This window comes from Pelobates fuscus, chromosome 3 (genome assembly GCF_036172605.1).
Source record: "Pelobates fuscus isolate aPelFus1 chromosome 3, aPelFus1.pri, whole genome shotgun sequence".
In the NCBI taxonomy this organism is placed as follows: Eukaryota; Metazoa; Chordata; class Amphibia; order Anura; family Pelobatidae; genus Pelobates; species Pelobates fuscus.
The window spans coordinates 272234050-272378228 of NC_086319.1; the positions used below are offsets into that span (position 1 = coordinate 272234050).

Sequence of the window (144179 nt, forward strand, 5' to 3'; positions counted from 1 at the left end):
ACAGTAAAACGTATCACGATGATGATATCATCAGTAAAACTGTAAAAAGTATGAAAAACAAATATGACCACTAACTTTGGCCAAGGTGACTAGGTGGCTACTAAAAAATACTGGACATACTCTGGGTTGTCAACTTTTGCAAATGGTATGCCATGATGGGGTTAATTCTCATTCCTGGGCTACCATTTGGTCTTAAATGCAACATAACCTTCCTGGCAAATTTCAACATGTAAAAACTAAAAAGGGGAAAACCCTAAATTTGATCCTATAAATTTCCAAAACCCAATAAAACCTGTATATTTGGAGTACAGTTATACTCGCGAGACAACATACCATTTGTGAAAGTAGACATCACAGGCTGTCATATGGTATATTATGAGCCTTATAATGCACTCGTTTTTAAACCAGTTTCTATAGTTTATAATATTATTTTAGTGTTGCATTGTTTGTACATGCACATTGTGCTACTGTAATAAAAATCACTAAAGTGTGCTCAGCTATATCTATTGTACAGAATTACCGTATATACTCGAGTATAAGCCGATCCGAATATAAGCCGAGGCCCCTAATTTTACCCCAAAAAACTGGGAAAACGTATTGACTCGTGTATAAGACTAGGGTGGGAAATGCAGCAGCTACTGGTAAATTCCTAAATAAAATTAGATCCTAAAAAAATTACATTAATTGAATATTTATTTACAGTGTGTGTGTATGAGTGCAGTGTGTGTGTATGAGTGCAGTGTGTGTGTGTATGAGTGCAGTGTGTGTATGTGATGCAGAGCCTTGGTGGGGGGTGGGCATTTTTATTGTTTTTTTATGATTTTAATATTATATACACACATCTGCATTTTAGGTGCAAGAGGGTGACTCAGATTGATGGGAGTCTGACTCCCTTTTCTGACTCCCTGTATATAATGCAGTGTGTGTGCATTACATACACACACACTCTGTATATAATGCAGAGTGTGTGTGTGTGTGTGTGTGTATATTTAATGCACACACTGCATTATATACAGGGAGTCAGAAATTGGAGTCAGACTCCCATCAATCTGAGTCACCCTCTTGCACCTAAAATGCAGAGTGTGTGTGCATATAATGCAGAGTGTATGTGTATATAATGCACACACGCTACATTATATACACACATCTGCATTTTAGGTGCAAGAGGGTGACTCAGATTGATGGGAGTCTGACTCCCTTTTCCGACTCCCTGTATATAATGCAGAGTGTGTGTGTGTGTATATATATAATGCACACACTGCATTATATACAGGGAGTCAGAAATTGGAGTCAGACTCCCATCAATCTGAGTCACCCTCTTGCACCTAAAATGCAGAGTGTATGTGTATATAATGCACACACTCTACACTCTGTACAGGGGGGGCTGTCCAGAGGGAGGGGGGCTGTCCAGGGGGAGGGGGGCTGTGCAGGGGGAGGGCCGGTACTTTCTGCCAGTCTCGTGGTCTGCTCCCAGTGTAAATCTTGCGGTCCGCGTGTCTCGCGAGATTTACACTGGGAGCTTAACAGAGGAGCCGCGCGGATGTGCTGGGAGCTGACTGGAGCTGCTGTAAAGGTAAGTAACAGCTTCTCCGGCCCCCAACATGTCATGGTCTGTATTATGGCAATGTAAGTTGCCATAATACAGACCTAGACTCGAGTATAAGACGAGGGGGCTTTTTGAGCACAAAAATATGTGCCAAAAAACTCGTCTTATACTCGAGTATATACGGTACCTCCTTGTCACAGAGAAATTTAAAAAAAAATATTTCAACTTTCCTTTAAACATGGGCCTATGACGCATTTTTTAAGCATTTTATTAGCTCACATATTAACCCTTTAGTGACCAGACCATTTTTCAATGTACTTACTGTTAAGGACCAGGGCTGTTTTTACATTTCTGCGAGTGTTTAGCTGTAATTTTCCTCTTACTCATTTACTGTACCTACATATTATATACTGTTTTTCTTGTAATTTAATGGTCTTTCTACAGATACCATTATTTTCATCAGATCATATATGATTTACTTAAAAAAAAATTTTTTTTTAAAACACACCTTTTCTAACTTGACTCCCAAAATCTGTTACGCATCTACAACCGCCAAAAAACACCCATGCTAAATAGTTTCTACATATTGTCCTCAGTTTAGAAATACACAATGTTAACATGTTCTTAGCTGTTTTTTTGCAAGTTAAAGGGCAATAAGCACAAGTAGCACTTTGCTATTTTCAAACCATTGTTTTTCAAAATTCTCAAAAAGTTATATTGTAACACTGATTTCTGTCAGGAATCCCTGAATAACCATTCACATGTATATATTTTTTAAAAGAAGACAACTTTACACTCGGGGTGCTTTGACTCTTTTCATGCAACCATTTTACCAGCAATCGATGCCAAATTAAAAACAATTTGGTGATAATTGGTGATTTCTTTAACACACATAGCAATTTAAGAATACATGTACTGAGAACTTTAATTTTCACAATTACATTTTCACAGCTGTCATTTCACAGCTGGTCATCATGCACCCATGTCCTATTTGGGACATTTTTGAAGCCGGCCAATGTAATTTACCCACATCAAACCATATATGTTTGAAGAGTACCAAATGGTATGTTAACAACTTTCCATGCACTAATTCTACTTCCAGTCTTTGGCTAGTCATTTTTTGTGTTATTTTTCTTTTACATTGTACTTTAGGCACCCCAATATGTGTCCAGCAACATCTCATGAGAACAACAGTAAAAGTTTTATGGGTTTTTGCAAACTTACAGGGGTCAAATGTAGGGCTTTCCCCTTTTCCATGTTTGCACATTGGAAATTTGTCAGATTGGTTTGCTAAGCCTATGATGCCTTTGAGACCGTATGGCAGCCCAGGAATTAAAATTAACCCCATCATGGCATACAATTTGTAAAAGTAGACAACCCACGGTATTCAAAATGGGGTAGGTCCGGTGGCGGAGCCAAGCAACTGAGCAGCCCAGACATGCTGGGCAAGAGCAAGAGTGCTAGTAATTTTACACAGCGTGGGAAGTCCTTTGGAATTTTCCCATGCTGTGTAATATGACTCAGAGCAATCTGATTGATTGGACTCCAAGCTAACCAATCAGAGCGCTCTGAGCCTAATTGCAGGGCGTGGGAAGGCTTTATAAATGGCAAGCTTAATTTATTTTTTTTACAGGTACTTATTTCTTTCATTCACCCATCACTATTTTTAGGGTGAGAGGGGTAGGTAGGGGAATATTAATTTTTGTTTTGGGGGGGGGGTACATTTTCATTTATGGCCCCCATCTGCCGCTCAGGGGTGGGGGCCAGGTGAGAGGACAATAGGTCGCCCTCCATTCTCCTTTAGGGCCCCCACCCACTGCTCAGGGGTGGGGGCTGGGGAGGTGGACAATAGGTCCCCGCCCCTTATTGTTATTTATGGCCCCCACCCACTGCTCAGGGCTGGGAGGACAATATCTCCCCCGCTCATTGTTTTTATGGCCCCCACCCACTGCTCAGGGGTGGGAGCCGGGGGGGGGAGAGGACAATATCTCCCCCGCTCATTGTTTTTATGGCTCCCCCCGCCGCTCAGGGGTGGGAGGACAATGGGCCTCCCCCTCATTCTCCTTTAGGGTCCCCATCTGCCGCTCAGGGGTGGGGGCAGAGGGGAGGACAATAGGTCCCCCACTTATTGTTTTTTTATGGCCCCCACCTGCTGCTCAGGGGTGGGGGCCAGGGAGGGAGGACAATAGGTCCCCCCACATTCTCCTTTAGGGCCTCCACCCGCCGCTCAGGGGTGGGGGCCAGGGGAGGGAGGACAATAGGTCTTCCCCCTCACTGTTTTTATGGCCCCCACCCGCCGCTCAGGGGTGGAGGCCAGGGGGGGGTAGGACAATAGGTCCCCCCACATTCTCATTTAGGGCCTCCACCCACCGCTCAGGGGTGGGAGGACAATAGGTCCCCCCCCTCATTCTCCTTTAGGGTCCCCATCTGCCGCTCGGGGTGGGGGCCGGGGGGGGAGGACAATAGGTCCCCCCCTCATTGTTTTTATAGCCCTCACCCGCCGCTCAGGGGTGGGGAAAATAGGTCCCCCTCACATTCTCATTTAGGGCCCCCACTCGCCACTCAGGGGTGGGGGCCGGGGGGTGGACAATAGGTCCCCCCCTCATTGTTTTTATGGCCCCCACCACCCACTCAGGGGTGGAGGCCGGGAGGGAGGACAGTAGGTCCCCCCTCATTCTCCTTTAGGGCTCCCACCCACTGCTCAGGGGTGGGGGCCGGGGAGAGGACCATAGGTCCCCCCCTCATTGTTTTTATAGCCCCCACCCGCCGCTCAGGGGTGGGGGCCGGGGGGGACAATAGGTCCCCCCCACATTCTCATTTAGGGCCCCTACCCACTGCTCAAGGGTGGGGGCCGGGGGAGCTCTAGGTCCCCCCTTCAGTTTAATAGCCCCCACTCGCACGGCACAGGCTGCTCACTGTTTAATTGACATGCCCCTACTTGCGATATAGTGAGTAGGGGCAGAATTTACTAATACTTCGTAATCTTTACTTAGTATTAGTAAATTTGTCTTAAAGACCAATTTTGGTCTTTCAGCATTTTGGTAGATAGCTCCCTGATACTGTGGGAATACGGCACGAATAGGATAAGAGTTTCATTCATTAGAATGAAATTCTATTACGAACAAAGTCCCGAATTGCGTCCGGCGTTCTGTCTAAGTTACAGGATGTTCGGGAAAAGTGACAGGAAGCATCGCGGGAACAGGGAGGAAAGCTAAGAATTGTAGGAAAATTTCTCTGACCACCGTAAATGAAGCACACTTTGCTCCTCCGCTGGTCAGAGATGGTCAGGCGTAGGAAACCTCCATAAGACAAATAGTCCTTACTTTGTCTTATGTTTTAAAGAAAACTAGAGCAGACAGGAAGAAATGAAGAACAGATCCCGAGAGAGGGAAAGAAGAGGAATCGATTAAAGAAAGGTAAGTTCCGCATGACAGTGCCGCTTTAAGTAAAAAATATAGAAGATTAACCCTTTATTTTTATTTTATTTGCAGTTTATAAGGCACAATTACAAAAAATACATCTATATACAAATACAGAGTTGCATGACAGGTGGACATTTCCATACAGACATATGCATAGGACAGATAGATATCCTTACATTGTTTCATTTAGTTTGGGATTTTGTTTGTCAACTCTGTGCATTCGGCTTCTGCATGCGCCTGTTTTAGGTTTTTGAGAAGATTAACCCTTTAAATAGTGACATTTCTTGTTTGCTTTGTTTTTTGTTAAAGGACCAGTATAGTCACCCAGACCACTTCAGCTAAATAAAGTGGTCTGGGTGCCAGGATTACAGTGTCAGGAAAACGGGTTTGTTTTCCTGACACTATAGTGATCCTTTAAGCTCTTCATAAATTGGACTACTTTTATCCAGGTAATCACAATCGTGGCTTCATTTATATTAGGCAAATTGTGCACTTTACTATTTAAGATATTAGCCGAATTGCTATATTGAGAGATAGAAGATTAACAAAGTTTAACATGATGTATGGAAACATATCACCATTTATATACACATAAGTATATAGGACTGTATCATTAAATTTCTGAAGGTTGTATTTTTTTAATTAAAATTGAATAGTGTTTTATATATATGGTCAAACACAAAATGTATAATAATTAAATGTTTTTTGATGGACATTTACACTATAATCTATGAATATTTCTGGTGCACTGTACTTTTTAGAAGAAATTTTTAGCTATTTTGCACAATTTGTATACACTTCAATATGTGGTACACTGTATCTTAACATTTTTTTATTTTTTTTTTATATTCTTTATTTTTGTTGTGCGGGCGGTTACAGACGTATCAACAGACACCACAACAGCGTATCTCAAGATTCACATAGATTATGCAGTGGCATGGTATTTCGCACAATTTTTTTATGGTTGTCAAGCTTAACTAAACAGTTATTCTGTCAGAGTGAGTGTTAGCTGAGACATACTAGCATACTGAATAGTCATAACGGTTATAGATATACTGATATGTACGGTTAGTCGATTGGTGACAGAGTGTCAGCTAGTGGTATGCTATACACGTCTAGTTCACTAAACTGCTCGTAAAATACACTTTAACATCCAAGTATACATCACATGTTTTCTGTTTTATCCATCTCTTTAACGTTATGCTATTCAAACTTAAATCTGCATCAGACATAATGCTAGGTAGATACAGTTATTGGAAGGTAGGCTGGGTAAGCAGTGAGATTAGCATGCTTAAACAACATTTGTAAGGTAAGCGACCAATGAGTGAGACCCGTCTTGTGATCCCCCGTGCTAGAGTCAACAGTCAAAATGGTTGCGGATATTCAATCAAGGCATATTGGTACCGTGAGCGTCCTGCCTTGCATTAGGTCTTAGTCTCTGTGGAGTCAGCCAATGCCTTGCCTGTGCTGGGTGCTTCTTCTCGGCGTGTGTGAGCTCACAGCTCCTATGATTTGCGATGGCGTGGTGGTCGGTGAGTTTAACAGCCGGCTGGCCGCGTGTAGTGCTGGTTTCAGCTGCCATGGGTCGGGGCAGTGCCGGGTTTGCCGTATTGATGCGGACGCCTTTCTGGGTCTCTCATCCCTCAGATTGGTCTGTCGGGTCGGGCTGGTTTTACCCCTCCGGAGCTGCCGAGGGTGTCGTGCAGGTTTTCTCCGCGGTGTCTTCCGGGCCCTGGGTCTCGGTCTGTGGTTGGATCCCCTGCAGCTCGGGTGTGATCCTGAGGGGGCTCCCCGCTGATGCTTGGTTGCCACAGGCGTAAAGGTAGGAGGAGCACCCGTTTCTCTCCGCTGGGTACCTCATGGTGGGCTGCATAGCTCAACGGCAGTCAATGGTATATGCGCCCGTGGCTGCATTCTGGCTTCCAATTGCTGCCAGAATGAGGTCAAGATTGTATTTAGTCGCTGTTCGGTGTCCAGCCAGGCAAGTTGTGCACAGGCTGTGTGTGCTGTATCCGCCATTTTAGGAGGCTGTTTGGCGGGAAGAACCGGGCTTGTTGTAGTGGTCGCTTTCCCACCGCTTTGCAAGGGTATCTTGCGGGGGTAGACCGGGATGACCCCCGCCGGTCCAGAGGGGGGGGGACTGGGGCTCATGGCTTGAAGCTTGATTGGTCATGGCATAAGAGGAGCGGCCGTCTCTCCAGTGCCTGTCATCCAGGTAGGCCTCACCTTTGTGCCGGGTGAACGGGGTTTGATATGCCGCTTATTTGGTATCCACATGTACCCTTAGTGTCACTGCACGCTGGGTGGCCATTCTGGCCCGATTGGTCGCTTTTTTGGCTTTAAAGGTCGGCTTTTTGGCTGTGGTTCGCAGGAGCTAATGTGTTAAGCGTCCTCTCCGTTCCACTGTCAGGCCCCGCCCCCTCTCTCTGCTCCCTCTGGTCTCTCCCAGGCTGCTGCTCCTTCCCCCTGCTGGCTGTGTGTGTCTATCTTAACATTTTTGTAGGCTGTATTTTCTTACTTGAAGGAATGTCAAAAATACAAACCTGTATTCCTGACAATATAGTGCTGGAATGCAGCATTAGGTCCTTGCACCCAGCACAGGCCCCAGTGGGTGGGGTGTGCCGCTGGGAGTGGGCAAATGGCCTTGACAGGGGGCCCAGGTGGTGGCTGGCTTGCCATCTTAGGGCACCCCTAAAGCTGCCACTGACTAATCAAGACAGAGTAGGCACCTGCTTACCTGGATGGCAGGTGCATACCCTGCCGCTACATAGTGTGTCCTGGGGAGAGAAAAGGCGGGGCATCGGCGAGGGAGCTCTGATGCTCTTTCTGTTACTCATTGCTCCCTAAACTGAACAGGTCCCCACCTTCTAACATCTGCACCGATTTTATTTGTTGTTTGTTTTGAAATTTCAAGATTAACAGCAGCCTATAATTGCAAGCTAGGAAACCAATCAGTAAAAAGTAATTATCTGCTCCGACAATATCCTATAAAAGGTGTTAAGAGAAATGCCAGTTGGTAATTCTCTGTCATTAAAGGTAAGATCATTTGGGAAACCATTGATACTCTTTAACCCCTTAAGGTCCAAACTTCTGGAATAAAAGGGAATCAAGACATGTCACACATGTCATGTGTCTTTAAGGGGTTAAGGAATGCAACATTAGTGATAAGCGGCTAATCACTAACACTTAGGGGCAACACTGGAAAAAAGCCTTTAGTTGGAATGAGGAAACTGAGATTTAAACATTTAGTATGATATAAATAATTGGTTATATGTGTTGTCTTAATGGAAAGCGATCAACATTAATATAAAACATATCAATAAAAAAAGATTGTATTTTTGATTAATGCTGAATTACTATGTATCTTTGCTGCATTGACAAATCATTAGTGAATGTCAATTTGTGATGTTTGTATTATTTAAAATAAAATACCATATATTATTATTATTATTATTATTATTATTATTATTGCCATTTATATAGCGCCAACAGATTCCGTAGCGCTTTACAATATTTTGAGAGGGGGGGATGTAACAATAAATAAGACAATTACAAGAAAACTTACAGGAATAATAGGTTGAAGAGGACCCTGCTCAAATGAGCTTACAGTCTATAGGAGGTGGGGTATTAGAAACATTAGGATAGGAAATATCAAGTAGGAGTGAAGCAGAGCTGAAGGAGAGAGCAAAGCACTATCCCATAGGGACAGGTATGTAAGGGAGAGATTACTCTGGGAGGCCATACGCTTTCCTGAAGAGATGGGATTTAAGGCCCTTCTTAAATGATTGAAGACTAGGGGAGAGTCTGATGGCAGTAGGCAAGTTATTCCATAGGAGAGGAGCCGCCCGTGAGAAGTCCTGCAAGCGTGAGTTGGCCGTACGGGTGCGAGCAGCGGTCAGGAGGTGGTCGCGGGCAGAGCGGAGGGTCCGAGGAGGGGCATACCTCTGGATCAGTGAAGAGATATAAGAGGGGCTGGAATTGTTCAGTGCTTTAAATGTATGGGTTAGCACTTTGAATTGACTCCTATAGGATACAGGGAGCCAATGTAAGGACTGGCAGAGGGGCGAGGTGTGAGAGGACCGACTGGATAGGAAAATCAGTCTAGCTGCAGCATTCATTACAGACTGTAGCGGGGCAGTACGGCTTTTGGGGAGACCAATCTGGAGAGGGTTACAGTAATCCATGCGGGAAATTACTAGAGCATGGACAAGCTCCTTGGTAGCATCTTGCGTAAGAAAGGGGCGGATGCGGGCTATGTTTTTGAGTTGGAACCTACAGGACTTGGCAACAAACTGGATGTGAGACTCAAAGGTGAGACCAGAGTCAAGTATGACGCCAAGACAGCGCGCTTGTAGGGATGGACTTATGTGGATATCACTGACTTGAAGGGAGAGTGAGAGAGGAGGATCAGTATTATAAAAGATACACAGAAAATCAACTTTAAAACCTTAAGGACACACAACATGTGTGACATGTCATGATTCCCCTTTATTCCAGAAGTTTGGTCCTTAAGGGGTTAAAATACACACCTATACCAAATACAAAGCATTTTATATGCATGTTCTGTCCAATACTAGATTCAGATCTTTCTAGGAAGTTGTCCAACTCCTGGAATATTGTAATCCTTCTTGTATAAATGCTCTCCACTTTAATTTTGAGACTCAACGTTGACAGGTGAGATAAAAGGTAAAAACCAGAGAATAAAATTAGCAACTTAAAGAAACTTAAACAAAAAAAAACAAAACTGAATGCACATTAAAACATTAAAATTATAAGAAGCGCAGAGGAAAAGACGTTCCAGGAAAGTACTGCCAGAATTACACAGAGGAAATTGGGACCAGGAAGAAAAATTGGAAATGGAAAACAGGAAATAGGAGCGGAAATAGGCATCTGACAGGAAGAGGAAATTTAGAAGGAGGCAGGTTGTAAGCAAGAAAAGAGCAAAAGTGTTCCCATATTAAGAAACAATAACTGAAAATAAAATAGAAAGATAGATGATCTAAAATAAAATGAGACTGAATGGAAGATAGGACACAGAATTAAAGAGAGGAAAGAGAATTAAATAGAGGATGTGTAGAGAACGAAGGATAAAAATGGGTTTATTAAAAGAAAGAGGGAGGGAGGAGAAACACAGAGGCAGAGATATAAGTAGGATTAGGAAAGCATATTCCTTACCTATTAGCTCTATCTCGCTCTCTCTCACTCTCTCTTTTAATCAACCTCTTCCCTTTCTCCCCTTATCGTCCTTTACTTCCAATCAACAAGTCCCTGGTCTAGTAACAGGGAGCTGGTCTCAGTCACATTAGCAAGCGAATGCACAGCTGGAGGAGGTAAGCCGTGGAAATGAGGCAGCAGTGGATGTGTGAAATGTGGTCAGTGGGGATGCAGTGTGCATACATAAAATCTGTATACCCTGTGTGTTGCTGTGTACAGTGTTGTAAACATGACAAGAGGAGTCTAAAAATGCAGCATTCGATGTGAAGTATGTTGCAGAGAGTGAATGAGGCATACTGTGTTAAGCATTGTGTTTAGTGGTGACTCAAGCAATAGTATGCATTGTGTGTAGTGTAGTTAGTCTGGTTTCATTCCACGGTATGCTTGTCATTCCCACTAGTTATTGCAGTGTGTGTTTGTGTCACTGTGAAGCTGCAGTGTTGTGTACTTACTGATTATGATGATCTGATGTGTATGTGTGTGTTTGTGTGTATATATATATATATATATATATGTATATACACTGTATAATTTATTTCATATATAAGGATAGCATTACATGACATTCAAATAAAGTCTACATGTGTGCTTTTTACACAATTTATGAGGGTTTATGAAATATAATATTTGAATTCTTCACAGTGCATTTAGGCAGTGGCAAGCACACATTAGATTTTCACTATGCTTCAGTATGTTTATACAAAGACATAAAGCTCCACCATCATTCGGTTATTTAAGGTGCAATGTGTGTTTTATTCAATCATCCCAAATGACAGGCAACGTTTCGACACAATGTGTGTCTTTATCAAGCAGGGGCTTTTACTCACGGCACAGGTACCAAAAATATTTGAGCTTGAATAGTGCCCCTCTTATGCACTTAGTTTCAGTATGTTTATATGTAGTTTGTTTACATTGTGTGCAATGAGAATGTATTTGTTGTGTGCAGACTGTGCACACAACATGTTTCAGAATGCATGGCGAGTATATATGCAGTGTTTGTATAGATTGTTTATTGTCAATGTTGTGCAATGTTCACATTTGCAATATTAGGTTTGTTCATTGAGAACCACAGGCAATGCACAGAGTGTGAGTATTTTTACTTTGCTTTCAGTCTAGTACAAATATACCTTCTGTGTATAGTATGCACACTAAGACTGCATCTACCATGTGCAATGTGTGCCTGGATAGTATATGTTCAATGTGTACAGGATACATGGACAGCATATTTGCACTGTGTACTTTGACAGTGTATTTATGAGCATAAATTGAGTGTGAAATGTAATTGTAGTGTGACATATGCATCATAAACGTGTTTGCAGTGTGTCCTGCGTACTTGTCACTTTGTGTGAGTAGTGCTGCACTTTGGGTATGGAATTTAACTGTTCAATTAATTGTGTTCGATAAAGAAGAACATTTTTTGCGATTGGAGAATAGGGGGATTTCAGATAGAATAAGGAAGGCATTTCCATTAGGAAAATAAAAGAATCCATGGAAAGTATACTTACAGTGTAACATGTGTACATGGTTAGTGTATATGCAATGCAAAGTGTCCGTGTATATGCAATGCAGAGTGTCAGTACGTGTGAAGAGTGTGCATGCAGCATACCTCCCAAGTGTCCCTACGTAGGGCGAACAGTCCCTATTTTGGGCCCAAATTCCCTGTCCCCTTTTTCTATTCTAATCTTCCTCTCTTCTAGAAGTTCCAGGGCCGTCTTTAACACGGGGCAAATTGGGCAGCTGGCCCGGGTCTAGATATTCCTGGGGGGCCCAAAGCAGCTGCCTCGTGGGCCCACTGCCCTCAACAATTTATTTTTTTACCCCCATGCCCCCACCAGTGCTGGTAGTTTGTCTGCACTGGGGCCTCCATACTAAGAGGGACTATTGGGAAAGCCATGCACTTAATGCCACCCTATGGACATTTGTCAGCAGGGGCCCGGTCTGGGCTGTGGCCCTTTAACAGTGCACTTGGGCCCCCTTCCTATCGGCAGCCATGGAGGAAGTGGCAGCCAGTCACTTCCTCCCAGAGAGACTGGAGCCATGTGGAAGGGGTGAGGAGTCAGTGAGGAAGGTGAAGGGCCGGGGGCACCAAAGACTAACTCCCTACAGCCTCAACCAGCACAGTGGACCCCAGGGAAGCCACCCTCCTGCAAAAGATCAGAAACTGGAGGGTGGCTATAAGTCAGTATGTCTGTCAGTGTGTGTTAGTATATCTGTCAGTGTATGTGTCTGTGTGTGTAAGTATATCTGTAATTGTATGTATCTGTGTGTGTGTCAGTATGTCTGTCAATGTATGTACCTGTGTCAGTATTTCTGTCAGTGTATGTTTTTGTGTGTGTGACAGTATGTCTGTCAGTCTTTTTGCCTGCGTGTGTCAATATGTCTGTCAGTATATGTGTCTGTGTATCTGTATGTATGTCTATCTTTATGGTGTCATGGTGTATATCTATGTATCTGTATGTTGTCAATATGTGTATCTGTGTGTGTATGTGTCAGTGTGTAAATCCGTATGTGTGTCTCTGTATGTAGTCAGTGTGTGTATCTGTGTGTCTGAGTATCTGCATGTAAGTCAGTGTTTGTATCTGTATGTCTTTATATCTGCATGTGTGTCAGGTTGTGTATCTGTTTGTCTGTATATGTGTCAGTGTGTTTATCTGTATATGTATATGAATGTGTGTCAGTGTGTGTGTATATGTGTCTGTATATCTGTATGTGTTTCAGTGCGTATATATGTGTATCTGCATGTGATTCAGTGTGTGTGTGTGTGTATCTGTGTGGGTGTATGTGTTTCACAGTGTATGTGTATATGTGGATACATCTCCGCATTCGAAACACCAACACTACACACAAATACACCTCTGCATTTAAACTTCAGCAAGTCTTTTATTGAAACTACATACAAACACACACCTGTATTAAACACTAAAAGTGTATATAAATACACCTCTGCATTCAAAAAACAACACTACACATAAATGCATGCTTGCATTCAAACACCAACACCACATACAAACACCCGCCCCCAACCATGGCATACTAAATAAACGCGCTACCTGCAAAGATGCTCCCGTTGTGCTGAACGCTCCTGGAGGAAGTCTCGCACCCAATCAGACTTTCTCCATTATAGATTCATATTGTGTTCATACAGTGCAGCCCTTGCCCTTGCCAAACCTATTTTTCCTCTCTCATTAGTTCATGTTCCCGCAACCCCAGGCGTCTCTTTGACACCTTTAATTCTCTTCTTTGCCCTGCTGTGGCCACCCCCCAAACTAACCTTACTGCTGATAACTTTGCATGTTACTTCACTGACAAGATTGAACAGCTAAGGAAAGAATTCTCCCCTCCTTGCCTTTCTGTTTCTCAACCACACATAGATCATGCCTTTCCTACCCTTCAGACATTCTCCCCAGCTACTGACCAAGAGGTGACTGCTCTTCTTTGCTCCTCTCGCCCCACCACTTGCCCACTCGATCCTGTCCCATCTCACCTTATCAGATCTCTCTCCACTTGTCTCGTGCCTTCTTTAACACACATCTTCAACTGCTCGCTCTCTTCTCGCATTGTCCCTGCTGACCTTAAACATGCCACTGTAGTACCTATACTAAAAAAAACATCCCTCGACCCATCCACCCCCTCTAACTACCGTCCCATATCCCTGCTCCCTTTTTCCTTAAAGCTTCTGGAAAAACTTGTCTTTACCCGTGTGTCTCATTTCCTCAATTCCAACTCTCTCCTTGACCCCCTTCAATCTGGCTTCCGCCCTCTCCACTCTACAGAGACTGCCCTTATCAAAGTTACTAACGACCTAATCGCAGCTAAATCCAAAGGCCACTACTCCATACTAATTCTTCTTGACCTCTCAACAGCCTTGGACACCATTGATCATGCTCTCCTTCTTCAAACTCTTCAATCGCTTGGTCTCTGTGACTCTGTCCTCTCGTGGTTTTCCTCTTATCTCTCCCAACGCTCATTCAGTGTCTCTTTTTCTAATGATACCTCCTCCCCTCGCCCTGTCGCGGTTGGAGGCTCTGTCCTTGGTCCCCTTCTATTTTCTCTTTATACTGCCTCTCTTGGCAAACTTATTACCTCTTTTGGATTCCACTACCACCTGTACGCTGATGACACCCAACTATATCTCTCCTCCCCGGACCTCTCCCCTGCCGTCCTGCAACGTGTCACTGCTTGCCTTTCTTCCATCTCTGACTGGATGTCGTCCCGCTTTCTGAAACTCAATCTCTCAAAAACTGAGCTCCTTGTCTTTCCTCCTCCTAATACTGATCCTCCTCTTTCGCTCTCCCATCAAGTTTGTGGTACCGACATCGGTCCATCCTTGCAAGCGCGCTGTCTTGGCGTCATACTTGACTCTGGTCTCACCTTTGAGCCTCACATCCAGCATGTTGCCAAATCCTGTAGATTCCATCTTAAAAACATATCCCGCATCCGCCCCTTTCTTGCACCAGATACTACCAAGGAGCTTGTCCATGCTCTAGTAATTTCCCGCATGGATTACTGCAACCCTCTCCTGATTGGTCTTCCCAAAAGCCGTACTGCACCCCTACAGTCTGTAATGAACGCTGCTGCTAGACTGATTTTCCTCTCTAGTCGTTTCTCTCACACCTCACCCCTCTGCCAGTCCTTACATTGGCTTCCTGTATGCTATAGGAGTCAATTCAAGGTACTTACTCACACCTATAAAGCAATGAACAACTCTAGCCCCTCTTATATCTCCTCACAGATCCATAGGTATGTCCCTTCTCGCTCTCTCCGCTCTGCCCGTAACCACCTCCTGTCCGTTGTCCGCACCTGTATGGCCAACTCAAGCTTGCAGGACTTCTCGCGGGGGGCTCCCTTCCTATGGAATAGCCTGCCTACCGCCATCAGACTCTCCCCTAGTCTTGCATCTTTTAAGAAGTGCCTTAAAACTCATCTATTTAGGAAAGCTTATGGCCTCCAAGACTAACCCCTACCTCACATACCTGTCTCTTGCCCTCTCCTAAAGGTCAGCCCACCTTATTTGATTGCAAATTCCTGTCCTAATGTGTTTTACACCCCACCTCCTATAGAATGTAAGCTCGATTGAGCAGGGTCCTCTTCAACCTATTGTTCCTGTAAGTTTATTTGTAATTGTCCTATTTATAGTTAAATCCCCTCTCATAATATTGCAAAGCGCTAAGGAATCTGTTGGCGCTATATAAATGGCAATAATAATAATAATAATAATAATAATAATACATTCACACAAAAATACTCCATACAAAAACATGCTAACATTCAAACACACAAAGACTGCTCAGTGGTAAATGAAGATGTTTAGAAATCAGTCTGTGTAAATAAGATACATTGTTCTTCTAAATTACATTTTTGTTGCTAAAATATCGGTAAGTTAAAACAAATTACTCACAACAGCCACGCCACTTGCCACACTCCCAAAATTAAACTGTACCACTTTGTCCATTAGAAATGTTGGGAGGTATGCATGCAGCAGGGAGAGGGGTACATTGAGAGGGGGAACATGCAGTGTATAAGTATGTGTGGAGAATGTGTGTGAAATTAATGTGTAAATTCAACGTGTATATGTGGTGAGCATGCATGTTGTATCAGCGGTGTATGTGATGAGTCTAATCTTTTGTCTAATCTTTGAATTTTGTTTCAGGTTTCAGATCCTAAAAGACAACTGGAAACATTACCCCACCTGGTGTTGATGGGTGCTCACACTGGCATGGGAGGAATGGAGTTAACTGATATGCATAGGGAAGAGAACAAAGAGAGAGTGCCTAACAAAATATAAATTAATTAATTAGAATAAAATACAAAGTTGCATTCATAATAAAAACAGGTGTAAAAGAAGGTGAGGTAGGAAGTAGGAAGAGACAGAGACAATTTGGCAGGGCTGATAATAAATCAGAATATTCTTCTAATAACTTCGTTTGGAAAAAGGAAGAGAAGGTCAGTAAGAATGAGAGGTTCTCTTTGTATGTATGTATCTTTAGTTATCTAATACCAAATCTTTTTGATAACTTTCAAATACGGTCACCTTGGAAACAAATGGGGAACAAAATATATAAGGAAAGGAGACACATTTTACTATCTAGCTGCCATTTGGAAAGGTTAAAAAATTAGTTAGCAAGCCTAATCTGAGCCTCCGCTAATATCATTTATACTCATCTGTCTCCAAAAAAATGACACCCTCTCTTCCTTGGATTCCCACAAATATGCCCCCATCCACAGGTGCAGTGTCCCCGCGAGGTCCCGGGTGGGGAGTAGTGTATGGGATGATATGTGGTTGCGGGGTCCTTTGTAATGGACTGGTTTTAGCTGTGCTGCTCAGCTGTCGACACACTTTGGTGTCAGACCTCTACGTTGTGAATTTAGCTTTGGCTGACCTGCTGTCTTTGCTTGGGATGCCGCTTCTCATCCATCAACTTCTTCATGACAGAGGATGGGTATTTGGGGACCTCTTGTGCCGTGCTGTCACTACTCTGGATCTCAATAATCAGATCACTGGGGTTGGAATCATCACAGCTCTCTGCATTGACAGGTAACATTTAAGCAACCTTTGTAGACATCTTGTGAAGGGAAAATGTAATCCATTGTGTCATTATTTGGATATTATGGAGATAAGAGACAAATATAGGAGGATCTAACTTGGTGCCAATAATTTCTCACACCAACCAGGGGCACACTCAGAAAGTTGAAATGTGAGGAAGAACAGCCATGAAAAATCAAGTTGCCTTCAAAATACATACGATGGGGTGTTCACTAAATAGGATTCAGGACCAACTTGTGAGTTAAGCTTCAAATCCTTTAGTACTTTGACACTAGGAAATATGCTGCAAAATATTCTAACCACTGTGTGACAGCCTCTGTTTTATAAGTCCAGCTCTTGCAAAGCGTCTGCCATGAAGTTTATGTGCTTCATGTACAGTAGTTTGAGACTTCTACAACTTACATTATTTTTTATTATATAATTATCTCTAGGGCCTCTCAGCAATGCATCTATGAGTCATAAAACATTTCTCTATATATATGCATCGTTGACAAAATATTATATCTACATATTTATACAAAGATTTTTTTACATCATCATACATTACTTACCTCCTTAATATAATGGTGATGCCAGTTCAAGCACATATCTGAGCATGGATGCAAAGTAATGATAGATACATATTTATTACTGGCCTGTAAGGAGCTCCACCACTCATAAGTGAGCCCTCTAAACTAACATATTCAAAGGGACACCTTACGCAACAAAACCAATACCCTAATTTTGGTGCATAGATGCTGCTCCTTTTTCTTAGACAATAGAAATCATTGTAGTTTCTAAGAAATAGCAATGTTTTACTTGAACACATACTTATAGTGGCTTTCAGACAGCCTACCTTTTATAAGGATGAAAACAAGAATAATAATAACTGAGGGGCAACGAATAAACAAGCATACATAATGAGCAGGGACAAAAATGCAGCCTAGGCATTTAAAGTCAGAGCAGTCCTAGGAGGGGTGCGTCCTGAGAGGGTGCATGGTGTGACATCACCAATGACATGCATGCTTCCCCAAAGTGGGCATATCTGTTTGATGCATTTTTGTGCAGCCTACATGTAGTGTAGTGGAATAGGGAAGGTGTGTGGTGGAGAGGATAAGGGATGTTGTGCGAGGGGGGATAAGCAGGGCCAGATTAAGAGCCCAATGGGCCTGGTGCTGACAATTATGATGGGCCTAATTACAAAATCTTAATCGACCAAAAACACGAAAACAGTCCTACCTCCCAAGTGTATCTGATGGAGATGGTGCTGGAGGGAAACTCATAGGATGCAGCTATGAGAAAACACATACCCTATGCTAATCTCACACTTTCATCTTTCAAGTAAATCCATACCCATTAACAGCAGTGTCCAGTAAAGCAGGAAATCTATGGACGGAGCAAAAGGATGGGCCACTGACGCAAATCACAAAACTAGAACTGCCGAAAGGGGCGAACATACCCAAAAAGGCAGCATGTCTGTGTCCCCATGTCTCCCAGTCCCTTAGTGTCTGTGTCCCCATGTCACTAGGACACTAGGGGACATTGAGAGACATTGGGACACTGGGAGACATGGGGACACTGAGATACTAGGGAACATTGGGAGACCTGGGGACACTGGGTGACTTTGAGACACGAAGGGACACTGTGATATATAGGTAACATTGGAGACTTGATAAAGACTTGGGTACAGGTCAAAACGCTGCGATGCCCAATAAACCTGCTTAAATCTATCACAGTGAGTGCCTGAGATTTTTGGGGGCACTTTGGGGGCACTTTTATACTAGGGGACACTGAGACACTTGGGGGCACTGCGAGACATGGGGACACTGGCAGACTAGGGGACACTGAGACACTAAGAACACTGAGACACTACGGAAACTGAGAGACACCAGGGACACTGGGAGACATGGGGCACTGAGACACTGTGATACATCGGGGATAATGTGATACATAGAGACCCTTCAAACTTGATAAAGACCTGGGTACAGGTCGAAACGTTGCGATGTCCAATAAACCTGCTTAAATTTATCACAGGGAGTGCCTGAGATTTTTTCTTTTATATTAGGGGACACTGGGAGAGATGGGAACACTGGGAGACATTGGGACACTGGGAGACTAGGGGACTTTGGGAGACATAGGGACTTTGGGAGACTAGGAAACACTGAGACACTAGCACACTACGGAAACTGAGAGACACCAGGGACACTGGGAGACATGGGGCACTGAGACACTGTGATACATCGGGGATAATGTGATACATAGAGACCCTTCAAACTTGATAAAGACCTGGGTACAGGTCGAAACGTTGCGATGTCCAATAAACCTGCTTAAATTTATCACAGGGAGTGCCTGAGATTTTTTCTTTTATATTAGGGGACACTGGGAGAGATGGGAACACTGGGAGACATTGGGACACTGGGAGACTAGGGGACTTTGGGAGACATAGGGACTTTGGGAGACTAGGAAACACTGAGACACTAGCACACTACGGAAACTGAGAGACACCAGGGACACTGGGAGACATGGGGACACTGAGATACTAGGGACACTGGCTTGGAGACATGGGCACACTGGGAGTGCCCCATGTATCCCAAGTCTCAAAGTGGACCAATTTCCCCATGTCTCTCAGTGTCCCCATGTCGCCCAGTGTCCCCTAGTGTATATATCCCCATGTCTCCCAGTGTCCCTATGTACTAGGACACTAGGGGACACTTAGAGACATGGGGACACTGTGAGACATGGGGACTCTTGGAAGCTAGGGGACACTGGGAGACACCAGGGACACTGGGAGACATGGGGACACTGAGACACTGTCTGGAAGACATGGGGACACTGAGAGACTAGGGGTCACTGGGAGACATGGGGACTCTTGGAAGCTAGGGGACACTGGGAGACACCAGGGACACTGGGAGACATGGGGACACTGAGACACTGTCTGGAAGACATGGGGACACTGAGAGACTAGGGGTCACTGGGAGACATGGGGCCACTGTGTCCCTAGTATCTCAGGGTCCCCATGTTACCCAGTGTCTCAGTGTCCCCATGTCTCCCAGTGTCCCAATGTCTCAGTGTCCCCAAGTCTCTCACTGTCCCCATGTCTCCCAGTTTCTCCTAATGTCTCAGAGTCCCCAGGTCTCCAAGTGCCCCCTAGTGTCTCAGTGTCACCAAGTGTCCCTATGTCCCCCAATGTCCCCAAGTTTCTCACTGTCCCCATCTCTCACAGTTCCCCCTAGTGTTTGCATCCCCAGGTCGCCCAGTGCCCCTAGTGTCTCAGTGTTCCCAAATGTCCCTATGTCTCCCAGTGTCTCAGTGCCCCCTAGTGTCTCAGTGTCCCCGTGTCTCACAGTGTCCCCTCGTGTCTCAGTGTCGCCTAGTGTCTGTGTCCCCATGTCTCCCTGCAGCCTTCCCCCCATCCCTCACTTACCTGAGCTGTTGGCTGTCTCTGCAGGCTCGGACTTGCTGTCTGGACTCTCTGTGCAGAGCTGCTCCCCCGCGGATCCACACACAGCGGGTCGCGCTGGTATTGCAGAATAATCTCTGTTTATACTGAGACTGACATTTGCATTGCCGATATTACTGCAATACCGGCACAGGCTAGGCAGCCTTAAATACCTGAGATATACATCTGAGAAATACCTGGCAACCCTAAGAAATACCTGAGAAATAGCTGGCAACCCTAAGAGTAGTGTGTAAAAAAAAAAAATATGTATTAAAAAAAATAAAAAAAAAATAGGGCTTTTCCATGGGCTTAGGCCTGGAGATGCTGCTCCATCAGCCCCTATGTTCATCCGGCCCTGGGGATAGGAGTTTTAGAGTGTGGAAGGGGAACATGGGTCTGCTGGGTGTGAGAAGGGGGCATGGGTCTGCTGGGTGTGAGAGAGGACATAGGGCTGTTGGGTGAGAGAGGGAGACAGTGGCTGCTGGGTGTGAGGGGGACATGGGGCTGCAGTGTCTCTTCCTTACTTTGAGCCTTGGCAGCAGGGGGAGGATCCATTTTCCCTGGTGGGTGTAAACCATGTCCACTGGGCCTGCGCTGTGCATCTGGGTGGAGCATCTGTATGCAGGCCGGTGAGAGAGATATTTCATGCGCAATAGGTCTCCTCCGCAGGATGACGTCATCCGGCGGGGGAGGAGCGTGGGCGGATCCTGACCCAGCGCCGAGGGACATTGGCGCTGGATACAGGTAAGTAACTGAGGGGGTTTTAACCCCTTCAGCAACTTGGGATGGGGGTGGGAGGGAGAGGGGACCTGCAGTGCCAGGAAAATGGATTGTTTTCCTGGCACTGGAGAGTCCCTTTAATAGTCAGTCATTCCAGACACTAGACCTTCAGAAAACATTTTGCAACTTCACAGGCTCTCTAGAAACAGAACTTAACTTGAAAGCCACACATTTTTGGTAGTACTAGCGTAAGACAACTCTGGGGCCTACCTTGGGGTGTGGGTGAGAGAGAGACGGACAATCTTTCTGCCCTTTGAATTCTGGGAATCTGCAGCATTTGACTGACTCTCCACTGGGTGAGAGTTATCCTGGTGCCTCATCGAAATTGCACCCAAATTAGAGGAACCCTGTATACCCAAAGGACAGGATGGTTTACCAATGCATTACAACAAAGGTGGCTGCAGTCGATGTGGTGGAAGCCACGTGGTGAGATCTATCTGTTGGGCCACGGAGAGGTATCATCTTCTGCTTGATATTGAAGTTTCGCCAGGATCTGTGAGTCAAGCACCCACCACCATCACAGCATACGCTACAGAAATATAATCAACAACCACACCACAGAGAAAAGCATGGGCGTCATTAGCAAAGTGAAACTTAATGGAGGTACCAGGGCTCACACCGCTGACCTTTTCAGGGAGAGCATTTGGGGAATCAACGACCTTGCACCACCTTCATACTATACATTCCTACACCTGGGGTGTCTGGTTTGAAAGGTACTGTATTACTGCTCACTTCTTATCCTGGTGGCTGGTTAGTGGTATTTTGGAGAGTTATATATTAGGACAGGGGTAGGCAACCTACGGCACTAGTGCCATGCACGGCACTCAAGGTGACTTTGCACGGCACTCAAGGCTGCTAGAGCCAAACAGGCTCTGTCCTATCAGGAGTCCCAGTGAAACTTCAGATATCTGCTAATACGAAGAGGTGGTAAAGGACAATCCTCAATTTAAGCATTGCAAAACATAGAGGAAGTGATCTCAGATCACTTCCTCCCAGCACTTGTGAATGGGAATCCACACTGTAGCAGAGCAGCCTGCCGCTGCTGTTGCAGCTCCTATACTTGAGCTATACCTGGCCGGCCTGGTCCCCACTGGAACCGAGGGAAGCCACCCATACTGCTAGATATACACAGAAATAACCCTCCCCTCATACAAATAATACGAACAGCCTACAGACAAACATATACACAATCCCCACAAACGCAACACCACTAACAATCCACATACATGCACACAACCCCGCATGCAGCATCTCACATGCAATACCCCAAACAGCCCCCACACATACACACACTACCAAACACACAATGTGACATATCCACCCACCCACAATTCCACAAGCAGCCCCCATACACCGCCCACATTCATAGGTATCATACACGATACCATAAAGTACTAATGAACATATACAATATAATAGCTCATATACGCACAAATACAACAATACAAAGCAATTACAGTAAAAATAACACAAGCAGAATACGGCAGCATACACACCTCAATTTAAAAAATAGGATCGGCACGCTAAGGGACATCACAATCCTATATCGGCACAGTGCTGCTAAAAGGTTGCCTACCCCTGTATTAGGACATGCAACCCATGGACTCTCAACGTTTCTTTATAGTGCAGCAGGGTCTTGCCTCCCAACACGGAATAGGCTAACAACTTACTTGTGTATGGAACTGAACCAGCTCTACAAACTATTTGGAAGCTGCCATGTTGACATCTTGCCACTTCTTTTGTTGTATATTAGTTTTTCAGCAGCTAACGTTTTTGATTTTTGTTCTTACTGGTCCATAGGGTTGATGTGAACATATGTTTTGTTGATATTACGTGTGCCACTTACATACATTAAGCATGTTTGAATCACCAATTTACTAGTTATGCACAGAAGTGCAGGTTTTAATATATCACCCGTGTAACTGTAGGATCAAATTATAACAGTAACACAGCTAAGCTACAAACACTTGAGTCCTCGTGTTAAACAACTGCTACAAGTATTGTATTTATGTTTATATTTTCAGTTACATTCTGTGCCAAACTCCCCTTTCCAAGTAAGTTTGCCACGAGTTCCTGGAGGAGCCTGTTTGCCAGCCTCCTGCCCACAGACAATGGGCCCTGTAATACGCCCTGTAAAAGTCTTCGTTCTTGCATTTGGACTATATGGTTTGGGAATCGAACAGCCACATGAACCTGAGACTACCCGGGAGCTTGCTACACCTAATTGCTACTTTGTAGAAATTTCTACCGCAGTGTTCTAAGTGTTCGTCTGGGTGGCCACATTTCCTATGGACATCCACGAAGTGGCGGCCATCTTGTTCACATGAACACAGGCAGCGGTGTTTGGTCATCGAGTTCATGGAACTATTTTAGGACACTGAAACTCCTGAACATCGCTGGACTTCCATGATCGCCTGTGCTCGGTTTTAAAACACTTAGGAAGACACTGTTTGGTGCAAACATTCTCACGGACAAGGGAAACAAGCTCCGGGGTAAGAATATTGACTCTGTTCGGTAGTTTGTTCAGTTTTAAACTACAGAACTAGACCAACCGCTAGCCCTGATTTTATGGAACTGTTTTGGGCAGGAGCCTCATGTACAGGCGGTCAAATCAAGACTTCCAGGAAATTCCCGAACCCCTGAATCGATCTGGGGGACTTTTGAATATGTTGGTCACCCAGGTCAGGGCTATCAGGGGATATAATGTTTGTGGTGTTTTTTAAAATTTGTTTTTAAGGTACTTTTGGGGTGTTTGTGAAATGTGTTTTTTTTTGGGCCTGTACATAATTAACTTTGTACAGTTCCTGAATAAATTATCTCCCAGACATAAGGGAAGGGTTTATCCTGTTCCTGTGGGAGTGTCATGGGTGTGCTCAACTGTATTTGAAACTGTATAAAAGCAGGCCAACTGGCCAGATTAAATGTATTCCAGCTTGTACTCCCAGAACTATGTGGCATCTGGTTACTGGGAGGGGAAAGGGCTAATCACTGATCACTGTTCCAGTGTGGAGGATTAAACGGGGAAAGCCCTTGTAAGGACTAGAGCTCCCAGAACGTCGTCCAGTGCCTGGGGATTTCTAGAGCAAGTTCCCAATTCGGCACCAGGAGGGAGCGGTTCCAGGACCCCAGTCCAGCCACGGCGACTTTGGGCAGAAGTGCTGTGGTTTGTCCCCTGTTCCACCTAGCAAGCGGTCCTTGGCAGAGCTCCGTCACAGATTCTATAAGCCAGAGATTGTCAACTTTTTATCTAAAACACCTGGCTGGGCAAATAATGGAGCCGGCTGTTCACCCAGGGACGTATTAGCTGCGAGGCAAACAAGGCATTGCGGCATTTTCCAGGGGGTGGCAAAAAAAGCCGCCCCCAAATGCCCAAGGCAAATGTCTTGTTAGCCTTGCGGCTAACAGACATGCCGGCGGGCTGCTGGCCGGTCGGGCGGCGCCGGCGAGGGAGCACTTCCTCTGAGCTGTCTGCTCAGCTCCCTCGCGCGCCGCAGAGTGAGGCTGGGAGCCGGAATATGACGTCATATTCCGGCTACGCCTCCCAGCCTCACTCTGCGGCGCGCAAGGGAGCTGAGCAGAGAGCTCAGAGGAATTGCTCCCTCGCCAGCCGCCCGCCAGCACCCAGCAGCCACTGGTCCACCAAGGAGAAAGATGCCCCCCCCCCCCCAGCATTCCCAAAGGTAAGGAGGCTGGGGGGGTTAAAGTAAAAAAGTGTTAATGTGAGTGAGTGTGTGTGTGTCTGTTACTGTGTGTGTGTGTGTGTGTCTGTTACTGTGTGTGTGTGTGTCTGTTAGTGTGTGAGTGTGTGTCTGTTAGTGTGTGAGTGTGTGTCTGTTAGTGTGTGAGTGTGTGTCTGTTAGTGTGTGTGTGTGTGTGTGTGTCTGTTAGTGTGTGTGTGTGTGTGTGTGTGTCTGTTAATGTGTGTGTCTGTTAGTGTGTGTGTGTGTCTGTTAATGTGTGTGTCTGTCTGTTAGTGTGTGTGTCTATTAGTGTGTGTGTCTGTTAGTGTGTGTGTGTGTGTGTGTGTCTGTTAGTGTGTCTGTTAGTGTGTGTGTGTCTGTAAAAAATAAATTTGTGTTTGAGAAAGTGTATGTGTGTATGTCAATGTGTGTATGGTTATGCCCCTGTCAGTGTGTGTGTGTGTGTTATTCCCCTGTCAGTGTGTGTGTGCCTATGCCCCTGTCAGTGAGTGTGTGTGCATATGCCTCTATCAGTGTGTGTGTGCCTCTGCCCCTGTCAGCGTGTGTGCCTATGTCCCTGTCAGTGTGTGCGTGTATGTCCCTGTCAGTGTGTGCGTGTATGTCGGTCAAAGAGTGTGTGTCTGTTTAGGTACCTGCGATCACGATTGGTGTTTTTACTCACCCTTTTTTTCCCCACGCTGTGCAGGTTTTGCCACGGCTTGTCCCGCCTCCATTGCCGAGTTCATCAATCTTTTTGATCTCAGCTAAGCCAATGCTTTCCCATAGGAAAGCATTGTGAGGATATTGTGCATGTTCTGTATGGGTAACACTCAGCGCGTACGTGCAGAGCACTGACACAGGACTCTCTAGTGGCTGCCTGAGTTACAGCCACTAGAGGTCTTAGTAGGCAGCAATGTAAGCACTGCCTTTTTTCTGAAAATGCAGCGTTTACATTGAAAAGGCTACAGGGACAGGCTATAGGCACCAGAACCACTACATTAAGCTGTAGTGGTTCTGGTGACTATAGTGCCCCTTTAAAAAAAAAAAAAAACTGGCTCCTAACTTTTTTAGCTGGCTCCTACATTCTAAGCAAATTTGTCAAGCTCTGCTATAAGCTATGTGACAGATATCTCTTCCTCCAAAAAAAAAGAAAAAAAAAGAGAGAAATGCTCATTCCACTAGCCAATACTTGTTGTAAAGAAGGGATCCACACTGGTCCCCAATTGAAAAGAAAAGACAAAAATATACATAGAATGATAACTGATTAACAAGGGAGAAACCTTGGAGATGAAAACGATAAAGTATTTTAACATACAGATATATATCCCAAATCAGTATTCTACCCGCAACAAACAAAAAGTGAATATATCAGGATATTTGAAAAGACAGTTGGAAAAGACCTAAGATCTCTTGAAACATAGGTAAAATCTAGGACAACTTAACCAGGAGGTAACGAAAAGCCCTTAAAAGCTTGGTGGAAGACGACAAGATCATCCTTATGGCAAGCAATAAAGCAGGAGGACTGGTCGTAATAAATCATTTAGATTATGAAATCACTTCTTAGTGATACAGAAACTTATATGACATTGGGAGAAAGTCCTTGCAAGCAAGAACAACATGGAGAATCATACTGCATTATAGGAAGAGGGTTGCAATAGAGGTATCCTGAATAATAGAGATTATATTGATATCTGATGTTAACATCTAAGTCATGTTTTACCACAGACCTAAAATACATAACAAGCTGACTAATCACCCAGGAAAACTGATTATTTAAAATATATTTGGATTAATTTCTACAAACACTAATATGTGGATAAATTCCTACCAACACAACTTAAAATAATATCTAAGTGATACCACGCAAGTAATCAAGATTTTGTCTTTAGTGGACTGGAAGGAGGACTATACCCATGTCACGGTGGATGTCACATCATCACATCACTTTATACAATAATAGGACATAGGATGTGAGGCTATCCAATATTCACTGGCTATTTACTCTGATTTTAACAATGACCAAACTGATTTCTTGGTGAAATGTGTAGCTTTTATTTTAATCCATTTTATTTATTTATTTTCAATATAGTCAATTTTATCTCCGGGTTGAAGGTACTAACATGGGAACTGGATTTGCACCAACCTATATATGGGTATTTGGGAGGAATAGTTCATTTGGAGGGATTCCCCCTTTGGCGCAAACCTAGTCTTATAGCAAAAATACAACAATGGTATTTTTATTTGAAAAGTGGATGTTTTAAGATTGGAATCCATTAAAATTTTCTTAATCATAATCCATATCATTTAAAATGTACTTTCGGGGGGCGGAGCCTAACCGCTGAGACGAACGGACGCACACTGCTCAAGCTCCGAGCGAAAATCGAGTAAAAACCCCTCTAAAAACGGAGTTTATCGCTTCTACGGACAACCACAAAACCAGGGGAACACTCCTAACCTCATTGGACGAAAAAATAAGAAACTAGGGGCGGACAAACCTGCTCCAGGACTGACTATAGGAGACATGTGGCGGCAAGCACGCAGCACGGGAGAATCCAACATGGCGGCCCTCCACGGAGGCTGCTCGGACTTCTACTCGGATGATTACTCTGAAGGCGCAGAGGAGGATTACCTTCCAACACCAGCCCCTAAACAGCCAGCGACACCTAATAACCCCAAAGCTGACAAAGATGCAGAACTGGTGACCACCGGGGTACTGAAGGCATTGTTAGCCGACCTACAGAAAAATATCCTCACGGACGTCACTGCACTGAGGGGAGAGCTGCAGGGCCTGACAGGCCGCATATCAACACTAGAGGCCTCCTCCCAAGACCACCAGCAGCACATGTCCTCCCTTCAAACGGCCATACAAGACTTACAACGCCAGAACCTACTACACGAAAGGCGTTTTGCGGCCCAAGAGGATAACAGAAGGAGATGTAATCTAAAGGTCAGAGGGGTCCCAGATGGACTACCAGAGACGGAATTGCCACAAATGATAAAAAAACTGCTGACTGCTATACAACCCGCCGGCCAAGCTAAACCCATCACTCCCACGGACATTTTCAGGGTCCCCAAACCTCCTGGGGCCCCGGCCACAGCCACTAAGGATACCATACTCACATTTAAAAACGGGAAAGACAAATCGGCGATTCTCACCGCAATAAGAGGCAAGACCCCTATACAGTTTGAAGGCATAAGCCTGACATTCTACGCCGACCTGTCCGGGGCAACATTGGCATGGCGTAGGTCACTCCGTCCCTTCCTAACCGTGCTCCAGCGCCATGACATAAGATACCGCTGGCGACCCTCCCAAACACTCCTCATTCAACAAGGAGACAATACACACCAAATCCACGACGCTCAGGATGCAGCTCACCTCCTACAAACCCTGGGCCTTCCACAGATCCCACAGAACCAAGTGAGAACCCAAGAGCCTACCTCCCCAAATCGTAACTGGGATCCGGCACGAGTTCCCGCATTCGTACCGAGAAATAACACACCGGACGCCTACGCCTCGATCACCACTTGAATGGAGAGGCACAGGTGATCCCACTCACCTGCACAGCGCAGTGAACCACCCCTCTGAGCACAATGCTCCCGGACACACAGTTTGTTTGTTACCCAATTGCAGAAACATGATCCTCTATCCACTGGACTATATGCAACACCCCGTATCGGCCTCCACGGAACAACGCGACATGCCCGAAGATCTGTGAACTCCAACCCCACGGGCGTTTCTCATTTGTCCCCCGACAGCAACAACTCTGAAGCGCTCTATGAACGCAAATTGAATACTCCAGCACCCGACAACGACCACCTGCAACAACATCTCAACACCAGGTTGGCATACGGGACTTCCGAGGTAGGCGCAGGTTGACGGCGGAGTACACCCACAGAGACTTACACTACCCACCGTTGTCCTAACCGCAATACCAGAATGCGCGAATTTGGGACATCGCCCCTGAGTTGGACTTTTATTGGGACTGCTAAGGTTAGGGTCATGTCTTCTTGTACCCTCAGTTCTTAATTTTCAAGCAATAGCCAGGCTGGTACCCCAAAGCGCTGCCATGCTTGAGCGCAGATCAACTGCAAAAGTTAAGTTTTGTTGTGTTTTTATATGTTCCATGCCACCACTGCGGCATTAACATGCATAAGGGGCAATCGTCCAAGCCTACACCCAAGTAGATACGATGGTGTAGTTCACCACGTAGCGCATAACAGGCTTTTTTCAGAACCTCCCATTAAAGTTACCCTACACGCAGTAAGTCGCGCTTTCCGTTTGAATTTCTGTTTAACCAATGATAAGCCACCTATAGGCTAACACACTACACTTAATATCAAAATTGACTGTCCTGGCGACTCACCTCAGCACTACCTTATTTTTATTTCTATTTTATTTTAGTCAATCTGAAACTAACACGACACGCTTCTATACACCTTAGACATGCAAACCACGAATTTCAGGTGTGTCAGTCCACTGGCCCACCCAGCAAGATACCTAGCCTGATTTAAGCTAGCCAAAGCCACCTGCTATTAATGGTGAACAGCACTAGGATCCCTCAGCTGAGTTTGGTCTCTCTTGTTTTAAATTATATACTTTTATACTGAATCCAGCAGGGGCAAGGCATAGCCAACATGATCAGTGCTGGGCCCGGAACCTATCTACACTCACTTTACACTCAGATAACTAGCTGAAAGTTTTATTGTTTATTAATTGTTCATTTCCTTGCTCATACCTTTAACAGTGGAACCAGCCTATCTTATGTGTAAAAACTAGTGCAGACCAGCACACCGTTACCCCGGTGGTTCTGAAGCGACAGAATACCCTAGATAATTTCTGTGAATAGCTTTTATGTATATATAATGCGCTTAGTTAAAAGATGGAGGAATTCCACAGTTACAATTAACCGCCCCACACTACCTGTCCTCCCAAAACTGCATCTAACTACGCTTATTACGCTTCATATAATAGACTATCCCACCTGCCCTAGTGTAATATTTGGGCCGTTACAAGGCTTTGAGCCATGCAGTTACGGAGAAACGAAATTACTTTGATTTGGCTGACTGATCGCTCCATTTAGCAACCCGACACGAGAGAGCACCGCAGTACACTGCTCCATGAGGTGTCTCAAGCACAGTCCAAACCCATAAGTATGAATGTCATGTTAAAGCTTTACACGTTTAAATTTTGGATACTGTCTATATTATACAACCACTGGTGAATTAACATTGCAACTATAGTAATTCGAGTTACTGCTTTAAATCCTTTCGCACTTGACTTTGTTCAACATCTTTATTGAATATGCATTGTATTTTTCAGGAGTCACTTAAAACAAAAAATGTGCATTGTATTTCTAAGACATGTCACACAGCAATGATGTTTACTGATATAAAGCGGGTGCCTGCTGTTGGGGCATGGCACACGTATATGTGAATGTTACCCTTATATATGCACTCAAAAATAAAGAATTTCAAAAAAAAAAAATGTACTTTCAATTTTGGTTCTCAAAATTTATATTAAAGATGGATAATTACACGCGAAGACCTTCAGGAAGCCAATAGTTACCCTAAGAAGACCTGGCTGAATAATATTCATTATAGTTAGTTGAGGAGAATAAGAAGAAATTTTTCAGAATTATACATTTTTACACTAGTAAACAGTGATGAAGAGCCAGTTCTTAACAACGGATTTATTAGAAAAGGCTAGAAATCATGCTCTAGAACATGGGTCCTCAAACACCGGCCCCCCAGATGTTGCTGAACTACAACTCCCATGATTCTCTGGCTATCTATGTAATTCAAAGAATCATGGGAGTTGTAGTTCAGCAACATCTGGGGGGCCGGAGTTTGAGGACCCATTCTCTAGAACTTCTAAAGATTACTTTAGAGATAAGATGCAAGACTATGGAATCTACAGTAGAAGTTCCATCTTTCATGACTAAGTATAGCAATCATTCATAAAAAATACACAATATTCTTAAGAAACATTAGAATATTTTGAAAGAAGAATGACTCACTCAAAAACGCAGAACTTGAAAACTATGCTAGCCCCACCATCAAGATGTTTAGAAATATGGATCCTTTGAGTGAAGTAGGTTTTCTCAAATGTGGAAAATGCCAGGGGTTTATGAACAACAAAATACAAAGATCATCTCTTACAAGTTTTTTTCATGTAGAAACAAAGGATGAGTTTAAGATTAAGACATCCCTGGACTGTCACCCGATGGGAGTAATTTATCTTCTAGTATGTCCTTGCAATTAGCAATATGTTGGAAGAACTAAAAGACCCTCCAAAAGAAGAATGTGGATACAGACAGGAGGGATGTGATAGAAACATTTAAATACATAAAGGGAATCAACAGAGTAAATGAGGAGACTATATTTAAAAGAAGGAGAACTACCACAACAAGGCGACATAGTCTTAAATTAGAGGGGCAAAGGTTTAAAAATAATATCAGGAAGTATTACTTTACTGAGAGGGTAGTGGATGCATCGGATAGTTTAAGCATGCGTGGGATAGGCATAAGGCTATCCTAGACTTAAGATAAGGCCAGGGACTAATTAAAAGTACTTTGAAAAATTGGGCAGACTAGATGGGCCAAATGGTTCTTATCTGCCGTCACATTCTATGTTTCTATGAAGGGTGTAGTGTGTGTGAGGGGCAGTGTGTGAGAGGGGCAATGTGTGCGAAGGGGTGCTGTGCATGTGTGAGTGGTGCTGTGTATGTATGAGTGCTGTACTTGTGGGGTAGTGTGTGTGTGTTAGGGGCAGTGTGTGTGTGTGCGTGTGTGTGTGAGGGGTTTAGTGTTTGTAAGGGGGCAGTCTATGTGTAAGGTGCAGTGTGTGTGAAGTGTGTGAAGTGTGCATATGGTCTATGTTATGTGTAGCATGTGTGGATGAGATGTGAAATCTATCCAAATGTCTCCCCCTCTCTTCTTCCTACCTTTAACCAGGGAGGGGGGGACATAATGCTGTAGGCCTTGGTGGTCCAGTGGTGGCCGGTTCACTTTAGCCTGCAGCTCCTCCCGCTGCAGGCTGACTCTCCTGTCCTCCTGCGAGCACAGCACTGTATCGGAGTGTTGCCACAGTAACGCTCCAACCAGCCTGCTCATGGGAGGAACACAGAGTCTCCCAGGCTAAGTGCCAGCAAGCCGGTGAGGGAGATCTTTGATCTCCTCACCAGCCTGAGAGGGCTTTCAGCAAGACTGGGTCTGCATGGGCTGGGGCTTTGGTCCACGGCAATCAAGGCCCACTGGGCATTTTCTGCAGAACCCACCACCGCCCACCTGAAATCCCAAACCACACACTATTGGGCAATAGGGACCAGGTGAACAATGGTATACAGCAACGGTTCCCAAACTGTGTGCGGCGGATGGGCACACAGGGGAGCCGTGAGATATTTTCCCGGTGCTATGATGATATGATCATAGCACCAGGAACTGTGCCTCCCTCTCTCCTTCTGGCTCTGCAGGACCGTAGGGGAGATCAGAGATCTCCCTCTCTGACCCACTAGCAGTGTAAGGCTGGCAGCTGGCAGGGGAGGGAGGGAGAGAGGACCGGGGGGAGCTCTAATCTGCAGCTACGCCATTTTCTCCTCTTGCGAGCTCGGAGAGTTGCCACGGTTACCACAGCAACTCTCCGAATCTCGAGGCTGCTAGAGTTCACTGTCACCACTAGTACCACCATGGCTTCTCCACCGGACAACCAGGGATTGTCCCCCCTCTCAGGCAAAGGTAAGCAGGGTGGGGGGATATGAAAATTACTATTTTTAATTTAAAAATAAATAAATTATATATTCATGAATTTGCCCTCCCAACCCCACAGATCCCATACCACACAATAACTTCCCCTATACACACACACTGCCCCCATACACACACAATTACCCCCCCCCATATACACATACACTGCCCCCCATACACACACAAACACTGCCCCTCCATACATACAAACTATACCCCTCACACACACTGTAGCCCTCACACACTGCCCAACACACATTGTACTTCTCACACAACCTGCCCCCCACACACAGACACACACTGTACCCCTCATACAACCTGCCCCCCAACACAGACACTGCACCCCTCACACACACGCACACTGTACCCCTAACACACACGCACACTGCACCCCTCACACACACACACACTGCACACTGTACCCCCATCACACACACTCCACCACTCACACGCACACATATTGCACACCTCACACACACTACTGTCCTTATCCCCTTCTACAGCCCCTATCCCGGCAGATCCAAGGTAAGTTGGCAAACTGTTCTTAAATAGTTTTACTACTTACTCTGGAAGGGCACTAAGGCACTACTGGCACCATAACCACTACAAAGGGCTTTCGTGGTTATTGTGCCTGGATTGTTTCTTTAAATAATCTACCAGTGCCCCATCTAGATTAGTTTCTGGATCTGCGCTTGAACGGCAAGCAATTCTGCCGCACAAGGGCCCAGTATATGCCGCTGCGCTGTACATTTATACAACTTAAACATTTTTTTGACTTGGGGCGCCTTGGAAAAATATTAAAGGCGCCTGGAATCTCAAAAGCTTGGGAACTACTGATATAGAGTATTGATTATTAATAATACTCTAATTGTACTTTTATTACCCTAATTTATTTATGCATTTCCCTGACAAGCATACTCATCTAAGAGTCTTGTGAGTGCTTTTAATCTTTTTGTTACTTTAATGGGAAACTTTAGTGCTAGGACTACAAATTTGAATTTCTAGCACTATAGTATCCTTTTCTCACTTACCTGATCCCAGCGCCAATGTCCCTGATTTCTGTTCCTCCTCCCACACTGTCAGCCAATGTTGGGGACATACTGTGCAATCACATTAGGACTACCCCATAGGAAAGCATCAAATCAATGCAAAGCCTGAGGACATCCAGCGTCAGTTAGACAACCAAAAGTCACCTAACGACTCGGAAGCACCTCTAGCTGTCTGACTAGAGGTGGAATTAACCCTGCAATGTAATTATTGCAGTTTATGAATAGATGCAATAATTACCATTGCAGTGTTAAAGGGATAGGGGCACTGCAATACAAAGAAATCGTGCATTATCAGAGATTTTGTATTTGATTAAAGTACTATAATATAAGCAGTCTAGTGACTTCAGTTTGCTAATGGCAGGAGTCTGCCAATTTCATAACATGACAGGAGGCTTCATATTTGCTTAAGTCTCTCTTTACTAGAATTCCACAGCAGCACATTAACACAGAGAAAATCAACCAATCAGAAAAAAGTTAGGTACAATAAAACTCCCCTCCCCACACCTAACTTCCTCTTTCTTTGCTGCTCCGCATCAGTACAGGTCAGAGTACCACTGCCTCCTGCTCTTGTGGGTGACTGTGGAATGTAATTTTACTTTATTTTATTTAGTCTATTTCTAGATTGCTTGTTGATTATTTTGGGGGATATTCTGTTTTCCTGTTACTGCCACTGGGCCTCTCTGGGGTTCTTTGGCTTGGCTATTCCACTTTTTACTCCATCTATTCTTTTCCTGTACGCAGTTGAAATTTTTCCTATAACCTGGTGTGCATGCAGTATTATGATTAATTTCATATCTCTGCCGTCTAACATTGTTTTTCCCCGTTGTGGGTTTTTTCGCTGCTCAGGAGTCTTGAGAGGTTCCCTCATAGCTGCCTCGCCCAACCTTCCGAGCATCGGGACTGCAGAGTTTATCTCCCGCCGACCGAAGCCTCTCTCCCCTACCGACCCGGCTTGTACGATTCCACCAAGCTGCGGCCGGCATTTGCCGCAGCCTGCATGCGTCCGGAGTGGAGGGGGAGAGCGTGGGTGCTTCTGTCCCTTCCACAGCTGGGGGTCCTTCCCCCGTGGGAAGTGCGGACCTTTGAGTATAGCCTCATAGGACGCGGGGACGTCAGCATGAGGCGGGTACTGGCTCCCTGGCACAGGTAGATTTCTCTCTCTAGTTTAGGGCTTTCTGGCAAATAGCTTGATGTAACTATATCGGCCCCAGGCACCTCAAAGCTGTGAGATCTGTCTCTCCAAGAAGTTGGGTACTACCATCAAGGATGTATATGTGAAGTCATAACAACATCAACCCTTAATTGATAAATGTTTATTTATGCTGCAGTATCTTTATAGTCTGGAGCCTGCCTCGTTTTTTCTGCATTTCCTTACCCACGTGTAGATCTGTTTTACATTCTCTCTTCCAGGGACACAGGATTCTTGCATGCCCTGTCAGGTTAGGGCCTACTGATGTAGCCTGTGGTACTACTCCTTATGCCTTGGCGTTTCTTCTTGGCACAGTGTGTCTCTTGTTCCCTTTTTTATAACTTTTTGTAGGTGCATAGCCTAATCCCCTTGTTTTACATAGTTTGATATACTTATTTATTATCTTTTTAGCTTACCTTGTTTCACAGATGTCCTTGCGTATATACTTTCCCTTTATTTCACTGTATTTTAGTTTTCTATCACTTATTTTGTTCTGCATCTTTCGTTTTTTCCTTCTGCTTGGTATGTCGAGAGGCCACACCTCTGCCTCCTCTGACCCCAGGCTCTCGAGGACTGCGAAGAACGTCTCCAGCAGCTCCTCAGGTACCGGCAGCCAGTTTGGATCCTGCGCAACTGCGCGAAATCCCGGCTGCCATGTTTCATTTTATTGGGTTACAGGCTATTGCAACGCATATACTGAACTAAGTATTGGAGGGTGACCCCCTCTCAAGATCTCAGCCCGATACTGATATTGACTATGATTTCATTACTAGAGGGTGAGCCCTCTCAGATTCTCAGCACGATGCTCACACTTATACTAATGCCATTAGAGGGTGAGCCCACTCATAAACTCAGCCTGAGGCTGATATGGCTGCGAATTACATTATTAGAGGGTGCGGCCCTCTCATACACTCAGACTAATACTGATATGGCTACTTATTACATTATTAGAGCATGCAGCCCTCTCATTAACTTGTGCTGATATGGATACTGGTTGTATTGTTAGAGGGTGCGTCCCTCTCATAAACTCAGTCCCCTACTGATATCAATACTAGCTTCTTTATTAGAGGATGAGACCCTCTCATTATTTAGCTCAACGCTGGTATTGATACTAACTACAATATTAGAGGGTGAGCCCCTCTTATAAAGTCAACCAGATGCTGCTTGAGATACTAATTCTGTTATAAGAGCGTGAGGCCCTCTCATAAATTCAGCCTGCTGCTGATATGGAAACGAATTGCATTATTAGAGGGTGCGACCCTCTCACAAACGCAGCCGCTGCTGATATCGATACTAATCTCTCGATTAGCAGGTGAGCCCCTCTCATAACACAGCCTGATGCTGCTTTGATACAATTTACGTTATTGGAGGGTGAGTCCCATCTCATGTGCACAGCCCAGTACGAATATTTAGACGGTTTCCAGTCAGTGTTACTGTCTACGTTGCAATCTATTGCAGTACAGGATAATGATTCCCTTATTGAAGGGCAAGCCCACCTCCTACCTGTATCCAACGTGGATATGTATCCTGGTTACTGTCAGACTTCGCTTATCCTACAGGTTTTTTACCTGAGCAGGATCTGATTGCTTATTGGAGGGGGAACCAACTGATGTCCCATTATTGAGATTTATTCTTCTTACTGTGGTTTTACCACAGATCTTACAGTACATATTGCTGATTTCCTCACCGATTCACCCGCATTTCCCGGGCCACTCTACCTCCTGGCGGAAGACACCCTCTGAGGTATTACGGGGGAGAACCTCCCATCAGATTCTAATTTTCCCTGGTACCCTATCAGGCAGAGTACGGGCTATTTGATCTGGCTGTCACTGTTACGGCTCCTATGATTAGCTTGCTGTGTCGGTGCCACTGTACCTCCCTACTGGATATACTCCTGGAGTTTTTTACTCCTACTGAGTAGTCCCAGATATTACAGATTTATATTCCATTTTATAACATGCATTGCATTGAGCAGGCAAGCTCACTATGCTATTATTATTTATGCCGTTATGGACAACCTCTTCAGGCAGCCTCTCCTATTGGAAGAAGCAGGAAATTCTGATGCCTTCGAGAGCAGACATGCACTATCTCGCAAGCACTACTGGAACGGGGTAGACTCACATGCCCAGGTCTGGAAGTACTGGTACACGCTAGGCGCGGGAACAGACCGGAGCCCTGGGACAATACTGTGTTCCCTACCCATTAGCTATTTTGGGAGAAGTTATGACAGGACCTCTGAAGAAGAAGATGGAGAACAGGATTCGGTTGTGGAGGCCCCTCCTTCTGCACGCGGATCACTCACAGAAGCCGTCCTGGTTTTATCTTCCGCCCTCCCACCCATTGCAGGTATCGGCAATGATAGCCGTGTGGATTTGTTGGGGATACCCCGCTTCGGTCTGCACCCCATTCGTCACCTCAGGTCATCAACAACTCGCCCCTGCTCATTTGACCCTCTACAGGACTCGTAGTTCACAAAACCGGGTAGCGCATGAATGATTGCGAGCGGCGTACCTCAGACCATCACTACCCGATTAGATCACAATGACCCCAGAGTTCGACATCAAGACCGACATGGATAAGGTATCGATCAAGCACTGAGTCTGCTCAGGTAAAGCTATCCGAAGTTCTTGAAGCCCCGGGCGGATCCTGCCTTGGAAGGATGACACCCTTTCACAAAACTGCCTCCTGGATACGTCTGTCGTTGGAGAAGGGGCCTTACATTCTATATGCATACTAGGCATCGCTGAAATGTCACAGTGCACTGATGAGGACAGCTGTTTTTTTCTCTTCGTATTGATGCCAGGATTTCGGACCTCGAGTTCATAGAACTGGGTCCCTGGGCCGAGGGCCTATTCTGGTGGGTAACAATCAGAATTTCACACTCACATGGACCTATATACCCCGCTTAACTATGCCTTATCTTCGGTGTGACAAGCGTCCCATCGTGCCTACTCGGGTTCCTTTGACAGGGCTGAACAACAGCGGGGTGGTACATCCAGCCATTCGGACTACTCCATTTTAGCCCTGTCCGGACAACGGTCCCACAGGTAGACACAGAAATCCAGACCCTGTTCAACATAGACAGATTCAGTTTCTCGTTTTCTTCTCCAGCTCCGTCCTTCTAGTTCAAATGTTGTCGGACGTATTTACACACTGCCATAAACCTCCGGCTTCTATATGCTCCTGCTTCATTTACCAATGTACGCGTTCACTACAGCCCTGTCGAACGACCGGCCACATCTGGTCCACCTGATTACCTTTCGGCTCAAATTTGACCTTTTGTGTTCCACCAAGCGGCTAAGATCAGTGACGGCTCATCTTCGTGTATAAAGGTCCCCATTACTTCATGAATCCGGACTGCTTATCGCTCTTCTGCGACAGCGCCTTCGGATGCAAATCTCAACCTCTATTTACGCTCCCCTTGTTCGTACCTCGAGGCTTCACAGTCTACCAAGGAAGTCATACCTCACCTCGCCCCTCAAGTGAGGCTTTTGATTGAGGCGCCCTTAGGAGTTCTTTGTCTACCACAGTCATGGGTTCCTCAATCCGCTTCGAGTACTGGAGAGATCTGGGGTGCGACCGGGTGCCCCTCCGCATACTTGCCTGCGTGGTAGATCTTTTCTCGGATGAGGTCCAGTCACCGTGTAGATCAAGGGGGAACGGATGGGCTCCATTCGGTCCTGCCCCAAGCTTTATCGTGGACTCAGACACGAATCTTGAGGTTGTAGAGCTACAGGTGCGGCCCTTGGATGATCGGAGAAGCTGCCTTCTACATCAAGAATAGAGTACAGATGGCAGTTTCTTTCACAAGCCCAAGCTCGCCGGTGCACTTCAAACTATTGCGTCTGGCTGTGTATGGACTATGTGTCGACATTACTATACATTGACCGTTTTGACGGAACCGGGTCACAGTTTGCCAAGTAAAACGAATCTATCTACGGGTTGAGTTTTGTCTGCACTTTGAGGATCATCAATGACTGGCAGCTTCTTCGACCAAGCTACAGCCATATCTCGCGATTGTAAGGTCCATTCGGGATTTATTTATTTATCTCCCGTATTATTTGCCAGCGACACAAGCATTGTTCTGTTTGATGTCTGAGCGTTAAAACAGCAAATTCTGAAGCCTCCTGGCTAGCTTTAGTGTACCTATAATCTTAATTTGACAGGAGGCAAGTATTTCCTTCCAATTTTGTCATCCCTTCCTTGTTTGGTTTGTTGCCAGTAGTTGGGGTAATCAGGTATGTATGCAACTCTGCTTGCTGTTTCGGCACCCTGTTGCTGGTTCATGTTACCGCTTTTTAGTTAAAGGGTTGTGATCTCTGTATATTTCTGTAAAATTGGTTGTTACACAAGGGGCCAGAGTACATTTTTATCCAGAATACATTTCATGATCTAACCAGTTATTTCGATTTTGTTTTTCTCTCGTTTCAGTTTACAGAACGTCCGTGGTCCCAAGTTTGACATTTCTTCTCGGATAGAGGACGTTGTTGCATTAATTGTATTCTAGGACTTCGGTTTCTCTACATTGTTTTTCTGCCTTTGGTTTCTGTTTTGTCGCAGCTTGAAAGAGGAAGTAAGGTGTGTGGAGGGGAATTTTATTGTCCCTAACCTTTTTCTGATTGGTTGTTTTTTTATCTGTGTTAATGTGCAGCTGTGGAGTTCTAGTAAAGAGAGACTTAAGCAAATACTCGCCTCCTGTCATTAAATAAAAATTAAGATTATAGGTACACTAAAGCTAGCATAATCTACAATTTTGGCTGATACATTGCATGTGTAACAAGTAATTTAAAGTATTACTTTTTCAATTAGATACACTGTTATTTTGTACTTATAGGAATAGACTGTGGTCTAACAATTTTTTTTTTTTAATTTACAGTGGTGTATAACCTTTTTTACTGTTCTACTGTTTCTGCGTATACTCCTCAATACCAATACTGAGTTATTGGTGCACTATATAGTGCGTTTTAGGTGTTTTGGGTTTGTTCTTCCTTTGTTTTTTTTGTTTTTTTTTTCCTAGATGCTAGCTCCTAGTAGACTGAAAAGAATTTAATTGTGATGTTTTTAATACTTGCTGTGCATTATAATATTTTCTTGCATTTTCTTATATGTGATGTGTTACCATATGTATATTTCATGCTCATAGATTGGGGCCTAAGGGGGAAAAAAAAGTAAGAAAAAGGGAAATGCTATAATGCAGAAAACGCATTCTGTTTTTTGGAATAGATATTCTATGAATAAAATTAAGCAGCATACTATATGCAACGAACTCAAAAGACACATTTGTACTCTGTTGGTGTTAATGAGTCATTGTATAATACAATTAAGGCTGTGAAATAGTTGTGTTGGGTGTAATCTCTATTTAGAAAAGAAGGTGGAGGAGATGTCCTTTAAGTGAGAGCAGAGAACAGATAATTAATACGGAGTGAAATATACTGCCAATTCACTGGTGGTATTCACACTAGGATAATATATAACTCCATGATTAGACAGGAAAAGAAACGCTCCATCGGCAGAGGAAACCGCAGACACATCAACGATGTGGAGCACTGGAATTATTTCTATAGTTTACTTCTAAGAGAGCTAAAAACAGATACAGGGATATTCACTAAAGTGAGAATTGTCTGGAATTAAACATTCAAACACAAATTAATTTTATGTTTATATGCATTACGAGGTGTAATATTAGTATTTACTTGCTGTTCTCAATTCAGACCCTCTCATTTATGGAGGGTCTATGGGTGTGCAAGGTGTTGAAATACCCACTATCCCCATATACCCACATTTACTATTCTCTGAAGAGACTAGTCCTGCATGGAAACACTTCCCCAAGCAGGGCAAGCCACTATGATGATGCCAGCATGCTGTCTTCACTGTCCACACATTGGCATCACAAAGTCCTATACCCCTACTGCAAGCATGAGAAACACTTGGCCATTCGCTACTGTCTGAACTCATGATGGAATTTCGTCTATTTGTCCATTTGTCATAAAGACGAATTAATGAATAGAAATTACAAAGAACGAATGAAGACCGAATTTCAATTCGGTCTTTCTTCATTTGTTTAGTTCAGATTCGACAAATTCCTGGTCGCCATGGCAAGTAAATATTTTGTCCTGGCGCCTGGGATTGGGCAGCCGATTCCCTCCTCCTGCTGTGTCAATCCCTGTACAGTTCTCTGTGCGCCGGGAGGAAGTGAAGGAAACTGTAATTACTTCCTCCCAGTGCAGAGGCCGCACAGGGGAATGGCAAGCTAACCTGGCAGGATGACAGTTAATAACGGCTCTGCTCCCCGCCCGCCTCCCGCCCCCCATGCCGCAAAGCCGACCCTGCTCCCAGTCTGCCTCCCGACCCCATGACACAGTGCCGGCCATGCTCTCCGCCCGCTGCCTGCTCCATGCCGCACAGTCGGCCGCCTTTTTCCTGTGTGACCTCAGCACCAGGAAGAAGTTATTACAGTTCCATTCACTTCCTCCTGGCTCACAGAGAGTTCCACGGGTCTAGAGAGACAGGGGGAGGGGTAATGAGGGAGTCTGGAACAGCGGTATCATACTCCTATCAGCCGCATCCATCCCCACTAACCTGATGTGACCTGTTGCTGCCCAGTCCCACTGGACCCAGGGAAGCAACCCTCCTGAGTCCAAAAGGTAGAAAACAGGAGGTTAATTTCTGTGTATCTGTCATGTGTGTATTTGTCTGTGTGTATGTATGAACCTTTGTGTTTATGTGTATATATTTTAATGTATCAATAATAAATACTTTGTGAGTGTGTGAGAAGGTGTCTGTCTGTCAGTGTGTGTCTCTCAGTGTCTGTCTGCCAGTGTGTGTGTATCTGACTGTCTGTCAGTGTGTGTGTCTGTCAGTGAATGTGTACTTTTAGGTCCCCAGCCCCCTTCGATCGCATAGGAATGATGTTTTTACTCATCTGTTTTCTAACGCCGTGCCGGTCTCGCCGGAACTACCCCACCTCCGCAGTTGATTATCAATTGCCAATCAGCATCTCCTCATAGAGATGCATTAATCAATCAAAGGCATCTCTATGGGGAAAGTTCAGCACCTCCATGCAAAGCGTGAAGACGCTGAATGTACGTGCTACACACTGTGCAGCACTGAGATTGGATACACTTTAGTGGTCATCTGAGTGACAGGCACTAGAGGTGTTACTAGGTAGCAAGATAAAAATAGCCTTTTCTCTGAAAAAGCAGTGTTAACATTGAAAAGTCTGCAGGGACAGGCTATAGACTCCAGAGACATTACATTAAGCTGTAGTGGTTCTGGTGACTATAGTGTTCCTTTAAGAATTGTATTTTTGTTGGTGGGGGGAAATAAAAAATGTCTCCTAACTTTTTTAGCTGGCTCCTAGATTGAAAGCAAATTTGTCAAGCCCTTTTTTAGTTTATTACATGGAGGGAGCGACCGGCTCGCAGCTCCTTAATTGTAATATGGAAGTGGTGGGTAGATGTTCTTCCTGCCTTTTCTTACAATCCCCCCATGCCTCCCTCACTCTAGAGGGGTCAATTGTGACCCCCATATTAGCAATAAGGAGATAAAAACTTCTCTCATGCCCCTACACGCTGTGCCGCGATTATGGACATGTCTACTAAACAATGAGCAACCCAATCCAAAAAGGGGGATCTGGCACAGGTCCCCCATACTCTCATGGTGAGGCACCTACTTATGTTTAAATAATTAACAGGGGGAGGACATATTTTCCCCTTCCCCTTCGTGACTATTAAACTAAAATGGGAACCTAGTGTCCCCCCCATCCCACACCCATTAACAACGGATGGGGGCCATAAGTATTAATGGGGGGTGACTTATTGCCCCCCCCCCCAGCCCTTATCTGTTAGTGTCGGGTGGGTGACACTAAGTGATAATGGGGTGACCTACTGTCCCACCGAAGCCCCAACCCATTTTCGGGGATGGGTACCCCAAGTCATAATGGGGGTGGGACCTAGTGTCTTACCCCCAATCACCACCAATAGCGGTGGGTGGGGACCATAAGTGACGGTGGGGGATAACTGTAAAATACCCTTGCCACTTAAGTGACTAGGGATCCCCTAGCACCTTGTCAACCCGACAGTGACTAGGGGTTACCAAGTCCCTATTTACCACAATAAACAATTACCCTTCCTACCCCCTCATCATAATAGTAATGATGGGGAGTAATAAACTAAATACATAAACAATTTAAAAAAATACTTACCATTATATGTCTTCCAAAATAGGCCAAATAAAAGCTATAAAAGTCCCATCCATCAAAAAAGACCAGGGGGTGAGGCCCGACAGCCGAGCTAGTGAGAGGTGTTTTCAGAGAGCTCTGGCACAACGGAGCTTAATCTTGGCTATTACTGGCCATAATCGTGATTTTTGCTTTGAGGCTTGGTTCGATCGAATCTGCCAAGAATTCTGGAGGCGCTTGAAACAGATCTACTTTCCATGATTTACCTGCCACTCCAGAGATTGAGACTGAAGCTCGGAGATCCAGCGCTGGATCCTGGCCTCATATGGGGGTGTATCCACCTCGCCAACTGACCTATCAGCAGAATCAGCAGGCAGCGCAACACCACCAAAAACCTACCTTACCAACTCACTGCTGCTTCCCTGCACGGCACTCTGGAGGGAGCCGAGTTTAGACTCGCAAGCTGCCCTGTCAGATGGTTCAAAGCTGGCAACGCTGACCACGATCATTGAGAAGGCCTAGAGGCCCTGGTCATGTTACTGGACTATGTTACTTTTTAGTCGGGCTGAGCAGGAGAGCACAGGCATTTGGGGCTGGTGGCGCCCTCACATGCAGAAAGGTAGACTTTTCCAGGGTTAGCAGCCTGTCATTAATAGGCATTGGCTAAGCAGTCCCATGCAAAGGCCACGGATCCCTTAATGCAATTTTTTTTATTTTTTTATTGCTTAATATGTTTGATTTGCTGCTCTGTGATAGGCAATAATTCTGCTGTTTATAGTTCCAGTGAGAATCTCTCATTTGAATTTTTTATTATATTTTTAAGTCAGCCAAGTTACCCTAGCAGGCTAATTAGTGCACATAACCATCTAACGCTGAGTCTAGCATTTTTCTTGAGTAAGACTTTGTTGCCTTTCTCCGTTAACATGACATGATAGCCTAAACATGCTTACTACACTGTTCTAAAACTGTGCTCCACCATTGAAATGCCATGCTCCTATTATAACTCATTATGCGTGACTTCAGGCAACATGTAACTCCATGACAACAGTTTATCTTGTATGTACTGTATGGAAATAACCTATCTAGCAGACACTCCTATTGCTGCTGCAGATATATCTTAGCTCGTGGTGGGCATGCTAGCTTAACCATTATCTTAACATTTTTATATGCTCCTACACTGAGAACAGTACCCAGCAGCTACTAAGCTACAGAACTAACTTTAGTTTTGCTTGTTACACTATTTTCTTTCTTCGACTATGTTAATGTCAGTCTACATGATATGTCTTTGTTGCCTTCTCATTATCATTATGCCTTCTCATTATCTGACATAACTTGTATCAGCCTGTTCATTACCTAAATGTGCAGTTCTATTTCATGCCACAGTATTAAGCCTCTTAAAAAAAACCTGTATTTGAAGTCGTGGCATAAAGAGTCTGTCAGTTAAACAAAAATAAAGAATTAAAAAATATTATTTTTGGTTTTTTTAAAAGATACAATCACAAAAAAAGGCCCAGAAGAAAACAAAATGAGGGAGACAGTAGGTCCCCTCCCCTATTATCACTTAGGGCCCCCATCTGCAACCAATTGGTGTGGTTCGGAGGGACTCACCGCTAATGGGTGGGAGCTGAGGGGGGACACTAAGTACCACTCCCCATTATCACTTAGGACCTCCACCCACTGCCAATGGGTGGGGGGACAATAGTTCTCCCCTATTATTACTCAGGGCTGCTACTAATGGGTAGGGCCTGAGGGGTTTAGTTTATTTAAATAGGTGCTTTATCATGGGGCATGGGGGGGGTCTGCGCTAGGTCCCCGCTTATTGGATTGGGGGTGGGAGGGTCTTCCTAACAACAGTGAGCAGCCTCTCACTGTGTAGTAGACTTCCCCCTACTCACGGTACAGTGTGTAGGGGCAGAAGGGAGAATTTAACATCCCTTATTTACTAATACTAAGTATTTTTTTTACTTAGTGTTGTTGTGGGATTGCCAATATATGGCATTTGCAATGGGTACCAATTTAGGAGGTTACTAAATGTACTTAACAGTAGCAAGATGCAGAGGTGGCATGGATTGAAAATGTCATTATTACGAATGAAATTCCAAAACCCCCCAAAAAATAAAAAATAAATAATGAATTTCATCCGAACACAAACGGACAAACTGTTCACATTCTGTTCGGACGAAATCCAGTAATTTCCGGGGCTTACAAGTCTACATGACAGGATGTTTGGTAATGGAGGCATCGCGAGAATATGGAGGAGGATGAGTATGATGGGAAATTTTTCCTTTGATCAAAGAAAGTCAAGTGTAGGAAAAATATATAAGACAAAGTAGTCCATACTTTGGCTTATGTTTTAAAAAGCTCTAGTTCAGAAATATAGAAGAGAAGGAGAGAAGAGGAAGAGATTGGGAAAAGGTAAGTTCCGCATGACAGTGTCCTTTAACCCCTTAAGGACACATGACATATGCTATGCTTTCAGTTGGGCTACTCTTGCCTTATATTTGAAATTCACTCTGAATTCCTACTTTAGTAAATAAGCCTGTGTATGTGCAGATTTTAATAGCGACTCCAAGCACCATCATCATTTCAAACCAGTTAAGGTGTCATAGTGTTTAAAGTAACCATGTAAAGGTTATTTCTGTTAGCACAAAGTAAACATGAAACGTCAAGCTTGACAAAGAGCCAATTTAGGGTTGAAACGTTGCAGTGTTCCTTTTGTTCTAATATTGGAGTGCCTGTACCTTTTTCCTCTTAACTACATTTCCACCTGGTGGGATTGTGCTGGCCCATGGTCTGGCTTAGCACCAATAGCTCCTGTAAATTAAGTGTGGTTCCTATTTGGTACTGTAGCGTTACTTACCTTATCCAGGGACCGGCCGCGGTCCTCTCTTCGAGCAACGCGCAGTCCTGCTGCTGCACGGCTCATCCGACGGCTGCAACAAGAAGGCGGGCAGTGACCGCGAGAAGCGGTCACGTGTCCCGCCTGAATCTAAGAGCGCGCCGCGGGTCTCGGGCGCGCTCTTAAAGAAACAGTGGGAGCCTAAATTGGAAAAAGTCTCCCATTGGCCCCTGTCATGCCACACTCCCCATACACTTACCTTTTGGGGGTGTGGATATGACAGAAGCCAATCAAATTAATTTAGAAGGTACTTATACTCACCTTTTTCCCTTAGTCCTTGCCCTATCGTGGTTTCTGTTGCAGTTCCCTTTAGCGCTTGTTGTGTTCAGTTGTGTTCCTTCGTATTGACCTTGGCTTTGTTTCTGACTACGTTATCTCTTTATCCTTATCTGTTCTGTTTGCCGGCTTGCTGTTTACTGTGTACCAGACCCCGGCTAGTCCTAGTTTACACTGTCTCTTTGTGCCCTTGACCTCGGATTGTTCCTGACTCTGTCTCCTCTAAGATACGTCGAGTCCGGCAATTCTAAGGTCCGGTAGACGTATCTCTCTCCTCTCTGTTGTCTTTTGTCGAGTTGAATCCTGCGAGTTGGGGTATATTTTCGTTACAGGTACATTATGATATGCTCTTTAAGTTAAACCCAAGTTGTCTTTACCATGATAGGTAAAATTTAAAGGGACACTATAGTCACCAGAAGAACTACAGCTTTTTGTATTTGTTCTGGTGAGTATAACCATTCCCTTCTTTTTAGAGAAAATGTTTACATTACAGCCTAGGATAACTCCACTGGCTACTCCTCAGAGGGTTACTACTGTAGAGGTGCTTCCTTGGCAGTACTGCCATTCAGTGTCTCCACTCTCTGCATGGAGAAACTGAACTTTCCTCATCGAGATGAATTGATTCAATGCATCTCTATGATGACATGCTGATTGGGCAGGGATATGTTTGACTTGTGCTGGCTCTGTCTCTCATCTGCCTCATTTCAATGATCAACTACAAATTCAATGTGAAAGCATTGTGATTGACTCTGATCCCTACTTTTGATGAAGTCAGTCAAGCAGGCAGATCAATGGCAGAGCCAGCAGCAGCAGACTGGAATAAAAGTATGATTTTGCTATATTTATGGGGGCCCACGGGGCGCCAAGGGGGCTAGATGGTGATTTTAACAATATAGGGTCAGGAATACATGTTTGTGTTTCTGACCTTGTAGTGTTCTTTAAGAAGTATATTCATTCCAGATGGTGCTACTCAAGAAGTAAAATATTAATTAAAAAACTGATTAGTTGTTTAAAGAGCTAAGTACACGTTTTCTAGGCTTATGTCTAAGCACTGACACAGAAGGCATGGCTAGAAAAGGAGCATGCATGCTGAGCAGATAACTTGCCTGCTCAGTTACCGGGCCTCGTTACTACTCATTGATGCATGCAAGGTTTCTTTTTTGGGAAGACGGGATTATTTCTGAGTTTCTCTAGAAGTAGGACATCAGATAAACTATGGCGGTGGTATTGGCATTTAAATTAGGAATTGTCCTACCTGGTGTATGCAGGGAGATACTTGCCACTATCTTTCTGCTGTTTAAATGCTTGTTTACCTGGCTATCAACAAGGAGCTACCCAACACATGCAACAAGTAGTTAAATGTACACTCCGGACCCCTAAAGCACTTTAGCTTGCTCAAATGCTTTATGTGTGAAGAGCTTGTCCTCTTTTTTCCCTTTGACAAAAGTGCAAATCTATAATTTATTTATACTTTTATAAATTATACTGTATACTGGTTACACCCCCAAGCAGGCAACTGTCACGAACTCCGGAACCAGACACGCTGACAGAATACAGTACCGGTCCTTAGAGTGGCCAGGCTATGCACACAGAGAGAAGTTAGGATACAAGCCAAAGTCAGAGGGAACCAGAGAGACAGAATAGTCGATAAGCCAAGCGGAGGTCAGGTGTTAGAGAAAACAGGATAAACGGTAAGACAAGCCAAGATTCGTTAACCAGAAAATCAGACAAACGGACAGAGTGTATGCGCTATTGGGCTATCAAAAGACCACGACAGGGGGGCGGAGCCAACGGCGCACCGAGGCAGTCGCCATTTCTGAGCGCTCCGCACAACGGGCACTAAAGACCCCAAAAACAAGCATACCCGACACCCATCGACCCAAACCAACGACGGGCACAGCGTCTGGGCACCCTGCTGAACACGCAGATGCCTTTTTTTCAGCCGTCGGGCACGAAACGCCGGAGCAAGGGGCAAGGGGCCTATCGCACACGCGACCAGTACCTCACCAGGGAGCTGACAACGTGGCTTGAACAAAGCCCGCAACCCACAGAGGTAAACTCCCCGACAGCTGCAGATATGGGACGGAGGTCCAACAAACTGACAGCAAGCACCCCCACACTTAACAGGGACAGCAGCAGCATACTGCAGCATCATCCACCCGCACAGGCTCAGGCTCCCAAGGCAACCTCACCTAAAAGGTCTGACGATGAGGACTCCATACACAGCACAACTGAGACCATTACAGGCACCTCGAATGCACAAGCCCATAGTGCAATAACCCCAGCAACGAAAATGGACATCCAGGCCATGTTAATGGGACTCCAAAGTAACCTGCAAATCATGTGGCAAGCAGACCTGAAGGGGCTGGCAGCAGAGGTACAGACACGGTCGGCCCGAACACAGACCACGGAAAAAGAAGTAAAAGACCTGAGCCAAGCCCTGAACTCACTGACAGACAAAGTGGCCCAGTTACAAACATCACAAGCTTCTGTCGTCAGACAGGTAAACATCCTCGATGATAGGGGTAGGAGGAAAAATATTAAGATCAGGGGGGTCCCAGAGTCCATACCTTTGGACGAACTGCCCCACTTTGTAAGACGCTTGGTGGCCTCGCTCATTCCTAACAAGCAGGCGAAGCATTTTACGTTTGACGGGGTGTACCGCATTGCTAAACCCCAAAAGGCACCCAAGTCGGCCTCTCGGGACATAATCCTCCGCTGCCAAACCGTCACAGATAAAATAGCCCTAATAACGGCCATAAAAGGGAAAACGCCATATGACTTTGAGACTCACCAAATCACGTTTTTTCAGGACTTATGCAGAGATACACTAGCATGGCATAAGAGTTTGCAGACCATAACCACCACCCTGCGCACAGCGGGCTTGACTTACAGATGGGCAACCCCCAGAACGCTTTGGGTGACCAAAGGAGAGCAACACTACAGAATCGCTAATGGGGAAGAAGGGCAGGCCTTGCTGCACACACTGGGACTCTACAACAACACTACCGGTGAAGACGACTCGCACCCAGAACCAATTCCCTGAAACATGAACTGTTCAAAGACCAGACCTTCAGTTCCTGTTATTGTTCAAGTTTTTCTATGCTCTACTCTCCTGTTTAATGCACCACACTGAGTTATGTTTAACCTGTATACAGTCAGCTCCCTTTCTCTAACGACGTTAGGTTGTAACTGACCGGGTACCCGTAAGGCAACGCGGCAGCGGATTGCCGTTGACCCCCCCCCCCTAATGTCTCAGGGTTAAGAGGCGTAGCAACTGTTGGAACACATTACGCCTGAATGGTACAAGCTTTCACTCACACAGACCTCCATTGCCATCTTCGAGAACCCCTCCTCAACACGGCTCAGACACAAATATCTTGGGTTATAGACAACCCACACATAGACGATACTCAAACTCCTAGTTCCTACACTAGTACATTCACCTATGCCTCTCCACGACTAAAGGGGACAGGTGTCTTCATAGCGCAACCCCCGTACCAGTACCATCTCGTTATAGGTGCAACACCCTAATTTCACACTAGACATGATACGCATAGTTTACACTGGTATTGAGACCATGTCGTTATAACTATTTAGCCTTGTATGAAAAAATGTGTACGATCACTCTAGCCCCAATGGCAGTATATATTGATTGTTGAAACGTTTTGTAAGACTGCTGTTGTGGCATATTTCAAACTTGTAATATTGAAAAATAAAGATTTACAAAAAGACCACAACAGGGCAACAAGATACGGAAGAGGTAGGTTTAAATATGCTTAGGAGGCTTCTGATTGGCTAATTTTCAATTGGAATTAATTATGACACGTGGAAGGTATTTGGGCCTTCCACTTTGACCTATAACATCATATTTGCAGGCTGAGTCATGTGACTGACTCGGGCGCCTATTTACACACGCTGTATGCAAGCTTACAGCATCCAAGTTGCCGCCAGGGGGAGCAGCAGCGGGCGGCATGTGGGTGCTGAAAAACACCGCTCGCGGCAAGCGAGAGTGTGAAAGAGCGGCGGGCTGTGTGTGAGCCTGTGAAGCGACCTTTTGCGGCGCAGGTAGGAGGGAGGCTGCAGCGAGATGCTAACAAACTGTTTGGCAATATTTTCTTGCAATGCGAAGTAAGCATTGTGCTTGAGGAATTTTTTTCATTTTGATAAGTATCATTTTTTCAAATGATAAGTAGCTGTCATTATATTTTATTTTCTTTGTTTGAGAAGAAGATTGGGTAGCATTGTGTGCTTTTCTTTTTAACTTTGACTTGTCACTTGTCTCTGCTCTTTGAAGAACAGTAGATTCAACTATTTCAGACCTGTTTTCTTGATTTCTTGTTGTATCTTTTTTCTCAGTTTCTATAAGTGACGAACAGTTAGAAGTACTACTAATTTTTCTATTGAAAGTTCCTTGTTTTAACCAGATGTCTAAATTCATGGTTGTTGGTTGGTAAAATAAACAAAACACTTCTCTAACCTTAAAAAACACACTTTAAAACAGATCTCACTACCTGACTGCAAAGGATGTTTCATAAACAGTCTGGTTTTTAAACATACCCAGCCCAGCATAGAACTCAGAGCTCCATCAGCTGTTTCATGGCCATTTGAAACAGGTAGCCTTCTGGAAGATTCCGTTCCCACCCACCCCATGCTAAATTCTACATTTATAGATAGTCTCCCACACAACTTTCAATCTCTTGAAATTGACAGGTGCAAACACTGATCATCACACCCTTCCAATCTCTTAACTCTTTAGAACACATACCCTCTCTCCCTACAAATAGATATCTCACACACCAATACTATATTCTTTTTGTTTTCACAATTTCTGTTTCAGTTTCACTTTCAACTACACACCTCATACCACTAACATGAATCCAAATATAACCATACTGCTATTCTTAATAATCCTTTTTTCTATTCAATTCTGTTCACACCACTACCAGAATAAGCACACACCTCAAACTGGAAAACAAATTATCCTACACCATGGCATGCTTTGTTCCTGTAACTTATCTGCTGAGTGCTGGTGGAGAGTTCTAAAAAATAGCCCTCCTACCCCCACCTCACAAAATTATAAAGTATCCCATTCACTATATGCCCAAACAAAAATTATGTCCAAATTCCTATTCCTTATGATACTTGCCCTTGCAAATGATGTGGAGTCTAACCCTGGTCCCTCGGCTAATTCTAGTCCTAATCTCCCCACTAAAAAAGCCTCTCTTTTGTGCACTGCAACATCCGTAGTTTACTCCCTAAACTGGATGCACTGCAAGCCTGGTGTTCCCATTACAAACCAAAAATCATTGTGCTCTCAGAATCTTGGTTAACGACTAAAATACCAGACACTGCCATTGCAATACAGGGGTATTCATGTTTTAGAAATGACAGAGCAAAGAGAGGAGGAGGCATTGTTATTTATGTTGACAATTCCATAAAGTTTACCCCTTTACAAAACCTTAGTCCTCCTGCCACCTTTGATTTCCTTTCTGGCACAATTGAGATCCCGTGCAGTAAATCAATCATTGTTGCAGGAATCTACCGCCCACCTAGCTCCCCTGTGCATTCCCTTTCTGACATAGCCCATCTCCTTAGTGAAACCATTGCTCAAAACCCTAAAAGTGAACTGTTGGTCTTTGGAGATTTTAATATTGATTGGCTGAATCCTAAAAATAATAGTTGTTGCACGCTTTTTAAGACTTTGCAGCTAACGCAATTAATCTCCTCCCCAACTCGCATAAACATTAAAAGCCTTAACCATACCATGCTAGATTGGATTCTCTCCACTTCTGATAGAATCCAGGAGGCCGGTGTTCTCCCAAACACTTTCAGTGATCACTGTTTAGTGTACTGTGTGCGCAAAATAAAGGCTATTAAATCTTCTCCCAAGGTTAAAATAACTAGGTCCTTCAAAAAATTTAATCTTGAATCCTTTCTAAAGGACATCAAGAACCTCCCATGGCACAGATTAAACATTATCCCAGACCTAGACTGTGCTGTTGAATTCTTTCAGTCTGAACTCCTACAAATTTGGAATCTGCAGGCACCGCTGCGTAAGTTGAAGGTAAAAGGAGCACATATGAACTGGATCACTGCTGACCTCATCCAAATGTACCAGTTTCGGGATTCTTTGTGGTCAAAGTTTAAGCGTACTGGCTCTATGAATGATCACTGTGCGTATAGACAATGGCGAAATATATGCACAAAACAAACAAAATTGGCCAAGGCCCAATATTTCTATGACAATCTGAACAATAACATCTCAAACCCTAGAAACTTTTGGAAAGTCATAAATAAACTACAAACTCCCCCAATCCACTCCCAACCCTCCACTGTCAAAGTGGATAACCAAACCCTGCAACTTCCGTTAGATGTAGCAAATGCCTTTAACAATTATTTTGTCGGATGCTCTACTGCCCTGATTGCCAAGCTAATAAATGGCACGCATCCTGAAACTACAAATGTGGATCAGGTCTCACTAAATTTGCAGATGACACGGTAATCTATGCGAACAATTCCGATCTACCGCAGCTTGAGGCTGTGTTCCAAGACCAGTTTACAGAGGTAGAAAAGTGGATCGCAAAAAACAAACTCTTCCTGAACACTGACAAAACTGTCACAATGGTCTTTGGAACAGTACCTAAATTACACAAATTACACAATTCCCACCTATCCATCAAAAAATTTCAAATGGCACACTGACCGCAGTCCACTCTTTCAAATACTTGGGTATGATGTTAGACCCCAATCTATCTTTTGGCCTGCATATAGAAAAGCTTGCATCTAAACTTTATCCAAAACTAGGTGCCCTGTACAGAAACAAATCCTGCCTAAGCCCTTCAGTAAAGGAAAAGATTGTACAGCAAATGCTGATGCCAATCATTGATTATGGGGATGTAGTATATGCATCTGCATCGCAATCCCACATTAATAAACTCAACACATTGTATAACTCGTTCTGCCGATTTGTGCTACAATGTAATTACAGGACCCACCATTGTGACATGCTAAAAGAACTAAACTGGCTGTCGCTGGAATCCAGACGCACCCTTCATCTTTCCAGCCTTGTGTTTAAGAGCTTTTCGGGGAAACTCCCACCCTACCTGAACGCAATGCTTTCCCCGGCTGTTCCCACTTCCTATAACCTCCGATCCAGTACCAACACTTTACTTAGTCTACCTCAATATAAAAAGAAAGCAGCCCGATCCTCCTTCTCCTACAGAGCACCGCATTTGTGGAACGTCCTCCCGCACAAATTAAAATCTTCCCTAAGCTTAAAGTCCTTTAAGAGATCCCTCTCTACATACTTGAAAACAGAATGTACCTGTCATTGTTGATTATATATTTCCTACCTGTTCTATGTTAAATTTTGTATATATTGTATATTAATATTGTATTTGTATTTTATTGTACACTAACTGTAACAATGCAATGATTTGTGGACCCAGGACATACTTGAAAACGAGAGAAATCTCAATGTATCTTTCCTGGTAAAATATTTTATAAATAAATAAATAAATAAAGCACTTAGAACTTAACCATAAGCAGGATTTTGAGTCAGTCTTGGAGTGTGATAAACACTTTAGTACAGATTTCACTACCAGACTGCAAAGTATGCTGTTTTAACAGCTTTTTTTCGTATATCACTCATTTCTACAGATAGTAAACAGAAAAAAAGTATATGTAAATAAGTTTAACCAACAAAAAAATATGAGAAACCCAACCCAAGTAACTGGTTTTCAGCTGCAGACTTTTAACACAATCTCTATAAAAAAATGTAAATACATTTTCAGCTTCACTGACGTCGGACGGGGGAGCTGACGTCGGAGTGGGAGGAGAGGTCACCAGCACCGAGGGAGTGCGGCGCTGGATTAAAGTAAGTAACTGAAGGGGTTTTAACCCATTCAGCGCCACGGGAGGGGGACCCTGAGGGTGGGTGCACCCTCAGGGCGTTATAGTGTCAGGAAAACCGCTTTGTTTTCCTGACACTACAGTGATCCTTTAAATATCTAGGTATGTTGCTAGACCTCAATCTATCTTTTGGCCTTCACATTAAACAAATCTCTCCAAAACTTTACCCAAAACTAGGTGTCCTGTACAGAAACAAATCCTGCCTAAGCCCTACAGTAAGGAAACAGCTAGTGCAACAAATGCTAATGCCGGTCATTGATTATGGGGATGTAGTGCATGTACCCGCACCGCAAACCCACCTTAATAAACTTAATATGTTATAAATTTGTTCTGCCGCCTTGTACTAGAATGTAATTACTTTACCCACCACTGTGACATGTTAAAAGAGCTAAACTGGATGTCGCTGGAATCCCGATGCACTCTTCATCTTTCCAGCCTTGTGCATAAGAGCATTTCTGGGAAGCTCCCATCCTAGCTCCAATGCTCTCCTCGGCTATTCCCACCTCCTATAACCTCCTAGCACGATATTTAGCGTACCGCAATACGAAAATAAAGTGGCTCGATCCTCCTTTTCCTACAAAGCACCGCAATTATGGAATAACCTCAGGGACACAGTCAAATCTTCATTCAATCTAAAATCTTTTAAGAGATCTATGGCAATATACCTCAGCACAGAATGCACCTGTCATGGTTGAATATATTTATTACCTGTTATGTATTAAATGTATATATGTGTGTGTGTATATATATATATATATATAGTTTGTATATTGTATTTTTGTAATATTGTATCCTATTGTAACAATGCAAGGTTTTGTGGACAGAGACCCAGGACATACTTGAAAACGAGAGAAATCGCAATGTATCCATCCTGGTAAAATATTTTACAAATAAATAAATGTAAAATTAACAATAAACTTAATTTAAAGATTAAAAACACTCACAAAAAGTATGTGAACAAAAGCAAAATCAGATCAGTTGCCTTCAATGTAACTACTAACTAAGTAACTATGAGCTGTAGTCCGTCCTGTGTTTCTGGCGCCAGTGTTCCACAGTGCGTTCCACCTATGTTCAGTTCACCCACATAGAAGGGAGCAGCTGTAACTCTATATGCACAAGCTGGTGGACCTTGGCAACAAATAGCACGTCTTTTTTTGACTACCATCGGTCATTTTCAGCGAAGGCGTCGGCAGCTCTGGCCCAGTACAATGTCAAGATGGATTGGAGCCAACTGGACACAGAGCTTTTCCTAAGACACTTCGCTAGGCTAAGGACCCCAGCTTGTGCAATTTGTGCATCAACCACGCATTTGGCCAATTTCTTTCCTGTTTCACATGACACCACCCCTACCATGGCCATCCCAGGCACTACTAGGGTAGAGAAGCAGAGCAAGGATGAATTGGGCCGTCTAATAGCATGGGCGTCCGCAGGAATGTTTCCATGGGGGGCATAATTGTAATGACATCCATGCTTTGTCCCTTTTTGACAGTGTAATGAAAGGGAAGGGGCATAGGCATGATCACATAAAGCTGGGTGAATAGCGTTTTCACAACTATGGTGTCAGGAATACATGTTTGGTCGCCATAACAACTTCATCTAAATTAAATTGCTACGATGCCAGGAAGCCCCTGGGTGCTCTCTTTCCTTTAAGGGGTTAAACCGCTCTCAAATGGTTTATCCCCAAAGGCTTGCTCCAGATCTCCAGTGGTATTCGGCTTCTGAAACGGAGTGTCAGGAAGTGCAGATTGACGTCAGGCATGGGTGCTACAGATTGGCTAGAGTGATCAGTTGACACTCTAAGTCAATTGCTAATTCCCAGTTCATAAAAATGTTTTAGTTTTTTATGAAAAGGGAGCTACTGATTGGCTTAGAGTGCCAGCTGACCGCTCTAGCCAATCAGCGACTCGCCAGCGGCCCTCTGTGCTTCCTGACACTCAGTAAATAAAAGTGAACACATTAACACTGATATTTTTTTTTTTACCTGGGGAGATGAGAAGGTCCAAAGTTTCCCTGCCAGGCCCAGGTACCAAAGCCTTATGATGTGGTGTCCAGAATAAAGTTTCTCCTTCATTTGACACAGTCTTCTTTTTCTTCTGACACTGTCTTCTCTCCTCCTTGGCTCCTTCGCCTTTCTACTACTTTCTGCTTATGTTGCTCCCCCTTCTGCTCCTTTCTCTTTCTGATCCCTTTTTGCTCCTTCTCCTACTTTACCTTTGTGCTCATTCTGTCCCGTTCTGCTCTTTGCAGACCCTTCCTTCTTCTCATTGCAGACCCTTCCTGCTTCTTCTTGCCCGTTGCAGACCCTTCCTACTAATTTCTGCTCCTTCTCCTACTTTACGTTTGTGCTCCTTCTGCCCCTTCCAGCTCATTGCTGACCCTTTCTGCTCCTTGATGTCCCTTCATGCTCGTTTCTGTTCCTTCTCATACTTCACCTTTGTGCTCCTTCTGTCCCTTCCAGCTCCTTGCTGCCCTTTCCAGCTCCTTGCTGACCCTTTCTGCGCCTTCTACTTTACCTTTGTGCTGCTTTACCTTCCTGCTTCTTGCAGACGCCCATGTCTGATAGTATATCTGGGCAAGTTACAGATATGCAATACATTTTTGTGTAGGAGCATGTGGCTATAGTGTCTGTCGGCTGTAACACGATTGATCACACTGTTTCAGGGCACAAGCCATGTGCCCAAATAAAAGGCATCATAAACATTATTTGACCTCAGTTAATGTTGGTTTTCTAGCTAATCTGCTATCCAATCATCCTTCTAAACATCTTGATAACAAGTTTTACCCAGGGTTTCCACACAGGCCTTATTCACATGCCAGCAGGTATTTTGGAGTGTAACAACCTGCAAGTAGTCATGGTCGACACAGAGTCAGTAGAGGTGTTATTACAGCTAGAACGGGAGTACGGGTTTGTATTAGGGTATTTCAAAGAGCCTCCTTTTTCTAACTGGAGGACTAACCCTATTGGCCTGGTCACAGGGAAAAACACGGCTAAGCAGAGATTAATCATAGATTTCTCGGCACCACCCTTATCAGTAGTCCCTAGCCTTAACTCTCTGATCCCCTCTGTAGAGTTCTCAATGCAGTACACTACCATCAACAATGCTGTTGAAGCTATCATGTCAGCGGGCATTGGGGCTTGGCTTAGCAAGACGGACATCGTTAATGTCATTAAATTATTACCCATACATCCATCATTATGGCACCTACACGGCATTAAATGGAAGTGTCTCTATTATTTCTTCACAACGCTCACCTTCGGATCGAAGAGCAGTCCATGAATTTTTGATACTTTTACGGAAACCTTGTGTTGGCTCCTCCTGAATACGTGCCAGTGCCATAACGTTATCCACTATCTGGACAATTTGTTGTTCATCGAAAAGTAATAGACAAGTGCAGTTTAGACAAAGTGGTCAAGTTATTCCACATATTAGGGGTTCCAGTCTCTCCTAAGAAGACGGAAGGTCCAGACACCATAATCAATTTCCTAGGGATACATCTTGATTCTGTGGTCATGGAAGTCAGCCTACCACAGGGAAAAATCAATAGCATCCTACATGACATAAACCACTACATACAGACAGGTTCCTGTAATAGGAAAGAGTTGCAATCACTGTTGGGCTCGCTAAATTTCGCAATGCGAATCATCCCACAGGGTAGAGCGTTCATTTCCAGACTCCTAAGCCTTCTCCCCACATTCCCCGACAATTACAGTCGTATCTCCCTGAACTACCAAGCCACGGCAGACCTCCGTACGTGGAACATGTTTCTCTCGAACTGGAACGGGAAAAGAATGTTTCTCACACAGGTTTCCATACACTACCCCGTCATTTGGCCGGATGCTGCAGCTACCACGGGCTTTGCGGCCATTTTTGGCAACAAATGGCTCTGGGGTAGTTGGCCAGAGGAGGTGCAGGATATAGAAGGGTTCTACAAAACTCAGCCCTTTTTGAGGTATATCCGATCGTAGCAGCAGCAGTGACATGGGGCCATTCGTGGTCAATCAGTATGGTGCTTCTCAGACAACTTGGCAATTTGCCACATCATTAACAAAGGCCACTCATCTTCACTAATGATAATGAGGTTTATTAGGAAACTAACATGGCTATGCCGGGCTCCTTCTGTGCTGGGGAACTCTCCATCCCCTGCCGATGTCAGATCCGAATGCATGCACATTTAAACAGCCCATTTGAAAGCATTACTCAATGCTTTCCTATGGACATCCAGCGTCTTCTCACTGTGATTTTCACAGTGAGAATCACATAAGCGCCACTAGCGGCTGTCAGTGAGACAGCCACTAAAGGCTGGATTAACCCTCAGTGAAACATAGCAGTTTCTCTGAAACTGCTATGTTTTCAGCTGCAGGGTTAAAATTAGAGGGACCTGGCACCTGGTCTGGGTGCCTATAGTGGTCCTTTAACACAACAACCTTCCTTTGTGGTAGTGGAGTCATCGTGGACATCACTGGCAACGACCATAATGTGTGTACTCGCAAGAAAGGGGACGGGTCTGTAATTTTAAGGGGTGTCAGCACAAGGCAGGCTTACAGACAGCCTCCTGGCTGGTCCCACTTATCTCAGACAATATAGAGAGTGCTGTTGATGTGCTCTTTCTGTATGGTCCTAGCACCTGTCACACAGGATAAGTGTGTTGAATGATGAGCTCATGCTGTGCTGCCTGTAGACCGTTCCTTGGTGTCCCTAATTGGGGGATACCAGATAACAAAATCATTACAGCAGACAGAACCCAAAAAATGGACCAACCAGCAGAAGTCGGCACTGTTGCGAGGCCTGTACTAGATAACTTTACCAAATAATGTCAATGCTATGTGTAAAAAGTGACTCATCACTGCCATCAGATTCTTTCTATGAGTTTATGGATTGCCTCCTGACTGGCAGAAATTATAAATATTTACCATTTGTTTGGATTGTTTTATATAGTGCTTTTATTACATTTTCTATTTATTGTAATAAAGTTAAACCTAAAGTTAAACTTTATTTATTTTTACTTTATTTTGGGTAGATAGAACAAACAAGAGGCACACCAAGGTGCTACTGGTATTTATTTGAAGGACAGAATATCACAAACATTTTGGGTATTCCCTTTTTCAATTGTAACCATGTCACCATGTAATTTATTTTGGATTGCAACTTGATTTATTTTGGCTTCCTGAACTATATACATCCCAGGTGGGGATTGTACCACCTTAGCACTTCAATACTAGAGAAGGTCCATGCTCTATTCCATGTGAATAAGATACTTAATTTTTGTATGCACAGGTCACTTTACTATACATGCTGCACTATTAAATGTCCTTACTCTTGTCTTAACATATCTGATACACTGGAAAGTCCACCATCCCCACTGCTGAATACATATCCATGATGGGGACTATACCATCCACGCTTAATACAGCAGAGCTCATTGTAGCTCTACAAATTGTGAGTGAGCTTTAGCTACAGCACTTTTATTCACTTATTTTTAAGGATATATTGCACTATTATTGTTCCCTTTTTTTTCCCCCCTATCTTCTATATTGTGTAATGGACAAAGACTATTGACATATGGTTTTTTTTTGGAATTCTTTATTTTTGTTTTGCATAAGCTTATAACATTCGCATGTGAGGTACCCCAAAGGCAATCCTCCAGCGCATTAAAACAGTTAGACACAGAGGTACATGTTAGAACAAGCACATTTTTTGTTTAGGCTATAAACAGTATGAATTTACGTTTCTGAGGTATTGTTATAATAAAACATAAAATTGTTAACGTTAGAACATTGACTTTGATGTAAGTTGCTTTGTACGCAGGCTTGGTTAGTGCGTGTGGTAGTCTAGTATCAACTTATGTAATGCATGTATTCAATGCTAGGTAAGAAATCAGGCTAGTGTGGTTACGCTTTGTATTAGTCATATTTAGTGGAGGCATATAGGCATCTCTCCTAAGTTTGTCAGGTGTTTGTACCCTAGCATTTAATAATCGTCGTGTGTCTATTGCATTGTTTAGTGGGACTACGCTTTTGTTTGGTTGAGGACCCCGTGGTTGCCCACTTCCGCGGCCATGGTTATTTTTATATTGAATGGCGTCTAAAGACCTCCCTGTGGCTAGGCTGTCTGACTCTGCTTCAAGTCAGGGAGCCTCAAGACCATCCTGCATCGTGTTTACGCCATGTTTGTACAGTATAGGACTAGTGTGGGACCGCACATCTAGTGCCCTTTTTTCGTCAGTTTGTGTTCTCTGAAGGAACCAGTGAAATGGTGTTATCTGGGATGGTGATTCCATCGTGTCTGAGGGCTGGGTCTCTGAATCTTAAACATTACCAGACATCGCTTGAGATATGTTAGCTATTAGAGAGTTTCTGAGTTACTGCCCTGTTCTTTTGATGTAGATTATATTACCCATACTTTAGCATAAATGTGGTGTTTTGTGGCTGGCTGCTGTACACAGGCCATTCCTGCTGCGAGAGGATATGGGCACCTATGTGGGTTGACGTTTTGCAAGAAGAGAAAAGTGCCTGAGGGGTCATATGATTTAGCTAGGTTAGTGCAAGCGAGATTAAACAATAATGTGCTCACCAGGTGTGGGAATCTAAGCTTTAGTCCGCTGATCTGTACAACGTCCCGACGGTGGTTGATTGCACAGGCATGACCCCAGCTCCACATGTCTCTCGGTCTGTCCCTTTCAGCCTATGCCCATGGGGTGTACCGGAGTGTCCAGCCTGGCGGTGGTCCGCCAGTCCGCGGCTCTTCCGCTTGGTGAGTGGATGCCTAGCCCTGGTCGGCAAGGGAGGCGGCTAAGGGATGGCCTCATGGGTTTCACCTTGTGGCTTGGAGCAGGTGGTAAAACGTTGGGGTTTGGTACCTCGCTGCAGCGGTGGGCTGGACGATTATCTTCGGCTCGTTTTCTCAGCCGGTAGTTTCGCTTCCGCAGCTTTCGCCTCTGTAGTGCTGTTGGGTTGGTGCGGGGTAGTTGTTGGCCCATAGTACGCTTCCCTGGCAGTTCCCCATTGCCAGCTCGGTGTGCCCTGCCGTGCTCCGCTGCTTGCCTTGCCCGGTTGTGTAGCTTTGCCCAAAAATCGTCAAATATGGCTCCTATGGTGTCCGGTGTAGTGGTCTTAGGGCCTGCTGAGGCTTGTTGTGTCAGTGACAGGCCTCGTGTTGCGGAGCCTGGTGCGGCCGCCATCTTGGGTGACTCTTGTCCCGCGCATTGTGGTGGTTTTGCAGGGCTCACAGGGCATCCTCAAGGACCGGAATAACCCCAACCGGTCCACGGGGGGGAGAGGTGATTTGTGAGTGGCTCCTTGTCAGCCAGAGAACCGGGAGATCGTCCGTCTCTCCTCGGCTCCCACCCGCACAGGCCGCCGGCCACGATTTGGTCCGCCTTGCACCGGAGAGCAAAGTGTCAGTTATCCCCGTGTGCCATGCAGTCTCCTCGTCACGAATATTGTATTCAGCAGTCTGTGTGATCGGGTGGTCTGGCAATAAACCCTGAATCTTGGCTCCAGACTCAGGAGCTTTTGACATGTGCGCCTAGTCTGCTTGACAGTCAGGCTCCGCCCCTATTGACATATGTTTTAAGTGTGATCTCACTTATGCAAATTATAAAAGAGAACGCATACAATAAATAAAAATCTATGCGGTAGCCAGTATATAGTCTAAATAAAACACCAAGGGTTAGTACCCAGGGTACTCTAAATATAACAGCAGCTGAAACAAAAAGAATTTCCCAATTCCTATGTAATATTGCTAGTATGTATTGTCAGTGCTTAGCGAATAGGCCCCTTAAATATAACAAGGGTGCAAACATATGCAAATTTTATCTTAAAAAACTGTAGTAGAAAAAAGTGAAAAAGCTATAATAAAAAAGAGCTGTATATAAAAAACTGTAATAAAAACAATAATGTTGTAAAAGTCTCACATAAGTCCAAGGTCTGTAAAATAAACGAATAAGTCCTGGAGGGGGGGGGAGTCCAGATTCTTTAGTAGTAAATGAGGACCCAGAGATATATTATGGAAATACCTTGAGGCAAAGAGAGACAAAAAGAATATATAGCCCCATTTATTGCCCCAGAATATAAAAAGATCCCCCCCAACATAGGAACTCTTACAAGAAATTGATTAAAATATGGTACTCATCGTTAGTGACCATGTAGGAAAAAATCCTCGTGGCTGCTCGTTCACCTGTAGTTCCAGACGGATAGTTCGGTTCCCCAAAAGCGACAGCGTCTACCTAGTGCACTCAGGTGGGCTGTCCGAAAACGTTTCAATGGGGAAACACCGTGGGTAAATCCGACTTCCTTCAGTAACTTAGTAGAAGAGGGTATGCTGAAAAATACTTGTCGCATCTCATCAACGCGTTTCGCCCTTCTTGTGAAGGAAGTCGGATTTACCCACGGTGTTTCCCCATTGAAACGTTTTCGGACAGCCTACCTGAGTGCACCAGGTAGACGCTGTCGCTTTTGGGGAACCGAACTATCCGTCTGGAACTACAGGAGAACGAGCAGCCACGAGGATTTTTTTCTACATGGTCACTAACGATGAGTACTATATTTTAATCAATTTCTTGTAAGAGTTCCTATGTTGGGGGGGATCTTTTTATATTCTGGGGCAATAAATGTTAAAAAAGTTACACTATAAATTATTTTTGTCTCTCTTTGCCTCAAGGTATTTCCATAATACATCTCTGGGTCCTCATTTACTACTAAAGAATCTGGACTCCCCCCCAGGACTTATTCGTTTATTTTACAGACCTTGGACTTACCGTATTTGAGACTTTTACAACATTATTGTTTTTATTACAGTTTTTTATATACAGTTCTTTTTTATTATAGCTTTTTCACTTTTTTCTACTACAGTTTTTAAGATAAAATTTGCATAGGTTTGCACCCTTGCTATATTTAAGGGGACTATTCGCTAAGCGCTGACAATACATACTAGTGATCTCACTTATGGTTTATATTTTTCTTGGGCACGGCCATCTATTGTTTGCTTTTGACCGGTTTGTATTTTCACAAGGTTTTGGGAATCCTTGTAGGGTTGACTGCTGTCTATTTTATAAATATATATTGAGCAACTTATTTTCATGTAACTTTTTTATGGCAGAAATTATAAATAATTAAAAACTAAACTAAGCATTTCAAATAGATTTTTCCAAACTCACTGCAGAGAGGACCACTGAATTCAATAGTCAAATCAATTCACTTCCCATGTAAATGGAATTATCCTTTCCAGATGTCAAAATGCTATTTCAACACCAAATATATTTATGCAGTTCTATCTTGGCAAATAGAAAGTGGAGTAAAGTAAAGAGATATAATATTACTCCCTAGATTAAAATTAGCAAATCTTCTATTTGTTGACTATTCTAAAGTGGGCATGTGTCATTTTCCAAACCAAATCATAATGTGTAAGATGAGCTGTGAGAACATCTAACAAAACACCTGGGCAATATTCAGCGTCTCCATGCACTGTATGGAGACGCTGAGTGTTTTCCATAGAAATGTATTGAATTAATATTTTTGTATTAATTGAGATGTATTGAGTTCCTGATTAGCGCACTGCAGTGATTTCCTGTACATGTGCATAATGGGGAGGCATTGGATTGGCTGAGATCATCAGGATTAATGATCTTAGCCTAGGACGCATGGTTGTCACAAATAGACCTGAACGCCAGGGGAGTAAAGGTAACTAATCCAAATAAGTATTTGTATTCCTAACACTATAGTGTTCCTTTAAATCCTCAATATATTAAAGAGTAGACATTGTTAAAGTATAGGGCAGCCAAAAGATGAACAGGGTTATTTACTAAGTGAGAACGCAAAGTAATTTCACATTTAAGGCCACAGTACCGAAACTGAAAGCACAGATGTAGAAATGTAAGCTCACGCAAAGGAAAATTCAATTTAAAACTACTACAGAAGGAATCTAGATATATCTATAAATTCCAAATGATGGCACCCAAGGAGTTGAATGAAGAATTCTCTCTCAGGGTATACATATATCCACACTAATTTTACCACATGACAGGAGGCTTCATATTTGCATATCTTTCTTTACTGAAAACACCAGCAGCATAGAAACAGTAACAACCAATCAGAGAAAAGATATGCTGCCCATAAAAGGGCGTGTCTATGACATCATTTCCTCTTTCTTTGCTGCTCCAGCCATCAACAGGTCAGAGTATTTTGCCTTCTGCTAAATTTTTCTGTGTATCTGCTTTGTTTATTGTGTATTGAATTATTTTGAATTACTTTGTTTATTCTTGCCCTGACTGCCTGTACCTGCTCCCCTCACTGTCTCTATCCCTGTGCTCCGTTATAATTTTTTCTTCCTTTAACGTTTTATCCGGCGATCCGCGGGCGGCGCGGCTGTCCGTGCCACGCTCGCCACGCGGACCTGCCTCTACCGCACGCAGGGTCTTGTGGGGACAGGTGGAGGGTAGCCGGGGCTTACTGTGTTTGTTCCGCCGCGTTTATTGTTTTTCGCTCGCGGCCGCGAGCGGGAACCCTTTACCCACGCGGCCGGCGACCATCTTGGATCTCGCAGTTATCGCGAGATCCGCGGCGGCCTCTCTCGAGATCCGCGGTGGCCTCTCTCTGCGGTTCGGTAATCACCCGACCGCCGTAACGATACCGGGGACTGCCCTCAGGGTGACTCCCCGGTTCTTTCTCCCTCAACCCTTGCACTGCTGTGCAGGGGAATATATATCTTACTGTTACATGCAAATTTCTCCCTAAGGGAGAAAACTTCTATTTTTTTCTGTTCTGTACATCTGCCTCAATGAGGCAAGGGAATGGATGCTCATAATTTGAAGGCTTCTAATAAGATTGTTATCGTACCCTACAGTGTTACAACTTCTTAAAGGGACATACATATACATATATATTTACTCACCCCTCAGGGGAATTTGTTGGCACTATTATCCCCATTCAGGGTATATCATTGGTTACCCTACACAGGGTCCTATTACATTGTTGCACTCAAGGGTGTCCTCTGGGTATTTTTTCATGGCACACCACCTGGGGTGACCCCCCAGATACGCATGCAGGGCGATACGGCCCCCCTTTTTTGGTTGATGTGGGTGTCCTCTGGCTACCACGGCACACCACCCGGGGTGAACCCCGAGAATATGCACGACGGCTTATCCTTAATATAAATTTGTTGCCCTGTTCACTATATTACGTGCATTAAGCCTTCTATACATACGCCCCCACGCCGGGCAACCCCGGTTGTAGCGGGAACCGACCTATATTTGCATGTGATAAATCATCACGATTTCCCACTGAAGCTTGCCTTTCGCCCCACAGGTCGGGATACGCCTCAGATCATGGAGGACACACAAAATAACCCAGACTTTCAGGCCATGATCAATGCCGCCGTGGCGGCTTCTGTGGAGAAGGCCCTCTTGCGAGCCCTCCCCCACAGTCAAGGCGACATCAGCCCTCCAGAACGCATGGATGCGTCGGGCTCAGAGGTGTCCAAGGCCAAGAGGCACAGAAAAGCTTCGAGACCCCGTTCTGCCAAGGCGAAGGGCAAGTTGCCCGTCAAACGGGTTAAGAACACGGACCCTCAGCCCGCACTATTTGCACCCCTATCCTCGGGGGAGGACGAGGCCTACGGCCCACGCCCCCTAGACGTGGTAGACGAGTGGCACGGGGACGGCTCACCCTCGGACGACGAGGAGTGGCAAGACCTAACGCCTACCTCCTCAGCTTATGTCAAGGAGACCTTCTTAGAAAAGGAAGCCGACGACGACCGCCACGCCGGTCCGTCCGGAGACGGTGTGTTTTTGGATGACCAGGGGATGCTCTTATTTGACCCGCGTACCATCCGACACCCTCGCTCCTCTGAGTGGACACTGCCAGAGCATCTGGCGAAGTTCATCCACTACTGGCTGCGCAAGCCATTGGAAAAGGAGGTACGGACGCGCCTCCGGGCCGAATGCCCCAGGCCGCTGATCCCCGACAAAGTGGCACTAACGCCCGAATTCGATGACACGATGGTGGTGTTTATGTCGCGCACGGGCCGAGACCCACGCAAAGGGGTGGAAAAGGGCATGAAGGCAGCACAGGACAAAGTGCTGGACCTGCTCGGCCCCATAGCTAAGATGCTGTATTTCGCTGATCTTGCCCTCAGCCAAGACTCGCAACTGGACCCTCATGTCATACGCGAATGGGCCCAACGCGGAATATGTCTACTGGGCAACGCCAACGCCGCACTTTGCGTCGAGAGACGCAGATCGGCGCTGATCAGGATCGACAGCAAGCTCCTGGAACTGGGGGCCAAAGAATTTGGACCGAAGGCCCAGGGTCTACTTTTTGGTGATGCCTTCATCGCAGAGCTCAAGCGACATGTGAACTTGTTCACGACCTTAAACAAGGCTCAGACCTCCCTCAGGCAGGTGTTCCACAATCCTCCCACAAGAGGTGTTTTTGGAAGGGCTGGCCGACAGCGGAACCGTGCCGCCAGCCGATTTTGGACCTCAGGTTCCAGCTCGTTTCCACAGAATTCAACCTTCTTCCCGTCCTCTTCGCAAAGGCCCTCAACGTTCCGAGGTGCAGGGAGGACCAGAGGTTTCAGAGGCCGTGGACGCGGCCGCTTCAATAATGGTGAGTCCTTCCGTACAAATCAATGTCCCAAAGTTTATTGCAGGCAACCTGTCTTCTTTCTTCCAGAACTGGGAACAGATTACCAAAGACGCCTGGGTCCTCCAAACGGTGCGCGGCTTCATAATAGACTTTGCCGCGCAACCCGTCCAAACCACTCCCCCCCCCCCGATCCACATGTCGTCAGAACAAAACCGACTGGTGGACGAAGAGATGCACACGCTCTTCGAGAAGGGCGCGATTCAATACGCGCCAGACAGGGGAGGCTTTATAAGCAATATCTTCTTGGTCAAGAAGAAGACAGGCGAGTATCGGCCGGTTATCAACCTCCGACAGCTAAACACCTTTGTGGTCTACAGACACTTCAAGATGGAAGGTATCCATCTTCTACAAGACCTTCTCATCAAGAACGACTGGTTTACACGCCTGGACCTCAAAGACGCGTATCTCACGGTCCCCGTGGACAGAAATTACCGTCAGTTTCTCCGCTTCAGATGGAGAGGACGGGTATGCCAATTTACTTGCCTGCCGTTCGGCCTCAGCTCGGCTCCGTGGTGCTTCACGAAGCTGTTGAGACCGGTGATGGCTCGCATCCGTAGAAAGGGCATACGCTGTCTTGTATACTTGGACAACTTGCTGATTTTCTGCGAATACGCGTCCAGGCTACGATCACAGACGAGATTTGTAGTTCATTTACTGGAGTCCCTGGGATTCGTGGTGAACAGACAAAAGTCGTCTCTCTCTCCATCCCAGTCGGTACAATTCCTGGGCTTCGACATCGATTCAAGGGAATGCGTACTACGCCTCCCCTCGAAAAAGATTGCCTCAATAAGGAAGGAAATCAGGCGAGTCTTGAAGATGGACTCGATACCGCTCAGGATGCTCGCTCGGATTGTAGGACTCCTGTCCTCATCCATTCAGGCGATATTCCCGGGCCCTCTACACTACCGGGCCATGCAACGGCTGAAAGCGGGATATCTGCGCACCGGACATTCCTACGACCACTGGATCCCACTCACTCAGGAGGTCAGATCAGAACTGCGATGGTGGTTGCTACACATACAAGCCTGGAACGGCAAGGCGATCTTCGGCCTCTCCCCGGACTTCATCGTGGAATCGGACGCCAGTTTGTGGGGATGGGGCGCTCACTGTTCAGAGGCCTCCACGGGGGGCCCATGGCAAGGAGAGGAGACCGACCTACAAATCAACTGCCTGGAGTTGATTGCGGGTTCCTTCGCCATACGCAGTCTGGCCAAGGACAAGTCGAATTGCTGTATCCTACTCCGAATGGACAACGTCTCGGCGGTGCAATACATCAACCGCCTGGGCGGAGCGAGGTCCAAGGACCTGACCGAAGCCACGAAGGACATTTACAGCTTCTGCATACGGAGGAACATCACGATACAGGCGGAATATCTCCCAGGGGTCTCCAACCTGACGGCGGACTGGTTCTCCCGACACTGGAGAGACACCAGCGATTGGACACTCAACAGGGAGGTATTTCAGACACTACGACAACGGATGGGTCCGCTATCAATAGATCTGTTCGCCTCAAGGACCAACCACCAACTACGGAGATACTACAGCTGGCTTCCGGACCCGATGGGCGAAGCGGCGGACGCATTCCTTCAGGAATGGCCCTCACACGGGGCCTACGCCTTCCCTCCATTCTCTATGATTCCACGAGTACTACAGTACTTACGCACCCACAGGACTTCGCTCCTGCTCATAACGCCTCTCTGGCAGAGTCAACCGTGGTTACCGGACCTCCTGGAGATGTCCCACGACAATCCCGTTCTGCTTCCGACTTTCCCACTCCTCCTGTCGGGACCTCGAGGGGAATCTCACCCGCTCGTCCTGGAACGACAACTGGAACTGGTGGCCTGGACGATTTCAGGGGTTCCTGGTCGGTCCACGGCCTATCGCAATCTACTAAAGACCTCCTATGGGATTCATGGGCTCCGGGCACCAGGAGATGTTACATCTCTGCATGGTCAGCCTGGAGTGATTGGTGCGTGGAAAGGGATTCCGATCCCTTTACTGCCCCTGTCCCGCTGATACTCAATTACCTTGCTCATCTCTTCTCGACAGGTAGATCGTATAGATCCCTTAACGTGATCAGATCGGCCATCTCAGCGGCACACATCCCAGTACAAGGCAGACCGGTGGGTCAAGACCCACTGGTATGTCGTCTACTGCGAGGTGCCAGACTGACGAGACCCCCAGCACCCAAATACTCCAACCTCTGGCAAGTGAATGGAGTGCTGGATTTCCTGCGAGGTTGGCCGGACAACCCGTTTCTATTTCTGAAACAACTCTCTGCAAAACTGGCCCTTTTGCTATGCCTCGTCTCTTTCCGACGGGTGTCTGACATTAGGGCCTTTGACGTGGACGGTTTCTCTCTCACTCCAGAGGGAGTCACTTTTTCCATTGCAAGACGGACTAAATCAGATACGTCCTCTGTATCCTACCCATATTTCGAATCAGACTCCAAACTGTGCGTCATCAAGACACTTAGAAGATACGTAGAAATCACAGCCACCCTCCGGCGCTCCCTGACGGGTCAACTGCTGATTTCCTACGTAAAGCCTCACGGGCCAGTGTCTACGGCCACCCTGGCCAGATGGGTTCGCTGGTTACTACGGCTGGCAGGAATCGAATCTAGCGTTGGAGCGCATTCGGTCAGAGGGGCGGCGGCATCCCAAGCGTTCTTGGCAGGCGCCTCCCTAGTCGACATTATGCGTTGTGCGGACTGGTCTAGGGAAAGTACTTTTCGGACATTCTACTTCCGCCATGTTTCGCATGCTTCCTTCACACTGGTTAGGCCTAAGCTTTAAAAATGCAAATATGAAGCCTCCTGTCATGTGGTAAAATTGAAGATTATATTAGCTTTAGAGTACTAATAATCTTAATTTTAGTAATGACAGGAGGCGAATATTTCCCGCCCTAGAGTTTTTTCCCCCCCAGGTCAGGGCCGGATTAAGAGCCCAGTGGGCCTGGTGCTGATAATTATGATGGGCCTAATTACAAAATCTTATTGACCAAAAACACTAAAACAGTCCTACCTCCTAAGCATCATGTATCTGATGGAGATGATGCTGTAGGGAAACTCATAGGATGCAACTATGAGAAAACACATACCCTTTGCTAATCTCATGCTTTCATCTTTCAAGTAAACCCATACCCCCTAACAGCAGTGTCCAGTAAAGCAGGAAGTCTATGGATGCGGTAAAAGGGTGGGCTACTGACACAAATCACATAACCAGAACGGCCGAAAGGGCGAACATACACAAAAAGGGGGAATGTCTGTGTCCCTATGTCTTCCAGTCCCTTAGTGTTTGTGTCCTCATGTCTCCCAGTGTCCCCATGTCACTAGGGGACATTGAGAGACATTGGGACACTGGGAGACATGGGGACACAGATACTAGGGAACACTGGGAGACCTGGGAAATCTGAGACTCTTGGGGACACTGGGTGACAGACACGAGGGGACACGGGGAGACATGGGGCACTGAGACACTGTGATATATAGGGGACACTGGAGTCTTGATAAAAACCTGGGTACAGGTCAAAATGTTGCAGTGTCCAATAAACCTGCTTAAAGCTATCACAGTGAGTGCCTGAGATTTTTTTCTTTTATACTACGGGCACAGAGACACTACGGGCACAGAGAGACATGGGGTGTCCAATAAACCTGCCTAAATCTATCACAGTGAGTGCCTGAGATTTTTTCTTTTATACTAGGGGACACTGAGACACTAGGAGACATGGGGACACAGAGACATTGGGAGACTAGGGGACTTTGGGAGTCTAGGGAACACTGAGACACTAGGGACACTGGCACACTACAGACACTGAGAGACACCAGGGACACATGGGGATACTGAGATACTAGGGACACTGGCTGGGAGACATGGGGACACTGCCATGTCTCCTATGTCTCAAAGTCGCCCAGTGTCCCCATGTCTCCCTGTGTCTCCATGCCTTTCAGTGTCCCCATGTCGCCCAGTGTCCCCTAGTGTTTGTATCCCCATGTCTCCCAGTGTCCCTTAGAGTCTGTGTCCTCATGTCTCCCAGTGTCCTGATGTCACTAGGACACTAGGGGACACTTAGAGACATGGGGACACTGGGAGACATGGGGCCACTGAGCCACTAGGGACAGTGGCTGGGAGACATGGGGACACAGACTAGGGGCCACTGGGAGACATGGGGCCACTGTGTCCCTAGTGTCTCAGGGTCATGGGCATCCGAATGGGGGGTAAAGGGGGGTACTTGCCCCGCTCCCCCCCCCCCCCCCACGATTTTTCAGCTATTTTTCGTTTTAGTGTGAGAATACAGTGCAATACCAGCACTGGCCAGTAGGTGGCGCTGTGAATGGAGAAAGGCAGGAAGCTACAGCTTATCCCTGCCTCTCTCTCATGACTGAAACTGCAGGGGAGCAGCACAGAGGCAGCCTACAGAGCAGGAAGGTGAGGGATGGGGGGTGGGGGAGACCGCATAGAGGAAGGTAAAGTAGAAGGAGCAGAAAGGTTCTGCAAGGGGCAGGAGGGGTCAGCAAGGAATAGAAAAGGGCAGCAAGAAGCAGGAAGGGGTCGAAAGGTTTTCAAGGAGCAGGAGGGTAAAGTAGAAGGAGCAGCAAGAAGCAGGAGGGGTCAGCAAGGAGTAGAAAGGGTCTGCAAGAGGCAGGAGGGTTCAGCAAGGAATAGGAAGGGGCAGCAGGAAGGGGTAGGGACAGTCTGCAAGGAGCGGGAGGGGACACCAAGAAGTAGGAAGGGTCTGCAAGGAGCAAAAGGGGTCAGCAAGGAGTAGGAAGAGGCAGCAAGGAGCAGGAAGAGGCAGCAAGGAGTAGGAAGAGGCAGCAAGGAGTAGGAAGAGGCAGCAAGGAGTAGGAAGGGTCTGCAAGGTGCAGGAAGGGTCTGCAAGGAGTAGGAAGGGGCAGCATGGAGTAGGAAGGGGCAGCATGGAGTAGGAAGGGGCAGCATGGAGTAGGAAGAGGCAGCATGGAGTAGGAAGAGGCAGCAAGGAGCAGGCGGGGTCAGCAAGGAGTAGAAAGGGTCTGCAAGGGGCAGGAGGGGTCAGCAAGGAGTAGTAAGGGTCTGCTAGGAGTAGGAAGGGGCAGAAAGGAGTAGAAAGGGTCTGCAAAAAGCAGGAAGGGTCTGCAAAAAGCAGGAAGAGTCTGCAAGGAGCAGGAAGGGTCTGCAAGGAGCAGGAAGGGTCTGCAAGGAGCAGGAAGGGTCTGCAAGGAGCAGGAAGGGTCTGCAAGGAGCAGGAAGGGGCAGCAAGGAGCAGGAAGGGGCAGCAAGGAGCAGGAAGGGGCAGGAAGAATCAGAAGGAACAGAAAGGACCAGCAAGGGGCAGAAAGAAGCAGGAAGGGCAGTAAGAAGCAGGAAGGGCAGTAAGAAGCAGGAAGGGTCTGCAAGAAGCAGGAAGGGTCTGCAAGAAGCAGGAAGGGCCATCAAGGAGCAGGAAGAGCCATCAAGGAGCAGGAAGAGCCATCAAGGAGCAGAAAGGGATCAGAAAGAGAAAGGAGCAGAAGGGCGCAAAATAAGCAGAAAGTAGCAGAAAGGTAAAGGAGCAGAAGGAGCCTCAGAAGACAAAGAAGACTGTGTCAAATGAAGGAGAAGAAAATGAGATTGGAGCACTTCATTCTGGACACCACATCATAAGGCGTTGGTACCTGGGCCTGGCAGGGAAACTTTGGACCTTCTCATCTCCCCAGGTAAAAACAAACAATATCAGTGTTAATGTGTTCACTTTTATTTAAAAATGGTTTACCCCCAAAGGCTTCCTTCAGCTCCAGATCTCCAGGTCGGTCAGTGGTATTCGACTTCTGAAACAGAGTGTCAGGAAACACAGAGGGCCGCTGGGTAGGGGTGCCGCTGATTGGCTAGATGGGTCAGCTAGCACTCTAAGCCAATCAGTAGCTCTCCATTCATAAAAACGTAAAACATTTTTATGAATCGGGAACTAGTGATTGGCTTAGAGTGTCAGCTGACCACTCTAGCCAATCAACGGCACCCATGCCCAACGTCAATCTGCACTTCCTGACACTCTGTTTCAGAAGTCGAATACCACTGACCGACCTGGAGATCTGGAGCTGAAGGAAGCCTTTGGGGGTAAACCATTTGAGAGCGGTTTCACCCCTTCAAAGAAAGAGCACCCATGGGGCCTCCTTGCATCACAGCATTTTCATTTAGATAAAGTTGTTATGGTGACCAGAATGTTCCTGTAATTTGATGAAAGGAACACTATAGTGTCAGGAATACAAACATACATTCCTGACACCATAGTTGTGAAAACGCTATTCATCCTTGCTTTATGTGAAAATGACTATGCTCCTTCCCTTTCATGACACTGTCAAAAAGGGGCCAAGCATGGATGTCATTACAATTATGCCCCCCCACGGAAAAATTCCTGCGGACGTCCATGCTCAGGGTCCCCATGTTCCCCAGTGTCCCAATGTCTCAGCGTCCCCATGTCTCGGAGCTGCTGTCTGGACTCTCTGTGCAGAGCTGCTCCCCCGTGGATCAGTGAGTAGAGAGAGGCAGGGAGGGAGATGCCGTAACTTCTTATCACTGCCTCTCTCCACACAAACAGCGACCCCTACTGGCCGGCGCTGGTATTGCAGAATAATCTATGTTTATACTGAGACAGACATTTGTATTGCCGATATTACTGCAATACCGGCACCGGCTAAGCAGCCTCAAATACCTGAATACCTGAGAAATACTTCTGAGAAATACCTGGCAACCCTAAGAAATACATGAGAAATACCTGGCAACCCTAAGAGTAGCGTGTAAAAATGGAGCTGCAGCTCCATCAGCCCCTATGTTAATCCGGCCCTGCCCCAGGTTATTTAGTTTTTTCAGGATTAGGTCCTAGTGCTCAGGTAAGCATGCAGGTTCTTGCTGTATATGTTAGCATATTTGATACGTTGTTTGTTATGGATTATGTAATTTATCAGTTTTTCCTTTTATTTTGGTTGTGGTTGTTATGTTTCTCACGAAGAATCGTCTTCCACTCCGTCACATCATGGATCTACCAAAGTTTATTATCCTTATATGTTATTAAATTGTTAATCTGTATTGATGTTTTTTATGTATGTTACTTTTTTTCGCCTCAAAGAAAGAGGAAATGATGTCATAGACAGGCCCTTTTATGGGCAGCATATCTTTTCTCTGATTGGTTGTTACTGTTTCTATGCTGCTGGAGTTTTCAGTAAAGAAAGATATGCAAATATTCGCCTCCTGTCATTACTAAAATTAAGATTATTAGTACACTAAAGCTAATATAATCTTCAATTATTTCGTTCTTATTTTTTAATATTATTTTATCTGTATCTCTCTAACTATAGCGCAGCTGTTTCACTGTGCTATATTGCTTTACTTAACATCATTCAGTTACTTTTTTACCTGTATATATATATATATATATATCTACTATCATATCTATCATCCCCACTAGGGGCTCTCATCTACTCATACTTGGTGGTTGTTCCAGGACAGTATATAATTCTGACAATACTATCATTTTTTTAATTATCAGTATTACTCCAATTAATTAATTACAAATGTCTTATTTATAACATTATAACATGATTTCATTCAAACCTTACCTATTGGACATCCCATCCTTCAATCATCCCTAGGAGTGCTTCTGATTGAACATTATTCCTCCAATCATCACTCACTACACGGCATTTAAACTTTCTATTCAGAGGCTCATTTCCCCCTGAAGAGCTGCCTAAACGGCGAAACATATGTCGGGGCTCTACCTGACACCCACCAGAGATTATCCAGCACCTCTGTAAATATGGACATTCTTTATTGTGCGATATACTACGGATGCACATAGATATTTGCAAGTGTTTGCAACCGGCTTCTGCCACTACTGGATGCTCGGTGATTTTTAGACAGGTTTGCTACCTTTAGACAGCTAGTGTTTAGCTAGCTTTGCTTTAATTTGCCAGGTGCCCTTGAAGGCACAAAATAGGGCTGTATGCTACCTATGGACAGTGAGTGTTAGCTAGTCCTGCTTCATATTCACACCTAGGTGCCCTCAAAGGCACAGAACAGGGCTCTTAGCATAGCTCTATATCATACCGATCAGCTTAGCAACTCTATCTTTACAGTGTCTTATTACTGGTACTTCAGCTTGACTATGCCTGCTGGAGTACCAGCAGGCATAAAAAAAATATTTGCTAAAAAAAAATAATATATAAATATATATATATATAGAAAGGCGTGGCCTGTAATTGTGGGAGGGGTTACCCGGCTATATAAGCTCAGGCCCCCTCCTAATCAGAACTGGTATCGCTGGGTTCATGCAGAACCTTTCACTTCCGGTTCAACTTACCTGGACATCGCTCCCACGTGGTCTGGCTTCCGACCAAGTTCTACCTGCCTCCTACTGTCCGTTTTCGGTGCCCTCCGGTCGGCATCCTTACCCGCTGGCAGGTCCTCCTACTTCATATGGCCAGACTGACTATGGCTCCAACTCCTATCCTGCTCAGCGATGGTGGCTGAGCAGGATAGGAGTTGGAGCCATAGTCAGTCTGGCCATATGAAGTAGGAGGACCTGCGTATCAGCGCCAGATTATACTTACCTGCTCCAGTGGTCCGTTTCCAGGGTCCCAGAACTGTGAGTCACCCATTCACACCACACTCAGCCAGACGCCTGGCGCCCGTTCATGCACTCAGACTCAGTCACCCAACTTTCATTCATACTTACCTTGTCGTTCCATGCTCCGTTCGAGACCTCACTCCACGCATGCGCATTCACCACTCTGGCACTTACCCTCCAACGCTGGTCGGCAAGCTGGTGATTCGTCAAACGATCAAGTTCATCCTAATCATACTTACCACACATGCGGCTGCTCACAACGACCCCTGGTGGCGAAAAATATTATGACATGAAAATGTTTTTTTTTCCCCTCCTCTTCTTTCCTCACCTCAATTATTTAAACTGTATATAGTACCTTATATGTTCTTAGCTGTTTGGTCACCATCGGTACCCCCATATATTCACGTTAAGGCGGAATTATCCCCTACTAATATGCTAATGGTAATATTACAATTCATACACGACTATTACTCTTTATCCACGTTACTAAACTTGCTAATATTATCTATCCCCTATACTAGGTATTTTCCCTAACATTACTTCTGCTCGCAGTCGCATTTGACTGCCTCAGTTCCTATACCCATTTAAGAAGTATTCTGGTTCTCTTCAATCAGAAATATAAATAAATTAAAATAAAATAATTACATAAAACCTTTTAGGCATTATTCCCACACACCCCTACGTAAATCACTTACTCCATCACCCTTCCCCTCTCAGGTATCGCAAATTTCTAAAACAAATCCACTACCCTACTCTAGCAGACTCCTGCTTATCCCATAGCGTATGGCCTATTCCGTCCTTTATATGTTCTGTATATATGAGTAACCACTACCTCCTGTACTCGCTCTCATTTCATTCCGGGCACCCTGACACCTTTTCAACTCTTCCCCAGAACCTTGGGGACTCATCGGACTCCCACTCCTAGTCCATTACAGCTATGTCAAGAGATCACCTCATCCCCTGCGTTATATAGGACTAAGAGGGTATAGAGGATAACTCTAGCTTTAGAGGGTATAGAGGATAACTCTAGCTTTCGCCTCAGATAACCCCCCCCCCCGTACTAGCATTAAAGTACTACTCCTGATCCACTGTTATCAATCCATCAGGTGAGAATACTCAAAAAACAAAAACAAAAAAAAAAAGCATTTTATTGGTAACCCCAACCAAGCCAACCCAGGCGTAACCAGCTATTCTAATATTTCAGATTCTCAAGTATCCTCTATTCTCCGTAGTGAACCCTTACGTTTCACTATTAGGTACATCATCATTGGACACTTACTCGCTATATCCCAATTAAGTAGGGCTGTCAACTGGTAATGAATAGCGTATTGCCCCTAGCCTATCATAAGTTAAACTACTCCTGTGAGGCCAACATCCATCCTCATCGGAGGTATACGCCCCTCGGTCCAACGCATAGCTAGAGCCTCACTACAACCGCTGTCGGTTACCAGTTAGGGCCTCACCAGTCACACCCAATTACTTTGTCTTGTTACAGTCACCGAGAGGCCAACAATCCTGCCACGTCATTCATGTGGCCCCCCGTCCACTCGACCCTCCTCATAGATAGAGCCTCTCTCGCCACTTGGCACTAGCAGGGCTTCACCTTCCTTGCAGGACAGATAATGTTTCGCCTCTGGCCTAGGTAATACCAGTTGACACGGGCACCTTTACTCACGATTAAAGCCATATCTTTACTCTGCTTTCATCTAGTATGTCTCAAATTCCCAACCGAGAAGAAGTACTAGCTATATGCGAAACCCCAACTAGGCCTATCACCCCGGCCGGCCCAAGCACCCCTTCCAAGAACTTAGAACCAGCCAGTCCGTACTCTCCCCGGTCATGGACTATCCCCAAACTCACACCGAATTACGTCGCATGGGGGTCCAGTTTCCAGCTACAGCCTGCTAGGCCGTACACATGCACCCCCCCAGCCAGGAGTGGTCTGGCATTCCAAGAATTATAGATTCATTCTATAGAGATCAAGGGCCTAATGTCTTCTTTCCTGGCCTCTATCAACACGACCAGCATTAGGCTGGACAAGTTGGTATCCCCCAGACATCGTCAGTCACCTCACCCATACCAACCTCCACTTCGGCTACCCTTCACCACGGTAACGACACCCCCATAAACCCAATGCCAAGCATATCCACTTACATCATCACGTCTGCACACTTTGTAAACCCGACCATACCTAAAGATATTCTTGAAGGCAAGTACATACACCTGGTATCATTACTTATCGCTTCTCAGGACGTATTAGAGAACAAAGCCTATTGCCACGGCGATCTTTAGGTTGCGCTAAAAGCCAGAGACCCTAGACTCAACTGAAAGCTTACCATACCCGAGTTTGTTCTTGCCTTCAGCTTCTATCTTTAAGTAGTGTGTACCACTTCCCCGCACCGTAGGGAGCAGTTGGATTCGTATATGCACAAGTTGGTGGACCTAGGGCACAAGTATGGTGGCTTATCCTTTCATGATTATCACTAATCTTTTTGGCTAGACAGCGGCATCCCTTACTCAGTTTATCACCATACCAACTGGAGTAAGCTGGACACAGAACTTTTCTGCTGTCATTTCACCAGCCAACAGCCTCCATCTTGTGCCTTGTGCGCCTCCTTCTCTCACTCCACCATCTTGTGCCCAGTCGATCCCAAGCCTTCCTACCATTAGTGGTGCTTCCTTCGGTTCCTCCACGGCACAACACAGAGGATTGAAAGACAGGTCGGGCAGACCCATAATATACCTTGGGAATGCTCAAATCTGCTACAACTTTAAATCTGGTAGTTGTGGATTTAGCTTGTGCAGACTGCTACACATCTGCTCAATTTGTTTCAGGGCACACACCTAAACTATGTGTCCAAATCGTCTGTACCCACAACATGACTGACCAAAGTTAACATCGACAACCTGGCATTTTACCTCCAGACTTCCCTTTCCCATCACCTAGTTGTCTTCCTGATCCAAGGCTTCACCGACGGTTTCCACACTAGCCTCGTTACACTCCACACAGGGGTTCATGAATGTCCCAACTTACTGTCTTTCCCAGCTGGCATCCCAACCCAATAGGTATAGCCACTGGAAAGTTCAACAGTAAAAAAGGCTTATTTACGAGTTGTCCGCTCCACATTCTTTAGCTACCCCCAGCTTTAATTAATCCCATCCGAATAAATATACCACAGTGAATGATGCCATTCAGGCCATTCCAAGGGCAGGTGTAGGAGCTTGGTTAGGGAATATATATATTTCTAACGCTTTCTAGCTTCTGCCCATTCACCTAGCCCTGTGTCATGTGCATGGTATAAGGTTGGAGAACATATATTATTTTGCGACTCAGTTAACTTTTTGGAGCCAAATGCAGTCCGAAACTGTTTGATATATGTGCTGCCATACTATGTTGGCTACTTCTAAACATCACTCATTGCCCCTCAGTTCTACATTATTGTGATGACTTCCTTTCCATAGATCTACCTCAGTCCTGTCCAGTCAGTCTCCAGAAAACCCTGGCCCTACTTGCAGCACTAGGGGTACCACTGTCCCAAGGAAACACGATAGGCCCGACTACCGTATCTTAACTTCCTGGGTATTCACCTAGACACTGTCACTTTACAGGCTAGTTACCAGGGGAGAAGATGCGGCAGATCAGAGTTGGTGGAATATTTTCTGGCCAGGAACGTATGTACCAGGTCAGACCTACAATCCTTACTGGGCACGTTAAACTTTGCCATGAAAATTATTCCACAAGGCCGGACATTCATCTCTGGATTGTTGTGCTTCTCCCTCTGCTCAATACTGACAGCAGCTCCTCATCACTAGATGCCCACGCCATGGCAAATCTACACAGGTGGCTGCGGTTCCTATCTCATTGGAATGGGAAAGCCATGTTCCTTACACCCCCTAACTGATTCCTCCCCAGTCATATGGACTGATGCCGCAGCTCACACAGGGTTTGCACCCATCTCTGGCAAGGACTGGTTTAGAGATTCCTGGACAATGGAGACCCTTGGTTTGCCTGCATTCAACACTACATCTGCCCTATTTTTCACAATCTATACGACAGTTGTAGCCTCCGGAGCATGGGGGCACCTATGGCAGGGGAAAGCAATAAAATGCTTCTTCGGTAACAAAGCAGCATGTGACATCATAAACGAGGGCAGAACTTCCTCACTCACTATTATGAAACTAATACGTAGGCTAACATGATCTTCTTCAGGATCCATCCTACAGCCAACACCAGACCGATCAGTACCCCCTCATTCCAAGCTCTCATCCTGGACTAGAGAGACTGCTGTCACACGGCAGATACCTAGCTGGTGCAGCCCTCTCTACTAAAACATCCCGTGCATACAATCAAGCATTCACCCTATATACCAAATTCACGACAGACTATCAGATAAGCGACACTCATTCGCTAGACTCCATTATTGCATTTATCTCCTTTTTGCCACCTTAACAATCAGCTAGGTTCACCTACCTAAGTCTGCTATTATCCCACCGGTAATCAATGGTGCCCTGTCACATTATTTGACACATATCTTGCTACCCTGGCAGATCTCGGTCCTAATACTCCACTACTTTCATTACATGGTAACCCCTTAATCACAACAAAATCATACACTACATCAGAACGTTGTTCATCAGACTCAGTCTTGACCCCACAGGATTTCAGGACACTCATGTAGAATTGGAGCCGCTTCTGCGGCTTCAAGCCACAACATCCCGACTCATATTTAAGAGACTAGGACGGTGGAAATCTACTGCATATGCCACTTACATTCCACAACCAGAACAAGATTAAAGAATGGCATTTAAAGGTCTAGCAATGTAACTCATTTTCTATATGTTATTTGGTTACACCAACCTTTTTGCCCTCTTTTATTACAGGCCTACCCCATACGTCGGTTCCGGCACACCACAACCGACTGTTATATTCTCATGTACTTATCTTACTATACGGCTTAAGTCCCCGACTACAAATATATATATATATATATATATTTTTTTTTTTTTTTTATTTTTTTTAGCAAATCGGTAGCAAACTATTTTTCCTGCCAATTAGTTGACGGTATTTACTATAGCTAGCTAACGGCAGTGCAAGAGGGTTATCCTCTATCCCTCCAGCACTCTGGCTATTCAATCACATAGATCTCTTTTTTTCTTTAGACCTCCTCTTTCCCTATTGCTCTGTGCTAGCAATCCCGACCGGGATCTGATTATTCATATTCTCTAACAACCGCTGTGTGCCAGGTGCATCTACAAATGTGTTACAAACCCTGACAGTATCCAGCATTACAGCTGAAAGTTATACTAGCGAGACAGTTTGGCAACTTTGTATATAATCTCCCCAGCCACAGCAACTTTGTCTTTGATCTTTTATTTAGCAGTATTACCACAGACATTTGGATTCCTATGTATATATGAGCCTTTTCCCATATATACACTCTAACCCGTATACGTTTTGATCTTAATATTTGTATGTTACACTGATTAGTTTGGCAACTCGTTTTTGCCCTACTTTATTATACCTTGTGCAGCCTCCACCTTGTGGTCACATCAGGTATAGCTGTTATTTGTATATATTCTTTGCACTTGTTTTACTGTTTTGCACATATTAAAAGTTAAGTTTTATTCATCTGCCATATTCTAGGGCTTAGAGCAAACCTTCTCCGTTCTCTCATACTGAAAGCACAGATGGCTTAGAGAATTTACAGTTTGGGTATTTTGACCTTAAATGTGACATTTACTATGAATTCACTTTAGTAAATAACCCTGTAAGTTTTAACAATTCCTCAAACCCATAGGTGGTTTCAGTAAAGGTAATATACAACTAACATTCTGGCCTATAAAGCAATAAATAAATGTGTCTTACCGTTTATCCAATTCTTGCTCCTGGAATTTGGCTTTTCAGATAGGAATGCAACAAAAAATGTGAAGTTACAATTTCCCTATAATCAGAGGAAATTATGTAATGACTATACAATGCATATCACACAAGTCGTGGCAACATATTTTGCATAGACCTTAAAAGAGCGCTATAGGGTCAGGAACACAAACATGTATTCCTGACCCTATAGGGTTAAAACCACCATCTAGCCCCCTGTCCCCCTCATGCCTCCATAAATATAATACAATCTTACTTGTATTCAAGTCTGCAGCTGCTTACTTATCCCTGTTTCCTTTAGACCTGCCCACTGCCTGCTGACATCAGCAGAAGTGGTTGCCTGATCCAATCACAATGCTTCCCCATAGGATTGGCTGAGACTGGCAAAGAGGCAGATCAGTGGCAGAGCCAGCACAATTCAAACACAGCCCTGGCCAATCAGCATATCCTCATAAAGATGAATTGAATCAATTAATCTCTATGAGGAAAGTTCAGTGTCTGCATGCAGAGGGTGGAGACACTGAATGTTTGGATGCATTTTAGGCAGCCATGACCCAGGGAGGATCTCTAACAGCTGAGGAGTGGCCAGTGAAGTTATCACTAGCCTGTAATGTAAACACTGCATTTTGTCTGAAAAGATAGTGTCAACAGCAAAAAGCTTGAAGGTAATGATTCTACTCACCAGAACAAATTCAATAAGCTGTAGTTGTTCTGGTGACTATAGTGTATAACATAGAGCCTTTGAACTTGTTGAAGTGCTTTATGTATGAAGAATGTGTCCTCTTTGTTTCATTTTACAAAAGCACCAATTTCAATAGAAATCAGCACTTTATTATTATTATTATTATTATGTTATTATTTATATAGCGCCAACAAATTCCGCAGTGCTTTACAGTGGTTGGACGAATAAAGATGTAGTTTAACCAGACAAGTTAGACACACAGGAACAGAGGGGTTGAGGGCCCTGCTTATAAAGAAGTCGGGTAAAGTGACACAAAAGGTAAGGAAAGTATTCGACTAATGACAGTTGCAAGAGAGGAATCAGTCGGAGGAGGGAAGTGAGTTCCACAGGAACACCTAGGCAGCGAGCCTGCGTGATGGAGCTGATGGTACCCCCGTTGACTTGGAGGGAGACAGACACAGGAGTAGCAACACTTGAGGGAGGAAAGACCAGCATTTCAGTTTTGGTCAAGATGAGTTGAAGGAAGTGGGCAGCCATCCAGTTAGAATAGCAGAGAGGCAGTCAGAGACACTCGTCAAGAGGGGCGTGGCTAACTGCCGACACGAGCGGTCGCATGGAGTGAGAGCTCCGTGCTTTGGATGACTTCCAAGCTACCTAATCCCATCACGCACAGCCCTCCAGTGACTACTAACCTGCGAACTTAGCCTCCACGATGGCCCCCGCCAAACAAACGAAGTTAACGGATCCGATCCGACCCGCGAGAAAAGACCGCGTGCGGCCCGCACAAGATGGCGACGACGGGCAGGCCTGCTCGCAGCATGCTGAGAGCTCACCAAATCCTGAAGGGGACTCCAGCCCATACACAGACGCTCCGGTAACGGAGAAGCGGCTGTACCTCATGCTGCAGGATTTTCGTGTCACACTGCAATCAGACCTCAAGAGGGCGACTAGCGAGATCAAGAGGGAGATCTCTGACCTGGGTGAACGCACCAACCAGCTAGAAGCCCGCACAGAGGACATGTGCACTGAGCAGAACGCAATGGCAAACACAGTGCAGCACTTACTGGAGGAACAAACTCAGCTTAAACGTAAGTTAGCTGACTTGGAAGACCGGTCCCGCAGGAATAATGTTAGGTTCCGCGGGATACCGGAAAGCGTGGGCACAGAAGAACTCCCCGCATATATTAAAAGACTGTGCGCAACTCTGCAACCTGACATAGCAGAAGGAGCATGGCTCCTGGATCGAGCCCATCGGCTCCCAAGACCACCGAGGTTAGCACAGGATACTCCTCGTGATGTGGTTGCTAGATTTCATTATTTCACCTCTAAGAACGCTCTACTACAAGCATCACGCAAAATAGACAAGCTACCAGATCCATACACTACCCTCAATATATATGCGGACCTGTCGGCCTCAACGATGGCCCGAAGAAGAGAATTCATTACGGTGACGAAGACGCTGCGGAACCACGACATTCCGTACAGATGGGGATACCCGACGAAAGTACTCATATGGAAAAATGGCAAGAACCATACGGTAAATGAACCGGAGGTGGGCATGCGCCTCATAAGAGAATGGGGACTGTTTCCAACACAATCGACGGTAGCGGCCGCTACTGCATCGTCACCACGACAGCAAGGAGAATGGCGGATGGCGGGATCGCCGACCAAAGCATAAAAGTCTGCGCTCCTGGGACTCTCTCCTCTGCCGAAAAGTTGTTTGGGGGACGCGGTGCCACCCAACCCACGTAACTATGTGATATGCGATCCACTACTCATACATGGGGAAAATGTACATGGTCAAATTAATATTGGGCCGCTTTTTGAAAACTGTCTACGTATGATGATGGCGGGGGGAGGGGTCCTGGGAGTGTTGCTCTACTGCTTAATATCTAAACTGTTTATTACTACAACAATGTAATGTATATGTGAAAATAGCGATGAATAACATGAGAGGGCTGTGTCACCATCATTACCATGTAAGTCATCCACACCCCGCTCCCACCACCGAGCGCACCCCAAGGATGAGCGTTGGCGCTAGCACGTGGTGCTGGCCTGCGTCTCACCCGGAGAAGGCGCCGATCGTAATGAGGGCGCTATGTACATACTTTAGGTTTGTTAAGAAATTGTTGTTTATGTTCCCCCCAGTATTCACCCTTACTCTCCCTACCATGTCCCCCCCGAGCCGAGCTATACCACCACCAAGCCAAACACCCTTCTTAAGGTCTAGCATTCCACTAATCGCACCAAATGGATAACACACTAAAAATTCTCTCCATGAACGTTAAGGGTCTCAACAGCCCTCACAAACGCCGGCTGGCTGCCCAAGAAATGGCCAAATCCAAGGCGGCTATAGTATGTCTACAAGAGACTCACTTTAGCATACGCAAACCACCAAGCTTTAGAGTAAAACAATATCCTCAGGCCTACCATGCCATGGCCAACACAAAATCCAAAGGGGTCTCGCTTTACTTCCATAGGGATTGGGCTTTTACGCCCTCCAAACAATACATCAGTAAAGATGGCAGGCTGCTCATATTGGTGGGCTCCCTCAATGGCCTCCAAATGACGATTGCCTCCCTGTACGCCCCGAACGACACACAGAAGGACTTCTTAACTAAGGCGTTTCGTAAATTAGATCAATACCAGTCAGGGCACACCATTGTCTGTGGAGACTTTAATTGCACCCCTGATCCGCACGTTGACACACAGAGGGCCCATAATCGACCTCCGAAACAATCATCACTATCTATTGGCCGACACTTAGCGAATCTCTTGCACTCTTCAGAACGTTATGATGTATGGCGCAACCTCTATCCGAGTGCAAGGGACTATTCGTATTACTCCCCTGTCCACATGACCTATTCTAGAATAGATCTATGCCTTTTTGACAGAAGCACACTTCCGCATGCCGTTGACATGCACATTGGCCCCATCACATGGTCCGACCATGCCCCCCTGATAATAACGATGAAAATTCCACACCCAGCGAGAGGTCGGGGAGCTTGGCGCCTCAACGAGGCCCTCCTGGAAACCCCTCGCCATTTCGAACATCTACGCGAGACCCTAGATGCATACTTTACAATTCACGAACGCTGCGAAACCACACTCGCTACACAATGGATAGCCCACAAGGTGGTTATGAGAGGGGAATTCATAAAGCTAGGTGCAAACACGAAGAGAGCAGCACACTCGATACAAACTAAAATCACTCAGGACATAGCAGACATTGAGGCTGACCATAAATCGAACCCATCCAAGCAAACACACAAGCGACTACAAACGCTCAGGACCAAACTCAGAGATTTGCAATTACAAACCACAGAAAAACATATGCGATATCTGAAACAAACTCACTACTCGCTAGGGAACAAAGCTGGTAAGCTTTTAGCGGGCCGCTTGAAACAAAAGTACCTACAAGCCAAGATCCCCTATCTTGTCTCTAGGCACGGAGACAAGCTTTATAACCCCCAGGACATAGTGAACTCATTAGCGGAATACTACGCCTCACTTTATCAACTCCACACAGACCCAGGGACTTACCAGCCTTCTGAGGCCGGAATAGACTCCTTTCTGGAAAGGGTCACCCTCCCCTGTATATCCCAGGCCCTTAGTGCACAATTAACCAGTCCCTTTACTGAAGAAGAGCTCAAGACAGCCATAAAATCTCTCCCTAAACGCAAATCCCCGGGCCCAGATGGCCTCTCAAATTATTATTACATTAAATTCATGGATCAATTAGCCCCACACCTCTTACGACTATTTAATTCTATCAAAGAATCTGGTGAAATGCCCCGAGAAATGCTAGAAGCTTTTATTGTTACTTTGCCAAAGCCTAACAAACCCCCCACACACTGTGCCAATTTGAGACCAATCTCGCTCCTCAATTCGGATACTAAATTATATGCCAAAATGTTGGCCACAAGGGTCAAAGCACTTTTTCCCACGCTCATCTCTGCTGAACAAGCAGGGTTTGTGCCAGGCAGACAGGTGGGGGATAACACCCGCCACTTCCTAAATCTTATTGACTGGGCAAACCACTCCTCTCAGCAAGGCCTGGTGCTGGCGTTGGACGCCGAAAAGGCGTTCGACCGCCTGCACTGGGGATATATGACACGAACTCTGACTAAGATGGGCCTCCCACGGGACTTTGTTAATAGTATCCTGGCTCTATATCAGTGCCCGTCGGCAAGGGTCTTTAGCACCGGATTCCTGTCAGCACCCTTCACCATACGAAATGGCACCCGCCAGGGCTGCCCACTATCGCCACTAATCTTTATTTTATGCCTCGAACCCCTAACACGAATCATAAAAGATAGTACACTGATCCAAGGCCTGTCAACCCCGGGCGGCATACAGAAGTTGGCTTTATTTGCCGACGACATACTCATGTTCATAACGAACCCCGTCAGCTCCATCCCAGCCCTCCTAGACCTTCTCAGAGAGTACGGAGAGGTCTCGCTCTATAAGAACAACACCGCTAAGACACAAGCGTTGCCAATCAACCTGCCACATCCAACACTGACGCACCTCACCTCCAAATACACCTTTGATTGGCGCAAATCGTCCCTCACGTATCTAGGGATTAAACTGACAAAAAACCACCAAGCCATACCAAAAGAGAACCACTTCCCTGTCATACACAAACTAAGAGCGACCCTGGAAAAATGGGAGAATCTAGAGATCTCCTGGTTGGGCCGAGTAAATACAATTAAAATGATGGCTCTGCCCCATATCTTGTACCTCTTCCGCACGCTTCCAATATCACTCCCTACCAAACTGATCAAATTAATGCAATCGGTCATCAATGCACATGTCTGGAAACGCAAACCCCCGAGAGTAGCCCAGCGCAACCTTGGCTTCCCCTTCACCAAGGGGGGCCTGGGTCTGCCGGATATCAAAACCTACTATAGGGCCACGTCCCTAGCACAGGGTGTACATATCTTGAGACTCAAGGATAGCTCCCAAAAGCCACTGTGGCTAACATTGGAAGATGCCTGCCTACATCCACACAATACGTCCCGCATACTGTGGACCAGGGCCCCCGTTCAACATGATCTGGCGTATTTATCACATTGCTCCCGCTTCCTGATGAGCTCGTGGCGGGCGTGGAGCCACCTTATCGTGGACCCGCACCTGCTCTTCAGGGAAGCGCCACTTGAGGTCATGTCCATTTTTTCCCCTGACCTACCCACAGCGAACTGGACAGCAAAGGGCATACATAAAGTTAAGGACCTACTAGAAGGAGGCGAGATCCAACCGTTCCCCGATCTCCAGCGCACATTTTCCCTCCCGCAAAGGGACATGTATCTCTATCTTAGGACAAAAAGCATTTTACTGCCCCAGACGAGCAGAACAAACGAACTGCCCAAAGACCTTCCTCTGTTACCTGCTCAGGTCCTGTCTACTAAACTAGGGAAACCCCTGTCCATGTGCTACAATGCCCTGCTAGAGGGTCAATCAGGTGAAACGAGATCATATATGACACAATGGGAGGGAGAGCTGGGCGTCCAGCTGACATTAGCACAATGGTATGAGGCGCTGACAATCACAAAGAAGGCCTCCAAAAGCCTCTCGTTATGGGAGGCATATTGCAAAATAGCTATGAGATGGTACCTGGTACCGCACAAGTTGGCGCGTATTTACAAGGGTTCCTCCGGGATATGCTGGCGGTGTGAGGAGGGTGCAGGTACCATGCTACATATGTTTTGGACATGCCAGGCACTGGGTGCATTCTGGAAACAAATACAGAATCTTGTTGCAAACACGACCGGTCTTCTAATCCAACTGAGACCAGAACATTACCTGTTGCACATGGTGCCTGGGCTTCCACTGCATCCCCACAAGAAAGTGCTAGTAAACATACTCACCGTTGCAAAAATTCTTCTGGCCCAAAACTGGAAGAGCAAAGCGATACCCACCATGGTGGCAATCATGGAGAGAATGGATGTCATCAGCTCTTATGAACGTATGGCCAGCAGAGTTCAGGGTCAGGGGGCTAAATATGACAAAGAATGGGCAAGTTGGAACCTTACGCCATAGGCCCAGCAACCAATACAATGCCCCATGCATCAGGACACACTGACCACTAACCGGATATGTCAAACTGATATGCTAGTACCCGAAGACAAGCAAAAAAAAAAAAAAAAAAATAATAAATAAATAAAACATAATTTTGTTAAGGTGGGCTACCTAGCATGTGCATGCATTGAGTAGTAAGGCTAGGGACTCCAAGTCTCCACTCCAAGTTAATCCCTCTCCTCCCCCTCCCCCTTCTTCTGTTCCTGTTCCCCCCCCAAAAAAATGGCCAACGCATCACCAATTGCACAAAGTCCGAGCCTCGGCAAGAAGCCGAACCAGCTCAAGAGCAGATAGCTGTCAAATTTTTGTTGGACTGCGTGTGCAGTAACCGCTTCCTGTTATATAACCTGTACCAAACGTATGACTGTAATGTCCGCATTGCCATATCGTGTAAAACCAGTGTAACCAAAACTGATTGTACTGTATGCTTATTCCTGATGTTGGCATAATAAAGATTATATATGAAAAAAAAAAAAGAGACACTCGTCAAGAGGGACGGGGAGAGATCAGGAGAGGACAGATAGATTTGCGTGTCATCCGCATAGAAATGATATTGGAAGTCAAAGGATCTAATGAGTTTACCAAGGGAGGCAGTATAGATGCAGAACAGTAGGGGACCAAGGACTAAACCTTGGGGGACACCAACAGAGTGGAGTTGGGGAGAAGAAGTAGAGCCAGAGAAAGAAACACTGAAAGAGCACTGGGAGAGGTAGGAGGAGCACCAGGAGAGAGCAATATCTTGTAAACCGATATTGTGGAGGATGAGAAGAAGCTGTTGATGATCAACAGTGTCAAAAGCCGCAGAAAGGTCAAGGAGAATTAGGATAGAGTAGTGACCACAAGAATTTGCAGCGACTAAGGTAGATCATTGGATACTGTGGTCAGTGCCATTTCTACAGAGTGCTTAGCGTGGAAACCAGACTGAAGCGGGTCTAGTCGAGAATTGGACTTGAGGAAGTCTGTCAATCTCGCATACACAATTCTTTCAAGGATCTTGAATGCAAAAGGCAGTAGCGAGATAGGACGGTAGTTGGACGGGGAGTTAGGGTCAAGGTTGGGCTTCTGTAGAATTGGGGTTATAGTTGCATGTTGGAAGAGCGATGGAAATATGCCAGAGGAGAGAGAGAGAGAGATTGATAATTTTAGTGAGAGGTGGAGAAAGAACAAGACAGAGTACAGATGATGATGAATTCGATCTAGGGAGCAGGTGATGGGGCGGGAGGACTGGAGCAGAGCAGAAACCTCTTCCGCGGTAGCGGGTGCGAATGAACATAGAACAGCAGAGGGAGTAAGGTTAGAGGAAGTATTGTAAGGGGAAGAAGAAAGATGAGAGATCTCTTCCCTGATTGTAGAGATCTTGTTAGTGAAGTGAGTTGCAAAGTCTGAGGCGGTGAAGTTAGTAGGTGGAGGAGGAACAATAGGGCGAAGAAGAGAGTTAAATGTGTGAAATAGTCGTTTGGGTTTGCGGGAGAGTGTGGTTATGAGGGTATTGAAGTCATTTACTTTTGCAGAGGAAAGAGCCAAACTGTATGAGCACAGCATAAATTTAAAGTGGAGAAAGTCAGACGCACAGTGAGACTTTCTCCAACAGCGGTCAGCAGTTCTGGAGCATTTTTGAAGATAGAGGCAGCTTGGTGTGCCAAGGTTGTTGTTGGCTGCGCTTAAATGTAGGAGGTGCCATGATGTCTAGTTGAGAGGAGAGGGTGGAATTGTAGAAGGAGGTTGCAAAGCTAGGTCAGGTGAGGTTTGAGATAGGTAAAATGAGAGTTTGGAGATTAGTGGAGAAATGCTCTGGGTCAATGGAGGTTTCTGTGATATTGATGTTCGGACGGTGGTGTCAATTGGGTCTTAGGTATGCCGATGTCAAAAGTCAGCAGATAGTGGTCAGATAGAGGAAAAGGAATATTGGAGATATTAGAGGCAGTACAGAGATTGGTGAAGGCGAGATCAAGAGTGTTTCCCGCTGTATGGGTTGCTAAATTGGACCATTGCGTAAGGCCAAAGGAGGAGGTTACAGAGAGCAGATGAGATGCATCAGCGCAGTTGGGGTTGTTGGTTGGTATATTGAAATAGCCAAGTATAAGAGAAGGAGTGCTAGATGAGAAGAAGTGGGGAGGGGGAGGGATGGCAGTAGATGATAGCAATTCTTAAAGGAGTGGGTTTAAATAGGCGGACACTGTGAACTTCAAAAGAAGAAAAGGATTGGGCGGGGGAAGTATGATTGGTTGAAAGGTACATTGAGGGGAGAGAAGGATGCCTACACCACCTCCTTTAGAGTTGAGTCTGGGAGTGTGAGAGAATTGTAGCCCACCAAAACATAAAAAGGCAGGAGTAGCGCTATCAGAGCAGGACAGCCAGGTTTCTGTAAGTGCAAGTAGTGTGAGTGAGTTTGAGATTAAAGAGTCATGTATGGCTGTTGATTTTAAATTACTGCAGATGGAGCGGGAATTCCAAAGTGCACACTGAATGTTGGTAAGTGAGGGTAAAGGGCAGGGTATTGTGATTAGGTTTGTGGGCTTTCTAGTTTTCTTAGTGTGTGTAGAGAAGGTGAAGGGCCCTGGATTGGGAGATACATCACCAGCTGCTAGAAGCAGGAGGAGAAAAAGTGACAGGAGGTGTAAATGAGTTTTGTATGCATGGGATCTAGGATGAGATCTATTGTGGGTAGGAGTGAGAGAGTAAAAAAAATTAGTGCAAGGCTTGAGATGAGAGAAGGGGGAGTGTAGCAGAAAGGGGCATATGTAAATGTGGGTGGGGGATGAGTGAAGTGGGTGTAAGAAGAGATTTTTATACTGAGGGAGAAGGAAGAAATAAAGAGGAGGAGAAGATTGATGATCATTGCTAAACTGGGAAAAAGAGAAGGTGAAGGTAGGGTAAAAATTACGTTTTATGTGTTAAGAAAGTGCAGGAGTGTACTAATAAGAGGCACTGAGTGAGCACTTCCTGTCAGTCCGCCGGCAGCCGGGTACAGGAAACAGAAACACATTGAGTGACCGGCAGGAGGGAGCGCTGTGCGCTTCCCTCCTGCCTGTCACTCAAATCTGGCGCCGGCCCTGCATCAATCTCTTTTTTTCCCTTTCCAGAAAACAGTTTTATACATTCTAAATGATTAATATTACCCCCACTACACATGTGAAAACATCATTGTAAGCAGTGGCGGACTGGCCAGGGTGTCAGCTTGCCCGATGACAAGTGTGCCTTTAACAATGTTAAAAAAGTAACCTTCTTCAACAAGGCAGCGAGTCAAAAGGGGCAGCTGGGAGCCCAAAACAGCTGCCCCTTAAGCACGCAACAATCTCTGAAAGCATTGCGCGCGTTTGTTATTTATTACACATTGCAACAATCGGCATCTCCGCATAGTTTTGGACTTGCTCCTCCCTTGCCTCTGTAGCATGACCGTGACGTCTCACGCAGAGACCGAGTCACGCAAGGGTCAAACCGCGATGGAGGAAAGACTGCGCTGACAGTCTCCTCAGAGTCAGTGCAGCCTGTGCATGTCAGTCACAAGCGGTGACAACGTTTTCCTTCGAAAAGTGGGTAATGGAGGTCTCTCTCACTTCAGCTGTATAACTGGATGGGGGGTGCTGTATAAAGATTTGTATAATAATAAAATGATATGGCGGGGGGGGGGGGGCAATTAGGTATACAACCCCCACAGCCATATAATTGTATTATTATATAAATCATCATACAGCACCCCCCATCCAGGTATACAGGGCGCCCCAGCCATATGAATGTAGTTACACAAATCATCATACAGAGCCCCCAGGCTGTATATTTTGATGGGGATGCTGTGTGATGATTTATATAATTATATAATAATAATAAAATTATATGGCCAGGGGAGCCTTGCATAACTGGATGAGGGTGCTGTATGAATAATATTTGTATAATAATATAATGATGTGGTTGGGGGGCACCCTGTATACCTATACAGGGCTCACCCCAGCCATATAATTAGGTATACAGCCCCCCAGCCATATATTTGTATTATTATTTATAAATTATCACACAGCCCTCCCTCCTCCGTCCAGGTATACAGCCCCCTGCAATATAATTTTTTATTATTATTATTATTATATAAATCACCATAACAATAATGTTAATGGTACCTTTTTTCTACTGGTGTTTTTTTTGAAAATTGTATTTCTTATAAAAATTACATGATACCCTTATAGTTGTGGGAGGGCCCACTCTGCCACTTGGCAACCAATATTTTTAGACTCGATCCGTCACGGATTGTAAGGGTGCAGAAGATGTGTTGAAATTTGAATGATATATGGAGGTTAAGGTGTACTACACGTTCAATAAAGATATTACATATTGTGACAAACGCTCTTTTCCACGAACTCCTGGAGGAATGTGAAAGCTGGCCTCCTGCCCACCAACTATCGCAGTGGGCAAATTCTCCCACCCATTTAGCTGGCAATACCCTTGACCTAATCTTCACTTATGCATGTACAGTATCTAATATCTGCAACACTCCATATCCACTCTCTGATCACCACGTCTTATCATTTGCTCTCACGTACCCCCTCACCCAACAACCTCAGCCTAGCCCCCCTCAACTCAGGAGGGACCTTAATTCTCTTGATCACCAGCAGTTGTCAGCTGAAATTGATTTACGACTGCTGTCCATCCCTTCCCTGTCCTGTCCTTCACTGGCCATCTCCACATATAACTCTACTCTTACATCTGCCTTGAACGCTGCAGCGCCACTCCAAACAAGCACCTCGAGGAGGACCCTCCCCCAACCATGGCATACTAAATCAACGCGCTACCTGCACAGATGCTCCCGTTGTGCTGAACGCTCCTGGAGGAAGTCTCGCACCCAATCAGACTTTCTCCATTATAGATTCATATTGTGTTCATACAGTGCAGCCCTTGCCCTTGCCAAACAGTCCTATTTTTCCTCTCTCATAAATTCATGTTCCCGCAACCCCAGGCGTCTCTTTGACACCTTTAATTCTCTTCTTCGCCCTGCTGTGGCCACCCCCCAAACTAACCTTACTGCTGATAACTTTGCATGTTACTTCACTGACAAGATTGAACAGCTAAGGAAATAATTCTCCCCTCCTTGCCTTTCTGTTTCTCAACCACACATAGACCATGCCTTTCCTACCCTTCAGACATTCTCCCCAGCTACTGACCAAGAGGTGTCTGCTCTTCTTTGCAACTCTCGCCCCACCACTTGCCCACTCGATCCTGTCCCATCTCACCTTATCAGATCTCTCTCCACTTGTCTTGTGCCTTCTTTAACACACATCTTCGGGGCGGAGCCTGACCGGGAAGCTGGACAGACATGCTTTTTGTGAGCTCCCGAGCCTGATCCGGAATCTTGCCTAAAATAGGGGGTAAAACACCCAACCCAGAACCCTTACCTGCCTCACTGTGGACTACAGAGTCTGGGGAACCGGGGGACACCTCACAAGCCTGAATGCCGGCAGAATTCTCGGAGCAGAGTCTTGGGGCCTACTCAGTACAGGGCAAGGGAGAGACGGCCGCTCTCCCGGCCCATCAAAACAAGCGATACCCGAAGTATCGGACCTCCCCCTCCCCCCCCCAGGGGGTTATCCCAGCTCCACTCAGCCTGTATCACGACTACCCCAGCCACTGGCTTCACCAAGCAACGGAACCAGCGGTCAACCGAGTCCGCAAAGGCCCAAACAAGATGGCGGCCTGCACGAGACCCGCGAAGCAAAGCACCCTCATAAAGCCACCTAAACTTGTCCACGACTTCTTTCAGAGGCTCTGCACCAACCTATGGGCACAATACCACAACAGGGGTCGGTCATTCCGACTAGCAGTGAAGGAAACGGCGGCATGGATCCGCCCTGCCACCCGGCGCCGCTTGTGCAGACACTCGCATCGCGCCCCCAGAGCAGCAGCCAGACGGAGACTGTGCCGGAGAGCCGGATGGCGGGAAGGAGAGGTTAACTCCACAAGCACCATCACCCACCCTTGCACACAACTGAGCGAGACTGCCAGACAAACCCGACCCGCTTACCACTCAGCAGCACTAGTGTCCTCCGAACACCGCAGCCTCCAAGCAACGGCAAGCTCAGAGCGGTTCCTCGCTTGCAGCCGCGCCAACCGCCAGAACAGCAAGACATCAACCCTTACCTCAGCCTGGCGCAGACCGCACGATGAGGGACGAAAAAGTCAGTGCCCACCGCGAACCAACATGCAAGACTACCCCCAGAAGCACACCAGCGGCATCGGGTGAGGACTTACAACTACCCGTTGCCCAGCTACCTACCTAGACACACAATGGGACTTGGGACGCTCTTATTGCCATTACTAACAAGTACACTCTAGACCCTGCCGTTTTACCATTGTTAGTTTTTTCTTATTTTATTTTTTTTTTCTCTCCCACCTTGTTTCTGTGTAAGACGTTTAAAATGTCGAGCTAATCTTTAATGTAAATTTTCTGTCCTTCTACAGCATGTTTCTCTATGTTTGTTCATGCATAACTAATCAGGCAAGCAACAATACTGCAGATGTATCTTGCTAGCTAAACAATCTATACCAGCATAAGTACCAATCGCTGGGAGCTAGACCTGATTGAATAGCCTGCATAGAGGCCTAATTAACTACTTACTATAACTATACACACGATTGAGCAATGTCTAAGCGTAAAAATTCACAGTACCATTTCGAGTCTAGCCGCTGCCATAAAAAGAACGCTCACCCCGCTTGGTTACTGAGTTTGTTAATACGATGATTAAGCATACTATTGTGGCTGGATGCGCCCGTTACACTCGGCACACCTAAATGCACACACAAGTAACTTTCTAGCTCGGCCTCGCACCTTTCCCTTACTAGCCATGGTGGCGAACCCGAGCTACGTTGTATTGTATACCATTATGTAGGCGCATGCCGTCATAACATTTCATGTAAGACTGACTAGTTTCTCGCATAGACCACTGAAATTTTATCAGGGCCCCACAGAGACAAAACAACCACCTACTATGATCCTATAGGATATTGAGTAGAAGGCCTCCCACTGCGACTCTAGCGAGTTATACTATTGTACAGTTTGTCATGCCCACATCTTAACTAGGCCGCATGACCTTACGAGCAACATCTAAACCTGAATGTTTAATATGTGTGACATACTCTCTTCTTTCGGGTACTGGGCGACAACACTCTGCAGGGCCTATACACGACGTAAACTGAACACCACAAGCGGACTCACAAGCGACCTAAAGCAATCAGGGTATAAGCCAGTTGTATTTCATACCAGCGAGGTTGTAGATTGCACTTAATTTCTGTATTATTTTTCCACTATTGTTATTATTATTTTGTTTAATGCCTCTGATGGTTGCCATGATTTGTCATATTGTTGCTCACGGTCAAGGTTATGGAGCGGCTGCTTTTCTCCTTGGATACCCTTCCTCCTTGGATATCCCTCCAAGATGGCAAAGCTAGCCCTAACGTGTTACAGCTGTTTAAGCTTTCTAATACACTACGAGTTAAACATGTTTATATATATATAAAAAATAGTGCATTGTTCTACTGTACTCAATTGCTTTCCATGTAATACACTCTGTCTTTGAAATGTGCATGCGGAGTGCCTTTGGGGTACCACGTGCCTGTATGTTAACATCATATGCACTACAAAAATAAAGAATAAAAAAAAAACCACATCTTCAACTGCTCTCTCTCTTCTGGCATCGTCCCTGCTGACCGTAAACATGCCACTGTAGTACCTATACTAAAAACAAAAATCCCTCGACTCGGCCACCCCCTCTAACTACCGTCCCTTATCCCTGCTCCCTTTTTCCTCAAAGCTTCAAAGCTTCTGTAAAGAAGCTAATTTCCTCAATTCCAACTCTCTCCTTGACCCCCTTCAATCTGGCTTCCGCCCTCTCCACTATACAGAGACTGCCCTTATCAAAGTTACTAACGACCTAATCACAGCTAAATCCAAAGGCCACTACTCCATACTTATTCTTCTTGACCTCTCAGCGGCCTTTGACACCGTTGATCATGCTCTCCTTCTTCAAACTCTTCAATCGCTTGGTCTCTGTGACTCTGTCCTCTCGTGGTTTTCCTCTTATCTCTCCCAACGCTCATTCAGAGTCTCTTTTTCTAATGATACCTCATCACCTCGTCCTGTCTCAGTTGGAGTCCCCCAAGGCTCTGTCCTTGGTCCCCTTCTATTTTCTCTTTATACTGCCTCTCTTGGCAAACTTATTACCTCTTTTGGATTCCACTACCACCTCTACGCTGATGACACCCAGCTATATCTCTCCTCCCCGGACCTCTCCCCTGCCGTCCTGCAACGTGTCACTGCTTGCCTTTCTTCCATCTCTGACTGGATGTCCTCCCGCTTTCTGAAACTCAATCTCTCAAAAACTGAGCTCCTTGTCTTTCCTCCTCCTAATATTGATCCTCCTCTTTCGCTCTCCCTTCAAGTTTGTGGTACCAACATCAGTCCATCCTTGCAAGCACGCTGTCTTGGTCTCACCTTTGAGCCTCACATCCAGCATGTTGCCAAATCCTGTAGATTCCATCTTAAAAACATATCCCGCATCCGCCCCTTTCTTGCACCAGATACTACCAAGGAGCTTGTCCATGCTCTAGTAATTTCCCGCATGGCTTATTGTAACCCTCTCCTGATTGGTCTTCCCAAAAGCCATACTGCACCCCTACAGTCCGTAATGAACGCTGCTGCTAGACTGATTTTCCTCTCTAGTCATTTCTCTCACACCTCACCCCTCTGCCAGTCCTTACATTGGCTTCCTGTATGCTATAGGAGTCAATTCAAGGTACTAACTCACACCTATAAAGCACTGAACAACTCTAGCCCCTCTTATTTCTCCTCACAGATCCATAGGTATGTCCCTTCTCGGTCTCTCCGCTCTGCCCATGACCGCCTCCTGTCCGTTGTCTGCACCCGTACGGCCAACTCGCGCTTGCAGGACTTCTCGTGGGCGGCTCCCTTCCTATGGAATAGCCTGCCTACCGCCATCAGACTCTCCCCTAGTCTTGTATCTTTTAAGAAGTGCCTTAAAACCCATCTCTTTAGGAAAGCTTATGGCCTCCAAGACTAACCCCTACCTCACATACCTGTCTCTTGCCCTCTCCTAAAGAGCAGCCCACCTTATTTGATTGCAAATTACTGTCCTAATGTGTTTTACACCCCACCTCCTATAGAATGTAAGCTCGATTGAGCAGGGTCCTCTTAAACCTACTGTTCCTGTAAGTTTGTTTGTAATTGTCCTATTTATAGTTAAATCCCCTAATATTGTAAAGTGCTACGGAATCTATTGGTGCTATATAAATGGCAATAATAATAATAATAATAATAATAATAATAATAACTGTGGTCCAGGTCGGAGACCCCGTTCGGGAGTTACCGTGACGCCATTAGCAGCTTCCCATTGGTGCCCCTGGTTCGGCACTTTCCCTTCTCACGAATGGAACTGAACGGTAGCTCCCTGGCGGCCGTTTGCATTAACAAATCCATAAACAGAAATATACTGTTCTTGTAAAATACAAAATAGTGAAATGCTAAAACATAACTTTTATTCTAAGTCAAAATAAAAAATACAACAAAACTAAATAAACCTTAAATATATACAAAAAGGGGGATAAGGTAAAGTGATATAGATAATATCAACTAGGTCAGTAGGTGCAAAAAGTATGCATATCCATATAATATGCATTCTTAATAAACAAGGCCATATATGATGGCTAATGCATATAATGATTCAAAACAGTTGTGAACCAACAATGTTAGTCATGTACATTTGCAACCGTGTATTCAACAAAATCTGTCCTAAGCTTGAAGGAAGAGCATGTGAACAAAATGTCAGTGAAACAAAAAAAGTTAGCATCAGTAGCTGAATTAAACACAGGTATATACAGGGGAATATCGCCTAAACAGTTTTTAACAAGATTTGTAAAGAAAGATAGACTTAAATGTATAAACCCAAAATTATAGTCAAAGCTATACCCCAATGAGTAGTAAAGTAAGAAAGAAATGAATTAAACGTCTATAGAGGTCTCACCAGTGTTCTGTACAATGGCATGAGCACTTCCCTCTTTCTACTGCAAATGCCTCTCCCTATACAACCAAGCATTCTGCCAGCATTTCCTGCTGCTCTATTACATTGTCTGCCTACCTTTAAGCAGGCAGATTTACAGGAAACAGGGACAAAGCCTGCAGCTCCAGACTTGAATACAAGTAAGATTTTACTATTTTTAGGGAGGCAAGAGGTGACCAGGGTGGCTACATGGTGGTTTTAACCCTATAGTGTCAGGAATACATGTTTGTGTTCCTGACCCTATATTGCTCCTTTAAGAGAGATAAAAGGTAAGTCTACGTCTAACTGCCTAACTAATCTGGATATACCTGGACTAGAAATATAGTATTATCAGATCAATGATAGATTGTAAATTAAGGGTGACCAGATAGAATCAGATCCAACTTCCAGTCAAACAATCATGAGCAGGTATAAAGTACTGATACCACCAACAGCCACTCTCAATACATCTTGAAAATTATAAGAATATATCATAAATAGTTTTCGATGTAGTATGAGAGTGCTAAATGCTGGAAAGTATCGGAATGAGCCCCGATAAGCGGCTTTTCAAAGTCCTAAACAAATCCATGAACGGTCCTCAGCGGTACTATGAACTAATGTTGGCATGAGGACTTTGTGGTTCCCAGTCACCTTAGCGGTACTTAGCCGCGAATGTTATGGAACTGTTGGTTCGGGGTTTTCAACCACTTTGCAACCCGCTAGGAGAGTGCTTTTTGGAGGAAAGGTGTCTGAGACTAAGGGAAACAAAAGCTCCCTGAGAGCCAGGCAGAGCACCCTGTATTTCGGCCACAGGAATTCCCAAAGGTTGACATGCAAAAGCACCAAGCGCTCTGGAACTATTTTGGCCTATCACCACGTGTGCAGCCACTCAGAACTTTGCCCCGGTGGCACTTCTCTTACACTGCATGAATCTGAGCGCAATTTGGACAACTTTGGCGCGCAGATCAGGGGTGTTTGAGGATGTAGGGCATGTGGGGTATTATATGTTTTTATGATGCTTTGGGGTACTTTTATGTTTTTATGTTTTGTGTTTGGCTCTCTGTTCCAGGGAGATAATTAGCTTATCAGTATTTAACACAATTCTCTCACAGGCACAGAGATCTTTGGAAGGGCTTGTATTGAATAATGGGGCTCTGTATAAATTCTGTGTGCCTTGCCTGAAAAACCTGTTCATTCTCACCCTTCACTGAGTCTAGGCTAGTGTTTGGGTGAACCGGCTATACAGCCATACTCTCTGCAGGAGAGCTTAATCACTTGGAGCTGTACCCAGGACGGGAAGCTACAGAGAGACTCCAGCTAAGCTGCGTCGACTAGGGGCTGGAGCGCTGCTGGTGTCCCGGTGGAGCTTGACAGAGATACTCAGTTAGGGTACCAGGCGGTCCATCACACATATGTAATATTGGCTTTGAAATGTAAAATGTATCAGTCAAATATGTTTGTATGTAAAACCTTTATTTACAATAATGCAGCACGTGCACTCAGTGGCTCCATGTGTAAACTTGTCCGAATAATGTAATCAGGTTTTGACCTGGTTCCTATTTTTTGTGTACCAAATGGCTTGGAAAATAGATTTCAGAGACATACAGGGTTATTCACTAAAGTGAGAATTCAAAGGGATTTTAAGGAGAATTTCAAACAGGCAATAGTAGCCAAACTGAAAGCACAGCTGACTTTTTTTTATCTATTCAGCTATTTTGGCCTTAAATTTTACGTTCACTATGAATTCTCACTTTAGTAAATAATCCACTACCTACTAGTTGAAAACCAAAGGCATAAACCATGTTACCTCTCCCCGACCCCTTCTGTTTCTTTTTCTCTTCTGTACCCACAACCCGTACCATGCAAAAGTTGAAAACGTAATAAATAAAGAATGTATTAAAAAAACAAAAAAACAAAGGCATAACTAGAAATCACTGGGTGCCGGTGAGAAAATTGCCCTAAATGTGTCTCATTCCTCCCCCAGGCCCTCCATGTGTCTCATTGCTCCCCCAGGCCCTCCATGTGTCTCATTCCCCCTCAGCCCCTCCATGTGTCTCACCCCCCCCCCACTCCCTCTATGTGTTTCATCCTCCCTCCCAGCTCATCCATGTGTCTCATTCCCTCTCTGCCTCTCCATGTGTCTCACCCCCCATCCATTGGTCTCACCCAACAGCCCACCCATGTGTCTCATCCTCCCTCCCAGCTCATCCATGTGTCTAATCCTCTTCCCCAGCCCCTCCATGTGTTTTAATTCCCCCTCCACCAGTCGCTCCATGTGTCTCATCCTCCCCCCCAGCCGCTCCATGTGTCTCATTTCCCCACCCAAGTGTCTTATTCCCCCACCACCAAAGCTCCTCCATGTGTCTTATTTCCCTCCATGTGTCTTTTTCCCCCACTAAAATGGGTCTCGTTTCCCCCCAAAGCCCCTCCATGTCTCCCATCCCCTCCCAGCTCTTGAATGTCTCCCATTCCCTCTCCCCCCAGCCTCTCCATTTGTTTTATTCCCTTCCCCCCAGCACCTCCATTTGTCTCTCCCTCTTCCCATCCTGTACCTGCTTCTCACCACGGTACCCGTCTGACAGGAAGTGCACTCTCAGTGTGCACTTACCGTCAGACAGCTCAGCCTACACACAGCAGGAGGGGAGCGGCGCAGCTTTCCCCTCCTGTTGGCATCCGCGGACCCCAGGCCAGTGCATCTGTGCACTGGCCCTGAAGGTATGCCAAAGCCCACAGTTGCAGGGGTCGCCGCTGCAGCTGGGCCCCCTACAGTGATCGTGGTAGGTACGCCACTGTTGAAAACTACACCTACCATTCAGCAACTCATAAACATGACTCATTAGCCAGCTAATTCTTTAAATACCATAATTGTTCATATGTATATTAGTAAAATAAACAACTAATGTAATAATGTGGACTTCAGTATAATAAAAATGTAGACTACAAATAACACTTTACTTTTAGAGAGAACATCTCAAATCACTGTGTTGTCCAAAGGCAAGGATTGAATCTAACTGTTTTATACTTTAAGAAGCAATTTTATCATGCTGCTTTCTATAAAACTATTGTGAATTTAAAAATCTCCACCAACTTATGTTTCAGACTATTTGTTCAAATATATGTTGCATGATATAATGATAAAGAGTGTTTATCAGTAATTATAATAATATATACGGTTTCCTGTTTCTTGACAGATACGTTGCAGTTGTGCATTCAGCCACAATTGGACAACGCCGAAGTGTGCGTTGCACATGGATGGTGACGGGTTGTGTCTGGCTGTGTTCTCTCCTGCTTAGCACCCCTGTTCTGCTGTACTCTGGAGTTCGCTGGGGTGAGGGTGTAGCCTTGTGTGTGCTGGATCTGCCTGGAGCACCCCCATCACTTTATTGGTACACATTGGTGCATACCATCCTGACGTTCCTTCTACCGTTGTCAGTTATTGTAGTGCTTTACTCACTCACCCTCCATCATCTTTCACGTGTCATGAGAAGAGTCCAAAGGGCTCCATCACAACGTAGTCGCAGAGTCACTCGGATGGCACTGGCTATAGTTGCTGCTTTTTTTCTATGTTGGGCCCCCTTTCATGCAGTGCAGCTATTCAACTTAGTCTCCTCTGGACCTCCTTCCACCTCTGCCTTCTATCTCAATCAAGCTGCCATTTGCCTTGGATATGCACACAGTTGTATAAGCCCTCTTCTTGTCATCTGCTGTACCGAGGGCTTCCGAGAACGGCTGCCACATGCACGGTGAGTCATCAGTTACCCTATTATAATTATTAGTCAAAGTTATGGTTGTCCACTTATTACTGCCAAACTTCCGATTGAAAGTAGCATTCTATTGAGCTACATTACTTGGCATTTGCACTTGCCACTGATGCAGAGTCTACTTCAGTTACGTTGATATCCTTTGACTATTAATAAACAAATGTCAACCAGAGGTGATAATTGTATTTTAACAAGCAAACGTTAAAATAAATAAATAAATATATCTGAAACAAAAATCGAACTATTTTTTTTTATATTTACACAAATGTTTAATGAATATGTCGTGATTATTATTTATTTATAAAATGCCAAGCAAAAGTAAAAGACAGAAAATGTTAGGACTAGACTTGTGGACAAAGTCCTTTCAGCACATTAAATGACCTAAGGGCCTGTTAATCTTTGGATGAACAAAGTGATATGTTAAGTAGAGGCGAATGAATCGATTAGTTCACCCAGAGAAATATGGGCATTTGATTCTTCCAATGCAGCTGAAAGGGTGCACAAGTCAAGTTGGGACATCTGATGTAAACGGTCGCTTTACCATCCGTTTAGTTTTAAATGTAATTTGTGCTTGTCATGCTATGCACAACAGTAAAGAAAATGAAAGCTAAAAGTATAGATTTTCTGAAAAATCTATTTAAATATATGCACCCTACAGACACATTGTAACTGTTATCATAGACTACTAACAAGCACATTTTTCATTTGTTGAAGAAATATAGGAACTTAGTAACAGATGTCATTCCATTTTGATGCTGATGTCCTTGCAATGACGTATCGATCAGCGTCATAAAGGAGGATTGCTCTGCTAGGGGAAACATTTTCTAGCAGGACAAATTGGGTTGAATGGGGTTGAGAGGAATGAGTGAGTGGGGTATTAGTTATATTAGTGAAACACAGACAGAACTCAATCATAGCAATAACCAGAGGCGTACCTAGAGCATCCTCCACCCCTCAACATTAAAATGTAAAAAACAACCGCAATTGGTTTTTTTTTTTTTGTTTTTTTTTTAGGTATTTAGCACTAAGCAGTTTTTATGTTTTTGAATGTGAGCATGTTTTTGTATGGAGTATGTGAGTGTAAGTGAATGTAGGGTGTGTGTTTGTATGTGGTGTTTGAATGCAGGCATGCATTTTTATGGTTTTTGAATGCAGTGGTGTGGTTATATATCATGGTGGGGTTTGTATGTAGTGTTGACGTTGAAATGCAGGGGTGTATGTGTGTAGTGTTGGTGAGATTCTGAGATGTATGCACATATACACACATATATACACACACACTGACACACATGCAGATACATATACACACAGATACACAGACACACATGCAGACACAGTGGCGACTCTAGTGCAGTGCACATTGGCATCAGTCAACAAATTTGCATCTAATTCACATTAGCCACCCAGATTTCTTGTTGTGGGCTGGCTGACACCTCTTAACTTCGATCTTTGTTTATTAGATAACTCCCCTATTTGCTTTACTTACGTGGGATTGCCATACACTAAATAAGGGAGCTATCTGCTAAACAGCACCCTAATTTAGTATCTTTAAATATGGAAATCTAACATAAGGGCATTCATTTAGGGAATTATCTACTAAACAGCTAAAAGATCAAAATTTTAAAAGCCATTTTCTTAATTTCAGTTGTTTAGTAGATAACTCCCTTATCTGTTATCTTTATGTGGGATTGCAATATTTAAGGACACCAAATAAGTGAGCTATCTACCAAACACATACACATTTATATACACACACACACACACAATAACACAATAGCTGTATATCTCTGTGTGTGTGTGTGTAAATATATATATATATATATATATATATATATATATACACACACACATATAAACACAGACATACACAAACACAATAGAAACATAGAAACATAGAAACATAGAATGTGACGGCAGATAAGAACCATTCGGCCCATCTAGTCTGCCCAGTTTTCTAAATACAATCAAAGACCCACACACACAGGGGCGGACTGAGAACCCTCAGGGCCCCCAGGCAAAATAAATCAAGGGCCCCCTTACAGGCCCCACCCATACTCCGCAGCAAGCGCCACCCTTGTCCCACCTCCATGCACCGCCTCCAGCCACACCCTACACAATCTTTAGACACAAGGAACAAAAGTGCAATAATCCCTTCGAGGCCCCAGTAGAGACTACAATTGAGGGCTAATGGGCCATGGAGGGGGGATCATTCTAGCAGAGGCTATCTCAGTGTCCTTTAGAGAGTGTTTTAGAAAGAATTTCCTCCAGGTCCCATTAGAGACTACAATGGAGTCTAATGGGGCCTGGAGGGGGGTCTCTCCAACACTCTGGTTCCTATTCACAATATAGCAACACAACATAGCTCGCTGATACCTAGGCCAAGTTGGCTCCTCTTACCTTAATTACTGTTGCTGGCTGGCAGTCTGTGGGCTTGCTGGCAGGCTGTGGGCTTGCTGGCTACTGCCGGCAGGCTGTGGGCTTGCTGGCTACTGCCGGCAGGCTGTGGGCTTGCTGGCTGCGGCAGGCAGGCTGTGGGCTTGCTGGCTGCGGCAGGCAGGCTGTGGGCTTGCTGGCTGCGGCAGGCAGGCTGTGGGCTTGCTGGCTGCGGCAGGCAGGCTGTGGGCTTGCTGGCTGGCAGGCTGTGGCTTGCTGGCTGGCAGGCTGTGGCTTGCTGGCTGTAAGCCTGTGGCTTGCTGGCTGTAAGCCTGTGGGCTGGCTACTGGCCTGTGGGCTAACTAGTGGCCTGTGGGCTGGCTGGCTAGCCGGCCTGTGGGCTGGCTGGCAGGTCCCCTGTGGGCTGGCTGGCAGGCCGGCCTGTGGGCTGGCTGGCTTGCTGGCTACTGGGGCACTTGTAGATTATTTAAAGAAATAATCCATGCACAATAACCACTACTGCTCTGTGTAGTGGTTATGGTGCCAGGAGGGCCGGGCCCCCCTCCCAGAGTAAGTAGTCAAACCGTTTAAGAACAGTTTGACAACTTACCTGGGGTCTGCTGGGATATGATGCTGTAGTAGGGTATAGGAGCAGTGGTGCAATGTGTGAGGGGTGCAGTGTGTGTGTGTGTGAAAGGTTCAGTGTGTGTGAGGGGGTATAGTGTGTGAATGTGTAAGGTGTGTGGGCTGTGTATGTGTGTGGCAATGCTAGTATGGGGGGCTGTGTGTGTATGGGTGGGCAGTGTATGGGTGTGTGTGTGAGGCAATGTGTGTAAATGTGTATGGTGTGTGTGGGGGCAGTGTGTGTGTATGGGGGACAGTGTGTGAATGTGTATGGTGTGTGGGGGCAGTGTGTGAATGTGTATGGTGTGTGTGTATGTGTGGAGGCAGTGTGTTTATGGGGCTAAAGTTCACTCTCACCACTGTGACAACCAGGAATCCCTGGTGGTCACAGAGTTGAGAGTGAACTCTAGCCCGTAGCTCCAGGGCTAGAGTTTACTCTTGTAAGAGCCGTAACGTTGCCGTGGGAACCGCGGCAACGCTCTGTGCTCGCGCAAGAAGGACCCAGAGGAGCTGCAGGCTGAGCTCCCGGGTCCTCTCTCCCCCCCCTTACTCCCCCTCCCCGTCTTCTAACTCCGCCCCTCCCCCTCTTCTTAACCCCCCCTCTTCTTACTCCCCACCTCTTCTTACTCCCACCCTCTTCTTAACCCTGTTCTTACTCCCCCTCTTCTTACTCCCCCCTCTTCTTACTCCCCCCTCCCCCTCTTCTAACCCCCCTCTTCTTACTCCCCCTCCCTCTATTCTTAACCCCCTCCCCCCTCTTCCTACCCCCTTCCTCTTTTTACTCCCCCCTCCCCCTCTTCTTACTCCCCCTCCCCTTCTTACTCACCCCTCTTCTTACCCCCTTCTTACTCCCCCCTCCCTCTCTTCTTACTCCTCCTCCCCTTACTCCCCCCTCCCCTTCTTACTCCCACCTCTTCTTACCCCCCTCTTGCCCCCCCTCTCTTCTTACTCCCCCTCCCCCTCTTCTTACCCCCCTTCCCCCTCTTCTTACCCCTTCTTACTCCCCCCTCCCCCTCTTCTTACCTCCTTCTTACTCCCCCCTCCCCCTCTTCTTACCTCCTTCTTACTCCCCCCTCCCCCTCTTCTTACTCCCCCCTCCCTCTCTTCTTACACCCCCTCTTCTTACCCCCCCTCTTCTTAACCCCCTCCCCCCTCTTTTTACTCCCCCCCTGTCTTCTTACCCCCCCTTCTTACCCCCACCCCTGTAGCGTGGCCGAGCTGCTCTCCGTTCCGCTGTGCCCGGCCGGAGTGATAGGAAGGTGCACGCTCAGTGTGCACTTCCTGTCAGTCCGGCCGGTAACAGGAAACAGAAACTCCGTGCGGACTGTGTGTGCGTATTCATCAGTCTCTGTATTCAGCAGTCTTGTGTGTGTGTGTGTATTCAGCAGACTGTATGTATTCAGCAGTCTGTGTGTGTATGTATTTCATTTGTTGGAGATACTAATAAATATAAGCTTAATTTTATCTATTTATATCATTATTTAAAATTTGTATCATTGAACTCTCTGTGTTCTTTTAAAACAAAAGTTATTAGTTCGGACAACAGTACGAGTTGTTTTTTCTAAACTTAAACCCCAGTATTTGGATTTAATTGCCGTGTTGGCACTTTAAGGAAAAAAAAGTTGGCATGTATTGCGGTTTGGGCACTCTGGCTCAAAAAGGTTCGCCATCACTGGCCTAGGGGATGGGGCATTTACGGTACAGCAGCTGCTGGCTACCAACCATTTAGTAGATTTTCCCCACCCATGTTGAGCGGCAGCATATGAGTAATATTATACTCCTGATAGTTATATGGAGGTGATATTGACACCCATATGCGTTTATTCATTTTATTTTTTTTACAGTGTTTGTGGTAGCTGGCAAGCAAAACCTGGTCAGGCATCACACATTTAACTCTCATGAGGAGGTATTTAATTTTTGTTCCCGGCCAAAAATATAATATGTTGCCAGTGGTCAATTAGTTCAGATTTCAATAAATTCACCTACTGAATGCCAATTGAATTTATACACTTTATATGTCTGTATCTGGCAGAAATCTGACACTGAACGGAACAAACTGAATTGTGCTAATTTAGTAGACATAACAGAATTTTGGCCTGGATTTACAATTAGTAAATATGAGAATGGCAAGTTCGATTGTAATCTAGTCATTTTCACCAAACTTTGTCCATCTAGACAAAATCTGGTGCTTAGTGAATTATCTGTTTACCTGTACTCTGCTCTTTCCTGACCATTGTGGTGGACTTTTAACAGAACTCCATCAGCAGTAGTCGCAGGGATATATACTTTTATATAAAGTAACCCAATGGTCTGTTACCATCTTGCATGGTGTTTAGAAAAGAGTAGAACATGGCATTGTATTTCATGTTACTTATCAGCTTGATAATTATATGTTAGTTCAGTCCTATTTGTAAATTTAGGCATTCTATTATTTCTCTTTTGATATTGTGTGTTTTGTTTATTTAATTCATTTATTTGTGGGATATATGTGAACATGTATATATAGACAGACTATTTGGGATATGTAGTCTGATGATCTATTATGCCTTTTTGATCTATTCAAGGGTTTTGTGCACATGTATTTGTATTATTGAATAAAGTTGATTTATTTTTTTATTTAGGGTTCTCCTCATTCCCTTAAAGGAACACTATAGTCACCTAAATTACTTTAGCTAAATAAAGCAGTTTTAGTGTATAGTTCATTCCCCTGCAATTTCACTGCTCAATTCACTGTCATTTAGGAGTTAAATCACTTTGTTTCTGTTTATGCAGCCCTAGCCACACCTCCCCTGGCTATGATTGACAGAGCCTGCATGAAAAAAAAAACTGGTTTCACTTTCAAACAGATGTAATTTACCTTAAATAATTGTATCTCAATCTCTAAATTGAACTTTAATCACATACAGGAGGCTCTAGCAGGGTCTAGCAAGCTAATAACATAGCAGGGGATAAGAAAATCTTAATTAAACAGAACTTGCAATAAAGTAAGCCTAAATAGGGCTCTCTTTACAGGAAGTGTTTATGGAAGGCTGTGCAAGTCACATGCAGGGAGGTGTGACTAGGGTTCATAAACAAAGGGCTTTAACTCTTAAATGGCAGAGGATTGAGCAGTGAGGCTGCAGGGGCATGTTCTATACACCAAAATTGCCTTCATTAAAGGACCACTCTAGGCACCCAGACCACTTCAGCTTAATGACGTGGTCTGGGTGCCTGGTCCAGCTAGGTTTAACCCTTTTTTATATAAACATAGCAGTTTCAGAGAAATTGCTATGTTTATATAAGGGTTAAGCCAGCCTCTAAATCCTCTAGTGGCTGTCTCATTGACAGCCGCTAGCGTGATTCTCACAGTAAAAATCACAGTGAGAGCACGCAAGCGTCCATAGGAAAGCATTGTAAATGCTTTCCTATGCAACCGGCTGAATGCGCGCGCAGCTCTTGCCGCGCATGTGAATTCAGCCGAAAGGGAGGATTGGAGGCGGAGAGGAGAGCTCCCCTCCCGGCGCTGGAATAAAGGTAAGTTTTAACCCTTTCCTCTCCCCAGAGCCGGGCGGGAGGGGGTCCCTGAGGGTGGGGGCACCCTCAGGGCACTATAGTGCCAGGAAAACGAGTATGTTTTCCTGGCACTATAGTGGTCCTTTAAGCTAAAGTTGTTCAGGTGACTATAGTGTCCCTTTAAAACAGAGTAGAACACAGCATTAGATTTTTAAATGATCTAGTATACCTTGTCTAGGATAGTAATAGCTACATATTGCCATTGCAGCTTTGTACTACACACAAAACCAAAAAGGAGTCCAGAAATAATCCCAGAATCCAGACAGATTTGCTCCAAAAAGCTAAAATCTAAAGGTACATATTTGAAATTAATATAAATGCTCACCAGTTTGTGGACAGTGGAGCCCAGCATCTAAAGCAGGGGTAGTCAATCTCAGCATGAACTAATTCAGCAGAATCACAAGGCATTAGCGAACACTCAAAATCATGTAGAAAGCAAATGCAGTCCATGATAAACTAAAACGTAACATTTATTGAAATAGCCTAAACAAATGAACAATTTCAAGGACAGCAACTCAAAAGCATGTTGACGTCAAGGAGAGCAAATCAAAGAAGAACTAAGGTAAAGCTCGAGCAGACCGGAGATGGGTGTTACAGAAGTGTAACACCCACCTCAGTAAGGAGATCCCATTGGGGGAGCAGAGGGCCAGGTGAGATGAGAGTTTTCTTTTAAGTATTCAGTGTACAATTTCAAATTACTTTCACTTAATTCTGATCTAGTAAGACGAAAAGGCATTGGGGGCACACCCGAAATATGCATTTCACAGGATCAAGTACTGCCATATCTTCAGCACTGTGAGTGTTACATTATTGTAACTCCCACCTCTTGTCCTACTTGAACTTGGATTTAATTTGCCATGCTTGTGGACACTCCCTTAAGTAAGTAAGACCTCGTCCAGTAACACCAACATGCTGGCCTCACTGACACCTTCACTTCTGAAATACTGCATTCGTATACTAGAGATGGTACAAACATCAGCTATGGAGTAACCATGGCAACTATAGTATGTGCTGTGGTTGCTCTGCTAAGAGAACAGGAGGACCGCCTAAGTAGATCTGTATTCTTCTCCATATCTTTCATTTCTGACTGACCAGTGGGGGAGAGACATAGCCTAATGTTTAAATTTTTAAAACTTTCATGAATGTGTACATTTTGAAAAACGCATGTCCTGCCCCCGTTCTACAAACTCCTGCACCCCCGTTCCATAAAACTCCTGCACCCCACCTTCCAAAAAATAAAAAATAAAATAAACTGCCTCTCCCTCTAAAGCGCCTGCTCAGCCCCTTACAATAGAATTCATTTTTTTTATACAACAATATTAGTAACAGTCTTCAGAGTCCAGTCCCAGGCACATAGTCACTCGCACAGTTACAGACAAACAGTCACACATACAATTACAGGCAGACAGTCACATGCACACAGTCACAGGCAGCATCCCCTAATCACAGGCAGATAGCAAAACACGGACTTGCAGGCACACTGTCACACACAGACACTCACACACAGAGTCACAGGTAGAAAATCACACACACTGTCATAGGCAGACAGTCACACACACAGTCACAGGCAGACAGTCACACAGTCACATGCAGACAGTCACACACTTACAGGCAGTCACACATACACACAGCCATAGGAAGACAGTCTCACACACACAGTTACAGGCAGCCGGTCACACGCGCACACACACAGTCACAGGCAGACAGTGACACATACACATAGTTACAGGCAGGCAGTCACACACACACACACAGACAGTTACAGGGAGGCAGTCACACACACAGGCAGTTACACACACACACGGTAGACAGTCACACACACAGAGAGTCACAGGCAGTCACGTCACACACACACACACAGAGTCACAGGCAGTCACGTCACACACACACAGAGTCACAGGCAGACACTCAACACAAACACACACACACACACACACACACTCTTACTTACAGACAGTATGGGCTGGAAGAGGAGTGGATCCATTGAAGCTTCTGGAGTCTGTTAGTTAGGGAAGCAGGGACTCCATCTTGTGCATGCGAGAGAGTACAGCAAAGAGGTCTATGGAGGATTCTGCAAGACAATCCATACATATAGCCAATTCCCTGCAGTCGTCACTGGTGACGGCTGGAGAACTGACACTTCTTGCCGGCGATAACCCTCCTCTGTGTCAAGCTTTGTTAGGCATAGGAAAAATTCGGAGACAAAGTAGTCCCTATTTTGTCTCTATATATATCTTTTGACTGGGTTTTTAATTCCAGTTAAATTACAACACAGTCAATATGAGTATTCCATAAAGATTCTATCTTTATGAAATACTAATTTTGCAGGGGGAGGGGACGGCAGTGCCACTTTTAAAATGACGGGTGAAATATACACTCAAACATATAAACAGCTCAGTGTTGTGTGTAAAATCACAGATGAGCAGCCGCCATAGTAGATATAATGCACACTGCCTATCATTACAGTCATTACATTCATTCCTTGTTAGGTGTCTCTCTCGTCTTTACCACAAACATGTAACTGTTCCAAGTAAAGATATACAGACAGTACACACAGACATACTCCATCACAGACACATCCCAACATTCCAAATTGAACAGAGAGACAGATTTTTTTGAGGTGTCAGTGGGGGTGTGGCCAGGGTCATTTTCAGAAATATTGGGTGGTATATTAATAACAATTTATGCAACTAAAATTTATTTTAGAAAAATAGCAGTGAATATTATTAACACAGACAGATGCACATTTATTGTAGTTTAGACATGTTAATTTGAGTATCATCACCGGAGAATTGTATTACATGACAGGAGGCTTCCTATTTTGCATAACTTTCTATATTTATGCCTCCAGCAGCACAAGTCAATCAGAACTTTAAACTAAACTAATCAGAAACAAGCATCACATCCATCTAAATCCCATACAGGCATATCACTTCCTCTATCTTTGCTGCTCCAGCCAGGCACAGGTCAGAGTAATTTGTTCTCTGCTCATTAACTCTATCTGTATGAGTGAATTGTACTATATTATATTGTTTATTATATTTTTTATTATTGGTTACTCTTATTTCACCCTGCTCCTTCTCCTTACCTGTCTACCCTCCTTACTATTTATTATTATTATTATTATTATTATTATTATTATTATTATTATTATTATCATCATCATCGCTTTTCCACTACTTACCTCCCTGTCACCAATATCTCAGCTACCATCGCAGCGTTTTCACAGCGATCGCGCCACTATTGACAGGGTCTGGGGCCAGCAGACAGGGTACTGCGGGTGGGGGGAGTGTGGGGCACTGTTTTTCACACCCAGTGTCCGGGCCGCGATCGTGGACTGCGCAGGCTAAAATTGCGCACGAACGGCAGCCATCTTGAATCTCGCAGACCGCGAGATTCAGGTCGGCCATTTTTGTACAAGGCCAGTGCTACCAGACAAGATTGCCCACACCCCGTTGTTCGATACCACGGTGGTGATGCTTATGTCCCGTTCGGGCCGAGACCCACGTAAGGGCATTGAGAAAGGGCTTAATGCCTCCCAGGACAAGCTGCTGGATATATTTCAGTCCAATGGCAAAGATCTCATACTATGCTGACCTGGCCCTCACCCAAGGCACTCCTCTGGATGCCCATGACGTAAGGGAATGGAAACAACGGGCCATTTGCATGCTGGGTAACATGAACGTTGCCATATGCGCAGAAAGACGCAAGGCGGCGCTGCTGAAAATGGACTCCAAACTACTGGAGTTGGGCAAGAAGGAAATGGGCCCCCTGGCGAACGGACAGTTGTTCAGAGATTCATTCATTAATGAACTAAAGAAGCACGTGAACCTATTCACTACCTTAAATAAAGCTGGCACTTGTGGGCACCTGGTACTAGACAAAGCTACATATCCGCATGGAATACCTGGAATCGCTGGTATATAGAGAGGGACTATGATCCCTTTACAGCACCTGTTACCGCAGTGGTGAATTTTTTTATCAACCCTTTTTTCAACAGGTCGGTTGTATCGTTCCATTATTGTGATACATTCTGCTGTTTCGGCTGCACACTTTCCGATTAACGCTACTCCGATCGGACAAGATCCTTTGATATATAGATTACTATGGGGTATCAAACTATCCAGACCCCCGGCTCCGAAGTATAATCGACTGTGGGACATAGGTTTGGTTATTCATTTCCTTCTAAATTGGCCGGATAACTCGGATCTCTCGCTCTGACAACTATCAGCCAAACTTACATTGCTTTGATGTCTAGTGTCCTTTCACCGTATTGCGGACGTTCGAGCATTCGATGTAGACGGTTTTTCGGTATCCCCAGATGGTGTTACCTTTACGGTGTCTCGCAGAACCAAGACGGACTCCTCGTCCGTGTCATATACGTTTTTTCCGGGGGTTTCCCGTCTCTGTGTCGTGAGCACTTTGCTTTGCTATGTAGAGGTTACTACTCCCATTCGGTCTTCCCGATCAGGTCAACTTTTGGTCTCTTATACCCAACCGTATAAGCCAGTCACTACAACCACAGTACATAGGCTTTTATCCCTAGTGGGAGTGGAGCCGTGTTTCGGGGCTCACTTGGTTCGGGAGGCGGATGCTTCTCAGGCTTTCATGGCGGGGGCCTCCCTAGCTGATATTCTACGTATGGCGGATTGGACTAGAGAGGATACCTTCAGAGTCTTTTATTTCCGCCAGACTTCACACCTTTTTGTTTTTGCATCCTTTTTGTTTTTGCCACAGTGTTAAACATGCAAATTAGGAAGCCTCCTGTCATGTAATAAAATTGTAGATTATGCTAACGTAGTGTACCTATAATCTTAATTTTAATAATGACAGAAGGTGAGTATTTTCCCTCCATGGGTTTTTCCCCTCCCTATACTCTTGTGATATTATTACAGGCATTGTTTAAATTTCTTATATTATTACGAGTTACATTGCAAGGACGCTTCTTTGTATTGTATCGATGATTTGTTATCGTATGTCTTGCAGGTTAATATCTTATATTGTGGTGATATAGTCTAGATATTTCATATCAAGTTAGCTTATATTATAAATTCTTAAAACATCTAAATTATATTAACCCCTTAAGGACCGGACTCTTTTTGCGATGTTGTACATTTGCGACCAGGCATCTTTTTGACACTTTTGTGGTGTTTGTGTTTAGCTGTAGTTTTCCGCTCTCTCATTTACTGTTTCCATACAAATTATATATTGTTTTTTTCAGGACAAAATGGGCTTTCTTTACATACCATTATTTATATAATCTCATGTAATTTAATTTAAAAAAAAAAAAATGAAAAAATATGATGAAAAATTGAAAAAAATACATGTTTTTTGACTTTTATGTGAAAAATCTTTTACTCATCTACAAAAGCGATTGAAAAAAACTGCTAAATAGATTCAAAATGTTGTCCTGAGTTTAAAAATGCCCAGTGTTTACATGCTTTTTGCTATTTTTTTTGCATGTTATAGGGCTATAAGTACAAGTAGGATATTGCGGTTTCAAAACATACATTTTTAAAATGTATCAATAGTGACATTGTAACACTATTATCTGTCATAAATCTCTGAATACCACCCCACATGTACATATTTTTTTTAAAGTAGACAACCCAAGGTATTCAATATGGGGTATGTCCAGACTTTTTTAGTAGCCACTTAGTCGCAAACACTGGCCAAAGTTAGCGTTCATATTTGTTTGTGTATGAAAAAAGTAAAAAACTAAATTGTATGCTAATTTTGGCCAATGTTTGTGACTAAGTGGCTACTAAAAAAGACTGGACATACACCATTTGCAATACATTGGGTTGTCTTCTTTTGCAAATGGTATGCCATCATGGATGTAATTCTCATTCCTCGGCTACCATAAGCTCTCAAAGGCAACGTAACCAACCTGGCCATTTTCAATGTAAAAATATTTGACCCATATATTTGACCCTGTAACTTTCAAAAACGCTATAAAACCTGTACATGGGGGGTACTGTTATACTCAGGAGACTTTGCTGAACACAAATATTAGTGTTTCAAAACTGGAAAATGTTTCACAACAATTATATCATCAGTAAAAGTGCTGTTTGTGTGTGAAAAATAAAAAAAAAGTCACTTTCACTGACAATATCATCGCTGTGATATGATTTACTGTTTTGAATCACTAATATTTGTGTTCAGCGAAGTCTCCCGAGTAAAACAGTACCCCCCATGTACAGGTTTTAGGGTGTCGTAGAACGTTACAGGGTAAAATACAGTGCTAACAAATTAAATTCTCTGGACTTTCGACCTGGGTTGGCAGGCAGGTCCCTTAAATTGCAATCAATAAAATTACTTAATTATGTAAAAATATTACATAAATACACATGTAGACTTTAAATATATATGCATATTTATATATTTGAAGTCTACGTGTATATTTATATAATTATTTATGTAATTTTGTATATGGACATATGTATATTTCGTATTCTTTTTATTTTTTATATATACATAGATATATATACACAATTTCATTCTAAGTGTATTTTGATATAAATATATATATATATATATATTAATATCAAAATACAGTTAGAATAAAATTTCATATAGAAAAATATTTTTTTTTTAATTTTTATTATTATTTTTAATTTGTTTTATTTAATTTAAATTACTTATTATTTGTATTTTATAATAATATATATATACAATATATATAGTTATTATATATATATATACACGTGTGTAATTTAATTAGAAGTGTATTTTTATATTAATATATGTACATATTAATATAAAAATACACTTAGTATGACATTATATATATGATATATAGACGTATATTATATATATATAATATACGTCTATATATCATATATATATATATACACATATATAATTATTATTTTTATTTATTCATTTTAACTTTAATTTTTTTTAGGATTTTACACATGCAGGGAGACTGCCTGTCAGCACAGACAGTCCCCCTGCAGGCAGACACATGGACACCTATTGTGACCATGTGGTCGCCCTGTTGGGCGATCACATGGCCACAGGGGTCCTAATCCGCCATGGGGAGACTGTCTGGGCTGCAGGCAGTCTCCCCACACCGGGACCAACGCCGATCGCCGCCGGGGGAACGACGGCGATCGGGTAAGTACAAAAATGCCGATGACGGTCCTGAACCGTCCTCGGTCCTTAAGGGGTTAAGCTTGATATGTGGACACATGTTTTCCACCGCCTTTCACTTGTTTCTGTTCTTTTCAGCATAATCGCCATTCATAGTTAGGGAATTGGACAAACAGGATCCTTTCACGTTACGGTTCAAGTTTCGGTTATTCAAGTTATCCAAGATTATCGTTATGTTCCTTGATGTTTCCATAGACTGTTTTCGCATCAAAGAAAGAGGAAGTGCTATGCCTGTCAGGGATTTATATGGATGTGATGCTTGTTTCTGATTGGTTTAAAGTTCTGATTGACTTATGCTGCTGGAGGCATAAGCAAAGAAAGTTATGCAAAATACTTGCCTCCTGTCATTATTAAAATTAATATTATAAGTACACTACGTTAGGATAATCTACAATTCTGTTATACATTCAAACACACCAACAATATGGAGCTCATAGAAAAGAAGGTAGGACAAAAATGAGGAACAGAGTGACTTGGGGCCAAAAATAGCTAAACCTGGGAAATATGCACTTCACTCCACTGATACACAAATTAGCTCAATCTTACTTTAACAAGCCTTGCTCTTCCTACCTGTTTGCTGCCACACTTGCAGAGAAGATACAATTTAACATATCCGCCTTTTGAGACATCACCTCACCTTTTAAAACATATGCACTTGATGTCCTTGGTTTACTGTGAGTGGGTTGTGATTTCTGCACATGATGTCATAGTGTAATCTCCCAGGGCACAGCAGTGGCTTTGCATTGTGAGGTCAGCATGTGAGGCTAGCATTAGTAGGTATTTTCCAGGTTGCATTATGGGTTTTGTATGAACAAAATGTCAAATCTGCCAGATGAGCCCTGTGTTGTGTTCCACATCTTGCTTACAATTTAATTTATGATCAGACAGTCAAACAAATGATGGAATATATGGTCAAACTTCAGATTTCTTGCAATTCATTTTATAGATAATGCAATATAAGATCATTAAAAATCACCTTTAAATATTCCAATGCTTCTGCATTTTCACAGCAATCAGCAGCCTCACATTTTAGTCTAGTGATGGTCTGATCTTAACCCATGAACCATTAGCATGCAGTGGATTATGGAATAAGCAGTGTATCCACCAGAAGCAGTTCCACTCACCACAAAGAGTGCATCCCATGCTGGTACACAGTTTTGTGAACTTGGCTGTACATAGAGATGAACAGAAAAAGTGATCAGTCCAAGTTATACATGTGTTGGGTGCACTTGGACAAAATCAACACAACTAGCCCGGAAAAATAATATTCCAGCTGTCTCCCTGACAGCTCTGGGGAACAGTCCTATAGTTGTAGCAATTTAAACAAATAGCTGCAGTTCAATGACACTCTCAAAACCGAGAGTGTGTGCAAGGAACTCTCTACACCAAAACCTGACACTGGATGTCCTCATGCTCATAGGGCTTCAAAGTAAACAAAAGAGCAAATTTATTTTAAGGAGAAACATCTGCATATAACCAATGTTTCAGTCCAACTATCTTGACATATTAAGAAAAGTTTGTTAATGGGACTGAAATGGTGAATGTGTGCTGTTGCACAGCTGTAAAAAACAAATAAATGTTGTTGATTTTGAAGTGTGTTCTTCACTTTGGCGGAGATCTTGTTGATCTCAGCCAATCCAATGCTTTCCCATAGGAAAGTATCACTAGGCTATTGTGCATGTGTGGCAAAAAGCTGCGCGGCCAATCAGCATCTCCATGGGGAGCGTTCAGCGCCTCCATTCAGTCCCAATCTAATACACTGCCCCCTGCCCCCCATTCTTATTCATTGCCCCTCCCCCATTCCAATACACTGCCCTTAATCTAATACACTGCCCCTCCTCGATCCACTCTAATTGAATACGCTGACCCTCCTCCTGTAACGTTCACTAGGGAAACCAAACACGCAGACAGGACACAGCGAAGAGAATGCAGTACCGGTCCTTAGAATGGCCAGGCTATGCAGGGATAGTCAAAGTACACGCATGTAACAGTCACCTGGGGACTTTTATAACAGTTTACCAGGAGTTGGAGCCCAGTTGCAGGAGATGGCACAGGAAGGAGGCAAAATCCAGAGGTCAGACGAGAAGCAGAAATCAGGGCTGGCAGCAGAGTAACGTAGTCGGTAAAGCAGGCAGAGGTCAGAGTCCAGGAAATCAAATCAGTAGCAAAGTAAAGATCCGTCAAGAAACACCAAACAGGCAAAAATGACCAGATCCTAGGTTTCAGGCAGGGCTGGCTTTTACAGCCTGCTAATTAGGTGCAGCTGACCCTAATTGGAATAGGGTTGCAGGTGGATCAGTGCTGCTTAATCCAGGCAAGGGGTCAGGAAGCAGAAAAAATGCAAACAGAAACTGAAGCCCCCTAGTGGACAGCACAGCAGAGAACCTGACTGGGATGCTGGAGCTGAGAGTTCAAACCCAGCCAGGTCTCAGGCTGTGCCATGACAAAGCCAAGGTCGAGGGAATACAGAAAGACAGAATAACCTAGGGACAAGCCGAGGTCAGGGATAGAGAAGACAACACGAGACAAGCCAGAGACTGGTAACCAGTAATCCAAACAAAGTTTAACACTCAATGGTAAACCAAAGACCACAACAGGTCACTGAGGGAAAGGGGAAGTGAGCTTTTATACACAAAGGCCTAGGGTGTGTCCACTGCGTGGGAGAAGTCTCTTACTTCCCCTTTGGTCCTTAATGTCATCATAACGTTGTGCCTGGTCATGTGACCGAGTTGGGTGCACATAAAAGCGCTCAGTATGCAAGCTCAGAAGAAGTGGACAGCCGCATGCCACGGACAGAACCACAAGATGCTGTGACAGGGATCTTGTGGTTCTGTCCGTGCAGTGTGGTGGCAGGGGACCTGCCACTCTAATTTAATACACTGCCCTCCCCCAATGTAATACACTGCCCCCTCCCTCCCGTAGCTCCCCCAATACACTGCCTCCCTCAAATTAATAAACTGCCACCCTCCCCAATTTAATACATAGCCCCCCTCCATCCCCCAAATTAATACAGTGCGCACCATCTCTAATATTAATACGCTGCCCTGCCCAATTTAACATACTAAACAGGAAGGTCCCCCAATCCCCTCTTCCACTACCTTAAGATAAGTCACAAGTCCTCCTCTTCCAGCCCTGCTCTTCTTTGCTCAAGCAGAGCAGAGGCCTGTGGGATCACGCGATCGGCCGTGGGAGGGAAGACAAGAATCAGACAGGAAATATCTTTCCTGTGTTGTGGCTGGTCGCAGCCACAACACAAAGTGGCAGGTGGGACGCAAATATATCCATTGTGGGCCGCATGTGGCCTGCAAGTTTGACATGCTTGCTCTACACAATAAACTTTACAATACTGCCAAGTCGTTATGGTGCTAAGAATAACCCCTTTACATGCAAAAATATACATATTTCAAATTGTATGTGATAATCTAGGAATCAGGACTAAAGGAAATATGTCTTTGGAAGGGATTACGTTAAGATGCAGAGTGCAGCGAGTATAAAATGTTGTTTTTTTTCCTTTAGGTGCTGTCGTTTCCTATTCCGTCGTTGGGCTGGTTTTTGGCCAGTCTCAGCCTTGCCTCTACAAAGCCCGAATTTGGCCATCAACAGTCCCCCTGAGGGTGGGATTTATTCTGCACAGCAGCGGAGAAGGACTATCAGCTTAGAGGCCGCAGCAAGTTCAATTACTGAGAGCACCAGGCTCAGCCTTGGAGTGCGGGATGAAAGCAGTATTCTGTGACTTCCTGTAGACTGGACCAGTCCTCATGCTATGTTTACGTCATAGTTTAATGAGATATTCTGCCACGATCAGGGTGTATTAATAACCATGCCCTCTGTTCATAATTTGGAATACTATTAAGATGGAAAGGCTATATTTATGTACAATGTGAAATACCTAGTTACCATCTGGGAGCAACATGAAATATTCTGAGTAAATGGTGTCTTAGGAACTTGCAGATCTAATCTTCATGATATATGTTCAATTTCTCTGGTCAATCTCAGTAACATAACCTTAATTCCAGTGAACTGGTGTCACTTGGATTAATTTCCTGCATTGAAATGACTCACTGTAAAACAGTCATAAAAAGCTGCAAAGAGATTCTTAACCCATTGGATGGGATCAAAATTGGATCCCCAGTTCGTGTGTACACAGCTGATGAAACAAGCACATCTCATTTGTCAGGGCGTTAGGAAACCAGAAACAACAAATTGTTTATTCAAGCAGTAATGTCTTCCCAAGTACAATTTTGCAGAATATAATTTTTCAGAGAATAGCAAAATTGCAACTGCAGAATCTACTTTTGTATATATTGTATTACAAGTGAAGAAAAGGTCACTGATATAGTTTCATAATGCAATGATGGTTCACCAAATAATGTCACATACATAATGTGGACAGATCACTAATGTGCCAACACTCACAGTTCATTTATACTAGACAAATCTCTTTATAGACTTGTCATCACACAGACCTAGCATCTACTTCATATGTGAAACTGTGATATGCAAAAACAGAGATGTCAACTCTGAGGGCTTCATCTTTCCTTTTTTTGTAAAAAATTTTAAAAACAGGGTCCCCAATCTTGCCCAGGAACAATAGAGGCACTACATATACACACCTAAACTACTAAGATATCAGTTATCAATACTCCCCTCTCAGTATCATATTAAAGGGATGCAATAGGCACTAAGAAAACTTTAGCTTAAAGGGGCACTCCTGCACCAAAACAACTTAATCTAAATGAAGTAGTTATTGTGCCAGAAGGCCCCCTGGTGCTCTCTTACCTTTAGGGGTTAAACTGTTCTTGAACTCAAAGTTGTCTCCAGCACCAATCTCAACTCCCCCCCAGGTGGCACTCGGCTTCTGAAATTTCAATTTCAGGAAACACAGAGTGCCGCCAGGCAGGGGCGCTGCTGATTGGTGAGAGTGGTCAGCTGATGCTCTCATCAAATCAGCGACTCTCCATTCACAAAACTAGCCTGGAAAGAAACAGTTTAACTCCTAAATGTGCCCAGGGGCCTCCTGGAATCATATTAACTTCAGTTAGATGAAGTTGTTATGGTGCCTTATGCTGCCTAAACTGTCCCTTTAATGAATCAATTTTAGTGGATAGATCATGCTCCTGCAGTTTAACTGCTCAATTCTCTGCCATTTAGAAGTTAAATCCCTTTTGTTTCTGTTTAAGCAGCCCTAATCACACCTCACCTGCCTGTGACTCACACAGCCTGAACTAAGTTTTATTTTCAATCAGATGTTAACTTGCTTTAGAAGTTTTTATCTCCTGCTCTGAAAATTGAACCTTAATCACACACTGGATGCTCCTGGAGGGTCTAGAAGGCTATTAACAGAGCAGGAAATAAGAAATTAAAAATTAAACAGAATGTGCAAGAAAGAAAGTTTAAACATTAGATATCTCTTTACAGGAAGGGTATAGTATGGCTGATCAAGTTACAAGCAGGGAGGTGTGGCTAGGGCTAAATAAACAAAGTGATTTAACGCCCAAATACCAAATAATTGAGCAGTGAGACTGGAGGGGCATGATCTATACACCAAAACTTATTTAGGCTAAAGTGGTTTTGGTGCATATAGTGTAAATTTAAACACTAATAGGGTTATTTCTAAAGTGAGAAATCAAGGTGAATTCAAAATGAAATTCACATTTAAATTTAAAGTAGCCAAACTGGAACATTATATAGACTTAACATTGATAGACTGAAAAAAATATATGTGAAAAATTAGGGATATGCACACAAAGTTACAATCTAATGATGAGATAGAAATGGTGGTATCGTAATTCTCCCTAGAGATTTACGGAAAGATTATACCTGAGGTGTATTACAGACAAATGCTGCCTTCTCGTAATGAATAGGTGCTATGTCTGATGTGTAGAGAATCTAGTTTTCATTTTTGATTTCTGGAATTGCTGCAATGATTTGTGACTGGAAATAAAAATAACTAATTCATAGTAACTGCAAATGTTTATGAATATCATGTATTTTTCCAACCCATGAAACTAATAATTCTACAAATGAACTGAATGTTCTATTTCTCATTTATGACTTCAATTCAGAAAATAATGAATGTATTAACTGGACATTACATTGCAGGCCTAAACACATTAAAAAAACAAATAAAACACATTCAGATGTAACAACCGCATTTGTATAAATGTGTGCATGTAAATATTCTTCCCCTGCTTGTAATGTATTGTGTGTGAATCTGCGAGTAAAGTCTGTGTTTTCAGCTTTATAAATGCACGCAGGGTTATAGATAATGTTAGAAATGGTTACGGTAAAAGGGGGTTTAAGTTTAGAGAGGGGCTAAAGTCTGTTAGATTTAAAAAAACACTATAGTGTCAGTAACACAAACATGTATTCCTGACCCTATAGTGTTAAAACCACCACTTAGGTGGTTTGCCCTTAACCCCTTTAAAAGGTAGAAAAACGTACCTTATTTTCAGCACTGGCGGGCCAGTGGCACTGCATAAGCCCCCAATTCGCCTTCTTGCTGACATTATCAGAATTAAATGGTTTCAGCCATTTTAATACTTTCCCTGAAATCGGCAAGGAGGTGGGGTCAAACGCCGACTGAGCCAATCAGCACCACCATTGAATCAATGCATCTCTATGAGGAAAGCTCCGCGTCTCCATGCAGAGCATTGCCCAAGGCAGCATTTCTAGTGACCATCTGAGGAGTTGCCACAGGAGGTGTCCCTGAGGAGCAATGTAAACACTGCCTTTTCTCTGAAAATATCGTTTTTACATGTCAATGACTGCAGGGAATAATTATACTCACATGCATTTCGGTGCTGTACAATGTGAATCTTCGTCAGGGAATATATGTGGTTTGTGTATGTATTGGTGCATGCAGAGTACACGGTGATCTCCTTTACATCAGGATACTAATTACATTTTTCCAGTTTTTACCTCATCCACTTTATTGTGGAGTAGGTAACTCTTTCCTGTGTTATTATTATTGGGGTTAAGCCCTTTGGACACTATTGGAGTGTCTACAATGGTGTATAGATCCCAATAAGTAAACTCTTAGGTATCTTATTCATTTTATTAGCTCAATAATTATACTCACCAGAGCAACTACATTAAGTTGTAGTCATTCTGGTGACTATAGTACCCCTTTAATGTTAAGAAGATTAACAGCTTGACAGGGGTTAAAGTTGTAGTATTAAGCCTATTTAGGATTACTAAATTTAGGGCTAGAGTGTGGTTTTATTTAGTATTGGGGTACATGATGTGTTTTTAAGAGGAGTTAAACATAGGATTAACATAAAGGGTTTATTGTCACGTTTAGGCTTAGAGTGCTGGAGTTTGAAGGGATATTTGCAAAGTACTCACCCTTCTATCTCTTGCAGACCATTCAGATTGATGAAAGCATAGCTGAAGAGATATTATTTATACAGTGCTGTCCTATGATATACAGTGTGTATCACTGAGAGCTTCCCCTGCGCCTCCTGCAATGCACATCCTGTGTAAGAGGTTACTAATGGGCAAATGACAAGTGATCCCTTCCACTTCCTGTCCAGACTCACACACAGACACAGCCTGGACTACAGAGGACACTACCCAAGGTGTCTAATACTTATCTTTCCCCACCAGGCTATTTAAGCAGGAAAAGGCACACTAGGAGCTGAAAACAAGCACCCCTAGTGGTCAGGTGTCTACTCTGCCTAATGGAAACCCATTCCCTGGTATGGACCACTTTGTCTTGTGAATTTTTCCTACATTTGACAAAGCATGACAGAAGGCAGAGCTACCACTGTCAAGCTTTGGGAAAACCCTTTTTCTATGGAGACTCCATATTAGTGTTGATATGCATGAGAGCACAGCAGCGATGTTGGCCTCTAAGTAATGAAGCGCCAGGAGTTGAAAAGGATCTCACAGCAGAAGATGCTGGTGGCTGTGAGGGACAAGTTCAGTTATATAATACTCACTTGCACGCTCGAGCCGCTGCACTGCTTGCTGCAAATTCACCATGGGTGTCTGCAAAATAATAATATACATATGTAAACAGAAGCAAAGAAAAACACATCAAAATTACATCACATGAATAACAAATTAAATTAGCTCCATAGTTCAATTATACTAGGATTTTGCATCCAACAACTATTTCTGTAACCTCAGATAAGTAACCCCTCAGTGTTTCGTCTTTTGATTACTTATTATATTGATTTTTGGGCATTTAGTGGTACTTACTGTTGCTCTGGGTTTTTATTTTTATATTCTTTTTTTTTGTTGTGCAGATGAATACAAAGATGCCTACTATGCCATGACAGCAGAAGCAAGATCAGTTATATCAACATAGTAAACAGAAGTATGGCATTTAAGAGTGCACAATTTTGTAGGTATAGGAATAAACAGTGATATTCAGGCTTGGCAAACGTGTGTACGACGAGTGTACGACGTAGAGATAATATTCAGGCACAGAAAATATACTAGACATGCTGATTAGATAGGAAAATGAAATCATGCTCTTAACTAAGGTCTGTACCACATTATAAGATGTATCACAGAAGCATGCTTAGGGTACATACTGGGCAAAACAGTATAGTGAAGTCCCACTGGAGTTGGACCCCCTGGTGTGGTGCATAGGAAAGCAGTAAAAAGTAGCAACGGTGGTAAAAAGAAAAACATATCATTAAAATAAAACTTTATACAGTAGATCACACAGTGGTGGACCATGGTGATATTGACGGTCTACCATGTGGCAGTCAGCCAATTCCAGAGAAAGTAAGCTTGTGGGAAGCAAGTAGCGTCCGAGGGGGATGTCAGCATATACATGCCGAGGGAATGCCTTCCTCCCGCCCCAGGCCTGTTCAAGGGTCATCACCTCGGAGCCACGGACTTGGGTACTTGACAAGTCCAAGCCCTTCCACTGTGAGGGGCAGCCAGAGAACAGAGTGGTAATTTGGTCGTTGATCTTCCGCTTGCGTGGATGGTGTTGTGGGGCAAGCCTCTCTTGGCCCTCTGTCTAGGTGGCCATGTGTAGTGGGATTTTAAGTTAGAGGTTGGATTATTATTATTATTGGTATTTATATAGCGCCAACTAATTCTGCAGCTCTTTACAATATTATAAAGGGGGGGGGGTTATAATAAATGAGACAGGGGGGCGGAGCCTGGACACCATACCGAGCAGACGTGTCTAACATGAGCTCCAACCGAGCGGGCAAAAACGGGGCAAAAAGCGGGGGCAACATGGCCCAAAGTTCATCACGGGTGCACCACCCACGTCGGGGGTGCCCCGCTGAATCGATCGTCACTACCCCGAGGCCCATCGGAGCAGGGAGCACGGAGATCCAGGCGCGGCCTACTGAGGCAGGGGAGAGGCGGCCGCTCTCCTCGGCACTGAGGCCCTCCAGAGATTTGACTTCAGCCTGCCCCCCCCCCCTGGACCGGCGGGGGTGATCCCGGTCCACCAAGCGGAGACAACCCGAGGCGGACCAAAGCAATGCAGGCCAGCCTGCGGGCAAAACGCGAGCACAGAGCTCCACCCAAGATGGCGGAAACCATGGGTGCTGAGAGCCCCACCAACGCTACACATGATATCCTGGCGAAGATTGACAGACACTTTGCACTGTTTTGGCAGCGGCTAGAGTGCAGACTGCTTCAGCCTGCCCCATTTCACAGTGATGACCCTACCAGGCAGAACCCACGACCAAATAGCCGGCCAGCAGCCCAACACCAGGACACCCGATCGACACCGCGGAAGGCGCCAAAGCCCCGACTGCCGCCGGGTCGCCCCTGCACAAGGCGCAGGCGAATCAGTGCCAGGCAGCAACACAGGGGGAATCCCCGTGCAGCAACGCGGAGTCCAAGACGTAAACCCTGGCGCACACTACAGCAACCAGGTCCTAACCAGCCGGGAGAGGGAATACTGGTGCAGCGCGGAGAATACCTTGAGAGGCACCCAGCGCGTAACCAACTGAACACCGGCATGGCCCTGATTTTAAGAAAAAGCGGTAAACTCCAAGCGATACCCACAAGCAACTTCACCATCACCTCACCAAGTGAGCATACCGCCCTCAGACAGGTCACCCCCATGCCGGACAGATCTGTACTGGCTGGCATAGGCTGACCGGGGCTCCGGGACTGAGCTGTGAGTAAGGCCCTTGGCTGCTCGCCATCACAACATGGCAGCGCAGGGGCTTATCATATATATACATGTCGGAAACCCCAGTATTATCTAACAGGCTTAACTACCACATGCACACCTAATGGGGGGGCATACTGCTAGAACACATCTTACTGTGAATACCTTAGGCCTACCAACGTATTACTATTAAGTGGGCAGACCATACACACCAACCCTCAGCCCATCCGCAATATACATTAACTCTTATGACCAATAATGTAGTCAGTTCAATGTCATGCCTATCAAAAATGATGATCGTTAAGCATAAATGTGTATAAGACAGGATGTCACTTTTCATGCAGCCACCATATCTTATGTCTTGTTAACTGTTGAACCTTGTTTGTGCATGGAACCAGTGGTTCTTCCCTCAAAGTTTAACTAGCTCGTGTCACAGCATCTTAATTTCATGTTTAGAAGTGAAGCGAGGTCACGCAATGTTATGTGTATGCCTAAACACCGAAAATCGTTAATGTTCATTATATACTCTACTTTTATAAAAATGTGCTAGACTAAACATGTACCTCTTTGTTTAAACGTTGATATGCGCTGGAGGATTGCCTTTGGGGTACCCCATGCGCGACTGTATTAAACCTATGCACTACAAAAATAAAGAATTGAAAAAAAAAAAAAATAATAATAAATGAGACAATCACACAAACACCCAGGAACAATAGGTAGATGAAGGCCCTTTTGAGTTTGAGCTTGCAGTCTAGAGGAGGTGGCAGCAAGGGTGACAGACACCAAACAAGGTGGAAAAGTAGCATAACTGGAGGAGAGAGTGGAGTGTGGCTCTTTGGGAGAGCAAGAGACAGATATGGATAAGTATAGATAAGTTACTCTGAGAGTCCAAGAGCATTTCTGGACATATGTGTTTTGAGGGTCTTCTTAAACAATTGAAGACTAGGGGAGAGGCAGGTTGTTCCAAAGGAAGGGAGCCACCCGCGAGAAATCCTGCTAAGTCCTGCGAGTTAGCAGTAATGGTGCGAGCAGCAGACAGGAGAAGGTAATCGGCAAAGCGGAGAGACCAAGAAGGGGCATATCTATGAATCAGTGAAGAAATGTAACAGGGGCTAGAGTTGGTTAGAGCTTTATAGGTAAGGGTTCGTATTTTGAATTGACACTTATAGTTTTACCGAGTAAACTAGCAGAAACCAAACACAGAGAAATGGATGCAGGTCTTCAGGAAATAAGAGGCCTTTATTTACATACCGATCGGGTCTCAGATGAACTCCTGTTCCAAAAATATCTGAGAGACCAACACATGGTGTACATTCCTTATTTAGCACTATAACTCCTCCCATCAATAGCTACACCCACATATACCTTTAACCAATCAATGAGCAGAATATAGACTTGTACATCTGGCCAAACCACATGGCTCATCCAAGACAAAGGAAATAAGTGCAATTTCAGTTCCTGCATTCCTGCACATGCTCAGTATAATGATGACTCATCCAACTGTTTGTAACCAGATACTAATTAGCCTATGCCATGTGGAGATTTCAGCCTACTAAAATTTAACCATGCTGGAATCCCATCACAATAGGATACAGGAAGCCAGTGAAAGGATCGACAGAGTCGCAAGGTATGGGAGGTGCGACAGGTGAGAAAGATCAGCTGGGCGGCAGCATCCATTTCTGACTGTAGTGAAGCAGTTTAGCTTCTAGGGAGACCAACTAGGAGAGAATTACAGTAATCCATGTGAGAGATTACCAGAGCATGTGTGGTGACATTCTGTCATCAAACTAACATGGTGACCAGGGGTCATGTGATCAAGTTCATGTAGATCTTTCTTACGGGGGGATAAGCTTTACCCTTTGATATGTTAAGTAGGTAATTCAATACCTTTACAAGTCAGGAGAGAGATAGCCACTCTCCCCTCTATCCTCATTCCTTCCTGTTCCTTTTTGGCTCTGCTGCAGAGCAGATTTGCAGACGCCACGTTCTATCTTGGTGAACCCTGTTATACTCTATTGCTTCCTTTTCTTCCTTGGTGGATGGTGAGGGCCTAACCGTGGGTGAGATCAAACGTGTGGGGAAGTGGATTAATATATAGATAGATAGATTTAAAAGGGTTGTTGCTCCGTGGGTCTGGGCTGTGTGTTTGTGATACATTTATAGTATTGTGTTGTTGTCTTCTAAATAAATACCTTTTAATGTAGACGAACCTTGTGTAATATATATATATTGATTTGGTGATACACCACAGCATGAACAAGCTACTTGGCAGCAACTTGCGTGAGAAAGGGGCGGAAGCTGGCGGTGTTTTTAAGGTGGAATCGACAGGTTTTAGCAACATACTGAATATGAGGCACAAAGATGAGGCCAGGATCAAAGATAACACCAAGTCCACAAGCTTGCAAGGATGGACTGATGCAAATACCACCAACTAGCAGTGAAAGTGAAGGAGGAGGATCAGCATAATGAGAGGGAAAAAATAAGACGCTCAGTTTTAGAGAGATTGAGTTTCAGAAAGCAGGAGGACATCCAATCAGAGATTAAAGAAAGGCAAGCAGTGACATGTAGTCACCATCACCTGGGGTTTCATACGGACATTTTATTTAGGGCCATGGACTATTCCTATGTTTAAGTCACCCTGTGTCCATTGTGGGTGCAGGGTGTGTGTCTAATGTGGTTGTTTGGGGTTAAAGGTTATTGTGCTCGCCTGTCTTTCTAATACTTGCAATCAACTAGGAACTAGGTGGATTTGGTTGTGGAGCCTGTGCAGTGCCACCTGTTGGTTGTAAGGATCTAGCAACCACTATATGCACTACTAGCAAGGCGTGCAAATTTGCATATTCAAGTAGATTTGCATATTGCTATTTCTGCAGGCAGGAGAGATGTTTTATGTTAATTATTGTCTTTCCCAACCCTTTGTAAATATGTAATTATGTTATTATAAGTTCCTGTATTTTGTCTAATGTTATTTGACTGTTTGTATTTTTATTGAGTTGTCACAGCATCTTTCCTTACTAAACCTAAAGATGTCAGCGCTGCATGCGCGGCAAGAGCCGCGCACACCTTCAATCAGTCCACATGAAAGCATTTCTCAATGCTTTCCTATGAACGGCAGCGTCTTCTCACTGTCAAAATCAGTGAGAAGCGCCTCTAGCGGCTGTCAATGAGACAGCCACTAGAGGCTGGATTAACCCTAATGGAAACATAGCAGTTTCTCTGAAACTGCTATGTTTACAGCTGCAGGGTGAACCCTAGATGGACCTGGCACCCAGACCACTTCAGCTCAATGAGTGGTTACATATTAATTAAAATCACATTTTTACCTCATTCCATTTTAAACATGGGTTCCTTGGCATATGCTGTGTAAATTACTGGAAATATGAGTTTTCTGTGGGAAATTAATCATATAGCTTGACTGGTGTGCAATATATTGTATCCACTGACTTCATGTGGAAGGGGTTTTAATTCCTAGTGTGTGGCACATGCACCTTAATGCCCTACCATTGGCTGATGTTGTTGTAGGTGAAGCACAACCCAACGCAGAGGAATAGGCTGTGAATAACAGGCTTTCTTAAAAAAATGTTTTTGTGCAACAGGTGGGGACCAGAAGGCACACCGCTTTATATTCCTAACACTACTTTTACTTTAAGTTATGGGAATGTTTCTGATCGTTCCATGCCATCCTGCTTTAAATGGGCTTAAAAGCAGTTGCAGCGGTATGTAATGGCTTTGAGCCCCCACGTCCTCCCTCTACTTACCACCTCCGTGATCTGCTTCTGGGGGACTGCCTGACAGCCCAGGCAATCCTGCCTTCACCCCTAATATATACAATTGTATACTGTATATAATTATAACATAATTAAGCCAAATAAATTTCATTCAACTGTATTTTGATGCCAATAGATAAATATTATCAAAATACCCTTGGAATGAAAGTATAATTACCTAATCCTTTCATCATGCATGTTGAACTGAAATATATAATGTATATATTTAAATTCTACATGTATGACATTTTCATTTTTTTTACATAACAAAATGATTTAATAACTTTGAGGGATCTGCCTGATGTCCCTGGCAATAAGTCCACAGAATTTACTTTGCAATTGCTATATTTAACCCTGCACCTTTCCAATACACCATAAAACCTGTATATGGGGGGTACTGTTATACTCCAGAGACTTTGCTGAAAACAAATGAGTTTCAAAACTGTATCCAACGATCACCAGTAAAATTTTAAAAAAAAAGCTATTTTTGCCCAGTGTTTGACTAAATGACTACTGGGAAAAAAATTAGACATAACCCATTTTGAATACCCTGAGATTTCTAATTTTTAAAATGGTATCCCATGGTGGGGGTTCATTTTAATTTCTGGCCTGCTATACAGTGTCAGCCAACAACCAATTTGCAAAAACTGAAATAGGAAAAATCTTGTATTTGGCCCTGTAACTTTCCAAAACACTGTACAACCTATACATGGGGGTACTGTTGTATTTGTGAGACACTATTCTACACAAATATGAGTGTTTTAGAGCAGAATTTGGATATGGACATCATCAGTGAAAGGAGAGTTTATTTGTGGGGAAAAAGGTAAAAACTATGAATGCTAACTTTGGCCAGTGTTAATCTAAGTAGCTATTAAAGACTGGATATGCCCCATTTTGAATACTGTCTGTTTGCAAATGGTATGCAATGATGGGGGTCATTTTTATTCCTGGGCTGCCATATGATCTCAAAGGCAACATAGGCCCAGCAAACCAATCTGGCAAATATTAATATATAATAGAAAATGGAGCAAGTCCTATATTTGACACAAAATTTTCAATACCCCATAATCTGTAGATGGTGGGCACTGTTATATTCGTGAGACATCACTGAACACTGTTTTATTGCAGTAAAACAGTCTTACGACATTCATCCCATTGTACAGTGCTACGGAATTTGCTGGCGCTATATAAAAAATTTTTTAATGGTTAATGTTCCACGCAGCACTAAGAAAAGATCAATGTCTTAATTCATTTTAGATTTTATTCACATTAAATTCTGTATTTATATAGCGCTAGCAAATTCCGTAACACTGTACAATGGATGGACTAACAGATACGTAATTGTAACCAGACAAATGGACACACATGAAGAGGGGTTAAGGGCCTTGCTCCATAACATTACCTGCTATATAAATATTTGATGTGAAATCAAAGCCATATATCTCCTGAAGAAAATGATAGTGTGGTTGCACTTAATATGAAAGGTTATTTGATTGAACAGACATATAGCTCAAATTCTAGGTTTAGTTTTGATTAAAACTTGTACAATTGGCTTCGTCCTTAAGGGGTTAAATTAGGGTGTACATACAAATTTATTTTTATATAGTGCCAGCTTATGTTGATGTAATAATCATATGGGCTAGTCCCTAGAAAAAAAATAAGTTTTGTATGTCAGATCCTTTTGGATTTGTACAAGTCCTGTGTGGATTAGTAGGGATCCTAGTGACAGAGTTTTCGGATCTGTTTGATGGTTGCAGGATCCCTCTAACTCTGGGATAAATGAGAGCCGCAGTTGCCTTTGTAAACGCAATAACTATAATCACTGTAAGCAGAGCTGCTGCGGAATAGGCAGAGGGGATGATACTGGCCTGGAAGAAGGGCTGCAGCGGAATAGGCATAGGGGGTGATACCTGCCTGGAAGGAGAGCTGCTGTTTGGTTGGGTGCAAAAACTTCAGAAGGACCCCATTCAAGCTGCGGCGACTGAAGCAGAAGCGTTCCAGCGTCCCTGCAAGTGGCTAGGAAGTGGACTTGGTGGAGGTACCCAGCCGGGGCACAGGGAGCTCGGTCTCAGGGGAGGAGATATATATCTGAGAATCCAAAAGAATTAATGAGTTTGACAAGAGAGACAGTATAAAGAGAGAACAGAAGGGGACCAAGAACAGATTCTTGGGGGACTCCAACCGAGACAGGGCAAGAGGAGGAGGTGTCATTGCAAAAGGAGACACTGAACGAACAATGGGAGATATAGGAGGAGAACCACGAGAGGACAGTGTCACTGTGACGAGGGATTGAAGAGTTTGGAGAAAGAGGACATGATCAATAGTGTCAAAGGCGACAGAGAGGTCAAGAAGAATTAGTATGGAGTAGTAGCCTTTGGATTTAGCGGTGATTAGGTCATTTGTAACTATAATAAGAGCTGTCTCAGTAGAGTGGAGGGGGCGAAAGCCAGATTGCAGAGGATCGAGGAGGGAGTTGGAATTTAGGAAGTGAGTCATCCGAGTAAAGACAATTCTTTCTAGAAGCTTTGATGGAAAAGGAAGCAGGGATATAGGATGATAGTTGGAAGGGGAAGACAGGTCTATGGATTTTTTTTAGGATGGGTAAGACAGTAGCATGCTTAAGAGGAGCAGGGACAACACCAGATTAAAGAGATCAGTTTAGGACGTGTGTTAAGGATGGTACTGGACAACAGGAGAGAGATCTGATAATGTGAGCGGGAAATGGACAGGGGGTGGGACGAGAAGAGAGGAGAAGCGCAGCCACCTTCTGTTCTGTAGCTGGAGAGAAGGCCTGTAGGGTAGAAAAGGTACGGTCCAGATGTGGTTGCGAGAGGGAGGATTAAGAGATCTTGAAGTCAATGCATTCTTACAATTGCATTTCATCCTAATCTTTTGCACCCTTCTCATGACAATAAAGAGGGATATTGGTATTTACCATTTTCTTCTAGATTTCACAGCCTTGTTTTCTACCGTTGCAGGAGATAATGATCTGTTTTTAGAGGCTGTTACCATCTCCAATGCTGCTTACGGATCCAAACAGAAACCACATGATCTGTTGCAGTAGGGCTTCCTTAATCTCCTAGGATTGCTACTTTCAGGATACCCTGAGGCTAGCACAATTAAGTTTCAGGGTCCTTCTTCTACTCAACTCTTCCTTAATGTTTGTAAACCTCACCTTTCAGTATCCACTACCTGCCTTGAACATTGAGCTAGATGGACTATGGAATTCAAGGCAGTGACCTGTTCTGGTCTTAAAAGGATCTTAATTGTTTTTTTTTTAAAGGGACTCTATAGTCACCATATAAAAGCAAGAAAGACAGGTCCCCCAGCCTTCCTTCTTGCTTTTATATGTACTTTCATTTATTAAAAATAAATTTCGAGGTGTTTTTATATTAAAAACTTACCTCCGTTCCAGCGCCGAGCTCCCCGCTAGGCCGCGCCCCCTTTTTCGTCAAAATGACGAAATCGCGGGGCCCAATGGGACGGCTTCGCGCTGCACCAATCGCGTTCTTCATAGAGCGGCATTGAATGCCGCCCTATGAAGAACCTGAGCGCTTTACCGCGCATGTGCGCGGAATGCGCGTTCGCGAGCTGAGCTGTCTGACTGACAGCTCAGCTCGCGTTCTAAAATTATCAATAAGGGGGGGGACCTACTGTCCCCCCCCGGCCCCCACCCCTGTGCGGCGGGTGGGGGCCCTAAAATTATCAATGAGGGGGGGACCTACTGTCCCCCCCCGGCCCCCACCCCTGTGCGGCGGGTGGGGGCCCTACAATTATCAATAAGGGGGGGACCTACTGTCCCCCCCGGCCCCCACCCCTGTGCGGCGGGTGGGGGCCCTAAAATTATCAATGGGGGGGGGACTTACTGCCCCCCCCCGGCCCCCACCCCTGAGCGGCGGGTGGGGGCCCTAAAATGATCAATGAGGGGGGGACCTACTGTCCCCCCCCCGGCCCCCACCCCTGAGCGGCGGGTGGGGGCCCTACAATTATCAATAAGGGGGGGACCTACTGTCCCCCCCGGCCCCCACCCCTGTGCGGCGGGTGGGGGCCCTAAAATTCACAATAGGGAGGGGACCTACTGTCCCCCCCCCCGGCCCCCACCCCTGTGCGGCGGGTGGGGGCCCTAAAATTCACAATAAGGGGGGGGGACCTACTGCCCCCCCCCCGGCCCCCACCCCTGAGCGGTGGGTGGGGGCCCTAAAATTATCAATAGGGGGGGACCTATTGTCCCCCCCCGGCCCCCACCCCTGAGCGGTGGGTGGGGGCCCTAAATGCAAAGGGGGTGGGGACCCTAGTTAACCCTCTCCCCCCCACCCCCCCTCCCCCCCAAAAAACTTATCTCCCTACCTACCCCCCTCACCCTAAAAATAATGAGGGGGGACCATTAACTAAAAACCTGTAAAAAAAGAAAAAATGAGATAAAATCAACTTACCATTCGATGTTTTCTTTCTTCTAAAATCTTCTTTCTTCAGCCCCAAAAAAGGCCAAATAAAAATCCATAATAACCGACGCAATTAAAAAAAAAAAAAAAAAAACGAGTGCAAAAAAAAATAATCCATCTTCACCCATGGAGGGCTCCGCGCAGACTGAGCTCCGCAGGGCGGGGGAAGGCTTATAAAGCCTTGCCCCGCCCTGCAATTATACTAAGAACACTCTGATTGGTGGGTTTAAGCCAATCAGAGTGCTCTTTGTCATTTTACAAGCGTGGGAAAGTTCTTTGGAATTTTCCCACGCTTGTAAAATGACACAGAGCACTGTGATTGGATGGATTTCAAGCCATCCAATCACAGTGCTCTGTGTCATTTTACAAGCGTGGGAAAGTTCTTTGGAATTTTCCCACGCTTGTAAAATGACACAGAGCACTGTGATTGGATGGATTTCAAGCCATCCAATCACAGTGCTCTGTGTCATTTTACAAGCGTGGGAAAGTTCTTTGGAATTTTCCCACGCTTGTAAAATGACAAAGAGCACTCTGATTGGCTTAAACCCACCAATCAGAGTGTTCTTAGCCTAATTGCAGGGCGGGGCAAGGCTTTATAAGCCTTCCCCCGCCCTGCGGAGCTCAGTCTGCGCGGAGCCCTCCATGGGTGAAGATGGATTATTTTTTTTGCGCTCGTTTTTTTTTTTTTTTTTTTTTTATTCCGTCGGTTATTATGGATTTTTATTTGGCCTTTTTTGGGGCTGAAGAAAGAAGATTTTAGAAGAAAGAAAACATCGAATGGTAAGTTGTTTTTATCTTATTTTTTTTTTCTTTACAGGTTTTTAGTTAAAGGGTCCCCCCTCATTATTTTTAGGGTGAGGGGGGTAGGTAGGGAGATAAGTTTTTTTGGGGGGAGGGGGGGTGGGGGGGAGAGGGTTAACTAGGGTCCCCACCCCCTTTGTATTTAGGGCCCCCACCCACCGCTCAGGGGTGGGGGCCGGGGGGGACAATAGGTCCCCCCCTATTGATAATTTTAGGGCCCCCACCCACCGCTCAGGGGTGGGGGCCGGGGGGGGGCAGTAGGTCCCCCCCCCTTATTGTGAATTTTAGGGCCCCCACCCGCCGCACAGGGGTGGGGGCCGGGGGGGGACAGTAGGTCCCCTCCCTATTGTGAATTTTAGGGCCCCCACCCACCGCTCAGGGGTGGGGGCCGGGGGGGGGCAGTAGGTCCCCCCCCCTTATTGTGAATTTTAGGGCCCCCACCCGCCGCACAGGGGTGGGGGCCGGGGGGGGGGACAGTAGGTCCCCCCCTTATTTTTTATTTTAGGGCCCCCACCCGCCGCACAGGGGTGGGGGCCGGGGGGGGGACAGTAGCCCCCCCCCCCTTATTGTGAATTTTAGGGCCCCCACCCGCCGCACAGGGGTGGGGGCCGGGGGGGGACAGTAGGTCCCCTCCCTATTGTGAATTTTAGGGCCCCCACCCGCCGCACAGGGGTGGGGGCCGGGGGGGGACAGTAGCCCCCCCCCCCTTATTGTGAATTTTAGGGCCCCCACCCGCCGCACAGGGGTGGGGGCCGGGGGGGGACAGTAGGTCCCCTCCCTATTGTGAATTTTAGGGCCCCCACCCGCCGCACAGGGGTGGGGGCCGGGGGGGGGCAGTATGTCCCCCCCTTATTTTTTATTTTAAGGCCCCCACCCACCGCACAGGGGTGGGGGCCGGGGGGGGACAATAGGTCCCCCCTTATTGATAATTTTAGGGCCCCCACCCGCCGCACAGGGGTGGGGGCCGGGGGGGCAGTATGTGCCCCCCTTATTTTTAGGGCCCCCACCCACCGCTCAGGGGTGGGGGCCGGGGGGGGAGGAGAGTAAGTCCCCCCCCCCCCCTTCAACCACTATTGTGGCCGGACAGCATCCCTGTGGGTTCGGGCTTCAGCTGTCAGCTGAAGCCACGCCCACAGCAGTGCTGACAGGCTGTCAGCACACAAAGCGCGTTCACAGTGCTTTGTGTGCTGATAGCCCGTCTGATGCATTCACCCAGAATGCATCGGACGAGAGGCCTTTTTAGGGCCTCTGAACTCGGAAGTCCCTCTGGTGGCCGTCTGATTGACTGCAACAAGAGGTGTTCCAAGCTTCCAATGTAAACACTGCATTTTCTCAGAAAATACAGTGCTTACAAGAAAAAGGCTCCGGGTAGCTGTAGCACTCACCTAAACAACCTCATTAAGCTGAAGTTGTTCAGGTGACTATAGTGTCCCTTTAATTACAGGTGATACTCGAAAAATTAGAATATCGTGCAAAAGTGAATTTATTTCAGTAATGCAGTAAAAGGGGAAACTAATATATTAGAGACGCATTACATGCAAAGTAAGATAGTCCATGATTTGTCATAAGTGCGATGATTATGGCTTACAGCTCATGAGAATCCAAAATCCACAATCTCAGTAAATTAGAATATTACATGCAATCAATAAAACAAGGAGTGTACATAGAACAATATCGGACCTCTGAAAAGTATAAGCATGCATATGGACTGAGTACTTGGTTTGGGCCCCTTTTGCAGTAGTTACTGCCTCAATGCGGTGTGGCATGGAAGCTATCAGCCTGTGGCACTGCTGAGGTGTTATGGAAGACCAGGATGCTTCAATAGCTTCAAGAGCCTTCAGCTCTTCTGCATTGTTCGGTCTCATGTCTCTCATCTTTCTCTTGGCAATGCCCTATAGATTCTCTATGGGGTTCAGGTCAGGCGAGTTTGCTGGCCAATCAAGCACAGTAATCCCACGGTCATTGAACCAGGCTTTGGTGCTTTTGTGTGTGTTTCCTGCTGGAAAATGAAGTCAGCATCCCCATAAAGCTCCTCTGCGGAAGGAAGCATGAAGTGCTCCAAAATCTCCTGGTAGACGGCTGCATTGACCCTGGACTTAATGAAGCACAGTGGACCAACACCAGCAGATGACATGGCTCCCAAAATCGACACAGACTGTGGAAAACTTCACACTGAACTTCAAGCATCTTGCAGTGTGTGCCTCTCAATTCTTACTCCAGACTCTGGGTCCTTGGTTTTCAAATGAGATGCAAAAGTTGCTCTCATCAGAAAAGAGGACTTTGGACCACTGAGCAACAGACCAGGTCTGTTTTTCTTTAGCCCAGGTAAGACGCTTCTGACGTTGTTTCTTGTTCAGGAGCGGCTTGACAAGAGGAATACAACATCTGAAGCCCATGTTCAGGATCCGTCTGTGTGTGGTGGCTCTTGATGCACAGACTCCAGCCTCAGTCCACTCCTTGTGAAAGTCCCCAAAACTTTTGAATGGCCTTTTCCTGACAACCCTCTCCAGGCTGCGGTCATCCCTGCTGCTTGTGCACCTTTTTCTTCCACACATTTTTCTTCCACATAATTTTCTATTAATGTGCTTTGATACAGCACTTTGGGAACATCCAACTTCCTTCGCAATTACCTTTTGAGGCTTTCCCTCCTTATAGAGGGTGTCAATGATGGTTTTCTGCACAACTGTCAGGTCAGCAGTCTTCCCCATGATTGTGATTCCTACTGAACCAGACTGAGAGACCATTTAAAGGCTCAGAAACCCTTTGCAGGTGTTATGGCTTACTTAGCTGATTAGAGTGGGACACGGTGAGCCTAGAATATTTTCACAATATTCTAATTTACTGAGATTGTGGATTTGTGGTTTTCATGAGCTGTAAGCCATAATCATCGCACTTAGATAGATATATATAGACAAAGGCCCTAAGGGGTCGAAACTTTGCTGTGTAGTTTCTGGTTCTAATAAAATCGCCTTCACTTTGGAATTCGTTGGAGTGCCTGGATTATTTTCTACATTTAATAATCATCGCATTTATGACAAATCACGACTTGAACTATCTTGCTTTGCATGTAATGCGGCTATCTCATATATTAGTTTCCCCTTTTATGTTGCATTACTGAAATAAATGAACTTTTGCACGATATTCAAATTTTTCGAGTATCACCTGTAGGTATCAGTTGGAATGTTTACTTAAACAGATTTCTCTTTAAATCAACAACCTGTTGACATGCTTATTAATTATATCCTTGATTCTATGGTTTTCCCCCCCAAAAAGTAAAAAGGCATCTAAGCAAGTTTAAAAAAAAAGAATTTTTTTTTTTTTTACAAAATCTGATAAGGCAATTTTCTTGGGCAAAGAATTCTACATCTTTATTGCTGTAAGCAAACACATCTTTGTTCCTGTTTCGTTGGATAAACTCTTATCTGTAATATATTCCTGCTAATGCATGGGATACTAGTGTCAGAACTTATCAAAACTCCGTTCCCTCATGGTTACTTCCGCGTTCGGAAGTAAACGCCTCCCACTTGAATGACGCAAGACTCATCTGAACCGCGCCAAATTCAAACTGCTGATCTCAACCTGGAGAACGCCAAGCTGAGCTGTCATATTACTTCTCTCCTCACCTTGAATCTCTGCTCGGACTTAGACCACACTGCCATCTCCTTTCTAAGACCAGGACTGAAATCGGAATTCCGTTATCTATCTCAATTAATTTGAACCTTCGTTCATATTTCAGCTGGACGTCTCATAACACTCTGAGCAGACAAGATTGTCTTCCACTGAGACTGTTTACCTGGAAAACCATAAGTACCAACTCTTTCCTACCTAATCCAGCTACTTGTTCTAACAAAAGATTCAACTACTTTATCTACCTTGTAAATACTTTGTTTTCTCTCTTGATATAATTGTTGCAAATCTTCAAGCAATTCAGTTCATTTTTTCTTAATGCTGCATACTTAAAGGACCTCTATAGGCACCCAGACCACTTCAGCTCCGCTGTCCTGTGGAGAGATGTGCCTTTGTGTGTCCAGCTGTGTCTAATAGCTTTAGCTGCACTTAGTTGACCGCGCTGAACGGGAGCTTTCCCGCAGCGCTTGTTGCGCCTGAAGGTTTGTCCCTGGGTGCGTTGACGCAGTGCAGCAGGTGAGCGATCGGACCAAAAAAGGGGTCAGCAGTCTGGGCCACAGTGTAGCTCATCTGTGCTGCAAGAAGTGCTGGCAAGTGGGGGCTTTGCACCAAACTGGTCTCCGCTTCGGAGGTGAGACAGGCTGCATGGTCACTTGCTGTGAGCGTCTGTGTTTTCATGAGGTGCATGTGGTTGCGGCAGCCTCGTACGGGATTCAACCCGGTGCCAGAAAGCTGAACAGATTTTGTAAAAAAGCAGCGAGGAACTTTACTTCCCAGTGTGTATCAGGTGGCTCCATCTGAGTGTCGTCCATTTTGCTCATGCCACGACGGACTACCGTGGCCAGGCAGGCTGTCACAGTGTTGGGAGGAAAGCTTGTTGGTGATATCCCCCACCGGTCCAGAGGCCAGGTGAGTAGGCCTCAGTCCCTATGCTGGACGAGAGTTGCTTTAGGCTTGCATCAGATGGCTTCCCAACAGAGCCGGTTTATCAGTAGCTTGAGTAGGTCTGATGGGTGCCACTTTGCTTTAAAGGTGTAAATGATTCAAGTTATGTGAGGAGCTCTCATGAAACACATTGTCGGCCATTATGGCTAGGCCCCGCCCTTTGCTAGTTTTTTTAAATACTGGTTATTGTAGCTCCACAATTTGAGCTGCTGAGGAAGCGGCAGTTAGTAGGTGTGAAACGCATTGCCCCTTTTAAAATGTATTTTATTTTACTGTTCACTCCTCGTGTTTTTTCAAGTGTATGGACATTTAGCAGGTGTTTTTTTACACTTGTGTCTGCACATTGCCATGTATGCGTCTCCTTGGAATAAATCATTAGCTATGGAAAATCCTAATTGCATTTTATTTAGATGCCTCAAGAGTGCAGTTTAAATAACCTTTGTCCTTATTCACTCTCATTCATAAAACCATGTGTGACAAACTCCCCCTTTTAAGGGAGTTTGCCATGAGTTTTTGGAGGGGTCTGCTTGCCCACCTCCTGCCATGTGACTATGGCCCCTGGGATGTATTGCCCTTTAAAAGCGTTATTTGGGCATATTGGATTTTATTACACTGCTTATGCCCCTTTAACTACTATGGGAAAGATTTTGTACTTTTGAAATGGCACTTTGGATGCAGCCTAAGTAGTCGAAGTGGCCGCCATTAGACATACGAACACGTGGCGGCAGCCATTTTAATTCAGTCGACCGCTTTCAGCGGTGTTTGGTCGTCGAGTTCATGGAACTCAAATCAGACACTCAACGGCACGAACACCGCTGAACTTTACCTTCTCTGAATTTAAACAGTTTTGGGCATGAAATCATGCGTGTGGTCGGTCAAAAGAGACTTCCACAAAACATTTTAACCCCTGCTCTGGGGATATGTTGTATTTTGGGGTACTTTTTGGGGTTTGTATAAATGTATGTTTTTTTCTGCCTGTGGAAATTAAGTTATTCCATTAGCTAGCTTAATTATATCACAGACAGAGAGGAGGGCTTGCTGACTGTATGTGGGAGTGTTTCAGTGTTAATTATTGTTTCTATTGGTTTTTGTAACTTTGTGTCCTGTGTTCCACAAGGTCCACGTGGGTGGTAACCTTGTGGGGAATAACTGTATAAAAGCAGCAGCTCTATCATTAAACCTTCAGTTCTACTTCACCCTCAATTTAGAGTCCTGTCTCTTATTGGGGGAATCAGCTAAAAGGGATTGCTATGCTCTTCATACTCCCTTGGATAATCACTATGCTCTTTTAAGAGCGTGTTCCTGCTTAACTCTCTGGGGAAAGAGAGGTTCACCCACTGGAACCTGGCGCTTTGTCGTAGGTCCATGGTGGGTAGGAGACGGCGAGACCCCAACCAAGCTGCGGCGGTTCGTGGAGTCTGTGGTGGTTATGGTCTCTGGTGGAGTGCTTGGAGCCCTCTGGAAGCACTAGGAGCATCCTTCAACTAAGGTACCCAGTCAGGGTGCCAGGGGATCCATTACACCATGTGTAAAGGAGCTCTGGACCAGAGTAGGATCTCTCCGTCATTATGTTTCCATCCTTCAGTTCAGCTGTCTCCGAATCAGCAAAGCTGTCCTTATAGCCTTTATCCCTATACACTAGTCGAGACTTAGTGAGGGTAAAATGAGCATTTATTAATACAACGCACACATATTTATACTGTGGTGCTGTTCGTATATATATTTTTTACTGCATATATATATATTTTGCTTTTTTTTAAAAATTCTGGAATAAAATTCTTTTAACTACATACCTGCCTTGGACTTTTTGGAACATTATTGCAAGCTACCAGTTCCAAGTTCCTGTGGATGTATATATTTTCCCAACACTGGATATCTCAAGAGTGAGATGAAAAGCGCTATAAGTCTAGAGCCAACTTTAAATGGGCTCTGAAAATTGTGAGTTTGATGATATACACTACTTTTAAAACATTAATTGTTTTTTACAGTTTACACTATGTGTATTTTATTTACCTGTATATAGGTGATACATACTGTTTGTAGTGTGAACATACAAGAATATCCTGTGTAGAAGGTAAAACTCACACTTGCTTTTTCTGTGTGCGCAAATCACTTTATTTTTCATATTTATACTGTTGACCAAATTTCTTCACCCTCCAGGGTGTGTGTTAGAATTCGGGTAGAAACCAAAATCACACAGACCCAGGAACACAACACACGAGAGACTAGCCATTTACCGGTCTTTAGAGTGGCTGGGCTAACAGAGAGTCAGAGTAATAGCCAAGGTTAAGGATAGGAGAAAACAGGATAATGTAATACAAGCCAAGGTCTAAGGAGTAAAGAGATCAGGATAAATGATACACATATAATAAAACCATTGCACACCAAGTATTGCACAAAAATAGAGTATTCACACAACATGTGATCTTAAAGCCATCAAAATAAAGTGCTTACATATAAATTACAAAATCAAACACCGCATTAACTTACAGATAATATGCATATGCTTTAACCCATACGTGTAGCCCATGGAACAGCGCAGTCAGAGGAGTGGGCCTTGACAGAGCCAGGAGTAGGCAGGGGAGTAACCAGTTAAAGGGGTGTGGTTATTGGTAAATGGGGGTTGGACTATAGGAGTATATTAAGCGGCCATTTTATGACTAAGGGACATTTTAACTAAACTGACACTTACCTGGTAATTGTTTTTGGCAGGTCTGTGTTGGTTTTTTCTTTTGTCTTGCAGATCATGGCATCAATGGAAGAAATCCTGGAGGGAGTGAGAGCTGCTGTGCGGGATAGAGGACTGGCCTGGCTTCACGAGCAACTGGGGGCTCAGGGTCCCCCCCCTACAACCCCTGCGGCGGCTGCACGGCGTTCCATGAGGAGGGCGAGACCGCCCCAGCGGCTGAGCCCGGGCATGGAGCCCGAAGTCGGCAGGCGGAGGAGCCCGTCAGCGGAGTCTGTTGGGGCCCTGGATGAGGTAGCGGGCCCCAGCGGAGTGGATGTACCGCGGCCGGCACCGTCGGTCCGACGCGGTGCTGGCCGGGCGCGGGCAGCAGCTAGGCCGAGGCCTACCACACGGTGTGCGCCCCGCCGGGAGGCGGCAGGCGGGACGGTTGCGGCTGGAGCCAGGAGCAGATCGGATGGTGGAAGCAGTGAACGGATGCGGCCCGGTGAGTCAGGGAATGGCGCTGGGGCTGGGCAGCGGGCGGGGGGCAGAGCGGAGGCCTCTAGTGATCAGGCGGTCTCCCTGATGGCAGGGGGAACCCCTGTGCAAGGGGACACATCGGGGGCGGCCTCTAGTGGGGCCAGGTGCAGCACAAGGGACTCAGACGGCGGGTCCGCTCAGCCAGGTACATTGGGGCCGGCAGGGCCCGCGGCTTTAGCGGACAGGAGGCGCCAGGACAGTCAGGCGGAATCCCCAGTTCGCAAGGCGGCCCAAAAGGGGCCAGGTTCAGCGGGTCGGGATAGCTCCCAGGAATCAGCCCAGGGCATGGAGACAGGACGGGCTGGGAGAGAGCGGGAGGGCCGCAAGGGCGGCTCCCGGGGACCGAGGGGTCCCTCGCGGAGCCCTAGGCCGCATCGCAGCAGGGAGCAGCGCGGCGTCAGTGCCAGGCATGACAGGAGGCAGGCTGACGGGTGGAGGGGTAGAGAGAGGAGCAGGTCAGCGAGCAGGCTTAGCAGGAGGAGATCGGCCTCAGGGGAACGGAGGTGGAGGCAGCGGCGCAGTGCGTCTGGGTCATCAGGCAGGAGCTCGCCAGGTCAGCGGCGCAGCGATTACGGCCGGGAGGGCCAGGCAGGGAACCGGGATATGGTGCGGAACTACAGGCAGGAGCATAAGGAGGTTGGGCGGGTATGTGATCATGTGGACACACTACCCAAGTGTCGTTCTCCTTGCAGGTCTCGCAGCAATACACCCGCGGTCCTGAGGCAGGGCCAGGCTGACAGGAGTCGGCGCCAATTGGATGCTCCGGAGCCAAGCATGGCGGACGGAAGGGAAACGAACCCACGGCCTTCTGCGGCTTCGGGCTCAGGCGGTGAGTCAAATGTTACACCACACGCAGGAACACTATTGACTTGTTTAAAATCTTTCCTAGTTTCATGGGCGGGTGGGGAAATGGCTTCACCTCAGTTTGGGAGAGTGTGGACGTGTGAGAAGGGCCAAGGGTTACAAGGTAGGGCCGTGTGCCCAACGCAGGATAGCGAAGTGGGGTTATCTGTGTCCGAAACTAGTAAGGAGTCGGGGGAGAAGGTTGGTATTGGGGGCGAAATTACCGACGCTGCGCGGCAAAACGTGCACGTGTCTTTCTCGGGCCCATTAGGTTGTCATCTAAAAATGGACATCAAGGAGAAAATTTGGAGGGGTGAGTTTGTTGAGGTTTTTTCCTTACTCCCGCTGGAGGAGTTCTTAGACATGAAAGAGGAGGACAAGAAAGACGCGAAGAAGGAGGAGGAGGAGAAAAAGCGTAGGTATCGGAAGATTCCTAAAACATTTGGGAACTGGCTAAGGGCCTTTTGCATCCTGACCAGCGTGATAGGGGAAAAGTCGCCGGATAAATGCTCCCAATTGTTTTGCTACCTAGATGGGATTGGGGAAGCGTACCGGACTTATGGCGGAGTCGCCTGGTGGAGGTACGATGAACAGTTTCGCCAGAGGTTAGCGGCGAATCCCAGCATGCGGTGGGATCAAATGGACCTTCCCCTCTGGATGCGGCTCATGATGGCGCAAAAGGCTGCGCCCTTTCACGGGACGGCCGGTGCGGCCCCTGGGGGACCTGCATCGGCCGGACAAAAGAAAGGCTTCTGTTGGCTCTTTAACGAGGGCCAATGCAAGTGGGGTACGTCGTGCCGGTTTAAGCACGAGTGCTCAGGTTGTGGGGGCGCACATGGAGCCAGTCGGTGTTTTAAGCGAGGTAAGTCTGCGCCAGGAGGGGGAGCCAATGGAGCGGCGGCCCCCTCCGCTGCCGCGGGGGGCAACTCCGGTGAAAGTAGGCGAGATGCTGCCGTGGCTAAAACAGTACGGTAACCGTCAGGACGCCGAATTCTTATGGCAAGGTTTTACGGAGGGTTTTTCAATACCGTTTCAGAGTAGGGATGTGGGGAGGTTATGCAGTAACCTCAAGTCGGTGGGTGAACACCCGGGAGTTGTGCGGGACAAGTTGCTGAAGGAGGTGCAACTGGGTAGGATGGCTGGGCCGTTCGAGGCTCCGCCGTTGCCTGACTTGAGGGTATCCCCGCTAGGGGTAGTCCCCAAGAAGGAGGCGGGTAAGTTTAGGTTGATTC

General features: G+C 45.1%; 1 protein-coding gene across 1 annotated transcript; it reads left to right on the forward strand.

Moving 5' to 3' along the window:
- Positions 1 to 16011: 16011 nt before the first annotated feature.
- LOC134603004 (melanin-concentrating hormone receptor 1-like) lies at positions 16012 to 119469 on the forward strand. The gene is made up of 3 exons (XM_063448550.1): positions 16012 to 16717; positions 100942 to 101493; positions 118732 to 119469. The coding sequence occupies exons 1-3, from the start codon at positions 16359 to 16361 to the stop codon at positions 118946 to 118948; spliced, it is 1128 nt and encodes a 375-aa protein (XP_063304620.1). The 5' UTR covers positions 16012 to 16358; the 3' UTR covers positions 118949 to 119469.
- Positions 119470 to 144179: the final 24710 nt, after the last annotated feature.

Excerpts from the sequence above, each read along its gene's own strand:
- LOC134603004 (XM_063448550.1), top strand. The coding sequence starts at position 16,359 with ATGACACCCTCTCTTCCTTGGATTCCCACAAATATGCCCCCATCCACA. Across the intron at positions 16,718-100,941 it reads ACAGCTCTCTGCATTGACAG|ATACGTTGCAGTTGTGCATT; the intron begins GTAACATTTAAG and ends GTTTCTTGACAG. Across the intron at positions 101,494-118,731 it reads GAACGGCTGCCACATGCACG|GTGCTGTCGTTTCCTATTCC; the intron begins GTGAGTCATCAG and ends TTTTTCCTTTAG.